Here is a 117,276-nt window from a genome sequence, read left to right as displayed (position 1 = left end):
GTTCTGTGCAAAACTGAGAAAATGTTAGACCTACACATATTGTCGCTGTCCAGTTAAATACAATTATCTCCCAAAATGATAACTTTACAGGAGAAGGAAAATAAAACATTCTTAACTTTCAACTGAAGTGAATGTAAAAAGATTTTCTTACAGTTGGAGCATTTCTATTGATTCATTCATCGTGAAATTTTCTCAAGATATTGAGGACAAACAATATTGTGTTCAAACGATGTAATAAAGTAAATGGACACAAATGGAGATGCATGTCTTTTAATGGTCAGCCACAGTATGACACAGACATGTTTAAAATCATATTTATTAATAATCAGTTTAATAAGTGGCTTCATGGACTCCAGATATGGTCAGTTATGAAGAAAGGATAAAGAGAGACACAGAAGGGTAAATTATGAGTAAAACTGTAGAAGTAAAGGAAGTAAAGAGAGAAACAAAAAACTGGCAAAAGAGGAAAGTGAGGAAAAGTGTATGCGGGAGAAAAAAGTGTAGTGAAAGTAACAGAAGAGGAAAAAGAAAGATACAAGAACATTTTTTTTGCTGAATGACAAATCACTTTCTCTTAATGTAAAAAAAAAATACTTCATAAACATTCATGAAGAGAAATGTTAGATATAGACAAAATATATGAGTTTTTGCAGTTTATGCTCTACAGTCAGCAAGAGTCATTCTCCAGGATTATTAATCAAGTATCATGTGTGGTTACTGTTGTGTTGACATTGTCCTTAATGGTCAGTAAATAAGGACAGTAAATAAATGCTGTTTGGTCTCTGACTTTTGCGCAGTGATCTATGTGTAAAATAATCTACACATGCTCTAAAATAAGGTGTCAGGTGGCGCTAGTGTGAGAACAGCGTGAAGAGGAGTGGTGAGGAAATGGGGGTGGGGGTCTGTTAAAAGCCTGTGGTCACTGGGTCAACCCGGAGCTGTGTGACTGTGACACTACCTGCTACTCCATCGTGCCCCGGCCAAATTAATAATAATAATAATAATACATTTTATTTTTGGCACCTTTCAAGACTCTCAAGGTCACCGCACATAAGAAAATCAAAGCAAAACAACAGATATAGACAAAGCTAATTAAAGCAGGCTAATTAAAGAGATACAAAAAATCAAAAATCAAAGGACTAGGCTAAAGACTGTATGCTGTCCTGAACAGGTGGGTCTTGAGGCGTGATTTAAAAATGTCCAGGGAGTAAATATTACGAATGTCCGGTGGGAGGGAATTCCAAAGACGGGGGGGGGGGGGGGGGGTGTGGCTAAAAGCTCTAGACCCCATGGTGGTTAGACAGGCTGCAGGGACAGTGAGACTGATGGATGAGGAGGATCTAAGAGTCTGGCAGGGTCTGTTTATGTGGAGGAGCTCTGTGAGGTATGGTGGGGCAAGGTGATGTATGGCCTTAAAAGTAAGCAATATGAGTTTAAAGTCAATGCGATATTTAACAGGGAGCCAGTGGAGCTGTTGAAGAACAGGGGTGATGTGATCAATGGATTGGAGTTCTAGAGATAATACGGGCTGCAGCATCCTGAACCAGTTGCAACTTATGAAGGGACTTGAAGGGGAGACCAGATTAAAGAGAATTGCAATAGTCCAGACGGGATGTGACCAGGGAGTGGACCACGATGGCAGTATTGTCAGCAGTGAGGGAAGGACGGAGGCGGTTGATATGACAAAGATGGAAGTATGCAGAGCAAGTGATGTTATTTATATGGGTTTGGAAAGACAGAGTGCTATCAAGGACGACACCCAGACTCCTTACCTGAGGGGAGGGGGAAAAAAAAGTATTGTCAATGGGGATGGAGAAACTGTTTACTTTTGCAAGAGTGGATTTTGAACCGATGAGGAGAACCTCTGTTTTATCACTGTTGAGTTTGAGAAAATTGGAGGAGAACCAAGACTTGACTTCCTCTAAGCAATTGCATAGGGAGGTGAGAGGGAGAGAGGAAGTGGGTTTGCTAGAAAGGTAGAGCTGGGTGTTGTCAGCATAGCAATGAAACTGGATGTTCTGTTTACGGAAGATATGACCAAGGGGGAGAAGATAGATTATGAAGAGAATGGGACCAAGGACAGAGCCTTGAGGAACACCGGAAGTGAGAGGAGATGGCTGGGATGTGAATGTCTTTAACTGAATAAACTGAGTGCAGAGGTGAACCAGTCCAGTGGTGTGTTGGAAAAACCGATGGCTGATAGTCTATGGAGGAGGATAGAATGGGAGATGGTGTCAAATGCTGCACTCAGGTCAAGAAGAATGAGTATAGATAAAACACCAGAGTCTGCTGCAGTCAGAAGGTCATTTGTTATGTTGAGGAGAGCTGTTTCTGTACTGTGATGAGGACGAAACCCAGATTGAAACTGCTCATAGAGGTGGTCATTAGAGAGATGGGAATGAATCTGAGAGGCAACTGTCTTCTCTAGGATTTTTGAAAGAAAATGTAGGTTAGAGATGGGACGAAGGTTATTGAAGTTGTTAGGATCTAGACCGGGTTTCTTAAGAATAGGTGTGACTGCAGCAGACTTTAAAGACGAAGGGACAGATCCAGAAGTGAGGGAGGAGTGAATAATGGCAATAGTGAAGATAAACATGCTTTAACCAGGGGTGTTGGGAGAGGGTCAAGTTGAGAATTGGAAGGTTTAGATTTATGGATGAGATCAGAGATATTGGAGATAGTTGGAAGTTGAAATGTAGTAAATGGGTGAATATAAGGGGGTGGAACTGGAGAAAATAATGTACAGAGAGTGTCAGGAAGCAATTGTTGGTGTATCAGATCTATTTTGGTATTGAAGAATGACATTAGTAAGTTGCAATGGTTGGCAGAGTAGAAATGAGAAGGTAAAGAGTCTGGTGGGTGGAGAATGGAGGTGACCAAAGAAAACAGGGCCTGTGTGTTTCCATTACCAGCTCTAATTAGTTGGGAGAAGTATTGAGATTTTGCTGTGCGAAGGTTGTCTTTATATAGAAGGAGATGGTTATGATAAAGATCCTTGTGGATTGTTAGTCCAGTTTTCCTGAAGAGGCGCTCCAGCTGGCATCCAGTAGCTTTGAGCTGACATAGGTAAGATGTGAACCAAGGAGCTGAATGGGTGAAAAAGACAGTGCGGGTTTTTAAAGGAGCGAGTGAGTCCAGTAGAGAGTGAAGTCCAGTGTTATAGAGATGAACCAAATCATCAGTAGTGGCTGAGTTACTCGGATTAGGAAGACTGTCAATACCTGATAAAAGTGAGGTTAGATTAACATTTTTGATATTACGATATGTAATGGTACGTGGTGGTCTATTTTTAGATAAAGCCATATTGATTTTGAATGAAATAACAGAATGATCAGAGACAGGGAGTTCGTTGGCAGTACAGTTGTGTGGAGTTACACCAGAACAGCAGACCAGGTCCAAGGTATGTCCTTTAGAGTGAGTTGGGAAGTTGACATGCTGTTGTAATCCAAAACTGTCCAGGCAAGATGTAAAATCCTTAGTAGTGGTGTGGTTTACATTGGCTATATGTATGTTGAAATCACCAAGCAGAATAATATTGGAAAAATGTGAACAGAGGAAAGTGAGAAATGCTGAAAAGTCATTTATGAAATCCTTATTAGGCTTGGGAGGATGATAGATAGTAGTTGGTTTTGGACCATGCAGCTGTATGGCTACTACTTCAAATGTGATGTAAACAGGTAAAATGAGTGTGGTGGCTTTCAACAGCTCATGGTAAAATATCGCAATACCTCCTCCTTGAGCAGTAACGCGGCTGAGAGATGTAAACAAACCCAGCCTGCGTTAGCTCATTCAGCTGGGAAAGGTCCCCTGGTTGTTGCCACGTCTCAGTAAGACAGAGAATGTCAAACTTACGGTCGAGGAGGATGTCCCGGAGGAGAAGGCTTTTACCCGTGAGGGACCGAGTATTGAGAAGCCCGACATTAACATCACAATGGTCTGTGGATTCAATGATGTTAGCCAACCTAGCTATCCTGACTAAGACAGCACGGTCCACTTTCCTGCCAGGGTTTATCCAAGGGCGACGAGATTTAAACCAGATGGTATTTATGGCCAAGGAGTCGTCAATGTGGAAGTTCCATCGGGATCCGCGGTGGATGTATCTGTGTCGAGGAGGCCGGGCGATGTCCGGGTAGATGTGAAGTACTGGCGGCACAAGGGGCAGGTGGAACCTCAGCTTGAGAAGTTCAGCAGCTGAATACTGGTGTAAGGTTGCAGATGGATGAATTACTGTGGACAATACAGCCCAAGCGAAGACAAACCTTACAGCCAAGTCATTAATCCACATGGTGAAAAAGTAGAGATAGGAGACAGCAGGCAAATAAATAAAAAAATAAATAACCGGAGAACAGCCGCAGCTACACACGCCTGCGTTCACTCTCTCGGCCAAAATTCATAGAAGCACAAAAGCTGCCATTTCCACTCTGCTCTCTCTGCCATGCTGTACATACAATGTGGTGGATAGTGCTTCAAAGCTAGAGATGCACTGAGCTGCTTCTACTTCTCTGGCAAAGAGGAAGACAAACCGCTTCAGTGGCTCCAGTCTTAAATGCATGTGCAAATGCATTGAACAAGTGAGGTTTTTGTAATTTGTCCCATTTAGAAGACTGTTACTTTACCTCACCCACTATCATTTACATTTTTTAAATTTCAGCAGATACTCTTTTGCAGAGAGACTTACAAAAGCAACTTGTCATTTGTTAGAGCATGTAGCCTCACCAGCAGAAATACAATTGGTGCCCAACTCATTAACGAAGGCAGCGCTCAATACTGGGACAGAAACTTTCCAGTGAGGAGACTGCTCTTTTGAGTTTTCTTATTTAACATGGGCATTACTTATCCCTCAGCTGCTTATAACCAGGTTTATGTTTTAGATGTCTTATTTATGCGATACTTCATTTGGGAAATGCCTTGGAAAAATGGATTTCTTTTTCTTCTAATCATGCAACATACTGGTACAAACTGTACTGTATTCATTTTGCTGTGTGCAAAATGTGAACAGTGACAGCAGTGTAGAAAGGTATAGTCACACTGCTCTATATTTCAGTGCTGTGGAGCTTTAGAGCACTCTAGGCAACAACTAGCCTTGGGCATAGTGACCTCAGACTCATGTGCAGCCACTCTAAAGCTTCCTGCTTCATTTCATGGTTTTCTATGAACATTAAACAAACAGTGTGTGCCCCTGAGCATGTGTGTGTTTTTGTCAGAAAGGAATGACTCTTATAAAAGCACAGTGTACTCATTATAAGGGAGGGGGCGTCTACAAACTTTTGTACATGAATATGACTACTACTACCACCACTGTCCCATGCATTGCCTCAGTAACCACAGCAGAATTCTGGGTGTTACCATCTTCAATGTGTGGATCTCTGATGACCTCACAACATCAAAGACTCCACAGTGTGATGTCATAATGGTGAATGTGCAGGTGAAGTACGGGGTGCTCTGCTGTTTGAATCATTCCATGTCCAGAGTGGAGAAGAGCAACAGCACAATGGCTTTCCTCTTTCGCTGCTGCAGAGGAGTGGACTGCTCAGATACGGAAAGTCCTGACAAGGACCATGAACAGAGCAAGAAAATCATTAAATTGAAGAAAAAGAACAGGAGGAGAGCGTGGTGGAAGAAGGAGAATAGAAGTGGTGGAAAAGAAAAAGACGGAGGAAAGGTTTCCAGTGTGTCTCCAAAGACCATGAATGAGGAACTGGGGACAGGGTCAGCGTCTCTCCACTCAGAGACACCAGAAAACATAGAACAATGTTGTCTCTGAGGATGTGTCTCCCCTGAAGGAGACAGAAAGGCCCGACCCAGCAGACCTGAGTGAGTGAATCAGTGCATTTCATGGCTGTTTGACTGTTGATTGCTGTGGATCTGCCATTAAAATCCTCAATTTTAAAAAGCCTCAAGTTTCAATATCAGATGTAAAGTCCTGTCAGAAAAGCAGGACCGGGTAGTGCAGTGAAGAGAGGAACACACTCCTGATTAATGTGCTTCTCTTCAGAGGAAACGTTGGTTCTTCTGTCCACAAACATTTGTCCATGTAGTGTATTTGTTCATGTCTTAAACAGAACATAAGACTCTGGAGGTGACCTTTCTTCTACCTGACCATGAGGATAAAGTTATCAGAGCACTCATGGACATTGACCTGGAGCTGGAGGACACCAACTACAAAGCTCCAGGTAAGAACTGGACATCTGGACATCTAATAATTCTTGAACATTTAAAATCACTGTAAACAGCTTTTGATTGTTGTGTATTTACAACAGTTACAAAAGACAACAGTTTATTGTCTGTGTAATATGAGGTGTACAATACATTTTAAGTCATTTTTGGTAATGTTTAATTGTAATGTTTAATTGCAAACTTTTGTGATTTTATGGTAATTGGTATGTATTCATAAAAATGACAATTGTCAGTTTATTTAAAAATTAAGCATTAATACACTATATTCACAATCGCTAACATGGATCTCTGTGTTGTTTCAAGGTTGTTGCTATTATTTATTTATTTATATATTTATTAATTTTTTTACGGCAAAGTTCAGGCTTACCAACCAATGATTTTGTAAATCATTTTTACATCATTCATGTTTCTGACTGTTTATTGGCCAGATTAACTCTAAGGAGCTGCTGTAATATGATTGATGACTTTATGCTATGCAACGTGACTGTTAGAGTTAGGGCGCTATCAAAATATCTGAAGCTAGAAATTATGAGGGTCAAATTATATAGGTCACAAAAAAAGGAAAAAGAAAAGGAAATTCATGGTCACATTCTGAGCATTCAAGGACAGTTAAGCGCGTGAGCCCCACTAGCCAAGATGCAGCACTAAGTCAAATGGCAGCTAACACAAAGAAGCCAAAAAAGCTGCGCCGTACTCGATTTTGCTAGTCACTAATGTAAGTGGAGAGTTGTTTCTCAATAGTTAAAAATAAACCGATCTATATGCACCGAGAAAGAGTGAGCCACTTGGCTTTGATGTCTATTGAGAGTGATATTTTGAGAAGTCTGGATTTTAAGGACGTTATTAGAGACTCCTCATTCCAGAAAAGTAGAAGAAAATACTTTTCTTTATGTTGCACGTTAGAACTGCAGTGTTCAGACCGCTACCGTGTGCTTTGTGAGACGATGACACAGACTTTAGACCTATGTGCTCGTCCTGATGTATTAATTTACTGGGTCTGTATTTAATGATTGATAACCTTACTGTATTATTTTGGAAGGAACTCAGTTTTCTTGTGTTGCACTGTGTTGGGTACAGATTTTATGAAGATGATATGTGGGGTGGGAGGAATGGGGGACGGGACTTTTTTTTTTTGGCGGGGTTTGGCATAACCAGACGTAGCCCCTGGGCCCACAGGCAGGTTAAATGGCCTCTGTGTTGTTACTAGATGCTTCCTATGGCAAACTGAAGGATGGTAAAAAATGTTTGACGTATGGGAACATAAACTGTAAGCGTATGAATTCTGACAGGGCTTGTTTATGTATTGTGAATGCATGTTTATTAGAGAGTCTGCTCCTATGGAAAAGAAAATAATTTTGAATGGTCTCTGCTGGGACAGTTGATCAAATCATTTAGAAAATTACAACCACACTATTTGGGTGGGGGCTCTGCAAAATGTCGTGGATGTAGCTTGACAGCTGTGGGCGGAGTTAGTGATTAAACATAGTGTCCGATTTAACTCCAACATTGTTTCACCTACAGGAACAATGAGGAGTGTAGGGTGCAGGGCCAGAAATAAACACCGTCTGGTCAGGACACTGATGCGGAGACTGATGGCTGCCGAGGAGCTGGGAGATGCCCGTCTCAGCTTCCCACGACTAGGTGAGGACAGGACAAGAAATTTGGTGACAAAAATAATTACCCTATAAAACTGACAGTGTTTACTGGTGTTAAAGCAGAGATGGAGGTCGTGGTTGCTGAATGCAAGACGGAAAGCTCTCGGCTTGCAGACCTGGCTCATCAGATCTTGCATGCAGACCTGGACCAGACGAATGACTCAGTGGACACACCTGTAGGTTAGTAAATGAAAACAATATTCCTGTAAAAAAAGGACTGGTGTGAAAGCATAGAGTGAGATCATGGACACTGTGAGTGTGTTGTTCTCTACAATAAGAACAAGAGAATCAGGAGAAAGACAGTAACGTAGTGTCTCACTTCATGACGAAGCAGGTGACGAGCTGCAGGACAGTTCCACTGACCCTGAGGATCCAGCATGCTTACAAACTCTGGCCGGTGACCCTGAACCAGATGGTCAGCCGACTCTTGGTGAGTAGAGGAACTGAACACATTAGAACAAACACCCTGATTGGACAGCTGTTGATATTTACTTATGTTAATACAGAGGAGGAGACCCTAAACGCAGCGCCCTCTGGAGCAGAGGCTGATGCTGCACAAGAGTTCCTGGACTCTGTCCTCCATGAGGTTGCGCTGCTGTTTCAGAGTAAGTAACGAACTGATATCTAGCTCAGGTTTAATCAGGAACTTCTCCTCCTCCAAATGATAACAATAGTGACGATTACAATAATAATCCTGTAAAACTGATGGTGTTTGTTTGTTTTATTTATGCTTCCACATTAATTAAATGGCCATTTCATAGAAAAGGACATAAAATATACCACCTTAAAAGTCTCCCATTATATTTTGCAGGCCACCTTTAAAAAAATCCACACTCAAAAAATTCAGCCTTTTTATTTAGGCTTCCACCTTAAGTGACCACCTCATAGAAACAGTCACATTAAAATAAATACCACATTAAAAAGCCTCCCATTTATATTTAGACTACCTCGTTCAATAAACTGCTGCTGGAATTTCAAGTTCCACGTTAAAAATCTAGCTACATTTATCCAGGGATTCCTTAAATCAGTGCCTTATGTGGTTATTCCTATGCATTAGGCTCTTTAGGCCTATTTAGAAACACACCTGAGTTAAAGTGGATTATGAGAGAGAGAGAGGGAGAGAGAGAAAATGTAATAATTATATCTCTTGGTGTCTTTTATGATGTATCAGCAGGACAGGGTGTGAAGGTGGAGAGTGCTCCCATTGAGACAGACGTCACTGAGGAGCACCTTCACCTCCTTGACACTGATCCTGAGACAGACATAGCTCAACGTCTTGGTGAGTAGAGGGACTGAACAAACAGACTAGAACAAACACCCTGCTGGACAGCTGTTGATATTTACTTATGTTAATACAGAGAAGGAGACCCTAAACGCAGCGGCCTTTGGAGCAAGGGGTGAATGCTGCTGTGGGGTTTGATCCTTTGGTATTTTGACCAAAGTAGGGTCATGTTTGGAGTGGGGGGTGAGGGGATATGACCTTTTAATTATGAGAGATGAATGAGAGCAGTAGGAGACACAAGCACCTAAGAAGATCCCATGTTCCTTTTTGCACCCACACTCAGTGCTCATCACTTCATCAACAGAAGCAGACCCAGAGATCCAGGTGGAATCCCTGGGCATTAGAGATGAGATTAGTGCAGCTGATTCCTCTCATTTTGTCTGACAGGTGAAAATGACACAGTGGCTGATGGTCCACCCCCTCATCCTCAGAAGAAGAAAAAAACTCGTCGAGGAACAAGAGGAAAGGGGAGGAAAATTAATTATAAGAAACAGCCCCAGGAGCAGAAGAGTGACCAAGAGAGAGGACATGGAGAAAGTCCTGCTCGGGTAAAGACAATATGCCCGTGTCATCTTTGTTTTCTTGTGAAAATGTCCTCAGATATGTTAATGTTTGGTTTCTATCTGTACATTGTGCAGTCTCAGGTCTGCGCAAGCCAGAGCTCAGGATACACGTCCATGGAGATTGAAATGAGGGAGAAGACCCTAGTGGATGCAGGACTGTGTGTGACACAGAGATGTAGTGGTCACTGATCCTTTATTAGTAAATAAATAACTTGCAGTAATAGTAGAATAGTAAATTGAATTGCAGTCAAAAGTAAGGAGTGATGTCTGACTCCGAAGAGTGACCAGTTAACCAGCGCCGGAACGGCAGGAGCCAGCTTTAAAGGAGCAGTAGCTAGTGTTTGTACCTTCACTGAGCTGTAACAGGGAAAACAGAGTCTCTGTCATTGCTACTCCGGGCTCTGCACTGCAGAAACTGCACTATGTAAGCTTTGAGGTAGGGTAGGAATACTGGACAAAGTCTGATTTAAATAATACGGTGAACATCTGCAGGCTTTAAACACCTGGACTTACTGACAGATATCAGCTTTAATACTGGAGCATATTTACAGCACAAGCCTCATCACTGAACTATAAGCTTAAAAAAATACAAAAACAAAATAATGGTTAATGAATCATAATCGTGGTAATATGTACAATTAATCGTGATTTTGATTTGCGCTAATATCGCCCGGCACTACTTACATTGCACTCCCGCAGACTAACCACTTTAGAAAAAAAAAACTTCTACGTTGTTTATCCACACACTGACCATATTATTACAAACATGTAATTTGTACTTTAACTCACTGGTCATTATACATGACTTACATAGTACTTCCTCCTACACGTCACTTTTCTGGAAACATCCGTTATATACATCCCCATATATTAGAACCCACCTGCTTCATAACTGTGCTCACCTCAGATCATCTGTCTATAGGTGTTTAACTACAGACCATATTCATCAGCCCCCTCTACCTCATTACTCTTCACTGAGCCAAAAAAGTGGTTCTTCCCCGGCATTGCCCTAAAGAAACCTGTATGGCTGCACTTGGCAGCTTCATTCGGAAGAGTGTTGTTCTGGGTGGTTAGGACGTGCGCAACTTCAGAGCAAAGTGTTCAGAGCTGTTTTTCAAAATTTGGCAGGGCTCTTAAAAATGGTGCCAAAAGTTTTGACACATCTTATTAGTCACTGGTGGAGTAGAGCTAGTCACTGTATATAAGTGTGTGCCAGCCCCTACCTCTGCACAACCCAAGTTATGGTCTCAAACACATTAAGAATGGAGCACTTCTACAGATTAATTCTCGATGAGGCCACAGCTGTTCACTGAAAACCGTTCCAGGTGACGACCTCATGAAGCTGACTGAGAGAACGACGAGACTGTGCAAAGCTGTCATCAAAGCAACAGGGGGCTACTGTGAAGAGTCTAAAGTATAAAACATATTCTGGTTTAACACTTTTGTGTTTACTACATAATTCCATATGTTCCTTCATAGTTTTAATGTCTTACACATTCATTTAAATTGTAGAAAATAATAAAAAACAGGAAAAACATTGAATGAAATGTGTCCAAACTTTTGACTGGTGCTGTACATTCACAATAGGTGGAAAAGGCCCAAAACAAAGGAAATCCTCCCTGAGTGGGTGTATGCAGACACTTGACTGGTACTACCCTGGGTATTTTGAGAATTACAATCAATAATTGTGTAATCTATGAGCCCTGGTGGAAGTGTAGTTTGTCTCTCTCTCTCCCCTCCCAGGTGCTGGCTTAATGAGAACTCAAGCTTTGCCTGGATTTTTTATGGTCCTGTTTATTTTATTCTTACTGTAAGTATTGTACAAATTAAAACAATTTGAATGTTAGTGTAGCCAGGTGAAAGAAAGAAAGAAAAAAAAAAGAAAGAAAAAAAATAAAAAATAAATAAATATACAAAACCATACTTAGATAAGACAAATATTAGGAATATATAAATATTTATTTTACTTTTAATTGCTACATCGGCAGGGTTTTAGATTTTGTATTATAACTAATTTGCATTTACTCATTTCGTTTGGCTCCGCGTGGGTGGTGCCTGGGGTTCAGCAGACAATCAGGAGCTGTTCAGGTGACGTTCTGCCTATCGGTTGGAGGTGTAGGGAAGTGCGTAGTTTTTTCCCGGTTTTTACTTTCTGGACCTCGGTCACGAGAATGAGGGCAGCTTCATGCTAAACAGAAGAAAGAAGAAAAAAAAACCCGAGAAAAGTCGGCGTTACACCACGGCACGGAAAAGAGTAGGTGAACTTTCCTATTAGGAGTCAGAAGCCGATGTAATTGAATAACGACAACGCGTTGTATCAGATAAGAGTGCTTGTTAACATTTATCGTTGTCACCCAATGCTAATGCTAATTTGGTGTATCATAGGCTAATTACTTACCTTCCAATTTCGGGGCCGCTTCAAGCCGAGGACGGCGGGCGCAGTTTTGAAATACGGAGCAACGGTGAGAAACATGTCTCTCTTTGATGCCCTGGGGCTAAATTTATCTTACGTCTAGTGTGCTATCAAAAGCTGGGGTATTTCTAAAGTCTGTGAATGCACAGAAGTGAGTAATTGTGCGAAGTTTGGAACATGTTTATTGTATTTATTATTTTATATCAGTGTATAAGAGGAACGGTTTTATTTTCTGTTGCCAATTTAAGGAAAGAAAGGGAATAATAATGATTTGATAATTCATATGATGAGTGTAAAACTATATTCTATTGTACTTGTAAGTGCAGAAATACATTAATTCCAATTGTGAATTTAAGGAATTAAGAGGGTAATTTTTGGTGCAGTCTACTTCACACTAGTAGGCCTATAGTGTATGAGGAGTAATTAAGCACACTTCTTTGATACCTCTGGAAGCAACTCAAAATGTTAAGTATCTCACTGTGAGTAACATTGAAACATTTCATATGAGTGGAAATCCATATTTTTGAATGTTGTACAATTGAAACTGAAGATTTGAGATCTGATAAGATTTGATATATATATATATATATATATATGAAGTTGGGTGTAGTATGTAGAAATTAGACATTTAAACTTTTATTGATTTATCTGAGAATAGAAATAATAGATATGACCTTGTTTATAGGTCAGGTTTTTTGAGAGGACGGGAACATTCAAGAATCAGGACGTGATTCCGAAATGCATTAGATGGCGAGCCAGGAACATTGAAGAAAAGACACGGACAAGGAGATACCTACGTACCCACTCATACACTCATACATCCTCAAGACACTCAGACGAACATTTAGTATCAGGTGCACCTGTAACAAAATTCTCAGGTCTGAGGGATCCCAAACAGACACTTTATTTTATTTTGTGTGTGCACACTTTTGTTTATTGTAGACATTTGGGTTTTTGGTTGTTGATTATTCTGTGAAACAGTATTTTTGGTTAATTGAAAAATACAAGAGAGGTTAATCAATATTCATTCCCTTGTCTGATTCTTTATTGCTGCTCAACACACTGGCTCCTAGAGAATTTGGTGTCTTCTGGTTCGAGTCATAGATTGTTACCGGTCCAACTCGTTATCATACTGTAACTTACTATTATATTATTGATAACTGGTTACATTAGCATTTTTCTTTTCAAAACATTTGGACAACACACACGTGTTTACCATTCAATAAATGCACATGTATTCATCCCTTTTTGATTTACTTCTTTTTTAACAGTTAAACATGACCCTCTTTGTTGCCATCTTCATCATCATTACCCTAACTCTGAAAAAACTCAACAGTTGCATCTTGCAGAGGACGCAGTCTCTGGCTGATAAGAAACTCATTATAAGCATCCTATTAAAAACCATGGCCATGTTTTTCACCCTAGTTTGCCCGTGGGTGGTCGGTTTGATTGTGATCAAAAAGGTGGAGTAAAACAGCGTTGTGATCCTCATCTCTCTGCAGGGCGTCTTCATTTTCTTCATCCACTGTGTCCTCAACCAAGAGGTCAGTCAAAATGAGGACATCCACACTCACTTACAATAATCCCTAACAAAACAGGTACCTACTCACATCTCACAAAGAAGGACTTGGACACTGGCCATTTAACACTTTGTTCTGTGAGCACCTTTTTTTTTCCAAGTAAACATGAGGTATTTTGTTGTGAGCAACACAAATTTAAAAGATAAAGACTAATGGGTTGTTCTATAAAGTATTATCTGTGAAACAACTTAAAGACCTAAAAATATTGCTGCTTTTGTAAAAAGATATGTACAGATATCAGATTAAAATTATATGAAATGTTCACTCTGTATCATTAGATTAGAATAAATGACATGACCAACACAGGCAGAGAATATGAACTGAAATTCTAGAGAAATTTAAACCTTTCCACTAAATAGCTGTAAAAACTGCTATATTCTTTATTTGAAACATTCTCATAAATGTTCCTCTTCTTTTCTGCTCACAGGTGAGGCAGTAGTGCTGGAGGTGGATACTGATTCTCAGTTTTTGCAAAAGGCCTGTTAACGACATCCAGATGACAGATGCTGGAGCTTCCCATACACACACTACCTAGTTTACATAGATTCATACTGGAGAAATTTTCTTAGAATCTTATTAATCTTAGCAAAGATATATTGTTTGTGTGGAAATGTAAATTTCAAAGGTATTTATACTGAAAATCAATAATAAATCAGGAAAACGTTAATGATTTGGGAAAAACGCAAGTGTGTTTTTTCTGACAAATATTGAGATTTAACTGAATTAGGACCAGGTCTGTCTTTAAAACCAAGACCAAGAAAATCTGTCATTAAATTTGAACACTAAATGCAGAATGCCAGACGGTGAGTTTGTCATGTTTGTTGCCATGTCCACGTCACAGTGTTTGACTCCCTCTGATCGGTCCAACTGTTACAAAAGCTATATATCTCCTTTTAAAACTTGTGAAGACTGCATCATCAAGAACAATGAACCTTTCAGCTCATGTTGACTGAAAACTGCACTCTATCTATTGTGATTTCAATAAAGAAAACTTTAATATGTATCAAGCTGTTTTAAGTGTATTTAGAAAACAATTGTAGTGAGTTGGACTAATTCAGTAGTTGCATTACCATGGGGCTTCAGTGATTTTTAGCATGTTTCTGTCATAGCACATTTTTACAGTCAACATTCATATTTTATCTGACAATTTTCTCAATAGATTATTTTAAAAATGTGTTTCAGTAATATCTAAGTTAGTTAATAGTACACAATACAGGCTTTCTTTAATTTCTGTGGGGTCAGCCATGGCCTTAAATTAAGAGATTAAGGCTTAGGACCAGAAGGTCACTAATTCAGTGTCCAGGACCGGGAGGAAACTTGGGGAGGAGAAGTGTAGCAACAGTGCTGTCTCCTCCCTCAATATCAATGGCTGAATTGCCTTAGAGCATGGCATATAACTCTGGACTTGAACCAACAACCTCCAGGTCCCTGGAGCTGTATGACTGCGACACTACCTGCTGCACCACCGTGCCGCCCCAAAATGAAACAACTCAAGTTAATAAAATGAGTTTCTGTGGTAATTCAAACAAATAAAATCTTACAGTGAAGTAAATCTTCAGGCACATAAAAACAGTAATTGTTTTCTCTTCTGAACATAAACAAACCAGAGAGGACAATGTTTCCCTGCAATCATAGAGGTACTCCATGTTAATTTCGGTTGGTGGTATGAGCCTAATACTGCATTTATGGATTTAGTGGAGTGGTCTATTCATGCCCAAGTTTCTCCATCTACAATGCCATGGAGCTGTGGGGAGTATCCATATGGTATATTGTAAAATACCTCCAGACGTTTACACCTTCACCTGATTTGGTCAAATTCACGTGTTTCGTGTGGGAAGTAAAATTTTGCATGGAGGTGGTTGAATACTTGCGTGTTGTATACTACTTTTAAAATTGAGTTATCACACTGCCCACATTTATTTGATACACACTGATACAATTAAAAAATGTGATACATATGCAAAAGTAAAATCTTCTCTCAGCACTGAAATTATTCTACAGAGGAACCTGTTTTTTCACAGCATTAAGTATGCCAAAATATAGGCCTGAGACTTTGCATGAACGTGCCTGTGTTATGGCCCTCACAAATATCGCACAATACACTGGAAAAAGTACAACTGTAAATATCTTCTCAAAGGTCTTTTGTACCCACTGACTGCAGCAAAGTCCCAGCATCAATATGCAAATGAGTAACATTTACAGATTAAAATCCAGCTAAAATCCAGCTCCACCCTTCACCTCACCCTTTCAGCCTTTTTATAGCAAATTGCTATTTAAACTGAATAATTTTCTACAAATGGAGCTCCAGACCTGTCTTTATAAACAAGATCAAGTTGATATGTACTTAACTTTGAACACTAAACACAGAGTGCCATACAGTCATTTGATCATGTTTATTATCATGTCCACATTAGTGTTTAGCTGCCTCTGATTGGTCTGTTACTAAACTGTTACAAAACTATTTACACCTTTTTAAAACTTGACAATGTTGATAATGCAGACTATAATGAAACTTTCTGCTTTTTTATACTGAAAATTATACTCTATTTAATTATGAATTCAAAAAACAAAGAATTAATATTAATTAAGTCATATTAAATTTTCAATTCCAAAACCATATGCCATAGCACGTTTGTATCATTCACATACATTTTTTATATGAAATGTTTATCAATAAATTATTATTATTATTTTTACTTTAAAATTATATCTAAGTTAGTTATTGGTAAACAAAACAGGCTTTCGGTACTTTCAGTGAGGGCAGCGATGGCCTTAAGTTTAGAAATAGGAGTTTGCAACCACAAACCACTGGTTTAATCTCCAGGAACATGAGTAGGGGAAGTGATGTAACAGTGCTGTCTCCTCCCTCAGTATCCACAGCTGAATTGCCCTTGAGCAAAACACATAACCCCCAAATGATCCCTGGGTACTATGACTGCCCATTGTGCCTGTGTGCTCACAGCCCCTAGTGTGTATGCATGTTCTACATACTTTGCTCACTAGTGTGTGTTCGTGTGTGTATGCATGTTTTCATTACCATGGAATGTTCTCAAAGGAACTAATAAAATATCATTTATTTTACATTATACCAAAAACTCTTATTTAATTACTCATATTTTAACAGAATTTTATTTAATAAGACTGAAATAACCAATTATACTTAACCCATTTAAACCAGCTAAAAATTGTATATAGTAGAGCATAATATAAAACAGCTGTAATGTTGAAACCTAGTGGCCAGGATCTGTCAGAGATTCTGTACTAAATATTACATGTGGCTGCCCCCATAGGGGACCTGTTCTGCGGATTATATATTGGTTCATTAAGGTACTACAAACCAAATAGATTTTTTTTTCAACTCGTTCAAGTAGAAAATAAATGTTACATTTTGTGGTAATATATTGAGCGCACAATTAAGATTGGAATCAAATTATGCAATTTACTGAACTTCACTAAAATCTTCAATACATACAGCTTTCAGGTCACTGTGGTATATTTAATCTGTGGTAAAATTCCTTCATATTCTTATTCTATTTTGAAGAAGAAAGAACCAGTTTACACAAAGAGCTTCTTAGCACTGACTATTTTGTTGCTAAAACTATGCTCTTATGGAGAAAGTCAAAACAGAATGGCCATTAAAATGTTTATACAAAGGTATAACAATTCCATCTAAAAAAATACTGAGTAGTAAATACTCAACTGTGCAATTTTTTGTATGTTATTCTTGCTTTTGTTCTCCATTCCCTTCAGCTTCTCCCCTGTTAACATACTCCTCCTCAATAGTCCCACCCCCAGCCAATTAAAATTCATTAAATTCTGATTCTCTGAAAACCCAATTAAAATCGGAATCTTTTTTCACCACTGAAAAATAAAAGACTTTAGAGGTGATGTCCATGACCTTTATATATATGTGTGCATGGTTGAAACTGGTCTGATGTGTTTGCAAAGTGTCTATACATGTTATTTATAATAAACAAATAAATATTTTAAAAATATATATACATTTTACAAAACAATTACAATATTTATTACATGTATACTGACACATTTGAAGCAGTTTCTTATGTTTGCTTATGTTTTATTCAAATGTTTTATGTGGAACTGTATAGATAAAGTGTCCTGGTGACTTTGCATGTGACTGTGTCCTGTTTTGTGCTGAAAGGAGGTGTTCATGCCTAATGTTCATGTCTAAACTGCTACACTCCCTCTTGAAGTAGACTAAAAGTGGACCAAACGGATCATTCCAGAACATTACAGTGCAACTTCATACAAGTTAACACCTTCAGGTGCTGCATTTCCATAACACCCGAGTACTCACAGCTGGAGGAATCAGGAAAAATGAACATAAACACCAAGTACCTTCTTACCAGTGAGTGATATATTCTGTTATTTCAGGTTAATGGAGTTACTGTGGAGGACTTTAGTACTTTTCTATAGAGAAATCATATTGAAGGTTGTGTTTATTAAATGTCTTTCCAGCAATGATGGAAACCCAGAAGGGCACTGTATTTGTCATGCATTTACAGTAATTGCAGCCCTGTTTTATTCCTGATGAATGTTTTCTGAGCAGTAGCTAAGCCGAAAAGAGACGTAATTATTTTTATAAACTCACTTGTCCTTCAGTTAAACCAGAATAGATGTTAACACTCTAAATTATTTTCAATGTTCAAGCACTTCACCAATGTTTAAGTACTTTCTTTGTAAAAGAAAATCAACATTTGAATTAATGGTGGAATCTGTGGGATTCATTTCAGTCATGATTGTTTGACTTCACTGTCTATCCCACCTTCCGTTCTTCTTCAGTTCTTATTTTGCATTTGAGATTCACGCAGTTAAGGGTGGGTCAAATATGATTTTGTGATTAAAACATTTTCTGCTGTTCATGCTGACCATGAAGACGATGCTTCAGGTGCTGACTATGAGGAAACTGTCTGTTTCACACAAAGCTGTTTAATGCAAAGTTAAAAGCACTTAAATGAATTAATGAGAACCGACAGTTGTTTAACTGCAGCGCTGTAACACAACACCCCCTTTTCTTTATTCCAATGATATCTGTGAGTGCAAAGTGTGTATATATGAATCTACTGTGCTTGTAACTTTACACTTATTGTAAAGTTGAATGCACATGTACTATATACACATTTAGATTGTTTAGTAAATGTTAACTAAGCATTACTTAAACGTTTGTAGTCGTTTACTAACTTTTGTGTGTCCCTGATTGTAAATTTAATCGCATGTTTCCCTTATTTTCATTTACAGCATATTTATTATACCTTAAATAAGCTTTATTGAAATATATGTAGCCCTAAATAATGTTTGAGTATGCTTCGTATAATAATGTTTGGTGTAAGTAGTTTAAATTATTGTTTAACCGAGACATTAGTTAAATAATTAGTTATGATTAATAACATCTTAACTGGTGTCTATTAAACTGGGCTCCATGGGAAACCCTAGTTGTTATGGGTAGCTGGTCACTGATTGGATCATAAACTATAGATGATATTTTACGTCTTATGCTGTGTATAGTTACAGTTTGTCTGTGATAACCTGTGCTTGAGAGACAAATTAAATAGCAAACAAAGTTATTTCCTTTTTTAATTAATCCTGATATTTGTTCATATACTCGGAAAAATTAATTTGATTTTTCATTTGACTTTTTTCATTTCAATTTGAATTTGTATGTATGTACTATTTAGCTGTAGTACAGTTTCACAAAGCAATTACTTGGTAAATATCAACGACCACAACTGCTCTTATGCCACTTGCAATTGATAGAAAACATGTTATGGTGATGAATGGATGCACTAAAATATCTCTCCACTAGGGGTCACTATGCTTCTACTACAGTCAATGATTTCTTCGGTACAACATGCAGAAACTTTGGCAGTGGAATCTACAGTAGCATCTACAGCAATGGAAACAGAAGAATTTACAGCCACAGAGTTCAGTGTCAATAATAATAATAATATTCCACATCTCAGTAAGTAAACCTAAAGCCTGGGGTTCATAAAAAACACTGTAAAGTGTTCTGTAAAGTAGGCGGTTTCTCTTATCTTCTGTTTGACTGTTTATTAAGTATAACCTTCATACTAAATTCACCACCTCCTAAGATGATCCTGATGTAATTTTGAATATTTCACAAGTGCTAGAGCCTACAGGGAGAGAGCAAACAAATATGAAATAAACATTTCATAGGTAATAGTCTGTATTATTGTCAGGTGAGAATTGTATCAGGGACTGATGAACTGTACATCGGATTGATCAAATTGTACCAGGGATGGAAGGGATTGTGATACCTTTGAGTAGCCCTGGTTCATAGGCTCCACAGACTTAATAATGATACAACTTTTTTATCTCTCTGTTCTTCTCAGGTTCTGTGACTTTTAAAGGAAACGCTAAAGGAGCTCCATGTGTCTTTCCCTTCTTTTACAATGGAACTAATTACACTAACTGTATCACAACTGAGGAACGCCCAAAAGATTGGTGCAGCACGACTGCTAACTACACACAAGACAGGCAATGGGGAGAGTGCCTCATGGATGGTAGTATTGACAGAATATCTGCAATAACTATTTTAAAATTTGTTTATTTTCATCAGTTTGTATTATCAACTGTATATGTACATACAGAAATACTCACCCACAATCCCTTTTCCTCAGATGTTTGCCAGTCTTATCATATTTTACATGGCAGCTGGCAGAAATCTTTCAACTCACTCTATTTCATTCTGTATGACATCGATGCAGAAGAAGGGTGGTACAGATTTATTAATGACTATGGAAACTCTAGGATATTCTACTGTATAAATGAAATTGACACCTCAGTTTCTACCTATTCTCTCTACACGTGTAAAACAATCGCTAACACTTCACAGAATCTGACCTGTGGGGAAGAAGTGGTGCTCTACTACTACATTCCAACGGACACCAACTGTGAGTCTAATCACAAAATCATCATATCAACAGAAATATCTTTATAGTTCCATCACCAACTAATTTGGAATTTACAGAGTAATGGTGGTGAATTGCCTCTATGTATATGAGGTGTCATCCATCCAGGGGTCACTGGAAAAGAATCGGATTGTCCAGCCTCTGCATCAGTGTATGCAAGACCTTATTTCCATCATTATTTCCATTACAGAAAGAATGTTGAAATTTCCCATTTGCTAAATAATTTGAGCTTCTGTGCTTTAGTCCCTCTCTACACTGCAGCAGAAATAAATATAGCATCAAAGATACATCATTCAAATAATAAAATAAAACTTTGCAAACTACTAACAAACTACTAATTTTGAGGACATGTTAACTAATAAACATTAATATCAAAATGTAACATTACTTAGACCTGTAACCATTTGACATGTTAAAACATTTTCCAGACAATTTTGTATCTCTTTATTGTGACATAATTTTCTGTAATAAACTACATTTAGGACCAGACAAGACAAGGTACCATTGTTCTATAGCAAATAACTCTACACTTTAGCCCTAATCAAACATTATTGTTTAATAAATTGCTGATTTCTTTACTGAAAAACCTTCCTCCCTCCAGGTAGATCCCCTTGCTCTTCCTCACACGATTCTCAATGTACTGGAGGAACTGGCATATGTGTCTGTGACTTTCAACTCCCCTTATCATTCTACAGATGTTCAGGTGCTGACTGGTTTTGATTAGTTTGAGATCTCTGACATGCCAGTGTGTAGAATGCAATCTATCTGCCCAGAGTAGACAAATCAGTTTAATGATTCAGATTATGTTTCAGCATAGTGCACGTCTGAGCTAAAAACATTATTATTTCCTGTTAAACGACTACACTTCACAAAAATTTGTTTTCTTATTTTAAGATTATGGTCTAAAACAAAATGCTGGTTTCTTATTTGAACTGTACAGATGCTAAAATGCAACATTGCACATCCATTTCATGTGGAACTACATTTTGTCTCTTTTAAAAGCTGGTTTTGCCAGATTCTTATACATGAACAGACAAAAACACACTAAAGTAATGTCACAATGAACAAACATGCATTAAACATGCAAATAATAGTCAAGGCAAGGAGCCTTAGAAATAATATCACAAACACATAAATAAATAAATGCATAAACAGTACAAGACTTACAGATTAAGCCATTTTGTGGACATTTTCCAAGACTGATACATGGAAATGCTCTACCAGCCCATGACAAAAAAAAATGGATTTTGACTGGCACTTCCTGTTCCAGTGCAGTTATATGCATTTGCCACTAGAGACAGAACCAAAAGCAAAGAACTACTATTGGATCCAATACATTTACTCTACGGAAGCCTGTGTAATATATTTAAAATGTAGTAATCGAAGTTATTGGATACAAAAAATCAAGATGAATGGAAAACAAAGCACTAAATGGAAAAAGCTGATGACAATCTAGAAGGCTCAATAAAGCATGACCAGAAGTGCAGAGATAAGGTTTCAGATGGGAGACATGGGCGGTAGGCTTGATTTTAAGAGAAGGTGGTAACTGCAATTTGTAGGTGACCAAATTAAGGCGCTGAATAATTTTGAAGGGTCCTACATTATCGGGTACCAGTATCTTGTTTGTGACCCTGAGCGGAAGTCCTTGACTGTCAAAAACACACCCTGACACACGTGAAAGTAAGGTCCCAGTCTCCATCTTCAGTCTGCCACGTGCCCAATATTGTTTTATTAAGGTGCATGAGCACCTCACCAGGCTGCCTTGCAACAGCTTACCATTTGTGTGGCTGAGGGAGCTACTTGTATTGACACACATATACATAGATAACCAAATTGGCACTCAAAGCCATCCAAAGTATTGTTTTCAGATAAAAGTAGATTTTGCATTTCATTTGGATATCAAGGTCCCATAGTCTGGAGGAAGGGTAGAGAAGCACCCGATCCAAGCTGTTTGAATCTAGTTTCCACAATCAGTGATGGTTTAGGGATCCATGTCATCTGCTGGTGTCGGTCCACCGTGTTATATCATGCCCAAAGTTAGCGAAGCTGTGTACCAGGACATTTTAGAGCACATCATCCTTCCCTCGGCTGACAAGCTTTATGCAGATATTGTTTTCCAGCAGGATTTAGCACCTGTCCACACTGCCAAAAGTAACAATACCTAGATTAATAACCACAGTATCACTGTGCTTGATTGGCCAGTAAACTTGCCTGATCTCAACCCCATAGGGAATCTATGGTATATTGTCAAGAGGAAGATGAGAGACACCAGACCCAAAAATACAGCCAAACTAAAGACTGCTATCAAAGCAACCTGGGCCTCCATAACACCTCAGCAGTGCCACAGGCTGATCATATCCATGCCATGCCACATTGATGCAGTAATTCAGTAATTGAGTGCATATACTGTACATACATTTCAATAGGCTGCCGTTTCTGTATTGTAAATCTTTATTTTTTAAATTGGCCTTATATAATACTCTAATTATATGAGATAAAAACTTGGGTTTTAATTGGCTGTAAGCCACAATCATCAACACTAAAATAAATTTTAAAACACTTGAAATAGTTCACTCTGTCTGTAATGAATCTATATGAGTTTTAGTATTGGAACTGAATTACTGAAAAAAAATCATAACTGCAATACAAAACACACACAAATGATGTCCAAGAAAAAGAAACAATACAAGACATTAAGAAAACTGAAATTTTCTTATGAATTAGGAATTTGTGGTCATTTAAATAGTTCACAAGGAGCACAAAACTGAAGCAATGTATTGAGACTTCTTCACTTACATCCATCTCTATTCCTGGATCATTGACACCCCACCCACACACACACACACACAAACACACACAATGTGACACATGTCATGTACAGAGTGATGAAATGCTGATTTCTCATTCAGGTTAGAACAAATTTACCCACTGGTTTCAAACTGTATGCTGAATCATTCCTTGGACATTTACTTATTTACTATCTATTTTAGAATTTGCTGTTGGAACTTTGATAAACCAGAACTTTTCAGATGATCTGGACTTCATTGGCCAAATGGTGTCCACAGTGCTGTTAGACCTCTTTAACAGCAACAACACACAGCTAAACAGCACCCTCCTATACACTGTGGTGAGTCACTGAGTTTATTGCATAGTTGTATCTTCATTTTTAAGACTCTTTATTTTAACAGCATTTGTAGTTTGTGGAAAACCGTTGGAATGATGGTAATACAATATTGCCATGCGCTAAGCTAAGCTGTAAAGTAACACTCATTGAGATGCAAGGTGTTTCCTTTAATTTTATATAATTATATTCCTTTAATTTAAACCTAAAGAAAAAAAAAAGATTCCATATGAATAACTTTACAATGTCCAGTAAATTATACATATCTGCAACTGACAGACTTGATTTTGCTTCAGTGAATTCAACCTATGTTATAGGAACATCGAGGAGCAACACCTGCACAGCCACAAGGCAGTAGTCGAAACAAACTTAGAGTGCTGTTCCTAATGGCTGTAATATGTAGTGTAGATAAAACACTGTTCCTCACTACAGAGTGACAAACTGCATCAGAAAGAATCAGCAGCACAAGACTGTGCTCCAAAAGTTTTAGGAAATTGGTTTGAACAGCTGCACAAGTCTAAGATCACAGTGTGCAGTTCCAACATCATTGTGTGCAGTCTGCTGTAGTGGTATTAGTCACACAGTCACAGACGTGTTTTTAGTGTGTCTGTGTATGTTGTTTTGGTATAAGTGGATCAGACACAGCAGTGCTAAGAATGATCTGCCACCAAAATCATACACAAAATCATCTGTCTTAATCATTTTTTTTAACCCTTTTAAACATATTAGCAAATATGGTTCTTTTTAGAACAAATAGTGATTATTCTATGGTATGACTCCAAGAACCTTAAGTAACACCTTTAATTTTAAGAAAATCATAAAATTTCAGAGTGCTCCAGTCTGATCAGTGGAACTCATAATGTTATGGTGGATTGGTGTACAAACAGGATTCCAAAAAAGTTGGGACACTAAACAAATTGTGAATAAAAACTGAATGCAATGATGTGTCGGTGCCAACATCTAATATTTTGTTCAGAGTAGAACACAAATCACAGATCAAAAGTTTAAACTGAGAGAATGTATCATTTTAAGGGAAAAATATGTTGATTCAAAATTTCATGGCGTCAACAAATCCCCAAAAAGTTGGGACAAGGCCATTTTTTACCCCTTCTTCTTACAACACTCAACAGATGTCTGGGGACAGAGGAGACCAGTTTCTCAAGTTTAGAAAGAGGAATGCTCTCCCATTCAACTCTAATACAGGCCTCTAACTGTTCAATTGTCTTGGGCCTTCTTTGTCGTACCTTCCTCTTTATGATGCGCCAAATGTTCTCTATAGGTGAAAGATCTGGACTGCAGGCTGGCCATTTCAGTACCCGGATCCTTCCCCTACGTAGCCATGATGTTGTGATTGCTGCAGAATGTGGTCTGGCATTATCTTGTTGAAAAATGCAGGGTCTTCCCTGAAAGAGATGACGTCTAGATGGGAGCGTATGTTGTTCTAGAACCTGAACATAGTTCTCTGCATTAATGGTGTCTTTCCAGACATGCAAGCCACCCATGCCACAAGCACTCATGCAACTCCATACCATCAGTGATGCAGGCTTCTAAACAAAGCATTGATAACATCTTGGGTTATCCTTGTCCTTTCTGGTCCGGATGACATGATGTCCCAGTGTTCCATAAAGAACTTCAAATCGTGACTCATCTGCCACACTCCTTTTTAAAAGACCCCTGGCTCAGTGCAAACGTCTGAGCTTGTGGAGCTTGCTTAGAAATGGCTTCCTCTTTGCACTGTAGAGTTTCAGCTGGCAACGGCGGATGGATTGTGTTCACTGACAATGCTCTTGACAATGGCATTCCTGTTTGAGGTGCAGTGACGTTTAAGGGCCCAGAGTTCACGAGCATCCAGTAGAGTTTTACGGCCTTGACCCTTACGCACAGCAATTGTTCCAGATTTTCTGAATCTTTTGATGATGTTATGCACGGTTGATGATGATAACTTAAAAGTCTTTGCTATTTTACGCTGGGTAACACCATTCTGGTATTGCTGCACTATCTTTCTGAGCAACAATGGTGGAATTGGTGATCCTCTTACCATCTTGGCTTCAGAGAGACACTGACACTCTGAGAAGCTCTTTTTATACCCAATCATGTTGTCAATTGACTTAATTAGTGTTAATTGGTCTTCCTGCTGTTTGTTATATGCTCAATTTCCTTTTTCCAGCCACTTATTGCTACTTGTCCCAGCTTTTTTGGGATTTGTTGACACTGTGAAATTTTGAATCAACATATTTTTCTTTTAAAATGTTACATTTACTCAGATTAAACTTTTGATCTGTCATCTATGTTCTATTACGAATAAAATATTGACATTTGTCATCTCTACATCACTGCATTCAGTTTTTATTCACATTTTGTTTAGTGTCCCAACTTTTTTGGAATCCGGTTTGTAATTATACTGTAGATAACTGTACCTTTCCAGCTTGGTGGAAAATATAACTATGTACAAACTGAGGTCCATCAAGTGATGTTGCTTTGAGTTTGGTGTAAAAAAATTTCCAGTGGACTACAGAGTCCTGGCTTCAAACACAATGAGCAACATTTTTCACAAACATTTTATGTAGTGTATAATTAAACTACAACATAGTACATTAATGTTCCTTAACTAAAAAAACAATGACAATACAATGTTTTCGTTTCTGAGAAGACAACATGTGCCATCATGTATACAGATTAAATTTTAAAGAAAGATATATTCAACATATATTGAACACGTAGATGTTTTTTATAACCCCTACTACTTTTTTGTTTGGGTAGGATGCCAATGGTGAACAATTATGCATGAGCCAAGATGCTGCAATGTTAAACAGCCATTGTACTTATCTCAGTATAAACAGTAATGATACTACATGTGACTGTGGTGAAACATATGTCACTGAAGGTAAGAGTCTAACAGGTGGACCCATGGTTAAGGTGAGGTTTATGATCAGATTAAGGGCTAGGCCTGATCTACACTTTGGGCTACACTAGGTCTAAACTTCGGGCTTGTGAGGTGTCTGTCCTACCTCTCTTGATTTTCTTGCCTAGTTGTTTCTGTCTTCGGTCCACCATATTTAGCTGTGTTCTCTCTCTCTCTCTCTCTCTCTCTCTCTCTCTCTCTCTCTCTCTCTCTCTCTCTCTCACACACACACACACACTCTCTCTATGAGTCTAGCTTGACTCATCATACTCCTTCTGATACTGAAAGACTTAATCTTCTCTTTACACATTTGTTGACATGAAATCCACCATTTATCTGTTTAAAAGGCGTACAAAGCCCATATTGAAATCACTGTAGAAACAAATGTAGTACACAATGAAATGCCTGAAATAAACATACATCACCTACCATGTATATCTATCTTAACTGATTTAATGTATGCATTAGCTTTTCTCAGATTTCCTCTCACAGGACATTATTTACTATTTGAGGTCTTAATAAACTCCATTTTGTAAATATAAATATGTTTAAAATGTGAAAATAAATCCTCAACTCCTCCCCTGGTGACAATTTATTTATTTTGCTCTGGTACAAGAAACACCTTTACAAAGGTTTTTCATGGTGGCTGTGCCTGTGGGAATGATGTTCCTAAGCTTGACCCTGCTGACCTGTGCTCTATTTCGACATCACTTGAATGCATACAACGTGGTTCTGGTCAACCTGTGCCTAACACTTCTGCTGACCAACCTTCTCCTTCTGCTCAATCAACAATTCAATAAACATGTAAGTTATAGTCAAACTGAATGTTGTAAATTGTATTGTCTGAGATATCCGGTGTTTTTTCATCTGATGTCCACTCCATTCGGTTTTTGGTGTAGGTAATATTTTAGCAAATTTTTTAAAGCCTCCAGCAAGTGTGAGCCAATATCCACAAATGGCGAAAAGATGGAACAGTGGTGTAGTGTATATTGTTTTTTTAATCATACACCGTGATACCTATGCGAATATATATTTGAAATATATATTTATATATTGTGTTTATAGCGTTGACCTTATTCAAACTCTTATAATTACTGATATTTGACTAATGATAGCAATTAAAGTTTATAATTGGCTTAAACAATTAAAACGTTACTAATTAGTTTGAGAATGAATAATAGTCAAGCTAAGTGAGTTCTTCAGGATTTTCAGGAATTTTAAAGAACAAACTGTACACACTGTAATTTCAAATAATGAAAGTTTTATTAATAAGAGGAAAGATATTTAATTAACATAGCATGACCTTGTAATCTCACGGCATCAACGCAGGGGAAACCGATTTGACTTTAAAGATAAGCTAGGCACTCTGGCTTGTGACTAAAGTGTTGCTAACTGAGGTTTAATTAATACAAAATTTATCAAGAGACTTGATTCAATTTTCAGCTCTGGGAATGCGTAGGTTTAGCTTAATTTTTCGTCGATTCTCACCACTCGTTGAGTACAGAGGCTCTCTGAGGTCCTGGGAGTGAAGGCGTCTCACTTAGTTTCGCGGTTCTCCCGCGGAAGTTTCCAGGCTGAGTCAGCGTGGAGGTCTTTCTTCGTCGGTTGAGTCGCCTCGGGCGTACTCGGAGCGTGATGACGCAGGCGGCAGGATCCTCTCTTTGGCTTACTGTCCTGAGCAGGAGGGTCCAACCATATGGACGTTTTGGACGAAAAGTTTCGCTAGTTACTGCAGATCCAGAACTGAAAATCGATTTAATAGACTTGCTTATTCTACGACTTTCTTCTATCTCGGTGGTGTTTCTTACTCTGGCCACGAATAAGTTCACCTGCTTTGATCAGTTGTGAGATTAAACTTAGATTGGGCGATAAAACATAAACACGATCAAAAGAAAAGAGATATTCAAATCACTCAACGTATTAGTAAGGCTTCATACTCTAGCTAATTCAAGATGTCTCTTATGAGCTTTGGTGAAGTCTTTTAAGGTTCTTCTTTGTTTCGTTCGTCGGCGTGAAGAGGAGAAAGCGTCTCGCTTGGAGAGGTTTGGAGCTTGAAGAGATGAAACAAAGAGACCGCGTGCAGGCGTTCAGAGCGGAAACGAAGTTAAGAGTCAGAGAGAATAAGAGCGAGTTGAGCTGAGTTGAGCTTCCGATCTTCTGAGCTGAACCGCTGAGCTGCACTGCACTGCACGGGCGAACTGCTCTCTGAACTGCGAACTCTGAACTGTTCTCTCCACTGTGAACTGTGTTCTCTCAACTGATCTGTGTGCCGAGCCGAACTTCTTTTCAAAGCCAGCGCGGTCACGCCCTATTGGGAGGTGTCTTTTCTTTGATTGGGTGGCGAGTCCGATGCTCACGTGATCGACTTCATAAGACAGGAAAGGGGGAAGGCTGAATCAGAGATTCACACAGAAGGAATAGAAATTTCGCGTATTGAAATTTCTTATACATGTTAGTAATATACAACAATGAGCGTCCTGGATTATTAATATCAAACATTTACATAAGATTTCATCTTGGGTTCGTTGTGTTTACGTCCCATTCACAATATCGTTTTTACAAGTATTAATTCTAGTATTAATTAGTTTTTCTAATCAGAGACAGAAACTTCCTTTCATGATAAAAACAGTAATACACATCATTTCATTAGAAGGTGGACGTTCATCTGAGGACACAGAGAGTGACATTTATACATATTGCATAGACATACTTATTAAAATTTTAGTCCATCATGTATTTAGACGGCCTTAGGCGAGACATGATTTCGCAAACGTCCACCTGGGGTCGCTGTTGGTCCATGCCGTTGGTTCGGTGCGGATGAGTCAACGGGGGTTCAAACCGAAGTCACCCCTTCTAACCATCTGCTGATTCCCGTGGGAGATAACGAGAGACATTGAGGTGTCACTTCGTCATAAAACGGGATTATAACCCCCCCCCCCTTTGTTTGAGGTTCCTGTTCCTTAGAAGCATCGTAAAATTTGTTATCTCTAAATTTCCGAAGAGAGGAAGGGGGCCGGGGGCCAGGTGTCCTGGTCCGTCTTTTGATGTTTAGATCTTATGTGCGTGCGTGTGTGGGGGGGCTGCAGGGTCTTTGCACCCCCGCGGTTTGTGGAATGTGGATTCTGTCGCAGACAGAAGGTCCTGGTCAGAATGGAAAAGTTTTAATTCAAAACTTTTCCTTTCTTCATTTTGATTTCTTCATATCGTTATCCGGTCCATACTCCACTACAGTGGTGAACCTTCCCAGGAGTGGCTGGAGTGACAGGAGTGAGCTTCAAGGTGATGTGAGTGTGAGATGGGCAGGGGTTTGTGAACCTGGGCCCAGATCTTCAAACACTTGAAGTCAATCAGTGGCTCAAGCCTGTTGAGCAGGTCCTTGCCAATAAGGAAGGGAATGTTTTCAATAGAAGTCACATATACAGGGTGAACCAGACTTATGGATCCTATTGTTATGAGCACTCTTGCCACATACCTTATGCTGATACCAGTGTATGAATAAGGCACAATTTGGAGGGAACAGTTTTGTAACTGTAATCTCCGTGGGGCATGGTCTGCTGCAGCCCACACTTCATCAAAGAGTGTGGATGACATCAGAGTGATGTCTTATGCAGTGTCCAAGAGAACTTCTTGTACAAGCTTCTTTTCCAGGACTGTGGTCAGGTTTAATCTACGAGCACCCCCCTTTTCTGTTAAATGGCCAAGGAACTGTGGTGCAGGTGGATCACCTTGAACAAGCGTGACATTAAGAGGTGTCTGATTTTCACCTCCCTTAGTAAACTGGTCAGATGTGCAAGTCTGAATTGCAGGGGTCCTTGGGACATGCTCAGTTTCACCTGAGGTGTCTGAGAAGAAGTCAGCTGTCTGATGCTCCTCTTTACACAGGTGTGAAAACACTGGTTCAGCGGTTACTGGAATTTCTGTGCTAATTCCAGATACTTCAGACTCATTTGCATCATCTGAGCTTTCACACTGGTGCCAGTTCTCATCCCTGTTCTCGTTAGTCGAGTTAGGAAAGGGGCTTTTGTCTAGGGGTTTGTCACGTGTGGGAGAGTTTTGGGACCATCCGTGGTCCAAAATATTTTCCTTGGATGCTGGACTCTCATGCCTACTGGCGGGGAATTTATTCTGAGGGTGCCCTGACATTAACTGATTAACGTAGGGGTTTGAGTGATGTTGAGTTTCACCTGACCAGTGAGGACTGGAATGAGGAGAACTCCTATTGGATTGTAAAGGGTTATTATTCCCCTGATTTTCTGTAAGCCTGTGAGATGGAGCGGGTTTTGGATACCATGATTCAGCCCTAGTGGCTTCGTCTAGCTCCATGGGGGAAGGCTGAGTGTAACAGCTAAAATTTTGTGGCACTTCTGGCCATTGATTTAAAGTTTGTTGGTCTTTTAAAAAGCCTTTGAGTGCTAAGTCACGCAGCTGTTTGCTAGACAAGGTGCGTGGACATGCTGCAAACCCTAGATAATAACTAGTGTTGGGATGGAGATTTAGGACAAACAGTGTTTTGAAATCCAACTCTTCTTCCATTCCCGGTTCATTTCGGGGCCCGAAATAAGCTTGTCTAAGGCGGTGATAGTACTGATGGGGTGACTCCTGCCTTTGTTGTTTAACTTGCAGTGCTGTCATCAGTCCTGCCTGTGACAGCTGATTGGAGAACTCCTTCTCCAAAGCGTCGCAGAGCACATCATATTGTCTCCTGACATAGTTAGGTTGCCGTTCAATGAAACTGCTGACTTCCCTGCTGGATGTCATTCTGATCAGGTAGATTCTGTCATCTACCGTGGCTCCGGGGAACCTTTGCAAAAAGAAATCTATATCTCTTAGGTACGAATAGATTTCATTTGAGCCATCTGGTTTTGGCTCGAAGCGCATTATGTGGTGCGCAATTCTGTCCAGGTCCCTGTAGGAGGGAGTCTGGTAATGTGCTGGGGGCACATAGCTAAACTGAGAGAACCTATGTTCAGCTGTGTTTGGGAGGACTCCGTTAGCCTCCAGTGGTGGAGCTGGTGTAGGGGCTGTTGGTGCTGGGAAAGGTGACTCAGGGATACTTTTGGACTTTGGATTCTGCAGCTCCCTATGAATGTGAGTGGTTCTCTGTTGGTTGCTAAGTAGCTGTGAGCGTGCCTTCTCAAGCTCTGCTTTAACAATGTTTAGCTTGCTTTCTGTCTCTGACTGCAGGTGCTGAGACAATTGGAGTTCATCTTTGACTGCAGCAAGTTCTGCTATTTTTGCATGCAGTGCCATTAAATGATCAGGCTCTTTGTGAGTATTTCTGATGTTCTCCATTTCTGGGCTCATCATTTGTGTTTTCACTGCTTCTAAGTCTATGTCCTGGACAGTGTGTTTAAGTTTTTCTATTGCTAGTGTAGCCATATAGCTGGCTACCTTCATTAAGGCCTCGCCTTTAGGTTTCTCCATTAAATGGAGGGCCATTAATTGTGACATCAGATTTGCCATGTAAGAGGGCTCAACGCTGTGGATCATGGCTGTATATTCTGACACTGTGGCTCCTGTTGAGCTTGCTAATTACAAATACACATCAGTCAGGGGACTTACCACTGATGCTTGGTGACTGGGTTGTGTGTCAGATTTAATACTAACTAATGTTTAATTATTGCAGTTTTATTTTATTTCACCTCAACCAATATAGATTTTATAATCAGTAATTGGTCACTTCCACTTATGGAAGTATGAGTAAAGGATAGAAGCAGTACAACAAATATAACTTACAATTTACATGTGAATTTACTGTACTATATGAAAGACAACTGCTTTTAATTAACTTGTCACAAGTCATACACAAGTCATACACAAGAGTGCACCAGAGAAACTTTAAATGCAGTAACGCAAGTCATGCGAAAGGGGGTACTATAAATTGACTTCAGTTGCAATAGCACAAGTCAGCCACAGGGCTCCTGGTGTTTCCAGGGCTGGGTCAGTGGCGACACCTTATTTACTTAACTCCTCCCCCTGAGGTAGGTTCACTGATTTGGCATAATTTAAACCATTCCAGTTCGGAAACTGAAGGGAAAACACACCATTGCCAGTCTTAAACAAAACAGGGACCTTTGTTTGTGCCGCTTTAGAGCGAGTTCACTATTCACGTTGTTTTACAAATTCAAGGCACGAGATTCTGCGTGCAATTATGAGCGCGGGATTCGCGGTCTCACTACTTATGGGTTGACACAAACAATTCCTGCATTTATGAACGTATTTTAACAAGCCGTATATCAGAGGTACAAAATTTGCCGAACAAAAGCTGGAATTCGCAGACTTTTGGGCGATTCAGAACGTACACATACACGGAGATTCGCGCGTAGTGATTAATTTAACCTCTCCCGGGTGTGTCATACGCTTTTCATGCAGGCGATTAAACAGTGACGCAGCACAGCTGACAAACCCACAGTATTACTTCACAATTAGGCGCACGGCGGCAGCCTAATAATTTCACGAATGAAAAGCGTGTTCACACTAATCATTAAATCAAAACAACAGTGAAATGACAATCATCGCTCACATTCAAGGCTTAATATAGGAACAGGTCCTAGTTATGAATTAGAGGGGATTAAGTTTGGGAGGAACCAGTTGTCAGGCCCGTATCTCTTAAACAGGCCGCACTTATCGCTGAAGCAACTTGTTGGTGTGTGATTTTTTCTTGTACAGGAATCAAAACTTCCGATCACGACTATTAATCAGAGCCTTACTGTTGGGCGCCAAATTTAAATAATATATATATATATATATATATATATATATATATATATATATATATGTAGTGGAAGTAGTATGCACACGTTGTTGTGGCATTTGCACTACATAGCGGAGTCAATGATAATTCATTATTATTTAATTCATTTTGCTAAGCTCCATGTTTGGGAGCCATTAACTAATATGTAGTGTCTTTACCTGTCTTAATTTTAACTTAGACAAATAGGTCATCTTCACATATTATACAGCAGAATTAGCTAGAATTAACTATTATTAATGAATTATGCTCATTGACCCGCCGTGGGTTCTTGATTCTGAAATTGAATCTGAACTAGAAGTTATAATTCCATACAAGAAAGGTGCACACAAACAAATAACCAAGGATTGGTTTTATCACACAACTGGTTTATGGTTTATTAATAATAATATCAAATAATGAATATTGATTAGACATTCATATAATAAAATGGATTACAGCGATATATGAGGGAACAGGGAGATTAATATATGAGGGAATTTCTCTATGATAATTATTGTCCTAAGTTCTAAGAAAGGTTATTGTTTATCCCAGCAAACTTTCAGTACCAACCCATGAGCCATGAGAGACATGAAACCATGTGACCTTACGTATCCGGAGATGAACGGGGAGCATGACGCTGACGGTGCCTTCCGGCACGACTTCCTGGAGAATTGCAGACGCGGGCCTTGTAGGTTGCAACCGCGGGCGTTCATTTTCTCCCGAGGCTTTCAGACGCAGCCGTCGGAGCTGGTGGTGTTCTGAAGGTCTCTGTGGGGTCTCTGATCTGCTGCCTTGTGAGAGAGAGAGAGAGGCACGTCCATGCAGGTCTCTCCTGTGCAGGTTTCCACATCTCAGAAGGTCATTCTGAGGGTGCGTGCAGCAGTCCTCTTCGTGGCGTTGTCGTCGTTTGGAGGGTCAGAGGTCTAAGGTTGCCTTCATGCTCTGGGTATGGCGTTGAAATTTTGCTAGCGTTAAACTATAGCTCTTCTTAATCTGTAGTTTCTATCTGGAGCACGCTTTAAAGGTCCAAGACTGTTTAAGAAAGCCATGAGTCTGACGCCTGCAGAGTCATTTCCAAAACTCAGGTCATTTCACTCTTTTAGTCTTGAAAAAGCTAAAAGAGACAACGCCCCAAGTGTCTGGAGCCTTCAAGTGAAGAGTCGAACATCGGAGAAAAAGGGGTAGAAGCCCAAAAAGTTTGAAAAACCTTACAAAGCTCCAAAGCTGGAAAAAGCTTGTGTCATTTGGCGCCACAGGTTTTTAACCAGAGTTTAGAAAACCCGCCCCGAATACCTGATTCGTCCTCAATGAGGGAGAATTGGAGCTTTTCTTGCTCCTGATTGGCTGTTTCCTGTACCTTGGGAGTGGCATCACATGGAATTTATGACACTTGACAAGACAAAGACTTGACCATCTCTGAGTGAATACTTTGCAATATAAAAGATTATATGTTAACACAAAGTAATATAATTAAGAAAAAGATAACCATGTTTCTTTATAATTATTAACCAACTAAACACATAGTATGTGACTACCTTGGTTCTACATAAATTCATATAAACAAAAAATGACTTTAAACACATGTAAATTAATTCCACCTATTTTGATTTTCAAAACGGGATTAATTTCAAACAGTTGTGCCCATATACAACTTGTTTTCCATGTAAGAACTTTGGGATGTTTGAGTCTTTTAGAGTTAACAGTCTTTAAAAAGGTGTCCTTTAAAGAGGGCATTGTGGGTTTCAATCAAGATTGAGTCTCTGTGTCTCTCTGCATTCTTTCCTTGACCCTGGGGGTCCTTAAGTCATAAAAAGGGTCTTTGGAGGGGGTTTTACGGGCCTGCTCTGGAGGTTTATCTCACCTTACGATCTTGGTTAGAGATGTCTCTGAAACGAGCTAAAGTTTGGGTATATCAAATCACATCTTCAGAAAGTCACAATTTCGTATTAGAAATTAATACACATTCATCATATCCACTACACTGGCCGACCAAAATTACCCCAAGAGTGCAGCGATGACTCATCCAAGTATTCACAAAAGACTCCACAACAACATCCAAAGAACTGCCGGCCTCACTTGCCTCAGTTAAGGTCAGCGTTCATGATTCCACCATAAGAAAGAGACTGGATAAAAATGGCCTGCAAGGCAGAGTGCCAAGACGAAAACCACTGCTGAACAAAAAGAACATTAAGGCTCGTCTCAATTTTGCCAGAAAACATCTTCATGGTCCCCAAGACTTTTGGGAAAATGCTCTGTGGACTGACAAGACAAAAGTTGAACTTTTTGAAGGTGTGTGTCCCATTACATCTGGTGTAAAAGTAACACTGCATTTCAGAAAAAGAAGATCATACCTACAGTAAAATATGGTGGTTGTAGTGTGATGGTCTGGGGCTGCTTTGCTGCTTCAGGACCTGGAAGATTGCTGTGATAAATGGAACCATGAATTCCGCTGTCTACCAAAACATCCTGAAGGAGAATGTCCGGCCATATGTTTGTGACCTCAAGCTGAAACAAACTTGGGTTCTGCAGCAGGACAATGATCCAAAACACACCAACAAGTCCACCTCTGAATGGCTGAAGAAAAAAAAGTAAAGACTTTGGAGTGGCCTATTCAAAGTCCTGACCTAAATCTTATTGAGACGCTGTGTGTGGCATGAATTTAAAAAGGTGGATCTTGCTTGAAAACTCTCCAATGTCGCTGAATTACAACAATTGTGCAAATATGAGTGTGCCAGAATTCCTCCACAGCGCTGTGAAAGACTCATTGCAAGTTACCGAAAGCGCTTGATTGCAGTTGTTGCTGCTAAGGGCGGCCCAACCAGTTCTTAGGTTTAGGGGGCAAACACTTTTTCACACAGGGCCATGTAGGTTTGGATTTTTTTCTCCCTTAATAATAAAAACCGTTTACTTGCATTGTCTTTGACTAATATTTAAATTGGTTTGATGATCTGAAACATTTAAGAGTGACTAAAATGCAAAAAAAAAATTATAATGAATGGGGCATATGCCTTACAAGCATGGTATTGATGCACAAAGTTACTGAACAATTCATTACAAAAATCCTCAGTAAAATGTTTAAAGCTGTGTTAGAGTGCAGACGGTCTGATTGTGAACCTCTCTCTCACTCTCTAGTTGGCTTGTGCAGTGGTGGCAGGATTTCTGCACTTCCTCTTCCTCTCTGCGTTTGTGTGGATGCTGATTGATGCGGTTCTGCTTTTCATCTCTGTGAAGAACCTCACAAAGATCAGACCCAATCAGAAGGAAGCACTTAACTGGAAAATTGCAATTCTGATTGGATATCTGGTTCCTCTGCTTGTGGTGGGTGTGTCTAATGCAGCGGTACATAATGGATACAACACCACTGCGTGAGTATATGGCAGTAAGTCTTGGTTAGGCAGAGGGTTATCTCATCTAATACAGACTAATACAGCTATGGTGTATTAAAAGTGTTGTAGCACATATAATATATGATTATATATATCCAGTGCTGTCATGCTTTAATTGTTAGGGGAATGTGCTTGGGATTGGAAGGGGGTGGAGGCAGTGAGGGAAAAGTGCTGTCCTCCCTAGATTCATGGCTGAGCATGTGTTCACTGATTTTCTTACACTAGTGTGTGATAGTTTGGTCAGGGCCATGAATGACTTAAATACATAAGGCACAATCAATAAATGCAAATAAATGCTGTTTCATTTTTCACATTTAATTTCAGATGATCGTGTAGCATATAGAGTGGCCACACTGTTCTTTAAAATGGTGGCAATGTTGCTGTAACCCAACCTTTAAACATTTTTCTTTACATGGGAGCAACTAATGACCATGTCTACAGCCGACAGGTCGTACTACGGTCCAGAACTGCTCAGAACATGAGCTGCTGGAGAGAAGTGAACTCTGGTTACTACAAGTACGAGGCCATCACCTTTTGGTGTCTCCTGATGTCAGAGGCTAAGGGGAAGGGACACCCCCAATATATTCCTCAATAGCAAAAGGGTGTGAATTGGTGATATCCTTTTGGCGCCAGCTGGCTCTGCCAATAATTACACTTCACTTCTTATGATAACCATTCCTCAAACTGCTCCAAATTTTTTCCCTTCCGTTTCAGTCATTTGAGGTTAGTATTTTTAGGGCCAGATCTGTGCTATCAGCATTTACTTGGAGCACAGCTGACCACCGCTGAAATTCTGGAGGTTGGCAGGTGGATGTTATGCTGATTGCGTTCCTCTGTGAGAAATATCCATGTCACTTGCTATTGATTGTTCAGTATGTACCAGCAATTGCTTACCACGTAGAGCCATGGCACATTTCAGCTTTCATGAGACTGAACCAGAGGATATTCTAGTGTAAAGAGGTGTACACATTGTTGTGTTGTATTAGACTAAAAGTATTAGGCAAATGTATGGTTTGTGTTTCACCTACTCAGGTGCTGGCTTAAAGAGAACCTAAGATTTGCTTGGAGTTTTTACGGCCCTGTTTATTTCATTCTTGCTGTAAGTACTCTAGGGAAAAACAACTAACAAAATGTTGATATGATGAACTGCCATAATCACTCTGTATTAGTGCCTCTGTGCTCGTAACAAATTTGACATTTGCCTGATTGAAGTATACAGACTACACATTTCTGTAATGTGTTTTTCATACAGTGAGTAAATATTTAATTCAGATTTTCCTTCTTTGCAGTTAAACATTATTATCTTTGTTGCCATCTTCATCATCATCGCCTTCACTCTGAAAAAACTCAACAATGACATCTTGCAGAGGAGACAGACTCTGGCTGATAAAAAACTCATTATAAGCATCCTGTTTAAAACCATGGCCAGATTTTTCACTCTCGGTTGCCCCTGGATGGTGGGTTTGATTGTGATAAAAAAGGTGGAGTACAACAGTGTTGTGATCCTCATCTCTCTGCAGGGCGTCTTCATCTTCTTCATCCACTGTGTCCTCAACCAAGAAGTCAGTCAACACAAGGACATCCACACTCACTCACAATATATAATATTTGAAACAACTTAAGACCTAACTTAGTACTGTATTTTGTACAACACTCTTTTCATGAAATATCCTCATATTTTCCCTCATCCTTTCTGTTCACAGGTGAGGCAGCAGTGCTGGACGTGGATATTGACTCTCATTTTCTGCAAAAGACCTGTTAACAACATCCAGATGTCAGACACTGGAGCTTCCCATACACAAACTACCTAGAATCACATTTAAGCTAACATCATATATATTTTTGTTGGTGGTGCAGCAACCCTTTAAAGGACATGGAAAAGGCGCAGAAGAGTGAATCGCACCGGTGTGCTTATCAAACAAAATGGACGAGCTACATCTCCTCAACAGGATTTCTGTTTCACTGAAACTTGGCTCAGCAAATGCATGCCAGACAGTAGAATACATCTGTCGGACATCAACTTACACAGTGTGGATCGCATTTGGAAAAAAAATAAGGCAGCGGAATTTGCTTTTATATTGATGAAGGTTGGTGCGCCGAAACACCCGGACTCTCTGTTTCTTATACTTGGAGAATTTAAGAGAGCAAAATTAAACAACAAACTCCAGAAATATAAACAGCACTCTCATATTCCTACCAGGGAAAATAACAAACACCACTCTTAAGGACTCATATGACTCTGTTCCCTGAGCTGCTTTGGGGCATTCTAATCACTGCCTGGTTCAGCTTACTCCTACCTACAGGCAGAAACTAAAATATGTAAAGCCTGTTGTCAAAACCATGAAGAAATGGACCAGAGAGGCAAATCAAGAATTGCAGGACTGTTTTCACTGCACTGATCGAAGTGTCTTTGAAGCTGCTACTGGAAATCTGCATGAATGGACTGACTCTGTGACATCTTACATCAGCTTTTGTGAAGATGTGTGTTTGCCAACCAAGACCTACCATACATACAGTAACAACGAGCCATGGTTCATCAGGCCAAAGAGGATACCTACAAAAGTAATGACAGAGACCTGTACAAGCAGGCCAGGAACTCACTGACAAAAGAGATCGGATGGGCAAAAGGATGATCACTGAGAAACGAAAAAACAGGCTTTCAGCCAATGACCCAGCATCAGTGTGGAAAGGCCTGCAAGACATCACAAATGACAGGACACCACCACCTCCCTTTACCCCTATCACCTCCAAATTACAGGATACCTCCACCTCAACTTTGAGCAAATATAGACCTGGCAGACCATCTGAATGCATACTGCTACAGGTTTAAAAAGACCCAATTCACACTTCTCACCCATTCCAGATGTTAACTGCCCCCTACACCAAGAGGTATATTGTCAATACCCATAGATGAGGTGAGCTGGCTTTTCAAAAGACAGGACATCAGAAAAGCATCAGGCCCCAGACAGTGTCTCCCCTTCCTGCCTTAAAGTCTGTGCTGATCTCTGGTCTTCACACAGATCTTCATAAAAACCCTAGAAGTGTGTTAAGTCCCCTCCTGCTACAAGCAATCCACCATCATTCCAGTCACCAAGAATCCCACCGTAACATGACAAAATGACTATAGACCTGTTGCACTGACATCTGTAGTAACAGAGAACTTTGAATGAATGGTGATGGCTCACCTGAAGAATGTCACAGGACACCTGCTGGACCCCCTGCACTTTGCTTACCGTGCAGACAAGTCAGTGGATAATGCAGTCAACATGGGACTGCACTATAGCCTACAACACCTTAACTGTTCAGGGACCTATGCTACGCAGGGACCTACGCTTTGTTGACTTCAGCTCGTCATTCAGCACCATAAAACTTGATATCTGTATCTCCTGACATTTGACAGTGGATAACCAGCTTCCTGACAGACAGAACACAGAAGGTGAAGCTGGGGAAAATCACTTCAGATACTCAGTAAATCAACACTGGAGTGCCAGAAGAATGTGTTCTATCCCTACTGCTCTTCTCCCTCTACACCAATGACTGCACATTGAATGACCCAACTGTTAAACTCCTTAAGTTTGCAGATGACACAACAGACATTGGACTCATATAAGAGACAGATGAGTCTGTATATGGGCGGGTGGTTGAACGGGTGGTGTGTTGGTCCAGATAGAACAATTTGGAGCGGATCATGCACAAGACAGTGGAGGTAACAATTGACTTCAGGAGACACCCCACAGCACTGCTTCCCCTCACTGTACATGACCGCCCCGTGATGACAGTGGAGAACGTTGAGTAATTGAGAACTACCATCTCTCAGGATCTATGGGAACTCAACATCAGCTCCATCCTGAAAAAGGCCCAACGGAGGATGTACTTTCTGCGCCAACTGAGGAATTATGGTCTGTGACAGGAGCTGTTGAGGCAGTTCTACTCTGCGATAATTGAACCCGTCCATCACAATCTGGTTTGAAGCAGCTACAAAACAAGACAGGAACAGACTGCAGAGAACAATAAGAACTGCTGAAAAAAATCATTGGTACTACTCTACCCAACCTCCAGGACTTGTAGGCAAGGCAAAGCAAATTTATTTATAGAGCACATTTCGTACAAGAGCAATTCAAATTGCTTTACAGAAAAAAAAACACAGTTAAATTAAAAGCAAGAATATAAATCATAAATATCCAATAAAACAATAAAAATAATGCAATAAAAGCAAATGCATAAAAAGAATATAAGAAAACATGATACAAATTATTAAAACAATTTAACCCTAAGAACCCTATCTATATAGTTATTTTCAGTGCCTCTTTCAGTTGCATTTAAACAGTAATTATGTGACATAGCCATATTCAATATGTTGTTTTATTTTCTAAAGACCCTTTGCCACTCAAATATGTAATCACTATAAACAATTTTTCTATAAATTGATTATGTTTTGACCAGAATTTTACCTAGCGCCTGCTTTTTTTCAATACTGCTCAATGTACAGCCTTGAAATCATACTCCCACATCAGATATCTTGACACAGATTGTTAGTGTGTGTTGTCTGTTAGTTGAAAACTTAAGCATTTTTGATGCTAATTTATTACATGTCATTACTGTGATAAAATAAATTTGTAGCATCAGACAGACATATTTTTCTTGATATTCTAAGCTCTGGGATGTATGACTGATAAAGCTCTGACAGTCACAGCAGGCCCAGACATTCAGGAATTTAGTTCAAGGCAAATATGGACAATATCCCAACAAATAAAAAATATTTTGGCAGTTTTCTCAGCTGCTGATAAAATTAACAATTATTATTATTATTATTATCTTTTACAAATATGATGAAATAATACTTGTTTATTTAGAATAAACACAATAAATAATTATTTAAGCTTTTTAGTTTATATTTGGTGATCTAATGCAATATTATTTGATGTGAAACCTACAAAAACATTGAAAAACTATAAATCAATAATAGGAATATGTTTTTACTGACGACTCATATTTTTCCGCCCGGAGACAGCGTGGGTTGACGTCATGTGAGTCAAAACGAAACTGAAAGTAAACACCATTCTTGACCTGAGAATGATTATATTAGATTATCCTCATTTATAATCCTTTATGCTAAACATAACACATATATTTTGAAGGAGCGCCTTGATTTTTATGTGATTTTTCACACTGGATAACTCCCAGAGGCTTCACAGCACCGAGATGAGAGCGCTATTTGTAGAAACGGTAGGATCTGTGCTTTCTAACGGTATATGGAGCTCACAGACGTATTCAGACATTCAAAAATTATAAAGCTGATTATATAAGTTGTGTTTTTTAACCCCGCAAAATGCGGGGTTCAGGTTTAAATGATACAATAAAAGAAAATAACTAAAATGCTGTTACAGAATAAAAAGTGCAGAGTATTTTAAACTGAGCTGCTCAAATGAGAATGTTTTTAGTCTAGATTTAAGTGTCTAAAGTCGGGGCTCTTCTAATATTCTCACTCAGCTGGTTCCATTTAAAAGTGGTGTAGAAGCTAAACGCTGCTTCTCCATGTTTAGTTTTCACCTGAGTCAGGACTAACTGACTAGTCCCTAAAGATCTGAGAGCTCTGCTCAGCTCATATCTCTGTAGCAGATCTGATAAATACGCTGGTCCTAAACCATTAAAACATTTATAGACCAATAATAACACCTTAAAGTCTATTCTGTAACAGACATTTGAGGATGGGGGTGATGTGATCTCTTGTTTTGCTGTTTAATGGTCTTTTTTGGAAGTCCAGTCAAGAGACCATTACAGTAATCAATCCTGTTTGAAATAAAAGCATGGATCAGTTTCTCCAGGTCTGGTTTAGTCAAATCTCTAATCTTACTGATGTTCTTAAGAAAGTAAATTGCTGATAAATGTAATGATAGATGTAAATTGCTAGTAACCACTTTGACTATTAAAACTGAGTTCTGAGTCCGTTAATACACCAAGGCTGCCAGCCAGTCCTTTAGATTTGAGGGCTCTCGAGTCCAGATACGCAGCCAATCTGTCTCTCTCATTGCTATTCCAAAATAGAATAATCTCAGTTTTATCTTTATTCAACTGCAGAAAGTTGTGTCCAATCCAATAAGTAATGTGTTCACGGCACTTGCATAATGAGTCAACTGGACCAGAGTTATTTGGGGACAGGGCCATGTAAATCTGAGTATCATCTGCATAGCTGTGATAGGACAGCCCATAGTCCTGTAGAATCTGGCCAAGAGGAAACATGTATAAATTAAAAGTGGAACAAGAATAGAGTCCTGGGGGACAGCACAGTTCACTGGCATGTTCTCTAAAATATTACTTTCTATTTCTACAAAGTAGCACCTGCCTTCCAGGTAAGAAACAAACCACTTTAGGACTGTTCCTGAGAGTTCAACCCAGTTTGCCAGTCTATCTATAAGAATCATATGGTCAATGGTATCAAAGGCAGCATTGAGGTCAAGAAGTGATAGAAGAAATTATTTTCCAGCCTTCGTATTTAAGCAAATGTCATTAATTACCTTAATTAGAGCAGTCTCGGTTCTGTGATTAGACCGGAACCTGGACTGGAATTTGTCTAGTCTGTTGTTTAGGGACAAGAAGCTAGTGATTTGCCTGAAAACTATTTTCTCAGTGTCTTTGCCAATGAACGGTAAATTAGAAATTGGTCTGTAGTTACTTATCTGAGATTATTCTAAATTTTTCTTTTTTAGAAGAGGCTTTACAACTGCAGTTTTCAGTGAGTTAAGAAAGACCCCCGATATGAGTGAGGTGTTTACTATGTGGAGTAAATCTGGTGCTATAGTGAGAAACACACTCTTTAAAAATTTGGTTGGTAGTGTGTCAAGACTGCAAGTGGATGGTTTGAGATGACTAAATGTGTCAATTAAAATTTCATTATTAACAGTATTGAACTGAACTAATGTGTCTTCATGAGGTGATGGAGAGGGTACAGATTCATACTTGCATATGGATGTACTAATCGTTTGTCTGATATTCTGGATTTTAGTGTTAAAAAAGTATGCACACACATTATATCACTCAGTTCATACTAATTCAAGGGCCATTGGTGTGGGTGAGTTTGTAAGTCTGTTGACCACGGCAAAGAGGATTTTGCTGTTGTTAATGTTATTGTCGATGATGCTATAGAGAAATAGGATTGTTGTGTTTTGCAAATTGTCATGTTGTATTCACATAACTCATTTCTTTGTGAATATGAAGACTTGTACATTTCAAGAACCAGGAAACGGCCAGAGAAAACCATCACAGACTCCTCACACCCTGGACACAGTTTATTCCAACTCCTTCCCTCTGGCAGGCGTTACAGAACCCTGTACACAAAAACTACCAGACACTCAAACAATTTCTTTTCTCATCCTATCACACTCATTTACAACTGATCAGCAACACTAAGCTGTACATACATACATCATTTCTTAAATGTTGCACATTATAGTTTTTGCAGTACATTGCACACTGCACCATTTAATTCTTTGTATATATTGTATCGTCTCTAATTATATGTAATTTTGTATATTGTATAGTCTTTAAATTATATGTAACTGCACATCTGTACTAGAGAGACACCATCAATCGGAACCAAGTTCTCTGTGTGTGTAAAACATACTTGGCCAAATAAATTTGATTCTAATTTGTAGAAATACATAAGTGTGAATTTTCTGACAAATATTGAAGTTATGTAAAATAGTTTTGGGAGTGGGACCTCTGCCCCATATCTACCCTACAAACTTACGTCATTTCTGCATGGCTGCACCTCTCTCATCAGACGATCCCTTAAATTGACTGCTTCACAATGTGAGTTTGCTCCACTGCTCTTGGTTCATTTCTGCTGATCCTCTGCCTCGTATTTGGAGCTGTGATCTAGCCATCATCAAGTCTGTTTCCCCCACTGCTCCAAGATTTGCTGCCAATTAACTCTTACGCAGCCTCTTGCTTCTCTTGCTTCTCCTCTTCCTGCTGTGACCAGCGTCCACAGTGATTATTCACCTCTGCCCCCATCATCAGCTTGTGGTAACTAAAATGCTTCAGGATCGCCTAATATTTGGGGATGCAATCAGAGATTGTCATGCCTGCTTCTCACTGCACTGACTGCTACAAGCTTTGCAGCATACCAGCTCCTACACACCTTCTCCTCAGCTTCTCCTTCACACAATGCATAGACCTTCATCTTTATGCCCTCCTTCACAGCACCCTCTGTCTGTTGTGTGGCTTGCACCCTCTCCTGTGTAAATCTTTGTTCCTCACCCTTGCGCTTTCTCCTACCACAGAACTTCGGCCTGACCTCTCTCCTTTGCAGCTTCGCCACTCCCAACCTCTCTTTCACAGTCCATACTCTGTCCTTCGGTACTGCTGTGGACCTTTGTCCCAAACCCTCCTCTTGGCAGACATGCTATTCCCAGCCTGTAACTTTCCAGCTAGTGCCACAAAGGACCTTTGTCCCAATCTCTCCCATAGTGACCATATTTCACTCTATGCCTCCAATGGTACAGCTGGCACTCTGCCATCCAGCTGCAGTAGGCCTTTGAGCTGATCTTGAGTCAACGTCTTACCCTGCCACCATGCTTAATTCAGATTCTGTCTCTTTAAAGGGGTTCTCTTTTCAGGTGTTAGGACTATGTCCAATATATGCCCTGCAAAAAAACATCATTTATGTGCCTGACATATTCGCTCCCAAACCCACCTCTTCACTTCCCCATTTCAGCCTTCTCCAACATGGTCTGTACTAGCAAACAGCTATTTAACCCTCTGGAGTCAGCGCTCCTGTTGGCAGGATAAAACAAAACCTGCACCAAAACCCTTGTACAACTCAGCTCATTTTTATCCTAGAAACATAATAAACATACCACCAAAAATCTTAAATGAAGGCTGAAAAGAAATGTATATTTAGCTTGTTACAGAAAGAGGCACATTCCTCTCTGTGGCTCCGCCCATAACCCTTGATGGCCCATTCAAATTCATATGATAATAGCATGCTAATCCAGCCATTTATTTGGAGGATTATGACCACAACACAATGTGTAAAAATACCTATTTTAGTCATATAAACAGAATCACATAGCTGTGTTTTCACAGACCATAGAGCTTCAACATGACACATTCACTTTTCAGCTGCCTGAGGAAGAATGGTTTAATTTTGAACATCTTGATCCCAAGGAGGACTGTGATGAGTACGTGACTCATTGTTCTGCAGTATGCTTGGTGGAGTCCAGTAATTCCGGGTAGGCTAAGGACCCAAACAATGAAAATAAAATTAGATAAGCAAAAGTAGGAGTACCCTGACTGTATAATTTCTCTACAAAGGGACATGGTTTTTCGCAGCATTAAAGATGCCAACACATAAGCCTCAGATTTTGCATGTACGTGCCTGTGTTATGGCCCATATGGCACACAATGCAACTGTAGACATCTTCTCAAAAGGTCTATTGTGTCCTCTGACTGCATAAAAGTCCTATACTCAATATACAAATGAGTAAGGTTTACCGTTGAATATCCTGATGCACGCATCCAAACACATTCAGCCTAAACACACACAGAACTATTTGCTTTCATCCTAAAAATAATCAGAAGGAATTCAATTTTTTTTTTACACATTTGGATATTAATGTGGGGGGGGGGACTTGAAGTGTTTCTTGTCACAGATGGCTATATGGGTCTTTTCAGTAATTGTTTCAAGCAGTGTTTCAGCTACATTTTTATATAGTTCAACTGTATCTAACGTCTTCCCAGACGAAGGAAGAGTATGCCGTCAAAATAGGTTCTTAGATTATATACAGAAATATTATGTTTACAAACTTTTATGAAAGATTACATATGTTTTTATAACTCTCAATTTTAATGACAGTCTTCTCAATTACAAAATATAATTTATTGGTCATGGATTCTGTTTTTTGGTTCTTAGAACTTTAGGATCTCTATTGATGCCATTAAGGAGCCTGTTGCTGCAGCAGCAAGGCAAGAAACTCCTTATCTATATCCTGAGGGATGAGTAGGGTGTAGGTATCCACAGGATTTACACAGAATATGAATTCCTCTTCTCATCTAGGAAGGTTCATACAGGATTTTAGAAACCTGCTGTGAGGGTCTGATTGTATGCAGCTACATACACAAATACTTACTTAATCTGTTGTCCATTGTGGCTTTGAACTTTTCCCGACTCCATCTACAGTACCACAACAAAAATTACAATTTAGAAAAATTAGAGATAGTGGATAAAAAGTAAAGGGTCATAGATTTTATGTTTATTGCATGTATACTGATATTTCTTTTGCTTTTGTTTTATTCAAATGCTTTATTTGGAAATTTGTCAAAGTGGAAAAGTGTCCTGGTGACTTTGCATGTGATTGTGTCCTGTGTTGTGGTGAATGGAAATGTTCATGCATAATGTTCATGTCTAAACTGGTCCATTCCCTCTTGATGTGGACTAAATGCAGAGATCATTCCAGAACATTACAGTGCAACTTTATACAAGTTAACACCTTCAGGTGCTGCATGTTCACAACGCCTGAGTACTCACAGCTGGAGGAATCAGGAAAAATGAACGGAAACACCAAGTACCTTCTTACCAGTGAGTAATATATTCAGTTATTTCAGGCTAATGGGGTTACTGTGGAGGACTTTAGGAGTTTTCTATAGAGAAATCATACTGTTAGGCTGTGTTTACTAAATGTCCTTCCAGAAATGATGGAGACCTAGAGGAGCACTTTATGGTGTCATGTGTAATTATATTTATAATTCCACTTGTCCTTTGGTAAAACTGGAATAGATGATAACTCTCTAGACCAATGTTTAAGTATTTTCTCTGGGGGAAAAAAAAAATCAGTATTTTAGTAAATGTTTAATATGTGGGATTAATTTAAGTTGTGTTTGTTCATCTTTTCTCGTTTTCTTTTGCATGTGAGTTTCACAGAGGTAAGAGTGGGCCAAAATCTACAACAGAGTTTTTGGGCCACAGCCTTGAAAAAAAAAAAAAATAATAAGAAGAAGATCCAGAGAATAAAGTCAGAATTCTTAGAATAAATGCAGGATCATTCCAAGAATAAAATCAAAATCATTCAAAGAAACATGGTATTTTCAGACATTAATCCCAGAATCATTCCAACATTATTCTCAGAATAATTCTGATTTATTTTTCCTATGAATTTTTCTGATTTTAATCTCAGAATTATTCTGACTCTTCTCAGAATCCCTTCCCCAAAAAGCTGTGGCCCTAAAAAGCTGATTTTGTGATCAAATCTGATTTTTTATTTGTTCTGCTGCTCACTCCCTATATAATGTGACCGATATCTGACATCAGTCTGAAGAGGTCACGCTCCTGAACTGACCTGCATGTACAAAAGTATGAAGCTTCAGTCGAAATGTTTCACAAAAAGGAATTTCTTTTTTTAAATGAAATGGGATCAGGTGTTTTACTGCAGTGGTTTATCACAACACCTCACTTTTCTTTTTTCCAGAGATCTGTTAAAAACTGAGTATAAATTAAAGGCTGTAAAGAATATTAAAAAGTGAACAGATGTTTTTCCCTTTCAGCGCAATTTTCCAAGGTCTTTCCCCAAACGCAAGGCCTAGAACGAAAACTAGGCGAGTGCTGTATTTTCTCATTAATTAGATAGACCGGAACCTGGATTAAGATGTTTCACAAGTTTTTGTATCACATTTTTTTTTATACAAAAAAATGCTTTGACCAGTATGTTTCCATGTCCTAAATACCTCAAATTAAAATGGAAATATTTTGGACCATAGTCCGGAGATCATTCTCAGTGGCCGGATTGACAAAAAAGTCACTTGAATTCTGATCTGGTCATTCAGACAAGAGTCAACATGTCACAAATTACATACTGGATCTCAATACCACATATGAAAGTGGCCCAAATCAGAGTTAAAAAAAAACCAAAACAGACTCAATGTGATTTGTGCTGTTCATTCAGCCACACAAACTACACACATTTGTCAAGTATTGCATTTGGACCACTTTTATGTGCTGTGTGAGCAGTGGTTGTAGTAATAAGGTGGTTAGGTGTGTGAGGAGGTATGTATTCAAGAGCATGTGCAGGCTTTAAATGTTGGTAAATTGGATGAAGCACAAGATGGGAAATTGCTGTCTGATGTAGGTAAAAATTATAGGTTGCAAAATACATTGCATTAACTTCACCTCTGTGCCTATATTATGACCTCTGAAGAGCTAATGATGCAGCGGGTGGTTTGGATACTCACAGGCTGGGCACAATAAGTAATCCTAGTTGTTAATGATAGCTGGTTCCAGATCGGATCATAAATGGTCACAGCAACCTCTTATTTCATTTTTAATTTTGTGATATTTTTGCATATATGTGAAAAATTAATATCAAAATGGTATTTGATTTCTCATTTTATTGAAATTTTTCATATTGGCTGGATTTTCCTCCCATACCAATTTATGTACTTGTTAGTTATATTACAGAATACTTCGCCTACATACTGATGGCTAGGTTTGTGGCCATTTACAAGGCTGTGAGTACTCAAAGTCAATTGCTTGGTAAACACCAACATGTGTTGGAAGATTTTGATCACGCTATAGAGTAACTCATACAGCACTTACAGCACTGTCCTACAATAACAATGGACTAAATTAATCAACAGTGTGTCAATTTGTGAATATCTGTGCTGGATTGTTTTCTTACAAGGACAAAAGATAAACTTGAACACAAGGAACAATATCAGTTTAAATTACACAGTCCATGTCCAACAAAATTGCACTTGTTGATAGTGGTATGGTATGGTGATGAATGGATGTACTAAAAATCTCTCTCCACTAGGGGTCACTGTGCTTGTACTGTCAATGATATCTACAGTACAACATGCAGAAACCTGGGCAGAGGAATCTACAGTAGCATCTACAGCCACAGACTACAGTATCAATAATTATACTCCACATCTCAGTAAGTAAAGCCTAAAGTCTGGGACTTTGAAAGTAATCAGTTTTTCTTAACTTCTGCAAGATTAAGTAGGGTGACCAGATCTGAGATGGTGAAAAAGAGGACGCGTCTCGGGGGGGTATCTCGCCCCTCGCTGTCGTTGTATGCTTAGCTGAGCCTATGTGTGCTTTTAGATCCTTTACACCTTTATTTGCTACACATGGGAAAACATGGGAATTTCTTTTTTAATTCATCCGAGAACTTACATTTATGTTTCGGCATAGCTGCTCGAGATGAGGGTAGGTACATGAGCTTTGCCTGACGTAAACAAGGACTACTGACGTGCAGACTGACCAATTAAATGTTTACAGAGAAGGTTATCGACCAATAACGGTAGCTCTACAGTCAGCCCGTCCAATCAGAAGATATTAGGCTACTTCACCACGCGCCCTTCTCACTCAAGCGAACCAAACGGAGTAGGGGAGGGCGGGACTAGTTTTTATACTTAACGCTTCTCGAAATTCTGTGTAAGCTCTAGAAAAACAAAATCCCGGACGTTTATGAAGTTCCGCACGGACATTTTTTAAGTCTAAAAAAGAGGATATATAATGCCCCACTCCTAAGATGATCCTGGAGTAATTTTGAACATTTCACAATAAAAGTGCAAAAGGGACTATAGCAGAGTGTACGAGTTTTAGGGCCACGGGGTTAAAAAGAGAGAGAAAAAATACAGAATTCTGAGAATATTCTCTGAATAATTCTGAGAAAGTATTCTGAGATTTTTTCTCGGGATTATTCCGAGATTTTTTATCAGAATTATTCTGAGAATATTCTCAGAATTCTGCCTTTATTCTTGGAATCTTGTGTGTTTTTAAACTCTGGGGCAGACATTTCTGGGGGCTTTGGGGGAGAGGGCAGAGGTGAGAGAAAATAAATATGAAATAAACATTTCTATAATAAATAGTCAATATTAATGTCAGGTGAGGATTGTAGCAGGGATCTATGAACTGATGGATGGGGAGATTGCAGATTGGGATACCTTTTGAATACCTCTGGTTCATATGCTCCACAGGCGTAATAATTTAATAAATTTTTTAACCTCTCTGTTCTTCTCAGGTTCTGTGACCATTAAAGGAAACGCTAAAGGAGCTCCATGTGTCTTTCCATTCTTTTACAATGGAACTAATTACACTAACTGTATAACAACTGATAATCATAGATCCCCTTGGTGCAGCACGACGTCTAACTTAACCCGAGACGGACAATGGGGGGAGTGCCTCAACTACAGCAGTATTGACTCTCTATACTAGAATCTCTAAAATATATTTTAAAATTTTGTATATATTAATCTGTTTGTATTTTCCTTTCAATACGTGCATATAGAAATACTCACACACAATCCTTTTTTTTTCTCTCAGATGCTTGCCAGTCATATAAAACTTTAAATGGCATCTGGCAGAAATCTTACAAATCCTCCTATTTTGTTCTGTATGATATTAATGCAAAAGAGGGGTGGTACAGATGTATCAATAAGCATGAAAAGCCTAGAATACTCTACCACTTAAATGAAAATGGCACCTCAGGTTCTGCCTATTTCTGCACCTATAAAACAATCCTTGACACTTCAAGGAATCTTACCTGTGAAGGAGGAGTGGTGCTCTACTACTATGTTCCAACTGACACCAATTGTGAGTATAATCACACAGTCATCATTTCAGCATAAGTAATTCTACAGTTCTGTGACTAAATAAATGGGTAAATTACAGAGTAATGGTTGAGTACTGCCTCTATGTATGTGGAGTGTCATCAAATATACTGTCCATTTAGGTCAACTGAAATAATGGGATTGTCCAGCCTTAGCATCAGTGGTATGTGTATAATTGGCAGAAAAAAAAGTGTGTTACTTAGTTTCAGGAACATAGTTTAAACTTTATTTTTTTTCACCTTGTACTTCAGGGCTTCCGTAGATGGTGGATTGACGATGCTGCCAAAGAAAATAAAATGGCTAAACTGCCTTGCCAGAGCTAGCCCTTGAAAAAAAAAAAATACAGATGGTGGCTCCTGCCCCTTACCTAGTGTATCTAAACAGAGATTTTACTATGTACTATTTGTGTGTGTAGTCACGACCAACATGCCTGTCCACACATTGCTGGAAAAAAAAAAAAACTTAGGCTGTTTCTCAATACAAAGTATGTCAAGTTCGAACTGTCGAACTTGGTAGTACAAACTACCGAGACCCATGAATACAAACTCCCAAGGGTGCTGTGATTGTTCGGTAATGTCAGGATCGCGCGGACTGATGGGAGGCGGACACACTTGCTAAAACAGTGATTTTTATTAAACAGAAGATAACAAAACAGATAGACAAACTAGGACAACATGACAGGAACCTTAGATAAAGAAAGATCTAGACAGAGAGAGACTTTGAAAGAATGACCTAGACAGAGAGACATGGACAGAAAGAGAGAACTGGAAAAACAGGGAACTGGACAGAGAGAGAGCTAAACAGACAGAGCTACAGAGGCTAAACTAGAACACAGAATGAAACTAGAACACAGAACTAAACAGAGTAATACAAATAGACAAACTAAACAACTCACAAAGAAACGTGGGGAAACGTCTTTGGGAAACGTCATCAGTCTCGGCCCAATCACTGTTCCATCTATAAGTCCACATCTAGCCAAGAACAGTTCAGATACCCAGATGTGTTCTTGCTTCACCCAGAATATCGTGAATGCACTGGTACATGACTTCTGTAGACTTGAAAGAGTCAGATATCCCAGAATGCATTTTGCACCAACCTCGGCTAAGTATATAATAACCACAGCGTTCTCGGGAGTTTGTACTCGCTAGTCGAACTCACCAAGTTTATGTTAACACGCAGATTGGTCCTTTTATATGTCAAGACCCGCCACCCAGTAAGCCACAAAAATACAGTTTGTTGGAGAAGCAGCATACAGCGAGTCTTGATTGGTCCAACAGCTCTTGTAATCACATGCAGTAGAGAGTAAAAAAGAAAAAAGGAAAAAATAAACTATAGAAAACACACTGGCACTAACACTTGCTTTAACACACAATGACTGCCGAAACTAAGACAAAGACAGGGATTCTAAACATCTAATCTCAACACCTCATAGTTCTGTCACACAACCAATAGCAACCAGTAACAAGAGAAACACGAGGATTAGAGGATGGGCCACAAGGACCAAATCAAAACAGAAACATGAAACAGGACAAACACACAAAAGCACACAGGCTGAATAAACACAGAGACTATGACAAAAGGCAGGGGCAGAATGTGACACACTCCAGAATTAGCAGCAAAATCAAGTAAATTAGCATTGTCCAAATCTTGTCGTTAGTACAGGTTTATGTCCTCTTTCATATCAAAGAAAAAATAACTGCTTTGTCATGTTTATCATAGCACAAGCAATAGGAGCACTGAATATGTGTTAAATATACCACAACCAGTTATTGTTTCTTATTTTAACTGTACATACACTAATATGAAACAGATTATCTCTTTCATGCAGAACATAATTTTGTCTCTGGTATTTCTAAAGCTTGCTCCCTATTTCGGGTTGCCAGATTGTGTCAGAGATCTTACACATGAACATAAGCACACTGAAACAACATCACAATACACAAATATAGGTTTATGCAGAAATGCATGCACCTATACAATACCCATAATGTAGGTTTACCTTCTTATGTATATAATACACAAAGATAGCTATTTTAAAGGTTTAACCACGTGTCCTTCAGAAGGAATAATCAGTCATTATCAGTCAGTGGATCTGAAAGAATGGTCAATTAGTGTAAAAAAAAGGGATGGTCAAAATATTATCGCTGATCTGTGTTTACCCAAATATATTACACACGTGCATTATATAAAACAATATGAATATATGTATGAGTGATTAATCGTGTTAACCGAGGCCAATAACTGATTTATCTTAAAGCAAGTTCCTGAGGGCAGGAGAGGGTTCCTCCTCATGCTATTATTCAAAACCAACAATAATGTTGAAGAGCGACAGCAAGAGTTTCCCTGGTATTGCCTTAATTTCTGAAAAATATTGAGTAAAAGAAGGGTTTAACAAAATGTTTCTACATGTTGTCATTCATAAGTTTTAGAAAGACAGAAGATTGCCCAAAATGGCAATGTTTTGTAGTTGTTTTGTTATTTATAAACAAAGGAAAGCTAATGATGGTACCATTGTTCTATAGCAAATAAGGTTATTTCCAACAACTCTACACTTTAGCATTAATTAAAATGAATGTTTAAAAAATGTGTTGTTGATTTTTTTTCTGAAATATCTTCCTCCATCCAGGTAGCTCCCCCTGCGCATGCTCACTTGGTTCTAGATGTACTGGAAGAACTGGCACCTGTGTCTGTGACATTAAAATCCCCGTGTCCTTCAACAGACGTTCAGGTTCTGATTGGTTTTAATCATTGTAAAATCTAAGACAGCAAGAACACTGCCCAGGAAAGTGTAGGGAAATGATTCAGGTTGCATTGTAGTTAAAGCAGACATGAATCAAAGTTTAATGATACTCCAGTATGATGCAGTCCTGAGCTAAAATATGCATCACTCCCTGTTCATTGACTAGAGTTCACCAAAATGAATTTCCTTGTTTAAAAACACAATGCTGGCTTCTAATGTGAACTGAACAAATGCTAATATAAAACATCTTCATTATTTGATGTGGAACTATATTATGTCTCTTTTAAAAAATTTATTTTTAATGCTTGTTCCCTATTTAGTTTTGTCAGATTTTGCCAGAGACCTTACACATGAACACGGAGAAAACACCTTGAAGAAATATCACAATGCACAAACATGCAAATAACAGCACTAACTGTGTCAGGGGCGGAGTAAATGCAGATCAGGTGTTCTCCATGAGTCTTGATTGGGCCCAGACATTAAAATATATTCATATACCTTATTTAAAATTGTTAATTATATAAAAAAATAAATAGTAAAGCGCAGCAGGTAGTGTCGCAGTCACACAGCTCCAGGGGCCTGGAGGTTGTGGGTTTGATTCCCGCTCCGGGTGACTGTCTGTGAGGAGTTGGTGTGTTCTCCCCGTGTCCGCGTGGGTTTCCTCCGGGTGCTCCGGTTTCCTCCCACAGTCCAAAAACATACGTAGGTAGGTGGACTGGTGACTCCAAAGTGTCCGTAGGTGTGAGTGTGTGAGTGAATGTGTGTGTGTCTGTGTTGCCCTGTGAAGGACTGGCGCCCCCTCCAGGGTGTATTCCCTGCCTTGCGCCCAATGATTCCAGGTAGGCTCTGGACCTACCACGACCCTGAACTGGATAAGCGGTTACAGATAATGAATGAATTTATATATTATATTCATATTCTTGGCAATTCTCCAGATCAAATTACAAATTTGTTTTCTTATCTTGTCCTCAGCAGTAGAGGTTGGATTAAAGTCCAAACACTATTGTACTGAGTCCCTGTAGATACAGAAGTCAAGCTGATGAGAGAAATACTTCACTACGAGCCAAACCTGCAGTCTGTGTTTGAATGCTCGGACATGTCATGTACAAATTCATTGAATGTTTATTTCTCATTCAGGGTAGGGCAAACTAACCGTCTGTTTCAGATTGTATACTGAATCAATTTACTTATTTACAAACTCTAATATTTCAGAATTTGCTGTTGGAATTTTGATAAACCAGAACTTGGATTTAGATAATCTGGACTTCATTGCTGATATTTTGTCCACATTGGTGTCACACCTCCTTAACAGCAAGAAAACACAGCTAAACAGCACCCTACAATACGCTGTGGTGGGTCATTGAGTTTATTTTATTGTTGCCTTCAGAGCAAAACCTTGTATCACCATTTTTAGGGCTCTTTTTAACAGTTGCTGCAGTTTTTGAAAAATGAATGGAATGAAGAAAATGGTCAGAAATAGCTTTGCCATGCGCTAAGATGTATATTTCCTCCTCCTGTATGTTAACACTCTTGGAGATGCAAGATTTTGTCATTGATGATATGAAGCATGATATCATGCAGTACATTTAAAATATGTTAATAGTTACTGGCTTCATTTGACTTGAGGACAATTTGATCAATTTAATTCCTTTAATTTAAAGCGCAAATAACAGAAGATTCCATAAGTATAATTTTACAATATCCAGGAAATTATACCTGCAATTGACAGATTAAGTGTATTTTATGATTTAGTGATTTAGTGAATTCAAGCTCTGCTGAACAGAGGCTTGTGAAGCATTAACTTAATTGTAATTAAAACATAGTTTTTATCAAATTCACATGATGTTTTATCACAATTTACTGCTCTCCAGTCGGTTTGTACTGGAAACCAGACACGTTTACAAATCTCCAGTGTTTGTAAATTAATAATATCCAAACTCCGTTCGGTATGCTAGGCTCTCTCTCTCTCTCTCTCTCTCTCTCTCTCTCTCTCTCTCTCTCTCTTTCTCTGCTCATGGGAGCGAAAATGCATCTATCATTTTTTAGACAACAGAGATAACCCCAAACCTTCAAAAGCATGAACTAAAATGAGGATATTGCTCTATTCCTGCTCTATAGGTGGGTGATATTGATTTATTTTTTGCTGTTTTGGTTCATGCAAGGTGCAAATGCTCCTGAATTCAAGAGATGACTAACTGCATTACTGAACTAAACAACCTAAGTTACAAATGAGTTTCTGTGGTAAAACTTACAGACAATTTACACGTCAGCTATGTACAAACAATCCTTGTTTTTCCTCTCAAACATATTGTTCAACATTAATAGACACAGAGGACACAGAGATTATGAATGTAAACAACCCAGAGAGAACTGCTTTCCCCAAAACCATAGACGTCCCCTTTAAGTGGTTTGAAGTGGAGAAGTGATCGCACAGCTCTCCTTGCTGCGTAAACTACATAGAGTTAAAATGAGGGAAAATAGAGGAGATGAACAGAGGAGTAAGCAAAGCATGTTGTTTGGGTGAAGAAAGTACAATTACGTGTCAGTGGGGTGTGATTGTGTGATTGTGTTCCTACACTAACAGATGTAAACAGTGGATTACTGCAGTGGATTAGAGATGGTTATTAAAAACTTTACAACTCGAAACATTGAGGAACAACAGCGCCACCTCAAGGCTGAAATCCACACAACTCAAAGTGGTGTTCCTAAGTGCTGTAATGTGTAGTGTAGATAAAAAAAAATGTTCCTCACTACAGAGTGACAAACAGCATCAGAAAGAATCAGCAGCACAGGACTTTCAGGAAATGGATATCTGAGTTAATGGGAATGATAATTTAAACTGATCAAACTTAACATTATTACCACTTCCATTTTTCTCGATACAATGTCTGTTCTCGCAGCTCCACTGTCCACAGGACTTTGTAGATCTACAACTACAGCCTGTAGTCTACATGTTGCTCTGCATACTTGATTCCCCCCTTTCACCCTGTTCTTCAATGTTCAGGAACCCCCCAGAACAGAACACTAATGTGGTAGTTGTGATGGTGTGATAGTGTGTGTTGCACTGGTACGAGTGGATCAGACACAGCAGTGCTGCTGGAGTCTTTAAACGACTCAGTGTCGCTGCAGGACTGCGAACAGTCCACCAACAAAAAAACATCCAGTGTGCTGTGTCATTGATGAAGGACCAAAAGATGACCAACACACACTGTGCATTGACAGATGAGCTGCTGTCTCTGACTTTACATCTACAAGGTGGACCAGTGACGTAGGAGTGTCTCACAGAGTGGAACATGAGTGGACACAGGTTTTTAAATCTCCAACAGCACTGCAGTGTCTGTCCACTCGTACCAGCACAACAAACACTAACACATCACCACCACGTCAGTGTTATTGCAGCACAGAGAATGATCCACCACCACCACATCACACCTGCTCTGTGGGGCTTCTGACCATTCAAGAACAGAGTGAAAGCGAGACAATAAAGGCATACATAAAAATATATGGACTGGACTAAAGTGCTCTTGTGTGGTCAGTGGGTCTCAGATAATGGACAGTGAGTAAGAACAAGGAGATGGTCATAATGTTATGATTGATGTATGTACTGTAGGTAACTGTACACTTTCACCTTGGTGGCAATAGTTTGGGTACACTCTGTCCTATGCCAGATATGACTGTGCCCCTGTATACAAAGTGAGGTCCATAAAGAAATGGCTTGTTGAGTTTGGTGTAAAAGAATTATAGTTGCCTACAGAGTCCTGACCTCCAACAACATTTTCACAAACATTTTGTCATGTAGTATTTGATTAAACTAGATCACAGTACAACAATGTTCCTTTACTAAAAGAACAGTCACAGTGTAATGTTTTCCTTTCTGAGATTCCCGTCTGAATACAGAAAAAAAATCTTTAAAGAAAGACCAAGATTCTTTGAACATGCTGATGGTTTTTATAACTTCTTTTATTTCTTCTTTTGGCTAGGACGGTGATGGTGTTCAATTATGTATGAACCAAAAAGCTGCAATATTAAACAGACATTGTACTTACCTCTATATAAGCAGTAATGACAAGTGCAAATGTGGTCCACCACATAAAGGTAAGAGTCTAACAGATGGACCCATGATTATGATTAGGTTAGGGGCTAGGTCAGATACACTTTGGGTATGTCAGGTGTCTGCCCTACCTCTCTTGTTTTCAAAGGGACGAGGCCAGTTTTTGTCAACAGTACCCACACAGCGGACAGGGACAAGCAAATGCCAAAGCATTTAGCAAAAATGATAATAACCATTGCAGTTTAATAAACTTTACTTCTATTTGTGACCAGACATTAAGAAATGGTTTCATGACAATTATGTAACATGGTCAACTAAGGCCAAGTCAGGTCATAAGGAATATTGGTGCACTTGTACGTTCTGCCAGACAAGACTTCTTAAGTCAACATGCGAATGATGGGAAATGAGTGATACTGTAAAATCCATTGAAACACTACAAATACTAAATTCTGATATAATTAGACAAATAGACATGGATGTGTCATTGTGTGGCTGTGTGAATAGCATAAATCACATTAAATCTGACTTTTTAAAATCAGATTGGGCTACTTTCACATGTGGCAATGAGATCCAATCAACATCAAACCTGTGGCAATGGAACTCTGTCTGAACCGTCAGATCAGAATTCATGTGACTTTTATGTTATTCCAGCCATTGAGAATGAACTCTGGACTACGGACCAAATAATTTTCATTTTAATTTGAGGTGTTTATGAAGTGTAAACTGGAAAAGCATTTTTGTTTTGTAGAAAATATATACGGGGAAATAAATAACTTGGGAAAAGTCTTAGTCGATGTTCCTTTCTCCCATTTATGTGAAAACAAACTTTGTGGTAAGGCACCAGTTTCCTCCCATGGTCCAAAAATCACACATTGGTAGGTGGATTGGAGACTCAAAGTATCCAAAAGTGTGTGAGCAAATATGTGAGTGTTTTCCTCCAGGGTGTGTTCCTACCTTGCACACAGTGATTCTGGGTAGGCTCTGGATCAACCACAACCCTGAAGTGGATAAGTGTTTACAGACAAAGACTGAATGAATTAAGTGTATTTGAAGAGTGTCGTTTTTAGTAGTTCTATATCAGTTTCATATTGTTTATGTTGGTATGAAGCTGCACTAATGTGGATTATGTAAATATTTAAATCATTATGTCAGCGCTAGTCTAGTTCACTTTGGAAACATTTTGTTCGCAATAGACCTTGGAATTTTGCTCTTAGAGCAAAATAACATCGGTTCACTTTTTAATATTTTTTACAGGCTTTAATTTTTGCTCAGTTTTTAACACAAAGCTCATGTGGAATAAAATAAAAGGGAGGTGTTGCATGCAGGTAAGTTTATGAGTGTGATCTGTTCAGAGTGCTGTCAGAAAAAGTCACAATAGACAGTGTGAACAACAAAACAAAAAAAAATTAGATTTGTTCATAAAACCAAATTTGGGCCACTTTGACCTGCTATGTGAACATAGCCTACTTTACTATTACAGTACTGTTCCATAAGGGGCACCCAAGAACAATAAAGCTCATGGAACTGGATGAAATCAACAACTCCTTTCCTGTGCCATGGCTGAGGCAAATATAGCTTATTGAAAGAGATATTCATTAAAATTGAATGCCAAATAAAATTCAGTTATTTCACAAAACAGTCTTAAAAACACTGGTAAAGACAGAAGGAAACATGTCAGGGGCCACTTTGGGATTTATCTGTGCACATGCCCTACAGACATGCCATTGATACACAAAGTTACAGAGCAGTTTCTTACAAAAATCATCAGTGAAATTTGTCAGAAACACGAAATGTGTCAGAAAAACGTTTTATATGAAAGTTTTAAAGCTGTGTTAGGATGCAGACGGTCTGATTGTGAATCTTTGTCTCTCTCACTCTCTAGTTGAAGTGTGCAGTGGTGGCAGGATTTCTGCACTACTTCTTCTTCTCTGCGTTTGTGTGGATGCTGATTGATGCGGTTCTGCTTTTCATCTCTGTGAAGAACCTCACAAAAATCAGAATCAATCTGGAGGAGGCATTTAACTGGAAAACTGCGATTCTAATTGGATATCTGATTCCTCTGATTGTGGTGGCTGTGTCTGATGCAGCAGTGCATGATGGATACAACACCACTGTGTGAGTATGGGGCAACAAGGCAGGGTTTCATCAGGCAGAGTGTGGGTTTATCTAATACAGCTATAGTGTAGTAAAACAACTGAAGCACATATTAATATTATTAATATATATTATTATTAGTGCTTTCTTTGATCCAATAAATTATATGATATATAAGGGCAGCCATGTTGTAATTGTTGGAGGAGCGGGCTAGAATGTAATGGTGTGGAGGGAATGTGGGAACATTGATGTCGTCCTGCCTTGGTCCACATCTGAGTTGCCTTTGAACAAGGGACCTAGACCCCAACTGTTCTCTCAGTGTGTTTTCACTGATCTTCTTACACTAATGTGTGATTTTGTTCACTGCCATGTATGGGTTAAATGCTGATGACACAATCATTTTTATTGATTTTAATAATAAACAGAATAAGACGTAATATATCCTATGCCAATCCAATCCATAGTAGCTTCACATATTGTCAACCCAACCAGCACCCACAATGTTCCCATAATCTTCTTTATTTATTTATTTCATTTAGCAGACGCTTTTATCCAAAGTGACTTACAATGATAGTACAAAAATATAAAAATTAAAACATTAAACATATAAAAATTAAAACATTAAACAACAATCTTTGACCATTTAAATCCTAACCCAAACCAATAGGTTTGCAGTGGCCATTTATGATCTGTTCAGCAACCAGCTATACCTAACACTGAAGCTTACACATTGGGTCCAGCCCTTGTGTACCCACCTTAGCCACTGCATTGCTAGCTCATCCCAAGGTTCATCAGGTAGGCCCCACCCGTGTTCAGTATTTCGCTGAATTAAGCCCATGACACCTCCGGAAGGCTCAATAGTGAAGTCTGGTGTCCCAGACCTACCCCCACTCTAAGCCAGTTTTACAGCCCTACCAGCCATCAACAACCGTAAATCCTCACTGGCCTCCCTGGTGATTAAGGCTGTACCTAGCCTGACTGGCACTGTTAGTGCATTCTCATTGCCACCAGTTCCATTTTTTCAAGGTATTTTATGCTGTAAAATGACAAAGAAAATCATATTACGTTTAATTTTCATATTTAATTTCAGGTGGTGGGGTATTGTCCACAGTGGCCACTCTGTTCTGAAAAATGTTACTGGTGCTGTAACTTGACTTGTACACATTGTTCTTGATGCAGGGACATGGGAATGATTAGTGACCATATCTACAGCTGACAGGTCATACTACCCCTGATAGCAAGGAGATGGCAGACCACTGTTGGCCCACCGAGGGCAAAGTTGGAGGTCCACTAGGGTTTTGGACAGCGTTTTCTGGGTGGACCACTGCTGATTAAACAGAATTTTAGACAAAATGCCAGATTTTAGCACTTTTCCACCGTCCAATTTACACAGTCCAATTCTTTATAAGTAAGATTAGTAAATCATTTTAATCTAGCACAGTAACAACATTTGAGCATAATCATTTTATATCAGGTTTATACTCAAGATTATATCTCTCATAGTTGTAGGTAATATTTGTATTAGTTTGTTTTCCAGAATAAAAGTCTCTGTGATTTTAAAATCTGTTTGAAGAGATTAAATGTTAGTTATATGCTGTACAGGACAGTAATCTAAGTGGTCTGAGGGTGGACCAGCAGTGGTCAGTGGTGTGCCAGCTTTTTTATGGCAGTGGACCGATATATGCTCGCTGTCTTGGACAGTCTAGAACTGAACGCCAATTTCTATGCTGCAGCTGTCATTATCACATTTTTCACTACTAAATTAGCTTCAGTTCATGTTTCACACCAATAAACTGTCTTTTTGCGTGTAGTCTACTAGCTTACCTATAAAAATCGCTGTTAAAACACTGTCAACACATTTAACTATTAAGTTTAACTTGAAATCAATGGAGACTGATGGCAGTGGCTGGCACTAAAGACCACATCTACAACCACTTCCAAAGCACTGGTGACACAAGGAACCTCTGGCACAGCATTCAGGTCATCACCAACTACAGAACAGTATCCCCCACCACCCTCTTGAGTACTAAATTCTATGTACATTCTGAAGCACAGCAGGACTTGGGGAGGAAGACCAATCCTTCCAAAAATGACCAGGGGCTGTTTCTGTCATTGGCTGATGTGAGGAAAATTCTGAGTCACTCCATAGAAGTATACTAGACCAGTCAATATTCCTGGCTGTGTTCAGGGAAAGAGCAGACCAACTGCTGGATATTTTCATGGATATCTTCAACATTTCTCTCAACTGTGCCATTTTACCAACATGAGGAGTCAGTGTACAGAGAGGTGGTGCAGAGATTGTCTGGTATAAAATAAATGTGATCCAAATGTGGACAAAATAATGAAGATCATTTTCAGGAGACCTCTGTTTATTCATTCATTGTCTGTAACCGCTTATTCAGTTCAGGGTTGCACTGTGTCCAGTTGATTTCTGGATGCTTTCATTGGTTCCATTGTGACTAGATACTACTCACTTTGAAATATGCTTAACAACAAATTTTCAGCCAGTAAATAGTTTCATGAGACCAAAACAGAGAAGATTCTAATGTACAGTGTGGTACTCAGCATTGTTGTGTAATATATCTAACTGTGTAAATCTGTGGTTTGTGTGTCTCTCATCAGATGCTGGCTTAAACATAAAACACGCTTTTCCTGGAGTTTTTATGGCCCTGTTTATTTCATTCTTGCTGTAAGTACTGTACGACAGGGAAAGGACTACTAACAAAATTAATGAGGTGATAGCATTACCTTCACTGTGTTAGTGTCTCAATGCTTGTTAGAAGGTTAACATTTTCCCCCTCATAGCATAAAGACTACATACTTCAAATTATTCAATAAATAAACTTTTTTTTAATTTAATATTTTATTGATTTTCATCCAGATTTTTCCCTCTTTGCAGTTAAACATTATCCTCTTTGTTGCCATCATCATCATTATTGCCTTCACTCTGACAAAACTCAACAGTGACATCTTACAGAGGGGACAGTCTCTGGCTGATAAAAAACTCATTATAAGCATCCTGTTTAAAACCATGACCAGGTTTTTCACCCTCGGTTGCCCATGGATGGTGAGTTTGATCATGTTCAAAATGGTGGAGTACAACAGCGTTGTGATCCTCATCTCCCTGCAGAGCACATTCATCTTCTTCACCCACTGTGTCCTCAACCAAGAGGTCAGTCAACACAAGGACACCCACACTCACTTATAATAATCTCTCCCAAAACAGGCTCCCAGTCATACTGTAAAAAGAAGGGTTTGGACACTGACCACTTATAATTTGCTTCTGGTAAAGTGAGCACTAAATATTGTCAGGTAAGAGTAAGAGCACCACAAACTGGTATATGGATGGTATCTGGCAGTCACCAGTTATTTAATACAACAACAACAATAACAAAAAACATAGATCATTCATACAAAATTAATGCATTATTGTATTATTATAGGGCGGCACGGTGGCGCAGTCACACAGCTCCAGGGACCTGGAGGTTGTGGGTTCGATTCCCGCTCCGGGTGACTGTCTGTGAGGAGTTGGTGTGTTCTCCCCGTGTCCGCGTGGGTTTCCTCCGGGTGCTCCGGTTTCCTCAAAAACACACGTTAGTAGGTGGATTGGTGACTCAAAAGTGTCCGTAGGTGCGAGTGTGTGAGTGAATGTGTGTGTGTGTCTGTGTTGCCCTGTGAAGGACTGGCGCTCCCTCCAGGGTTTATTCCTAACAAAAAAATGTAAAGAATATATTATTTATTTATGAAAAATGAATAGAATAGTTTTTACTTTTAATTCAGTTTTGTAATCTAAAATCATATTTAGAAGGCCCATGGAACCAACCAGGTGAGCCCTGCCTCGTCCCCTCTCCGAGATAAAAATCTTCAAATTTGGCCCCTTTTGCCGCAGTTCCGCCCTCGCGCACCAGGTGGCGGCAGGACGTCCGGGATCCAATCTATTTTAGATTAGATTGGAATAGATTGGATCCCACTTCCAATTTATTTCATTTGGCTTAAATAGATTGGAAGTGGGATCCAATGGGCTAAACATCCCACTTCCAATATATTCCCATTCAAATTCATACATGGGTTTTGGACACCCCTTACAAGGGTCCGAATGACCCCAAATTTAAATATGTTTATCATGGACACCCCACGAGACAGTGTGTGAACGGGCGTAAGCCTAGGGTGTTGTTTTCTATTAAAAATCCTTCAAAAGATCCCATTGTTCTGTGTAAAACATTTGAATGAAAACAAAGGTCAGGGTGACAGTTGGAGAACATTTTTCAGGAATAAATTTGCTGATATTTTTTTCGATATTACGCAAGCTCCCAGTGACCCCATCTTCAGATGATTCAGTAGTTGACGCCGTGAAGTCGGCAGACCCCCCCAAGCACAGTTTCTGGACATCCCACTATTCCCATTTGTGGCATTCAAATTCATATATGGGTTTTGGACCCTTAAAAGGGTCAGAATGACCCCGAATTTCAATATGTTTATTGTGGACACCCCACGAGACAGCGTGTGAAATTGCGTAAGCCTAAGTGGTTGTTTTCTATTAAAAATCCCTGAAGAGGTTCAGTTTCTGTCTGAACTCCCACTTCCAATCTATCAGCTTCAATTCAAATAGATTGGGAGTGGGATCGGTCAGTTCTGTGTCCAACGTCCCACTTCCAATATATGGACTTCAATTCAAATAGATTGGGAGTAGGAACGGTCAGTTTCGAGTCCGACGTCCCACTTCCAATCTATTGCCTTCAATTCAAATAGATTGGGAGTGAGATCCATCAGTTCAGAGTCCGACGTCCCACTTCCAATCTATTGCCTTCAATTCAAATAGATTGGGAGTGGGATCGGTCAGTTCCGAGTCCGACATCCCACTTCCAATCTATTGCCTTCAATTCAAATAGATTGGGAATGGGATTGGTCAGTCTCCTGTTTCCAATCTTTTTTACCTTTTTTACCTGTAGGAGCGACACAAAGCAAAAACTGCATGTTGCCCAGTTCCAATTTATTATGTCAATTCAAATAGATTGGAAGTGGGATTTTACCGCGGGAGGATGATGTTGCAACCAGTTTCAAGTGTCGTTGGAACAAAATAAGCACTGTGGAGAAGTGTTTGTTATCCCCATATATTCATGCATAGTTCAATGGTGCCTCTAGTGAGTCCCTCGAACTAGCTATTGCCCTTGGTTATCAATTTGGAAAAAAGTAAGTACCCAACGTCCACTGCCAATTTATTTAAGTGGGCCATGGGATCCCATATCACAATACGATCCCTCGCACAAACTAGGCATCCGTTGGCAATTTATTTGAATGAGCTTTTTTCCGAAAACCCACTGCCAGCTGTACTTACATTTTCTTACACCTTATTTAATAGGCACTTACACCATGCCTTATTTGTAAAATGTTTGTAAGATAACCAGTAATAATCACATATTTCTAGTATCTCGCCCTTTACTTACTCAGTACTTATTTTATCTTATACTGACCAATAGTGCTGCTGCTCTATCTCTACCTTCTCTGAACTGAAACTGCAGCAGCGTTCATGGTTTCAGTTCCAAAACGAGAGATATTACAGAAATATTTCATGTGGATTACAAATTACAACACAGCGAGAGTCACATTATACTCCAGTGTTCTGTTGAGTTGTGCTACACTGTGGAAATGTGCAACATAGTGTTTTTACGTTTTTAAATACAGCCACCTAAATTAAAGGTAGGACACTTGGATAGACTAAAAGAGTATAATAGAAAATGCCCCCTATAGAATTAAAAGCAAGACATATGCACAGCCTTAATCCCCTATGAGGGCAAAATAAGGTAATTAAAAGTTTAATTTCAGCCTATGTCTGGCATTTACACTAGTAGATCTTTCCTTTGTTCAGATTTCAAAAGGTGATCTTACGTACGTAAAAAGGTTGGTGACCACTAGTGTAGAGCATGGGTGAATAACACAACTATGTGGGCATGCTGTGCTCAGAGGGAAGGAGAGGTGTAGTCACTCATCCATAAAGACTGTGGTCTGCAGGTGGTGAAGTCCATAATCCAGCTGCATAGTTGATTTATTAGATTTATTTCAAGAGTGTTTAGTTTGGAGACAAGTCTGGACAGGATTATGGAAGTCAGAAATTGAAATCAAGAATCAGCATCATGACATATAGTGAGGTGAAATAGTGTTTGCCCACTTCATTTTTTTTTTCATGTTTCAGATTATAAAATTTAAATATTAGTTAAAGACAACACAAGTAAACACAAACTGCAGTTTTGAAATGAAGGTTTCCAAACCTACACGACCCTGTGTGAAAAAGTAAAACATAACTTAACTGTGGTTTATCACCCATGAGTTCAATTTTTCGAGCCATACCCAGGCCTGATTACTGCCACACCAGTTCTCAATCAAAATACAACATAAATAGGACTGCCTCACAAAGTCAAGTAGACCAATAGATCCTCAAAAGCCAGACATCATTCCAAAAAAAGAAATTCAGGAACAAATGAGAAAGAAAGTAATTGAGATCAATCAGTCTGGAAAAGTTTATAAAGTAATTTTGAAGTTTTAGGACTCCAGTGTCAGAGAGTCATTATCCACAAACAATGAAAACATGGAACAGTGGTGAACCTTCCCAAGAGTGGCCGGCCATCAAAATTACCCCAAGAGTGCAGCAATGACTCTTCTAAGAGGTCACAAAAGACCCCACGACATCATTCAAAAAACTGCAGGCCTCACTTGCCTCAGTTAAGGTCAGTGTTCATGACTTCACCATAAGAAAGAGACTCGGCAAAAATGCATGGCAGAGTGTCAAGATGAAAAACACTGCTGAGTCAAAGAACATTAAGGCTCGTGTCAATTTTGCCAGAAAACATCTTGATGAGCCCCAAGACTCTTGGGAAAATGCTCTGTGGACTGACAAGACAAAAGTTGAACTTTTTGAAGGTGTGTGTGCCATTACATCTGGTGTAAAAGTAACACTGCATTTCAGAAAAAGAACATCATACCTACAGTAAAATATGGTGGTTGTAGTGTGATGGTCTGGGGCTGTTTTGCTGCTTCAGGACCTGGAAGACTTGCTGTGATAAATGGAATCATGAATTCCACTGTCTACCAAAAAATGCTGAAGGCCATCTGTTCATGTCCTCAAGCTGAAACAAACTTGGGTTCTGCAGCAGGACAATGATCTAAAACACACTAGAAAGTCCACCTCTGAATGGGTGAAGAAAAACAAAGTGAAGACTATGGAGTGGCCTAGTCAAAGTCCTGACCTAAATCCTATAGAGATGGTGTGGTATGACAACAATTCTGCAAAGATGAGTGAGCCAGAATTCCTCCACAGCTCTGTGAAAGACTCATTGCAAGTTACCACACAAGTTTGATTGCAATTGTTGCTACTAATCCAGTTCTTAGGTTTATGGGGCAAACACTTTTTCACACAGGGACATGTAGGTTTGGATTTTTTTTACTCCCTTAATAATAAAAACCTTCATTTAAAAACTGCATTATGTGTTTACTTGTGTTTACTCTGTGGAAAGGGCAGTGGAGGTTGGTCATCCCATGCTTTCAGAAGACTGCAGACTTTCATGTTCATCCATGGTTTTTAGTTTGGAAGTGTGCAAATTGGTTTTGTGTGAGTCACATCATCTACACACTTCTGGATGAATTCAGTAATAGATGCTGCATCCATCCATTATCTGTAACCGCTTATCCAATTATATTGGTCGCGGGGGGTCCAGAGCCTACCTGGAATCATCGGGCGCAAGGCGGGAATACACCCTGGAGGGGACGCCAGTCCTTCACAGGGCAACACAGACACACACACATTCACTCACACCTACGGACACTTCCGAGTCGCCAATCCACCTGCAACGTGTGTTTTTGGACTGTGGGAGGAAACCGGAGCACCCACGCGGACACGGGGAGAACACACTAACTCCTCACAGACAGTCACCCGGAGCGGGAATCGAACCCACAACCTCCAGGCCCCTGGAGCTGTGTGACTGCGACACTACCTGCTGCGCCACCGTGCCGCCCTAGATGCTGCATATTAATTTATATCAATCAAAGACTCATTTGTGGCTGCAATTTTAAAATTGTTCCAGTCAGTACACTAAAAAACAGTCCTGTAACTGTGACTCTTCAGTCTGTTCTCACTGTTGCTTTAACCTGTTTCAGCAGCTTCCGAATGGAGGCAGGGGGAAAGTGCTGAAAGCCTCCTTGTCTGAGCTGTGAAACATGAATACATTCTTTGCTTGAACTAGCCTCAAATTTTACCTGCACTTTTCTGCTCACAGGTGATGCAGCAGTTCTGGAGGTGGATACAAACTCTCGTTTTCTGCAAAAGGGCTGTTAACAACATCCAGACAACAGACACTGGAGTTTCCCATACACAAACTACCTAGAATCACCTTTAGGTTAACGTGTAACTTTACACTGAACAAGTTTTCTTTGAATCACATTAATTTTATTATGTTCTTAGCAAGGCTATATTGTCTGTGTGGGAATGTGAAGGTCAAATGTAGACACAATGTTTATACAGAAAATCAATAATCAATCGGGAAAACATGAATGATCTGGGGACATATGTGTGTAATTTCTGACAACTATTGAGGTATAAACTGAATAATTGTCTACAAATTCCAGACCTGTTTTAATAACCAAGACCAAGAAGATCTGTCCTTAACTTTGAACACTAAATGCATATTGCCAGACGCTCATTAGGTCATGGTTGTTGTCATGTAAAAAGCAGTGTTTGGTTAGCTATGACTGGTTTAATTCAGTTATAGAAGCTACATATGAACATATTGTGAAGATACTGTTCTTGATGATGCAAGCTATAATGAAAATTGAAGCTCCTGCAGATTAAAAACTGCACTCTTTATATATGTGTGATTTCAATAAAGAAGCATTAATCTTTCAGCTGTATTAAGTGTATTTGCAAAACTCATGCATGTAATGAGTTGGCAAATTCAGTAACTACTGCTGCTATTAGATGCAGTATCATGTTGCTTCTAGTGAACTGTCATTTTCAATTACTCTGTAAGTCGACACCTTTTCACCAAATCAGTTCATCACATTTCCACAGACATATTAATAGAGAATATTTAAAAATGTGCTATCAGTTATATTGGAGTGAGTTATTAGTAGTAAATATAGGCCTTCTGTGCTTCTCTACAACTGGACCAGAAACTCACTGGTTCAATCTCCAGGACCAGCAGGAGCGTGGGAATGGGGGAAGTGAAGGAAAAGTGCTGTCTCCTCCCTCAATATACATGGCTGAGTTACCCTTGAGCAAGGCACCTAAATCCCAACTGGTGTCTAGGCACTACATTTGGCAGCATGCCGCTCCTGTTTTGTGTGTAAGCTTGTGTGGGGGGGACAAATTATCACTACTTCTTTTAAACTCCCCAAATAAACTCTTTCCATCCTTAATTACTCAATTTAATTTTAACCTCTACAAGTGATTAGCAATTACACTTTAATCTTTTAAATAGCTATAAAAAAAATACAGGATGTTAAACAAACCCAGTGCTACTAAGTACTGGCCTGGATGTGTCAGATATTCTGTACTAGACCCCCATGTGGGGGGCCTGTTCTGTGGAGTATACACTGGTTCACTATAGATTTTTCAGCTCATTTGAGTTGAACTAATTAGAGAAATAATGTAATAAAATAATTAAGTAATTAATTTAGTAAACATTGTAAGCAAATGTGAAGTAAATGTTAAGCAAGTAATTGTAAGCAAGTGTTAAAACATTATTGTCTGCTCCTTTAAATAAAATGAGGCACTTTACAGAATTTCACTAAAAATCTTCAATACATACTGCTTTCTGGTCACTGTCTATCCAACCACAACCTTACTCCCTTCATATTATTTGTCTTATTGGAAGCAGAACGAACCAGTCCATAGCAAGAGGTACAGTTTACCAGCACTCACTGGTAAACACTTACAGCACAAGTAGACAAGTTACCACTCCCTTTTTGTTGCTCAAAATATGCTCTTAACTACAGTGAAACTATTCAGAAAGTTCACACATTCTTATAAACACTGCCACCTCTACGTTCACACAGCATGTAAGTGGCCCAAATCTGATGTGCTTCTTCATGTGACTCAGATGTGTCATGTGTGTGATTGTGTGCCATTGAATCTGACTTTTCAAAAATCAGATTGGTCACTAGGGGCGCATTCAATTATGGCAGCTAATTGATTCACTCAGTAGGGTAATGGTTCAATTCTGATGTCTTTTGCACTATTTCACATATTTCTTCATTTAAGTTTGATTCTTTTGAACTCTTGTCCACTCCAACACCACAATATATCTGAGGCATTGTGAGAAATGGTGTCCACTTGACTAAAATCAGAACCCTCTCGTACAGCGCGTGGTAAGCCTGTGGCTGTTGATCCCTCCGTATCTCCACAAATTGAAGACACTAATCTGAAAGGCAGCCTGAGTTTAACTGTTGGTTGGACAAGAAATTAGACAGATCCTCTACTAACGCTTGTGAGTTGTCTAAGTCAGCAAACACAATTAAAATGAGTTAACTGATGCTTGGAGGAAATTCAATCCACAAAGTAAACAATTTACTTTTTATTCAAATGTCATATCATCATACTTTCACTAGGACAGATTATTTTTTAGTTGATAATAGGCTTTTGTCACAGGTTCAGAATTGTATGCATAATGCTATAGTAGTATCAGAATCATGCCCCTAATTCAATGGTTCTATTAGTCTATCCAGGTTATAAATCAACACTACCATGGCATTTTAATAATCGCTTATTATCAGATTACGTGTTTGTCAAATTCATATCTACAGAATTTATTTACTAAGGTAAATAAAACCCCTGAGGTATCACCTTCTGTTTTATGGGAAACATTAAAAAGCATACATCAGGGGCGAGATTATTTCATATACAAAATGTGAAAATTATCTAAGCAAAAGGAAAACTTCCAAACTTACCCAATAAATTTTATATTTAGATAACATACTTGCCAATTCATTTGATCCTCATATATACAAAAAGCATTAGTGTGCTCAGGCAGAACTTAATATTTTGTGTTCAAATTATATTGAGGATTTATTGCTTAAAACTAGGGCCACTCAATATGAACATGGCGATCGCTCAGGGAAGTTGCTAGCACACAAGTTAAGGCAAAATTCCGTAGCCAGACAAATAAATCAGATTCAAATTTCCAGCCTAATAAATGATGAATATAAAAATTTCTGTCTCTTTATATACATCTGAAAATCCCTATAATAATTTAGCATTGGATAAATTTTTTGGACAGAGATTGTTTTACTGAGTTGGAAGAATCTATAACTTCTGAGGAAATAATTAAGCTAATGCAGAGCATGCAGTGCAGTAAAAGCCCTGGTCCTGATGGATTCGTCAATTAGCTCCCATTCTAACAGACATGTTCCAAGATTCATTTGATCAGTTTAGACTACTGCAAACTCTTACACAAGCCTTAATACCTCTTATTTTGAAAAAAGACAAAGATGCCTTACAATGTGGATCATATCCTCCCATCTCCCTACTTAATGTAGACTATAAAGTTCTTGCAAAACGTCTTGCATCTCATATGGAGGTGCTGTTACCTACTATTATTTCTCCATGATGACCGGCCTCATTTTTCCAATGAGGGAGCTGCCGCCTCACACCATCAGACAATTTTATTTTGAGTGTTCACCAGCACAACACTCCACCAAAAAAATTTTCATGCAAACATGCACATTTATATTAATTGAGACAGAGTGGCAAAAATAGTTTTTCATACATAGACATTCCAGGATACTCTGGCTCAGGATTAATTTAGTCTGTCGTATATGCCTTTGCACAGCAGGTGTCACTTGTGAGAATGATTCAATGAGACTTTGGGTAACGAACCTTTGGGCGACCCTTTGGTTCATGAAGCCTGGTTTTGCCATCACTACAAACCAAAGATAACAGATGAAGCAAGACAAACTATACTAGGACAACAGGATAAAGTCCTTGAAACCAAAGACACAAACATTAGTAATCATGCTAGAGATAAACTTGATATAAAAATCAGACTGATGGAAAGGGGAGGAAATTAAGCAAAAATACAACAAACACTAGAACAGACCAGAAGATTACACAGAATCCAATAAGCATGTGTATATGAAATGTCCACCAAAGCCAAAACTGAAACAGGAGGCTATTATACTCAGGAACATAGACCACAAACAAGGAACTCCTAGGAAAGATAATGAGAGGGCAGGGACAAAGGCGGGGCTAGGCTGGAGACTAGGAAAAAACAAAAACAGAGCCAAGTGCTACATTAGCACATGATAAACAAGGAAACAAAACAAAGCAGAAATACATGAATCAAGGAGCGAAGCATGACAGCAGCATTAATATGTAAAAATATAGGTGTCAGACTTTGCATGTACGTGTCTGTCTTATGGACCTCACAGTTAACACACAATACACTGGAAAAAGTACAAATGCAAATCCATTGTCACAGATGGGGCCCATCCTCAATATACAAATGAGAACAATTAACAATTGAAATTCCAGCTGCATGCATCCAAACACATTCGGCCTCTACTCACACAACTATCTGCTCTCTGCAGACAAGGAATACGAAGGAATTGAAAGGATGAACACAAATATCATATTTTAATTCACTGTAATTTTACAGTAAAAGATGATGTGGACTTGAACAGTTTCTCTTCACAGATGATTATCTCTGTTTTTCCAATAATGATTTAAAATTCAGATAGTTCGTATGTTACATTTTTTGCTGGAATATCACAGGCTGTAGTTCTAGTTAATTTATGCTGTTAGTATCCTTTTGTCAAAAAGCAGTAAAACTGACATCTGTAATTTTTTACTACTCTGAAACATTTATTTAATCACCAAAAGGACAATGAACAGATTGTGTTGTCAATTACAAATTTAATCATTTTTGTTAAATATATACTAATTAAGAAATTGATGCCTAACATACAGTCCAAAAAAGTAAAAGGCATGTCTACTGTTGTGTCTGTTCTCCTATTCCTTCAATCACATTGTTTATTTATTTGGGAACTGAAGATACTAATTGCCCATTCTTGCTGTAAACAAGTCATGAGCTGCTCAGCAGTCGTCTTCATAATGCTCCATATATTTCAGTAGGAGACAGGGCATAACTGCAGGAAGGTCAGTCAAGCACGCATACTCTGTAGCCTCTGTCTCAGATGTGCGGTAAATCAGATCTACCACCACCTCCCAGCACAAGTTTAGAATAAAGTAATGAGCTATAACCTATTTCTGCTTGCAAAGAATGAGCCTTCGGTTTATTCATTCATTGTCTGTATCCACTTACTCAGTTTGGGGTCACAGTGGGTTTGGTACCTACCTAATATCACTGGCCACAAGGCAGGAACACACCCTGGATGCTTTCATTCCTTGGCTCTAAGCATTTTATATGAGATTTTTTTTGGAAGAGTACATTTTATGACATATGTATGTAGTACATAATGTATGACATATTTTTTAAAAGAAATGTGCTAAAACTAACAGGAAGGACAAGGAAAGAAAACTGAGATGCACGTGCAAAGGTGGCTTTTTTAAATGAAAATGAAACACATACAAACACTTTGAATCAGGTTAGAAAAACAATACTTTGAGATACTGGATGAAAGGTAAACACATATTTTACATTCATTCCATGAATAATGACAAATTTCCTGCCTTTTACGTTCACTTTTAATCTGTATGCCTTATGGCTCTTGAAAGCCATAAATCTTAGTCTCAATTTTTTTCTGTATCTTATTTTATTAAAATTTTGTATGTGGAACTGTATTGATAAAGAGCCCTGGTGACTTTGCGTGTGCATGTGTCCTTTGGTGTTGTGCTGAATGGAGATCTAATCAATGCCATTGTTCATGCTTAAACAGGTCCACTGCCTCTCATTTTGGTCAAAATGCAAATTAAGTGCATTCCAGTATATTAAAGTGCAGCTTTATACAAGCAAACACACACACACTCTCCATTCATTTAACACCTGTATACTCTCAGTTGGAGGACTCAGGGAAAATGAACGTAAACACCAAGTACCTTCTTGCACGTGAGTAATATATTCTGTTATTTTAGGCTAATGGAGTTATTGAGGAGGACCTTTCTATAGAGAAATCATAATGTAAAGTAGTGTTTATTACTGTGTCCACAGTAATAATAATGAGAACTAGAGGAGCACTGTAGTTGTCATGTGTTTGTAGCAATAGTAGCCCTATTTCATTCCTGATGCTTGTTTGTTTTCGGATGGTATCAGTACCTAAGAAAAATGAGAAGTAATGATTAATACAAACTTATAAATTGAAATAATAATTCTCCATATTGTTCATCTCTTCATTGTCTAAGTGCTGTTTTCTCTGTAAACATCTAAATTTTAAATAGATTTTAGTCAGTGGGATTAATTTATTTTTCACCGATTCACCTTTACTGTTGCTCCACCCTTCCATCATACTTGTTTTTATTTCATATGCATTTTTTTATATAACTGCTGGGTATTGAAAATCAGGTGCTGAATTTATCCAAATGGTCTAAATCTTTTCTACAGTACCAGCTTCTACTGATTTGTTTGTATTGTGCCACACACATTAGTGAGGCCAGGGGTTGATGTTGGATGACACTGGATCATGAGGTTTATCCCAGAGAATATTTTTTGGTCAATTATTTGGTCAACAGCAATATCTTTTGGTGGGTTTTGAAATCCCACCTTTTGAGAGTGAGCAAGTGAGAATAATAGTATATGTGTGTGTGAGAGAAAGAGACACACATTGAAAGAGTGAAGAAGGGAAAGTCCAGACTGGACTCTCTTGAGGTTTTTAGACCTATGAAAATTATCTGTGGGTCGGGCTTTACAGTCAAATGTATTTTCACTGGCCATCAGTTTAGTTTAATTTCCTATGGCACTATGGCAGAGTGTTTTAAAACATCACCACAGACAACACCAAAATGTACCCCTCTTTAATAGGGGAAGAAAAATTACCATGTGGCACACTGCTCTGCTTGCAGCAGACCTCTCAATGGTCATGGTGGGTTAAATGACTCTCATGGGGAGGTGAGGGTGGCATGGTGGCGCAGCAGGTAGTCACACAGCTCCAGGGATCTGGAGGTTGTGGGTTCGATTCCTGCTCTGGGTGACTGTTTGGTGACTCAAAAGTGTCCGTAGGTGTCTGTGTTGACCTGTGAAGGACTGGCGCCCCCTCCAGGGTGTATTCCCGCCTTGCGCCCAATGATTCCAAGACCCTGAACTGGATAAACGGTTACAGATAATGAATGAATGTGGAGGTGAGTTTAACAGGGTTCACTCTTCATTAGTCTTGCATTGGTAGACTCTCATGGACAATGCCAAAATGATACACAGACCTACGTATAAGTGGATGTACATAGAGCCAACCAGTATGCAACTGGCAGCGAGGGCAGCTTCAGTCCATCTATTTGTGTGCAGAGCATCTGTAGCTGAGACAACCCCTTCATTAACATTATTAACATTAATTAGAGCAACACACTAGATGTTAAGAAGCTACTCTATTCATGCCATTGAAATTATATTAGGTACAGATTTAAGTATCCGTTCAAATTAAGCTATGTCCAATAAAACTGCACCCAAAAGTGCTGCTACTTGATGCAATTGACAAAAAATATGATAAGGTGATCACTGGATGCACTAAAAATCTCTCTCTCCATTAGGGGTCATTGTGGTTTTAATAGTCCTGGTGCTTTCTACAGTACTACATGCAGAACCATGGGCAATAAAATCTACAGTGCCACCTGCAACTATGGACACAATAAAATCTACAGTACAAACATCAGATACTGTCAATACTACAGTGCCAAATACAACATCAGATACTGTCAAATTTACAGTACCATCAACCGCATCAGATACTGTCAAATCTACAGTACCATCTACAACAAAGGATACAGTAAAATCTACTGTGCTAGCAACAAACAATATTTATACTCCACATCTCCGTAAGTAAACCCTAAAGCCTGGGACTAATAAAAACATACCCTGCTTTGTAAGGCTGTTCCCATCAACTTCTCAACCTCTTTATTAAATGCAACAGATACTAAAATAATCCCTATTTCACAATAAAAGTGCAAGAGGGCTTATGACTGTGCATGTAAGTATAAACAATACTTCTGATTTCTTGTTGGGGCTGGGGGACTGCAAACTATATATATTTAAACAACTTTTTATTTTTGTAAATAGTCAATATTAGCATCAAGTGAGAAATGTAGCATCATAGAGTTCGGGCTGCTGGTGGACCCAAATGAGGAGGGAAGAGAAAGCTCTCCGAGAGCAGGAGTATGTTTTCTGTTTGTGGTGAGTGAAGGATAGGGCAATTTGATATTGTTTCAATGGAAAAAAAGAATCCAAATATGTAGCTGAATACATCACCTGGAGAAAAGAAATAATTTAAACAGAAAATACGCTTAATTAAAGTAAGTCCACAGGTCAAATTCACTCAAGGACAGAGATGCTGTTCCATTAAAAATAAATACATTTTATTAATAAAGAGTTACACAACACAAAAATTAATGAAAGCAGCACTGACTACGCACACACTTACACACACGGCTGAGGAACTACAAAGAACAACAACACCCAGGAAAGTCCTGACACTGCACATCACAACAGACCAAAAAAAAAAAAAAAAAACAACTTCAACAACAGCCACAGGTCAGGAACTGCTCCCACAGGCCATTAGCTCCTGTCCAAACCCAAAAATGAAAAAGAAAACTATTACTACACCATGAATGTGTAGTATGTTATGAATGAGTTATGAATGTGAGAACCATTCCAAAATCTTTTAAAAACACCCGATCAAAGTAATTTGTTATTTCATGGTGCTCAGTTTAACAGATACAATTACTGTTATCACATGAAACAAAGAACAATTAAATCCAATCACTTAGGCCAAGTACACCCACTGTGCATGTAAAATACATCATTAATAATAATCTTAAAAAATACCCCAAAATATATAAAGAAGAAGAAGAAAAAAAAACAAAAAAACAACAAAAAAAAAAAACAGTACCATCAGGATTAGGACACAAGACAAATAAACTATTTTGAGAGCCTTCATCACCCCACCTGCTAAAAGGAACAATATAACCTGAAACTACTATTACTAAATATTAAATAAAAAATATAAAAATTATGTTTTATGCATTTTATTTTTATACATTGTTATATGTTATATATATATATATATATATATATATATATATATATATATATATATATATATATATATATATATATATATATATATATATATAATTCTTCCATATCTTTCCGTTTTACTGGTTTGTTCATCCATGGGAGTGATGTGTGACCTCTTGTATGTTAGTAGATAGTTGTTTAAGTGAATGAGCGAGTGGAGCTCTCTGAGGGAGCATGTGGCCTTCTTCATTGCTGATCCCGAAGCTCTTGTCACCACTTTGAGTGTCAGAGGTCTGAGGTATTTTTGATGCTCTGCTGAGCTTCTGGGCTGGAAGCAGATTCACCCTTGGGTGAATCTAAATTTCTCATTCATTCCACCCCTCCTCTTTCCTTATCTCTCTATAGTTTTTTTATATATTCTGGGAAACTGAAAAGTAGAAAATTGTGAGGAAATATCCTCAGAATTTTCTAAAGTGTTTTTAATTAAAATCATGAATGTCATCTTTAAATGAATGCACAAGGCCACATGTTCATATAAGCAGAAAAGAATAGAAGCACATCTCCATATGCTGTCTCATAGGGCCCACAGGATTATTAACATTACAACTTTTAACCTCTCTGTCCTTCTCAGGTAATGTAACGGTTAATGGAAATGCTAGAGGAGCTCCATGTGTCTTTCCCTTCTTTTACAATGGAAATATTTACACTAGCTGTACCACAACTGAAGACAGCCAAACCCCTTGGTGCAGCACAACAGCTAACTTCACCCGAGATGGAAAATGGGGGGAGTGTCTCAACTATGGTAGTATTGACATATTAATTTAATTTATTTCAGTATGTTTGTATTACCATTTGTTTGTGTATATATGGATATACTCACCCACACTCCTCCTCTTCTCAGATATTTGCCAGTCTTATTACACTTTATATGGCAGCTGGCTGAAATCTGTTTCCAACACCTCCTATTTCACTACATATGAAAGTAACACAGAAGGGTGGTATAGATTCTACAGTGTGAGTCCTTGGATCCTCTACTGTTTAAATGAGAATACCATCCCAGGTTCCATCTTATCTATCTGCTCATGTAACACCATTGTTCGGACTTCTCGAAGTCTGACTTGTGGGGGAGAAGTGGAGCTCTACTACTGTGTTTCAACTGAAGCCTATTGTGAGTCTAATACCTGCCTTCATAAAGTTACCATATCAGCATAATTCTACAGCTCTGTCACAAGCTAACTAAAAAATTTGCTGTAACTTTCCTTATATGTTATATAACATAATTTGTAAATTTTTAAACACTGAGCAAAGGTTTCATGCTGAATAGGCCAAGAGAAACATTCTGCAGCATGGTGTAAAGAAGAATGAGAGGACACAAGTGTGAATGTTGTTTATTATCCACAGGAAAAATTCAGGGCTTTAAAACATAAACAGAACCAATACCTCAGAGTACGCCTGGTCAATTAAAACAAAAATATTATTACTATAAATGTTTCACCGTATTGATTAGTATCAATAATTATTGTGGTTATAACATTTTGTAAAATTGTCAGAATTTTGTAAATATATAAAATGACTATAATATTAAGTATAATACGTTTTTATAAATGTTATCATTATTTAATATACTATTGACAGTATATATGCACAGCATGTTTATTACTCAAATCCAAAAGGAAAGATTTCATTAGACATGTGTAATGTCTCATTACACATGTCTTTATATCATAATTATCGTAATTATATCATGTGTACTTACTAGATATAAAGAATTTTAAAAAAATCAATAAAAACATAGCAATAATAGGAAAGGGCAGCACAATGGTGCAGTAGGTAGTGTCTCAGTCACACAGCCTCAGGGACCTGGAGGTTGTGGGTCTGAGTCCTGTTCTGGGTGACTGTCTGTGAGGAGTTTCTCCCTGTGTCCGCATGGGTTTCCTCTGGATGCTCCTTTTTCCTCCCACAGTCCAAAAATAAACATTGGTAGGTGGATTGGCGACTCAGAGGTGTCCATAGGTGTGAGTTGCCCTGTGAAGGACTGACGCCCCCTCCAGGATGTGCATTGTGCCCAATAATTCCGGGTAGGCTCCAGACCCACCACCACTCTGAACTGGATAAGGGTCAATGAATGAATGAATAATAGGAAAAAAAGGCACCAGGCTGGGTACCAGAAGGTTGCCGGTTCGATCAGGACCAGCAGGAAACATTTTGTTGTACGTTGTAGTTCCAACTATACCACTTAATAACAGTGTTTGTAAACATTCAGTGAAACTACTGTTTTGAGAAACACCTGTGTTGTCTAACGATGGATCAGAGCATGCATGTTACCAACATAGTTGCCTCGATAGTTCCAACAATGGTTTTGCTACCCACATGCATCGCAAATGCATCATTCAAGCTATATAAGTTTTGGAAAACGTACCCTAGAACTGGATATGGTATATTGTTCATCATGGTTCTGTACTAGCTAAAGTTATTCCTAACAACCTTACACTTAAGCTTTAATCAATTATTTTTTTTTAATTGTGGTTCATATGTTTTCTGAAAATGTTTTTCCTCCCTCCAGGTAGCTTTTATTATTCCTCGTTCAATTCACAATGTACTGGAGGAGCTGGCTCCTGTTATTGTAACACTCCTCTCCCCATGTCTTTCTACACATGTTCAGGTACTGACAATTTTTAACTAGTGTTAATGAATCTCAGAGAGCAATCCCACATGAATCAAAGTTTAATGATACTCCAGTAGTTCTGAGCTAAATCCTTCATCACGTTCACGTTCATTTTCTTTTTAAATATAGTGGTTAAAAAAAACACAATGCTAACTTCTCATTTGCCAGGCTTTTATTTGTACTGTATTTTTGATAGAATGCCAGGTGCACTATTTAAGATGGAACGGAAACACTTTATAATGCAGCCCATGTTTTAAAGTGTACTTACCTGGCACTTGGTGTATCATCATATTTTAGGGTGTATTTCTTGCATTCTAAATTGTACTTACCTGGTACTTATAGTACATCATCGCATAATTTAACTTCCCTGTATGAATCAGTACATATACAATACTTAGCAGTTCCTACTGGTACTTATACTGTATATATGGACAGCAAAAGAAAATGAGGAACGAGTAATGACTTTCCAGTGTTTACCAGGCCATTTCCCAAAATTTATGGTGTTCAGCAAAAAAAAATAAATACTGTTGTCCTTTGTTCATGGCAGTTGTAATTAGTACGTAGGCTCTGGACCTACGCAAGCAAAGATTTAAACACATTTTTTTATCCATTATACACAGAAACCACAAAGTCAGTGCTTATCTAACATTCTTACTCTGCAAATACACAGAAACAACAGAGAGCGGGCTGGATAATATAGTGGATCCCTTTTTCCTACTTTTTGCCCTTTTTGTAGACAAAATATATAAGACCATTTCATTCATTCTACTTTAAAATAACGAAATAACAGAAACAGAAATGCAACTCATGTAGCGGAGTGATCGTATTCGAGCTGGTTATGCTTAATAGTGATTATAACTTATAATAACTAGTATTATTATTACTGACTTAAATGACACAAATATTAACAATTTATTAGAGAGGGAAATACTGTCAACGCTAGGTGAGTTCTTCAGGATTTTCAGACTCTTAATGAACAAACTCCACACCCTATTATTTCAAATAATGGAAATAGTTTATTAAAAGGAAAGATAATAGTTTGATAAACATAGCACAATCATCAAAATCTCACGGAATCAACGCAGGTGAAACCGGTTCGAATTTAGAGATGGCCTAGGCTATATGACTTGTAAATGAGGTGTTGCTATATGATTTAATTAGGGTCTCATTTTACCAAGAGATTTAATTCGTTCTCAGCTCTGGAAATGAGGAATTTAGCTTACTTTTCTATGATTCAACCACTCGATGGGTACAGTGGCGCTTTTGAGGTGATTGGAGAGAGGTCCAGCCTGGCTCCCGCGGTTCTTTCATGGGAGCGTTGAGGCTGGGTCAGCGTAGGCTTTGTCACTTGCGAGGCAGGCCGCTTCGGGCGCACTCAGAGCGTGGTGACGTCGGTGGACGGATTTCCTCTGGCTCACTGTCCTGAGTGGGATGTTCTCTCCAAAAGGGGACGTCAGAATAAAAGTTTGCTGTTTTCCTCCGATCTTCAGAACTAATCTTTGATATAATTAGCTTATACTTATTTGACGAATTTCCTCTGTTTTTGCTGTGTCTTTTATTCTGGCCACAAATAAGTTTCACCTGCTTTGATCAGTCGTAAAATTAAACTGGGATTGGGCTTCAAACACGAACACAAATAAAACAAAGAGAAGATTACTGACAATTGCTCGACGTTACTCTGTAACGGAAAGAGCATACGAGAGCCGTACAAGAAGAGGTCCAGAAGAGAAGAGCAGAAGTGAAGAGCGGAAGTTGAAGCAGAAGTAAGAGAGAGCTGAGCGAGTCCTTTTTCAGATGTGGCGCGGTCACGCCCATTTGGGAGGTCTCTTTTCTCTGATTGGATCCTGGGTCTGAGGTTCACGTGACCTTTCACGGTTTCGCCTCTCCGAAATTCACATTTTCTGGATGGATACATAACCTTAATTGAATCAAAATACTTCATACATACTTGAATATAGCATAATGAGTGTACTGGATTACTTTTATCAAATATATATATATATATATATCGAGTACATTACCAACTATTCTAGATGTTAGAAATTAATTCGTCTTTCTAAATGGAGACAAGAATTTTTTTTCATGATTGAAACTAATACACATCACTCTGTTAGTTAGTAGACATTCACCTGAGAATAACAGAGGGTAACATTAATACACATTGCATAAAACATGTTTATAATTTATGATACGTATGCGTCCGATTATGAGGTTTAGAGGGCGGCAGGGCGAAAAGTGATTTCGCAAATGTCCACTTGGGGGCACTATTGGTCCATGCTGTTTGTCTGGTTTGAACTAGGGTTGCGAGAGGTCACCACAAGACCAGTTCTGGGCCATCTGTTAATTTTGTAGAAGATAATCAGCCGCCATCTCGGCGCTGATGGCAATAAAACTGGGGTTCTTTAATCCTGGTCTCCAATGCTCTGGTTGATCTTCTAGGCTTAAAAAGGGTCATAAACTTGGGTTTTCTACTTGTACTGTCCAGAAGAAGAAGGGGGAGTAGTCAGCTGGCGTCCTGGGGTCACTGAAGTGTGTTCTGCTTAGTCTTTGTTGTAGACATAGGTGTGTGCGTGAGTTTGTGTGTGTGTGTGTGTGGGTGTGCAGAGTCTTTCAATACACACACATTCTGTGGAATGTGGGTTCTGTCCCAAAACGTATCATCAGAGTGGAGAGTCTTAATTTTTCATTTCTTGATCTGGTCCATACTCCACTACACTCAACATACCTGCACAAGGTGCGCAAAAGACAGTTAAACCAAACATATTGTAGTATTATTCATTCATTATCTGTAACCGCTTATCCAGTTCAGGGACCAGAGCCTACCTGGAATCATTGGGCGCAAGGCAGGAATACACCCTGGAGGGGGCACCAGTCCTTCACAGGGCAACACAGACACAAACACACATTTACTCACACCTACGGACACTTTTGAGTTGCCAATCCACCTACCAACGTGTGTTTTTGGACTGTGGGAGGAAACCGGAGCACCCGGAGGAAACCCACGCAGACACGGTGAGAACACACCAATTCCTCACAGACAGTCACCCGGAGCGGGAATCTAACCCACAACCTCCAGGCCCCTGGTGTTGTGTGACTGCGACACTACCTGCTGCGCCACCGTGCAGCCTTATTGTAGTATTAATTTAAGCTAATTATATTCAAAAAAGAACATAAAACTCTGCTCTATGAAAAATGCTCTCATTTCATAATTTACATCCCACCTTAAATGAAACTTTAACTCGCCTCTTGCTCAATTGCAAGTAAGAGATCACATACACTAAATTGCCAGACGTATTCTCCCATCTACCTTCATACAAGGCCTGGCTCATAGTCTTAGCTAATTCATCCCAAAAGTGTTCTATCGGGTCGAGTCAAGTTTCTCCACACCAAGATCGCTCCATGTTTTTATGGATCTTTCTTTGTGCACTGGTGCACAGTCAGGCTGGAACAGGAAAGAGGCCGTCCCCAAACTGTTCCCACAAAGTTGGAAGCATGAAATAGTCTAAAGTCTCTTGGTGTGCTGATGCATTAAGAGTTCCTTTCACTGGAACTAAAAGGGCTGAGCCCAACTCCTTAAAAACAACCCCACACTATAATACCTTCCACCAAATTTTACACTCAGCACAATGTAGTCAGATAAGCACCATTTGCCTGGTAACCACCAAACCCAGGGTTGTCCATCAGATCGACAGACAGACAAGTGTCGTTTGTCAGTCAGAGGACATGTCTCCACTGCTTCACTGTCCAGGGGCTGCATACTTCACACTGCATCTGGCGCTTTGCATTGCGTTTGTGATATAAGGCTTGGATGCCACTGCTTGGCCATTTAAACGCTTTCCTTGAAGCGCGATGGGTGTGTTCTCCCTCTGTCCACGTGGGTTTCCTCTGGGTGCTCTGGTTTCCTTCCACAGTCAAAAAACACACGTTGGTAGGTGGACAGGCGACTCAAAAGTGTCCATAGGTGTGAGTGTGTGAGTGAATGTGTGAGTGTGTGTCACACTGTGAAGGACTGACACCCCTTCCAGGGTGTGTTCCTGCCCTGTGCTCAATGATTCCTGGAAGACCGTGGATCCACTGTGACCCTGAACTGGATAAGTGGCTACAAACAATGAGTGAATATAGGACAAACTCACCCATTTTTCTGAACATTTACTTATTTAAAAATGGTAATATTTCAGAATATGCTACAGGAATGTTCATAAGCCAGAACTTGTCAAATTTTCTGCTCTCCGATGTTGTCAGCACATTGGTGTCCACAGTGGTGTCTGACCTAAACAACAACAACACATGGCTAAACACCACCCTTCAATACACTGTGGTAAGTCACTGAGTTTATTGCATCATTGCTTTTGGAGTAAAACTTTGTATCTTCATTTTTAAGACTCAGCAGTTGCACCTTTAGAGTGCCATCTTTAGAAAACAAAAGGAACAACAAAAACAGTCAGAAATTGCTCAGAATTAAATGCTGCCATGTTAAGAAGATTTTTTCCTTCAATGACAATAGGGAACAGGACAGGAAATCAGGACACATCTGAATGTGTTAAGATTTATTTTATTATGGTTGCACTTGAGAACAATGTGCTGAATTTAGTACATTTATTTAAAAACCCATAAAGCAGATAATTCCTTATAAATAACATTCCAGAGTTCAATCAATATATTTGCCACTGACAGACTTGGGCATGTTGATTGGTTAAGTTTAAAGTTTCAGTTTAAATCAAGCTGCATCTAACAGTGTCTTATTAAAATATAATTTACATGTTCGTGCCCACACAATATTTTGAGTAGTGTACTAAATACTAGCACACTCTGAAACACAGAGAGAAACTAATCGAGAATACTGTACAGGTGAAGACAACATAAAAAAAACACTCAGCTAAAGGAAAACATGGTTGTTCATTGAATCATTACAGCCCTAAAACACTGTTTAACACAGCACTGCCCCTACTTCACCTATTGCTACAAACGCTGTGACCTACACCCAGTGCCAGTGCAGTTGTGTTCCTTAACTAAAAATACAGTGACAGTGTAATGATTTCATTTCTGAGAATGTAACGTACCCCACCATGCATACAGAATAAAATCTTAAAGAAAGACAAAGATACACTGGTCTACACAAACATTTTAATAACCTCTTCTATTTCTTTCTTTGGCTAGGATGTTCAACCTTATAATATTCTGTTATGCGTGAGTGAAGACACTGCGAACTGTATTCACATCCCTTTTGACAATAACAACACTATATGCAACTGTTATCCAACATATGTTCCTCAAGGTAAGAGTCCAACAGGTGGAACATAACCATGAGGAGATGGTATTAACAGGTGCTTTATTCCTTTTTTTTTTTTTTCTTTTGGAACATTGCTGTGAGAATTTGACTGCATTCCATCACGGAAGCATTAATGAGCTTAGATACAAGTAGTTGATTAGTTCTGAATCGCAATAACATTCATCTCATTAGATGTTACTGAATGGAGCTCCATCACTCCAGACAATGCAATTCCATTTCTCCAGAGCACAATGCTGGGGGGTTTATACCCCTCTAGCCATGGCACTGGGTATGGGAATGTTAGCCAAGTAATGGCTGCTCTAGTGTGTTCTATTCTATTGGCTAAGCGTCTCTACAGATTTAACCATAACATGCACCAACATATACCTGAGTGAACAAGGAGTGCACCTTACAGAAGTGGAAATCAGTTTTACCAGAATATTGGACTGAGCTCCACAGTGCTAGGTGGTGCATTTGACTACATTAAAATACCTGCATTCATGAATTTAAAAAGGTGTCTTCCAGTTTTTAGACAGAGTGTATACACTGTAATAGAGGTGGCCATTTAATTTTTCTATGGTATATCAAATATTACATTTCGTATTATCTGAAAACTGTTTTTAATAAGTGCATTGCCATCCAATGGACATGGACATGACTGATAAATTGAGGTATTCATAAATTCTCTATTGTAAACATTAATATGTATGAAACAAGACCCTCAGTTAATCCCCTGGTTATAATTGATCAATTTTGCTCTGGTACAAGAAACACCTTTACAAAAATTTATCAAAGTGGCCGTGCCTGTGGGGATGGTGTTCCTGAGCTTGACTCTGCTGACCTGTGCTCTATTTCGACGCCAACTGAATGCAAACAATGTGGTTCTGGTCAACCTGTGCCTAAGCCTTCTGCTGACCAACCTTCTTCTTATGCTCAATCAACAATCCAGTGAACATGTAAGTATGAGTCAAGTTGAATGATGTATGTAGTATCACCATATACATTAATGTCTATGGAAACAATTGTATTTTTACTTATGTCAGTTCAAAAAGTCAGTTCGATATTTTGTGATTTTGGGTTGTAATGTATCAGCAAACTTAGGCCAAGGAAAAATGTAAATCTCCAGCAGCACTGCTGTGTCTGATCCACTCATACCAGCGCAATGCACACAAACACACACCACCATGTCAGTGTCACTGCAACTGTGAGAATGATCCACAACCTGAGGATCTCCTGGTTATTCAGTAGGGCTCCTGGCTTGATCCCATAGAATCAGTGTAGGCTTAGTTTGATTCTGAATTTCTCAAATTGAAAAGCTGAAAAACGATATCATATTACAGTTTCTTAATAATCATGCAGCAGAGAAACACAAAAAATATGAAAATGCCACAACAAGAAATGCTGATGGCATTTTATTTGGCATTTTGGAATGATGGACTCCACCATTCTGAAGTCGTTAGTGTATATTCACACACTTGTTACTTGTGCCTGGCAACATGAGAATGTGGGAAAGATAAAACAAAAGACACTGCAGTTCCACAGAACAGTAAATAACTGTTTCTCCTCAACAATTCATAAAGTTCTAAAAACATACAATCAGTATAACCATGTATTTTACCTGGAGAAAAAGAAAACAATACATCAACATATTGATATATTTCCAGCACAGATGCTAATGATGCACAAAATCCTGTTTTGTCTAAAAGGTTTAAAGCTGTGTTAGGATGCAGACGGTCTGATTGTGAACCTCTCTGTCTCTCTCTAGTTGGCGTGTGCAGTGGTGGCAGGATTTCTGCACTTCCTCTTCCTCTCTGCGTTTGTGTGGATGCTGATTGATGCGGTTCTGCTTTTCATCTCTGTGAAGAACCTCACAAAAATCAGAACCAATCAGAAGGATGCACTTAACTGGAAAACTGCAATTCTGATTGGATATCTGTGTCCTCTGATTGTGGTGGGCGTGTCCGATGCAGCAGTGCATAATGGATACAATAACACTGTGTGGGTATTGGACAGTAATAAATTATATATATATATATATATATATATATATATATATATATATATATATATATATAATTTATAAATATATAATATATAATAATATATATAATTTATATATATATATCTCAATTTCTTTTATTCTTTAGAATCTCTTCAGTTTCTAAGTAAATATATCAGGGAGCGCTTTAGCATTGGACACAAAAGCTTTAATGCAGAAAATGAACACAGCTTGTGGGTCAATCATAGAGAAAATAAGTGAGACAGGTGTATGTGTGTGTAAGAGAGAGAGAGTTAGGATATATAATGCATATTTCAGCATAAATAAAGTATAATCAACCTACTGAACAGTATTTGTATTATAACACTATTTATATTGACAAAAATGTTAATATATCACTAGTATAGTGTTATCTATGGGAGGAATTTGTGGCCAAATTAAGTAAGTTGATTAACTTGGTAAAAAATAAGTAACCTGTTAAATTCCCACTTGAAGTTAACACAAGCAAAAGCAAGCACAAAATTTTAAACTCTACATTAGTTTGTGTAGGTGAATTGGCATCTGTCTAATAACTGTCCTGGTGTGTGAGTGAATGAGTGTGAGCCCAGATATGGATTGGCACTCTGTCCTGGGTGAAACCCTAGTGCCCGATGCAGTCCTCCAGGTGGACGGTCGTTCCTGGTCGAGAGTACGCTGTGCGCGTTTGGCTGCCGCTTCTCACCAGTGTGTGTGTGGATTGAGTGTTCTGAGCAGTGTGGGTTGTAAAGCGTCCTTGGGTGTCTAGAAAAGGCGCTATATAAGTGTAAAGATTCATTAGTTGCATTTGGTTCTATCTGTGAGCCAGTCAGTGACTGGAATACAGAAGAAAATCAGGTTCTGCTTCTTTGACTGCACTGTTCAGTGACATGAAAATGGTCTGAAATCGCATACTTCCATTCTGAACAGTACGCTAAAGCAGTATGCAGTTCGCGAAAAGCCCCCAGATGACATACTTCATCTGGAGAAATGTTGAAATATGCAGCCCAGCACACTGTCTAATCCCATGATTCCACTGGAGCTGCAGAGCTGAGGAAGAAAACTTGTGGCAACGTTATGAGTAATAAATGAACTGCTGCTCCTCCAGTGGTTTGTGATACTTATAGTTTTCCTGAGGTAAAAAAAAAATGAATAAATTCCCCATGGTCCGTCTTCTCCGAGCTGCTTCACAATGGTGTCTCATTCAGGAATTAGAATCCAAGGGGAAATGAGCCCCGGTACGTTTTGCAAAAAGAAACATATTCAAAACAATATAGTTGGCGAACTGGGCTTTTAGTGACTATTGAGACTCTTGTCTTTGGTGGTGTGACATCATAGGTCAAAGGGCATTGGAAAGATGGTGTATGTAGTGCGTCCAAAGTTGTGTGCATACTGCAAACTTGCGTACAGACAGAGCGCTCTGCTTAAACCGTCAAGCACTGTGCTTTAATGGACTGGATCCAATTCAGTACGCAGTTTCGGATGCAGCCAAAGATCTCTGAATTTGAATTGTATACAATCAAGGAGAAAATTTGCAATGACTTGTAGCCATTAAATTAAAATGCTATAATTATTTGTTAAAGTTTGCATTCTTGCAACTTAGTTTATAGACATACAATATATGAAAATATGTTGCCGAATCATTGCCTTTCAGGTTGCAGATTTGATCATTTATTTATATATATATATATATATATATATATATATATATATATATATATATATATATATATATATATATATAAAGAGAAGAGTTGGAAGAAATAGTGTCCACTTCCTGCTTCAACTGCTCACTCCAATCCTGATTCCTGAATTATTTGGAGGACCATCCAACAATTTATAATCCTTTTCATATATGAACCTAATCTAATCTAGTTAATATAACAATAGCTTCACTGAATTAAAACATTTAAACTGTTTTCAAATATTAACTCCAGAAAAAGTATATAAAAAATGATCCAGAGGCTTCCCAGAGTGGTCCATTCACAGAGGTAGCCCACAGCATTAGATTTCCTGTGTCAGACATATTCTTGCAGCTGGAAATATTCTGCTTGATTTAGGCATGGGTTGGCACCTGTGCAGAGTGTACACAGCTGGGACATCAGTGGCTCCGTTCACACATGTGCTCACTCGGATTTTACCTGAAGTCCCTACTAGTGGGATAGTGGGATTTAATGTAAAGTCTGGGTCAGAGCACAATCCCTGTTGGCCCACTCAATGTTGATGCGGTGGTGTTTACTGCAGTTGTAGACACATCAGAATAACATGGTTATATGCTTCTCTAACCACCTGGTTTCAATGACTGGATCTTGTGGATGCATTGTATTCCATTCACATCTGTACTTTTTGCTGGCCAATTACGTTTTGTTCACTGTGGATGCATATTAATACCAGATGTGAAGAGGACCTGTAAGCTTTTTCTTGCTATGCATGCATGATTCCCTTCACTGCCTTGCAATGCAGGGAAATTTATATGGATCTGCCATGTTTAAAAATGTTATTGCCATGTTCTGGATGTACAATAACGCAGCACGACTGATTACAGATGTCATGTATGTCAAGCACATGTTACAACAGACATCTCACATGAGGCTAAAACAGGAAATTCTAGTGTACAAAGGTGTACTCAGTGTTGTGTTATGTATTAGACAGTATGAATGTGTGTCTCTCCTCAGGTGCTGGCTTAAGGAGAACACAAGCTTTTCCTGGAGTTTTTACGGCCCTGTTTATTTCATTCTTGCTGTAAGTACTGTATAACTGTTGAGTTTCCTTTTAAAGCCTACACAGTACACAATTCTCAGATTTTTTTTATGATTCAATACATTTTTTAAAAGCTTTTTTTTTTCATTCAATGTATTTACTCATATTTCATTCAGATTTTCCCCTCTACAGTTAAACATTATTCTCTTTGTCGCTATCTTCATCATCATCGCCTTCACTCTGAAAAATCTCAACAGTGACATCTTACAGAGGAGGCAGACTCTGGCTGATAAAAAACTCATTATAAGCATCCTATTAAAAACCATGGCCAGGTTTTTCACCCTCGGTTGCCCCTGGATGGTGGGTTTGATCGTGATAAAAACAGTGGATTACAACAGCGTTGTGATTCTCATCTCCCTTCAGGGTGTCTTCGTTTTCTTCATCCACTGTGTCCTCAACCAAGAGGTCAGTCAACATGAGGACACCTTCCCTCACTCATAATAAACCCTCACAAAACAAGTATCTACTCACATCTCACAAAGAAGGGCTTGGGTGATTCACCATTCATCATTGATCATGACCATTAATTTTGTTCTGTTGAAGTGAGCAAGGGCGGCACGTTGGCTGAGCAGGTAGTGTCGCAGTCACACAGCTCCAGGGGCCTGGAGGTTGTGGGTTCGATTCCTGCTCCAGGTGACTGTCTGTGAGGAGTTGGTGTGTTCTCCCCGTGTCCGCGTGGGTTTCTTCCGGGTGCTCCGGTTTCCTCCCACAGTCCAAAAACACACGTTGGTAGGTGGATTGGCAACTCAAAAGTGTCCGTTAGTGTGTGGAAGAATGTGTGTGTGTGTGTCTGTGTTGCCCTGTGAAGGACTGGTGCCCCCTCCAGGGTGTATTCCCGCCTTGTGCCCAATGATTCCAGGTAGGCTCTGGACCCACCGTGACCCTGAATTGGATAAGTGGTTACAGATAATGAATGAATGAAGTGAGCAATAGATTTTTACACTGTAGGGTGAACACAACAAACTATTTAAAGTTAGCCATATTTACTAATAATATCTGATGCGCCATTGGTGATATGTGGTCCTCACAATTTTTTTTTTCATTAGAAATGAAAAACCTTGAATATTGTTGAAAAGTGCTGGGTTGTAGTATAAACTATTACATATAACACAACTGTTGTTTATAAAGCTACATAAATTAGGTACATAAATTACATAATTACAGAGCTAAATATTTATATTTATATGCCATTTTCATTATGTATAAACAGAAATAGACATGAAAAACACAGGCAAAAAATATGGACTGAAGTTCTAGAGAGATTTAAGAACTTGTTTTAATGAGCTGTGGACCACTGATACATATTTTTTTAACTTGAAATACATTAATAAATTTTCTCTCCTCTTTTTTGCTCACAGGTGATGCAGCAGTGCTGGAGGTGGATACTGACTCTTATTTTCTGCAAAACGCCTGTTAACAACATCCTGACGATGACAGCTTCCCATACACAAACTACCTAAATTGATTATTTTAAATAATATCAGTTAACATCATGAGACTTACACTGGATTTTTCTTTGGATTAAATTTTTTATGTTCTTACCTAGGTTTTACTGTCTGTGTGAGAATGAGAATATCAGCATTCATTCATTCATGGTCTGTAATTGCTCATCCAGTACAGGGTCATGGTGTCTGTGTCCAGAGCCTACCCGACAGCACTGGGTTGCCCAAGGCAGGAATCAAACCCACAACTCCAGGAACCTAAAGATGTGTGAGAGCACCACTGTTGCGCTACTGTACTGCCCTGTTATGTGTCAAAAAATACAATAATTATTCAAAAAATCAATAATCAATCAAGAAAACATGATTTGTGAGAAATACCTGAAGGTAAAAACAAATACTGCTATTAAAGCTGAATCATTTTCTACAAACGAAGATGCAGGCTTGTATTTATAAACAAGACCAAGAAGGTCTGGGCTTAAATTTGAACACTAAATAGAGTGGCAGACAGTCATTAGGTCATGGTTAATATCATGTTCACATCAAAGTGTTTGGCTGCCTCTGATTTGTCTCCTTTATAAATGCCCCTTTTAAAAGGAACACTATGTAATATTTTTACCTAAAATTACAGCTTCAAAATCATTTTGATGCGTCACTGACCTGTAATAGGAAGAATAAAGCCTTTGCTGTTGCTACTGTGGGCTCACAACTGCAGAAACAGCACTATAACATTTGGAGGAGGGTAGGAAACTATGGAAACCCCAGTGCTGTCTGAATGAATTACACAGCCCCAGGAGCAAAAAACACAAAAATAATCCAGTGTTCCTTTAAATCTTGCAAAGACATTCTTTTTGATGATGAAGTCTAAAATGAAAATTGAAGCTCTTGAAGTTGAAAACTGCACTCTTTCAAACCGTGATTTCAATTTAAAAAAGCATTCATTTTTCAGCAACATTTTAACAACATTAACTGAATCATGTTCCAGATAATCCATGGAAAGGATATGTGTACAAAATAGAGGGCTTTTAATTTGAAAAGTTTGAAATAGAATGTGGAGATATGTTGACCATGCCACCAGGATTAGCCTTCCAAAGTGTCCCACAATGTCGGAGCTGTGAGAGTTCATTCCCATTCATTTCGGGGTCAATCAATCAAATTTTATTTCTATAGCATTTTTCACAATAGAAAGTTCTCACAAAATGACTTTACACAGATCCAGATCCAAGCCTCTTATGAGCAAGCCAATGGCAAACGGTGGTAAGGAAAAACTCACTCAATGCACAAGGAAGAAACCTTGGGTGGAACCAAGACTCATGCAAGGGAACACATGCTCTTCTGATCAACACTAGAGAGCACAACAGACAACATGCTGAGGATAAGACAAGACCAAGATCTTGTACAGGATACAGAGTCTGAATCAGGGCAACACCAGGAGGAACAGGATATCTCGAGGCATGAGGGAGACAGGAGAAATAAAATTAGACAAGGAAGAAAAATAACTGGGTTAGTAGCTCTAACACCAGTAGAGAAGGAGTAACCTGAAAGTGAGTTATTAACCAAAAGCTTGTGTGAAAAAGGTAGGTTTTTAATCTAGTTTTAAAGATTGAGTGTATATCTGAGCCCCGAACAATAACCAGAGGCTATTCCAGAGTTGAGGAGCTTTGTGAGAAAAGGCTCCTGCAGTGATTTTCTTAATACGAGAAACTAAGAGTAGACGGACATACTGTGAATGAAGTGTATGTGATGGGCGATAAGGTATGAGAAGTTCAGTAAGATACTGCGGGCGTATTTTATAGTGAGTGTGTGAAATTTTACAGGTAGCCAGTGTAGCGACGAGAGAATTGGGGTTATATGGTAAAATTTTCTAGCTCTAGTGAGGACTCTGGCTGCATGAAAGTTCAAACTATCATGGTGTTATTTCACGATAACACATTTCCTCTTGTGTTCTACTGCTTAAACAGCTCAGACATAACTTTATTATTGGTTCAAGGACACCACAAAATGAATGAGAAGGAATGTAGAGCTACTTTCGAATGGTTATCATAGCTCTGCTGCTGATTACCTGTGGAACACTTTAGAATGCAAATTTTGGGCAGCATTAACATTCAAAAACATAGATGTCAGACTTTGCATGAATGTGCCTGTGTTATATACACTGGAAAAAGTACAAATGCAAACATCTGCTCAAAGGTCTCTTATGTCCATTGACTGCAACCAGTTCCCAGCCTCAGTATAAAATGAGTAAGATTTACAGATGAAAATTCCAGCTATGCCTAAACACATTCAGCCTCAACCCTCACACAAAAAGATGAAAAGATGAACACAAATATCTAATAGCTTTTTACAATTAAATATTATTCTGTAATTACAAGCAAGTGATTTTAATGTGAGGGGTCTTGGAAGAGTTTCTCTGCCCAGATGGGGGTCTTTGCAATAATGATATAAATCTCAGAGGGTTCTTATTTGTAAAATATTTGTCATTTCAGATGTTGTAGTTTATTTCTGCCTTTAGTAGCATCTTTGTAAAAACATCACTTTCCAGAAAAGTCAGGACACTTACTAAAAAATGAAATCTGGAATTTGTTAAAACATTTGAACATTTATTTAACCAACAAAAGGACAATGAATGAAACTCCTCACAGACAGTCACCCGTAGCGGGGCTTAAACCCACTACCAACCTCCAGATGATTGGAACCCTATCTGCTGTGCCACCTTGCTGCCCCAATATAATTTTATTTGTTATATATAAACTAATTTACAAAATGATGGCTACAACAGGGACAGAAGCATGTCCATGACTGTGTCACATCACCTTTTCTTTAATTACACTGTTTATCCATTTGGGAACTGAAGGTACTAATTGCCCATTTCTTCTATACACTAGATTTGCTCAACTGTCTGTGTCTGACATCTATATTTTTAAATATTAATGTTGCCCAAAAGCATGTTCATCTGTATAGAAATTACAGTGCTGTCTTGGATGCGTGGTAACCCAGAAATTTGTTTTTACTTTATTTAGTGGAGATTTATGTGTGAATGCAAGCATCCATAACATTTGTACTGGCATTACCCCGATTTATCCTGCTAGACCCTTTGTACAACTCTGAGTAATGTCAGAGCACATGTGTGAGCAAAGCAGAAAATTAATTCATTCATTCATTATCTGTAACCACTTATCCAGTTCAGGGTCGCAGTGGGTCCAGAGCCTACCTGGAATCATTGGGTAGAAATACCTAGGCAGGAATACACTCTGGAGGGGGCGCCAGTCCTTCACAGGGCAACACACACACTCACACCTACGGACACTTCTTTGAGTCGCCAATCCACCTACCAATGTGTGTTTTTGGACTGTGGGAGGAAACCAGAGAACCCGGAAGAAACCCATGGGGGATCACACCAACTCCTCACAGACAGTCACACGGAGCGGGAATCGAACCCACAACCTCCAGGTCCCTGGAGCTGTGTGACTGCGACACTACCTGCTGCGCCACTGTGACAGCAGGAAATGTTCTGGAGAATTGCACTGTATCTCCTTCCCACACTGCACAGGCACTGTCCCATTCTTAAAGCACAGAGAATATTTCCAGCTGTGAGAATGCGTCTGATGCTGAAAATCTCATGCTGTTTTGCTGCATGTGTGAAAGGGCAAATCAGACTCCAGATTTTTCCACAGTTCATATTTGAAAACGGCATATGTCCACGAAGCTACGCTGTTGTAACTTTTGCAGAGTGAGGCCTGCTGAAAAAGACATGGGCTTCCTTACAATGACAGTTTCTCTTAGAGTACAGCCAGAGGGCTCGATGGTCACATATGATCCACAGTGGTTTCCACTCTTTATGCACGAAGATATCCCTTGACTCCCTTAAACTTCACATGGTATTATGAACTGCAGATGGGTAAGGAATTCTGATTTCTTTGGAGTGTTGCATTAAAAAATGTTTTATTTGAAGTAGTTAATAATTCAAATGAGCAATTACCTATTTCTGCTCACAAAGAATGAGATCTTTGTGACTCGATCATTCATTGTCTGTAACCGCTTATCCAGTTTGGGTTGTGGTGGGTCCATAGCCCACCAGGACTTACTGAGCGCAAGGCAAGAACACTCTCTGGACAGAGCACCAGTCCGTCACAAGTCCCATTGGTGAATGCTCGTATATTTTTAATATTCCGCTACTCCTTTTATAACCCTTTAGGACACTGATTTTCTATACATTTTTATTTTACCCTCCCCTGTCCCATTTTTTTTGATATTGTGTTGCAGACATCAAAGTTTTTATATGTGTTTATAATTAGAGTTAGCGGCGGCACGGTGGCGCAGCAGGTAGTGTCGCAGTCACACAGCTCCAGGGGCCTGGAGGTTGTGGGTTCGATTCCAGCTCCGGGTGACTGTCTGTGAGGAGTTGGTGTGTTCTCCCCGTGTCCGCGTGGGTTTCCTCCGGGTGCTCCGGTTTCCTCCCACAGTCCAAAAACACACGTTGCAGGTGGATTGGCGACTCGAAAGTGTCCGTAGGTGTGAATGTGTGAGTGAATGTGTATGTGTGTGTCTGTGTTGCCTTGTGAAGGACTGGCGTCCCCTCCAGGGTGTATTCCTGCCTTGCGCCCGATGATTCCAGGTAGGCTCTGGACCCCCCGCGACCCTAAAATTGGATAAGCGGTTACAGATAATGGATGGATGGATGGATTAGAGTTAGCATGCGATTTTAAATGAGATTATTCTGGGTGGGTCTTTTTTACTAATGTATGATGTTTAAAATAAATTTGCTAAATTGTAACTGTTGAATCTCACTGTAACAGTTTAGTGGCAAAGGGATAAGGAAAACAAAATGGCTTTATTAAATTAAAATATAAACAAAAAACACTCAGATACAGAAATTTGGGTTTATAAACAAAACAAAAAACACATCTGGAAAATAACACAGGAATGTGTACATAATGAGACATGGTGACTTTGCATGTGCCTGTGTGAAGCTCAATAGAGATATAAACAATGTCACTATTCATGCCTAAACCGGTCAGCTGACTTTTAAAGTGGTCAAAATGCAAATGATAGACATTCTTTTATAATTACAGTGCAGCTACAGACAAATACATTTAAAGGCTCTGTCCTTATGTCTCCTCTCTACACTCAGCTGGAGGAATCAGTGAAAATGAACATAAACACCAAGTACCTTCTTACCAGTGAGTGATATATTCTGTTATTTCAGGCTAATGGAGTTATCATGGAGGACTTTAGGACTTTCTATAGAGGAATCACATTGTAAGGTAGTGTTTGACTCTCCATCAAGGAATGATGGAGAACTAGAGGAGTACTGTATTTTTCATGTTTTTACAGTAATTGCAGCCCTATTTCATGCTTGTTTTCTGATTCTATCAGTAAGAGTGGCTAAGCTGAAATGAGACACAATTATTTATATGAGCTCACTTTCATGTACAGGTGCAGTAAAAGTGGGATGGATGATAACTCGCCAGATTATTTTAAATGTTTAAGTATTTCACCCCATTCATTAAGTTATTTTCACTCTACATATGAAATTTTAATCCATGGGATTCATTTCAGTTGTGTTCGTTCACCTTCACTGTCGCATACACCTTCTTTTCATTTGAGAAATGCTGGGCACTGAAAAACAAGTTCAATATATATTTAGGTCATCAAAAGCCCTATTTGAATGGGATGAGTTTTACCTGTGGCTGTGGGGTAAAGTAATTATTGCTGGAGTATCTCAGTAGCTAAAATCCCATCAAAATAGACCATTTTAGAAAATATTTCTGAGCTTTTTACCTACTGTACAACAAGCAGTAAAAATAAGCCTAGGCTATAGTAATCAGGTCCCAACTGACATGTTCTGTCATACCCTGGGGAAAAGGAGTTTTTCACAAGTTTTTTGAGAAAGGAGGAGCTGCAGGAGGCATTTAGTGATGTAATGTATGGTTCAAGTTAAACAATGGACCACACTCAAATCCACAAAATGATCACTCAGTGAAAAGAAATTTCTGGAAGTTTTGTGCACAACAGCCTATACTTGTTAAGAACGTATGTCCTACTCCATGGTTGGTATGTCCTAAATGGTTTATAATATTAGTTGTATTATTCATACATACATACATTTTCTTTTCCGCTTCTCCATTTCAGGGTCGCGGTGCACCTCTGTATTATTCATGTGAAGGTTTAGTAAAGGTTTTACCATCTTCTCGCTCTATGACTAGAAGATAAGGTCATTGAAGGATGGATATTTTTGGTTGGAGGTCTGTTCTCAGAACAGTAGTGAGGCTCAAAATCCTCCAGTATATTATCCATGCTGTGTGATGTCACAGCTGCCTGTAGTCTCTCAGTTCAGCCCACTGAGCAGCAAATAGATAGTGGCAAGATGGAGGAAGAAAACGAGGTCATATGCTCAGACATAATTATGAGATAATAAACCATCTCATAATTGTAGCATGGGAACTATGTCTTAACTTATTATTATATTATTATTAATGTTATAATGAATAATGATAATAATACTCTATTTAATTTGAGGCTTGATTACAATGCCCTGCAGGAACATAGGATCTTTTCAGGATTTTCCGACCTTTTATGAGTAAATTCCACGCAAAACAACACATTCAAATCTAATTTATTTGGATAAACAAGGACCACTTATCACCACTGCCCAATTATTAAATCTTAATAGGCTGGGTTAATGCACATTACACTCTTATTAGGACCTAAAATAATAATAATAATAATAATAATAATAATAATACTATAAAAGTGATATAAGGTATGATTGATTAACTGTGACCGTAACTAACGTAGATTAACTAATAACTAAAAATGTAGATTTTATCAAAGGGACAAATAGGCCTGAAGTACTGAAAGTTGTTTGAGGCCTTACTGAATGTAAAGTGGATGTTTATGGAGTGAAATTTTAAACATGTATCATATGTAGTAAAGCTTCAGGGTTATGGGTTTACTACCAAAAAACAAAACAGCTTTCACTTAAAACACTTTCACATACACTGAAGAAGTTGATGCTGCAGTTAGTGTTCATCAGTATTGTTTTCTTGTCTGGTTTTATATTAAGGTGAAGTAAAAACATGCACTGAAAATGTATGTGCACAGTTGATTGTCAGGCCACATTTATTTAATTAATTAAAACATCATTAAAATCACATATAGTCAGAGAAAAACTGTTATAATTTGAAAAGCATATAATTCCCATAAAACACCATTGGTACACAAGAATTTAAATAAAGGACTTTTTACACCTTGAGGGGTGATTTGGTAAACTGAACTTCAGCATTAAAAGTTGAGACAAACATAATTAATTGCTAAATAATAGCATTGCAGATGTTTATAATCCTTCCCTACGTCAGTGTTTTTTATCTCCATACAGATGACTAAATAGTTTGCATTAGTGAAGTGTGATAAATATTCATGGTCATGCTTAATGTAGTTACTATACCAATTAGATAAAGGGTTACATAATTTTTTGTGTTGTCAAATCCATAAAAGGCCACATTTATTAACACACAATATATACACAATTAACACTATGTATTTATAATATATATTTTATATATTTTTTCCACTACACATTTACATCATACATTTGGAAACTAATTTAAATAATCTAAATATACTAATATTTTAATTGTATCATTTTACAAGAGCATTCTAGTGAACTGGAAGGAAAAAAATCACTGATGTAATGAAAAAATATAATTTATCAATTAATGATAACATTTCATCAACTTTTTAATTGCTAAAATTCAGTTTACCTGCTGTTGTGTACTGAAAAAAGCTCACTCTGCCATGTTTAAAAACGCTTGAAAGCTGGTGGGGTGGGTGTGGCTAGGTCCCAGAGTTGGATTCAATGCACCAAATCAGTTACCAGTGGAGATTCCAGGTGAACACCTTCTCCTAAAACCCTCCCACATGTGAAATTTCTTTCAAAAGTCAGACACAAAAAGCAGAAGCAAAGAGAGATTCCAGAAATGACTGCAAAGAATAAATTATAGGAAATATATAGAGTAAATATATTTTTTCTGTTTTGCATTCATAACATATACTTTCGGCTTTTAATTCTAGGAGTTTTGTTTGCAGATTTATTTTTGCCTTTGTAGAACATTTGACAGAAAATTCACTCCATAGGTGTTCTGGGTTTAGGGTGTCTTAAAGCTAACTCCCTGAAATAAGTTTGGTGAATCACTTTCGTTATCTGATTTTAATCACTCTGTGGGGTCACTCACACAACACTCATTTGTCCAGAAAGAGCAACTGCCTCAACCTCATCAGGGATTTAATCATCAGGTGTCTGTACTTATTTGTTTTCACACAAGGGACAATGTCAGTTCAAGCTGTCTAGGTCCAACACAACTGCACTGAAAAGTGGTACTACTTGTTGCAATTAATAGAAAACATTGTATGGTGATGAAAGGATGCACTAACAATATCTCTCTCAACTAGGGGTCACTGTGTTTATACTATTCCCAGTGTTACATGCAGAAACTTGGGCTGTAAAATCTGCAGTACCATCTACAACAATGAATACATTACAATCTACTGTGCCATTTACAAAAGTGGATTTTTCAGTATCTCCTCCACATCCCCGTAAGTAATAAGATTTATCTGAGTTGTGTTTTGGAGAAGGTTGGTATGGTGGTTACTTTAAACAGTGACATGCAACTTGTGGATAATATACACCACACACTAAGATGATCCTGATGTCAGTTCAAGTATTTCAAAATAAAAGTTTTTTAAATATTTAACATTAGCATGAGGTGATAAACGTAGCATGAGGTGAGAAACCTATCAGCATGGAGTTTTGGCTGCAGATGGGTCCCCAGAGGAGGAGAGAAAGCCCCTTTGAGCAATAGCGTGTGTTCTGTTTATATGAGAAGCAAAGAAAAGAAGCTCTTATTGTCATGTGCTATATTTATTTTGTAACCAGTTATAAATACACAATAAAAGTCCTAGACATGTGGGCTGATTTGACCTGATTAGTACATACACTGCTTTAGCTTAACTTTTGACATGTTTTTTTAGTTGATGGGTGGTGGGGGTGGTAATATACTTTTGAATACCTCTGGTTCATAGGGTCCATGGCCTTATTAACATTGCAACATTTTCACCTCTCTGTTCTGCTCAGGCTACGTGACGGTTAATGGGAACGCTACAGGAGCTCCATGTGTCTTTCCCTTCTTTTACAATAGAACTAATTACACTGACTGTATCAGAACTAATAATTGCTCCACCCCTTGGTGCAGCACAACCGCTAACTTCACCCGAGACAGAAAATGGGGAGAGTGCCTCAACTATGATGGTATTGACAGAATCCCTGAAATAAGGATTCAATTTCATTTAATTATTTTTTAATCTGTTTGGATTATCATTTGTATATTAATACATGAAAATACTCCTCCATATTCCTTTTTCTCAGATGTTGGCCTGTCTCCCATGACTCTATCTGTCAACTGGCTGAAATTTTTTAACTCTTCCTATTTCACTGTGTGTGGACTAAATGTCAAGGAAGGGTGGTATATATTACGTAATATGAGTTATTCTGCGATCTTCTACTGCCTAAATGAAAAAAACATCACCTTAAAATCCACCTTATCTTTCTGCCCATGTAACACAATCGTTTGGACTCCACGGATTCTGACCTGTGGTGGAGGAATGATTCTCTCCTACTGTGTTCCATATTACAGCTATTGTAAGTCTAATACCTTAATAAAGCCATCATACCATCACATACCTCAACATAGATATAACCCTACTGTTCTGTCACAAGTTAACGAGGGAATTTGTTAAACATTTTTTTTTATCTCTGGTTTATGGCATATGTTGTAACTACATAAAAATTAAATTAATGAAAAATTCATATTGAACAGACAAAGACAAACACTATGCAACATGGTGTAGATGAGGACACTGGACGAGAGACCTGGGTTCAAGCCTAGGTTTAGGCAACCAGTCTGTGCTACACCAGTAAGAGTTGGGCAAGGCTCCTAACAGTGCATTGGCCTACCTGTAATACAGTAGCGGATGCTGGTCTTTTAAGGAGGGGAAGCTCAATTTCGGCCTACGTCATAAAATGTGTCAGTTTATTTATACGTAAATTCTACCCTCTGTTCCTTTTCAAGAAAATGATCTGTGACCCTGTCGTACCAACAAGGCATCTTTTCCAGGGACTTGACTAGTGTCAAGTCTCTCAATGGCCAGCAGAGCTAGGCTGCTTAAACGACCTTGGCCCATGTGAAGTGTGTCCGCCTGTGCTCAGCACCACCCGCTGGACAGAAACTGCGATAGAAGTCAGAAAGAGTGATAGAAGTCAGTCTCTAAACACAAGCAGCTACAGAAACCAGAAACAGAAGCTCGATTTGTCGCTAGTCGTTTTTAACAAAGAAAATGCCGCTAAGAGGTTGAAGAAATTCTCCGGTTCAACTCAGAACAGAATGAAAATTTTGTCACAATGAGCTCTAATCTCACACCACACTTGCAAATTCTCATGCAGTTTAACTATTTAAGTGACCCCTTGTCTGCGGTATCACATCCAGTTAAAAATTTTAGTGTTGATACTGTGCAAGGAAAATCAGACTGAGAATAATTTAGCCACCATTTGCCAAAACAAGGTAAAACAGACAAGTGCCTTTCAGTGTCTTTACACAGGTAACTTCAATACATAATGAAATGTTTTTCCCCAACAATATTCTTATAAATGTAAATAAACATAATGTAAGTAATGTACACAGAAAAGTTATATTTTTGTGCCTAAGTATGACTGGACAACAGATGTATGGACTCAAGTCATATGTCTTGGACTTAAGCCTGACTTGAGTCATGAACTTGATGACTTAAGACTTGACTTGCAAATCTTTGACTTTACTGTCAGTGACTTGGAATCCAACTTGAGCTTCAAGGCTTGAAAAAACTTGAAAAGAGATTCCACAAATACATTTTTTAACCTAATAATTCATTTCCAGGTGTTAAACAATACTGTACCATAGAACTGAGTCTTTTGTCTCTCTCGCATGGAGCATGACTTGACTACAACTTGAAGTTTAGGACTTGGGATGTACAAGATTGTCATGCCCTTGTCCTGTTGTGTCTGTTTTTCCTGCCATGTGCTCTCTTAGCACATGGCTCTGTTTGTTATTGTCCTTGTCCCGCCTTTGTTCCTCCTCCTCGTCAGTGTCCTCGTCAGTGTCCTCGTCAGTGTTATTTGTTATCCTGCCCCTTTGTTATCTGTTCGAGGTGTCCGGTGTCTTTGTCAGGTATTTAAGTTCTCATGTGTCACTTCCTGATTTGTTGGTCATTGTTTCTCGTGTCATGTTTCCAAGTCTAGTCCGTCTTTGTATTGTTTCGTATCCAGTTGTTTTGTTTCACTTTGTTTCCCAGTCTACTCTGTCTTTGCTATTGTCTCTTTTCCTGTCATTGTTTGGTCTCATCTGTTCCCTGTTTGCCCTCAAGCCCTCAACTTTGTGTTTGTTTTGTTATCATTTGTTTAATAAAGTTTGCTGTGTTTTTAGCAAGTGCGTCCTCCTCCGTCAGTCCACCCCACGAGCCTGACACAGAATGACCAACCTTCAAAAGGACGCAGCTAGCACAGACTGTTATTTCCGGAGGCTAAAGAAGTATAAGCGCCGATAATTCATGCTATAATCAACTTCAGATGAGTCAACTCATGAACCGAGTGACTGGTCCAACAGAAGAAATAGGAGCAAAAAGAGCCGGGGAAAACAGTGTGCTGGAGTCTCCCCCTCACTGGAGGATTACCCCCTCAGGTCTGGGGAAATTTTTGGTGGGGGGTTAAGGGTAGGGGCTGTTAACCTCCATCCTCAGGACAAGGGAGGTGAGGCTAACAGGGGCGCACCTCTGGGGGATCCATGGCTGAAGAAATCCCTCAAGAGTGTGCCCATCAGACCCCGTAAACCCTCAACAGCTCCAGCATGTGCCCTGCGAGCAGCACAAGCCCCTGCCTCCGTGGACGTCGTTGCAGGATCCCCTTCCTCTGGGGGCGTCATTGCAGGACTGCTTAACGCTGCTGCTCCAGTGTCCACAGGACCTGCAGCCGTTTCTCTTCCCGTGATGGCGGCAAACTCTGCCACTCCTACTCCAGAGAAGCCAGCGTCCCCCGCTGCTCCTGCTCCAGAGAAGGCTGCGTCCCCCACCGCTCCTGCTCCAGAGAAGGCGCCGTCCCCCGCCGCTCCTGCTCCAGAGAAGGCGCCGTCCTCTGCCGCTCCTGCTCCAGAGAAGGCGGCGTCCCCTGCCTTCTGCTCCTGTGACTGTGGCTTCGGCTGCTTCTGCACCTGTGACTGTGGCCCCAACCACTTCAGTTTGTGTCCCTAGGTCAGCCCCGAGGACTTCATGGCCGATCCCGAGAACTTTACCCAGGCTGGCTCCTCAGACTTTTGCCAGTCCTGGGCATTGCCCAGTTGTTTTGCTACCTCTGTCTGTCCCTGTCCTGGTTCCTGTCTCTGTCCTCATCCCTGTACCTTTGTCTGCTTTTGTCTCTGTCCCAGTCCCTGTCACTGTGTTCGTGTTTGTCCCCGTAAATGATCAGGTCCCAGTTCCCTTGTCAAGTCCTGTCCAGTCTCCGTTTCTACCCAGTGTCTTGTCTCCTGTCTCTTCTTCTGTCCTGTCCCAAGTCCAGTTCCCTGTCCAGTCCCCAGTTTCTAATCATGTCCAGTCCCCGTACCCATCAAGTGTCCAGTCTTCTGTTTCTAATCCTGTTCTGTCCCTGGTCTTGTCTCCGTTTTTCTACACATGTCCTGTCTCAGTCCCCATCCAGTGTTCAGTCTAATGTCCAGCACTCTATCTTGTCCTCCGTTCAGTCACGTGTACCTGTTCCTGCCCAGTCCTGAGTCCAGTCTCTTGTTTTGAGTCCTGTCCAGTGTCAATTTCAGCCTAGTCTCTTGTCCGCTGTTCAATCCTAATTTCAGACTCTTGTTCAGTCCCCTGTCTGATCTCCTGTCGCTCCCCTTTGTCAGTCTCCTGTCCTGTCCCGAGTCCAGTCTCCTGTATCCAGTCCTGTCGTGTCCCCAGTTCCTGTGTCTGTTCCTGTCTTGTCCTGAGTCCTGTCACCCGTTGTCGTTGTCTTGTCTTGTTTTCCGTGCTCTTTCCTGTGCCATCTCCTGGGGGTCTAGGTGTACATGCCCCGGGAGTTGCGCATTCAGGAGGGGGCATCTGTCACGCCCTTGACCTGTCGTGTCTGTTTTTCCTGCCATGTGCTCTCTTAACCTATGGCTCTGTTTGTTATTGTCCATGTCTCCGCCCTTGTCCCGCATTTGTTCCTCCTCCTCATCAGTGTCCTCGTCAGTGTTATTTGTTATCCTGCCCCTTCGTTATCTGTTCCAGGTGTCTGGTGTCTGTGTCAGGTATTTAAGTCCTCATGTGTCACTTCCTGGTTTCTTTGTCATTGTTTCCCATGTCATGTTTCCAAGTCTAGCCCATCTTTGTATTGTTTCGTATCTAGTTGTTTTGTTTCACTTCGTTTCCTGGTCTAGTCTATTTTTGCTATTGTCTCGTTTCCTGTCGTTGGTCTCATCTGTTCCCCGCTTCGTGTTTGTCCTCAAGCCCTCAACTTTGTGTCTGTTTTGTTATCGTTTGTTATCGTTTTACATTTATTGGCTTACTGTTTGTCATTTCATAAAAATAAAATTTTATAAAATAGATTTAAAATATAATAATAAAATCTGATTTGAAATTTAAACAATTATTTAAGCTCAAAAGAAGTAATGTTTTATCAATAAAAGAACAGGGCATCACTGGAAATCAGATATCTATGTAGAAATACTGATGTAAGTGTGCCCTATGTAATGTAGTTCACAGCCTCATTTATATGGGTGTTCTGTAATCAATGAAACGTAGTTGAAATGTACATTTAAAGGAAGGGTTTTGGGCTAAGAGCAAGAATTGGGACAGGGAAAAGGCTGCATACATAAACATCCTGAATATTTTTGCCACTTTAGAAATCCAGGCTGGACCCATGATTTGGATCCCAAATAGAGGACATGTCCAGGGAAAAGAGGACATGTGTTTACCACACCACAAGCCAGAGTGCTTGTTTGGACAGTGTATGTTCTGATAAAAACTGCCCAACTGGTGAGCTAACTAGATTAGCTGTTTGCACGCAATTTGTAGCACAGTCCAATATGAAGTGATCTGATAGGCTGTTTAAGAGCCAGGGTGGGAGCACGTTTGAAGTATTCATGAAGCCTAATGCTGGTATTTGTTTAGGCTCTTTACATTCTTTAAATCATTTATATGAAGGCTGATTTAAACTAGGGTGGCACAGTGGCGCAGCAGGTAGTGTCACAGTCACACAGCTCCAGGGGCCTGGAGGTTGTGGGTTTGATTCCCGCTCTGGGTGACTGTCTGAATTTGGCTGTAATTCCTGGCAAAGGACAGTGAAGTAAGGCAGGCAATAATGAGAGTAACATACATTTTCTCCAGAAGGATACATATTTTACATGTTTGGCATACATGTTTTAATTTATAAATAAAGGTAAGCCCATGCAATGTATATTTTCATTTGTGTTGAACTGAATACATGAAATTTAAACATTTAACTGGCTCTTCTTGGTCCATCTCATATATTCTACAATTTAAATCAGGCTTAGATCTAACCGCAACAAAACACTCTAAAAACCAGGGAATAAAATTTGAGTCAAAAAGGCTATGCATGTGTTAAGCATGTGATATTAAATAGAAAAATACCACTTCCTAATCAAACCAAGTTACTGAGAATTTAACAATTTAATGACTTTAGGGTTCATACATGTGTAAACCTGGGATGCTTCCCTAGAAACTGGCTATAAAACTTAACGCTGTGTAACACTTTATGGCACATACCTCATGGGTGTTTAACTCGTTACAAGAAGAATATGGCTCAGTTTTCCCAGAATGGGCATTATGGCAGAGTCTAGAGAGAGAGAGAGAGAGAGAGAGAGAGAGAGAGAGAGAGAGAGAGAGAGAGAAAGAGACATAATAAGAAAGTGTACAAGACATAATATTGGACTGATTTTACTCAGTGGTGGGAGCTGAGAGAGACATGACACAAGACAGACCCTGTCTTCTGTGTTTGAGTAGTGAGTAATAACATGTACTTCCTTGATGTGGTGTTGTGTTCATTAGTGATAAGTTTTGTTGGCCAAAGTGTTATAATCTGTTTTTGATTTTACTGAGGTTGAGTTACTGAGCACTGAGCCAGGGTTCGCACTGGTAGCTTTAGCCAGATTAGTGAACATTTTAGTGTTGGACATTGATATTATGCTTGTAACAATCCAGTGTATATAATGAGCAATATATAACTTTTATCATGTAGACCTCATTTTATTAAATTAAACACATTAATTTAACACAAAATTAATTTATTTGGCCATAGGTTGGAATGTGTTATTTGCTGTTTGCATACAAAACTAACTGCCATTTTATATGAATAACATAATATTGCATGAAATGTATGAAATTTATTAATATATATTCATTTCATTATAAATGAAAAACATAAGTTCCTATAGCAGAGTTCCACTTAGCAAATCACCACAGAACTGAATCTCAAGAGCGGCAAAATATGAAAATAAGCTAGCTCTAATGTGCATATTTTTTCACTATTTGCATCCTTAAACAAGTTCTATTTTCCTTTTTTCCCACAGAGCAATTCAGAAGATGCCATTTTAGTTTCTGCACATGTGATGATAGATTGCCTTCACTGATTTGCTAAGTAGCTTTTTCAAAGCTCTGTATGAATTCATTTGCAAATCAACCATAAAGGAAACTGCGCAAAATTAAGACACATTGTGAGAATTTAGGTCCAGACCCTAAATATGATCCATTTCTGGATGTGTTCTGTTGCTATGCGTTATTTCCAAGAACCCAGTACTTAAAAATCAAAAAGTACTAAATCAAAAGGAATTTTTTTAAAAAGGGCTTTTTTTGTGTTTTTATTAACTTCATACCTCCAGGTAACAGTTCCTGCCTTTCCTCACTCACTCCTCACTGTGCTGGAGGAGCTGGCTCCTGTTACTGTAAAACTAAGATCGCCAAGTCCTTCTACACATGTTCAGGTGATGACTGTTTTAGACTTATGCGATTGCTGTTAGAGATTTGTATAAAGCATTCTAACTGCCCACAGCTGTAAGAAAATGATTCAAAATGATTCTGAGCTGCAAAACCCCTGAATCATCATCACAATGCACAAACATACATTTCACATGTAAATAACCTTTGAAATAGCCTCCACACATTCCTAAACATGACATGGGGCAGAGCAAAAGCAGATAAGGTGCTCTCCATGGGTTTTGATTGGCCCAGGCCCCCCAAAGGTCCATGGCAGTATATCAAATGATATTCAATAAAGAATTTAAACAATTACAGTTATTATATTTATGTTTAAGGTATTTAACAGACAATTTTATACATAATGAATTACATCTTGTTCAGAGGACACATCCTCGCCAGTAGAAATAGGATTAGAGTTAAAATACTACAGTACTTAGCTGAGTCATAAAGAGAGAAAGAAGTGAAATACATAATCACAGCTTATTTCTGGGAATGAGAAACAATTCAACATCTCAGGGAAGTTCAAGATGTTATGATGATTAGTGCAGAATTATTGCTAATTTAAATACTACACGAAGAGATGAATCTTCAGTCTGAGTTTGAATGTTCGGACATTTCACGCAAAAAGTGATTGAATTATATTTTCTCACTCACCATAAGACAAACTGGCCCATTGGTGTATAATATCTCTTGGGCAAAATCCGGCTGAATCATCCATTTGATTTTACTTATTAATAAATTGTATTGTTTCAGAATTCGCTGTTGGAACTTGGATAAATCAGAATGTGACTGGTGTTGTGTACTCGGAGATGTTGAATTCGATGTCTGCAGTGGTGTCCAATATGATGTCCACACTGGTTTCAAATATAAACAACAACTCACAGCTAAACAACATTCTCCAATACACTGTGGTGAGTGAGTTTATTGCATTGTTGTTTTTGGAGCAAAACGTAATGCAATGTTACAATGTTATTTACTTCACTTACAATATGTAATGACATAAAATAGTACATTTAAAAGATTTACTTTATTTTACTTATTGTATTCATGAGTGGAGAAAAACACATTGTGAAAAAAATTAAAAATAACACTTTGCGTGGGGTAATAAACACATAACGTAAAGAAACGTACTATAGCACTATTACTACAAGCTTAAAAAATCATTGATGCGAATGAAAAGAGAGCTGTGAAGTGAGAACTTTGGGCATGTGAGGAAAAACTGACTGCAGATAATCTAGCTTACTTTTGCCAGAACACAGTTAAATGATCAGTGTTTCTACATTAGTCAGTTTATAACCACACTTGACATTCAACACATCATGAATCCCCCCCAACAATTTGTCCATATATGGTTATGTGCTATGAGTTTATCACATGGTGCACATATTCCAGGCAACTTCCTGTTTCTCTTAGTATAAAAAAATCTTTATAATCATACATAGGATATGTAAAATATCGTATGTCAATTCATTAGAGCTTCACATAGGGCCCACTACACACTTTTTATACCTGCAGCCACAAAATTGATCCTACACCTCAACAATAAGGGGGGTACGCTGTGGATATTTATGATCCAATCAGCAACCAGCTCTCCTTAACAACTACGGTTACTCATTGAGCCCAACCCATGAGTACCCAAACCACCCTCTGCATCACTGTTGTTAAAATTAGATGCTACAAAGTGGTAGACACAACCCTGTCCCAGTTTCTTGAGATGCATTGCTGCCATCAAGTTCTTAATGACTTAAGAATTTTCATTCATTCATTCATTCATTCATTCATTCATTCATTCATTCGTTGTCTGTAACGCTTATAGAGTTCAGGGTCACTGGGCACAAGGAGGGATCACACCCTGTAGGGGGCACCAGTCCCTCACAGCGCAACACACAAACACATTCACTGATGCCTCTTGGTTCCTGTGAATGATGAATTAATTCACTTTAGATAACTCTACACTTCCATTTTGTCGCAAAACTTCGCCAATGTGACTGACCCCCTGTGTACAAAATGAGTTCTGACCTCCAACACAGTGAACAAATTTGTTCACAACCTATTGTCTTGTAGTGTACAATTGAACTAGAATACAGTACAGTTGTGTTCCTTAACTAAATGTACAGTGACAGTGTAACGTTTCATCAATGTAACATATCCCATCATACATACAGAATAAAACTTTAAAGAAAGACCAAGATATATTGGACTAGCCAATTATTTTCATAAACATTTCTGTTTCTTTTTTTTTGGCTAGGACGTTCAACCATATGATATTAAATTATGTAGGATCAGAGACACTGCTATGATGGCCAGCAACTGTACTCTCATCCCTTCTGGCAGTGTAAGCAGTATGTGCAGCTGTTCTTTACCAAGTGTCTCTCAAGGTAAGAGACTAACAGGTGGACCCATGAACAGTTTAGAGATCCGGTCAGATATGCCTTGAGCTAAACCAACATCTACAAATGTGCAGGACAATCACTTTGTCACAAAACTTGTGGGCACCTGTTCAACATTTCAACTAATACGAAGAGTGCTTTGTCCTCTTATTGCTTTTGGAACATTGCTGTGAGAATTTGACTGCATTCAGTCATGAGAGCATTAATGAGGTCAGATACTGGTGTTGGCTGATTGATTCAGAATCACAACAACACTCATCATAACAGAAGAACAACACTCATCACTCCAGAGAATGCAATTGCATTGCTCCAGAGCAACATGCTGGGGGCTTTATGCCACTCTAGTCTTAGCTGTGGCACTAGGTATGGGGAAGTCAGGCACAGGCTTGGCTGCTCTAGTGTGTCCCATTCTATTAGCCAATCTTCTCTAAGGAAGATTAACCTTTGTGTGCACTGTTTAAGACCTGCATCACCAAGGAGTGCCCTTTAAATCAATTGGAAATTAGTCGTTAACAAAAGTAATTAATGAAACTCCATCACTCACTTCCACTTCTCCAAAGCACAGTGCTGGGTGGTGAAATTGCCTACATTCCAGTAACTGAATTCATGAAGAGGTGTCTACCAGTGTTTAGACAGAGTGAATGCTGTAATAATGGTGACACACACACACAGACTGATCAACCATAACACATGACTACCTCCATGTTTTTACACTCACTGTACATTCTCTCTATGATTACAGACTCTAGTCCATCTGTTGCTCTATATACTCTGTTTGGACTCCAGTCTGTAATTGTAGGACCACAAAGTGCTCCTGTGTGGTCAGTACACAGTAAATTCACCAGTGTAAAATTAACACTATTAGTGTTAAATTAAAACAGTTAGTGTAATAATTTAACACTCTCAATGTTAAGTTAACACTAATAGTGTTGATTTAACACTGGTGACTTTAGAGTGTAGAAACTCAGAAAAGGACAGAGGGCATAGAAACAAGGAGTTGGTCATAATGTTATGTTTGATTGGTACATGTATGTCTATATACAAAAAGGTAATATTTAAATGAACATCGATATTGTCACAACTGCGTAGGGAGTATGAGGAGACGGACGTAAACGCAAGGAACTTTATTAACAGAATCAAAATAAACACGGGTACATACATGGAAACTAGACAAGACTAAACTATGAATTAACCAAAGACAGACAGGAGACAGCCATGAACTGGTGTAAACATGTGAGACACACAAAAACAGAGTAACACACATCTAGGCACACAACACCAGACAAAGGAGCACTCAAACTATAGGGGTATATCAGGACAAGACAAAAGAGGAATACCTGGAGACAATAACCAGACAGAGGCAGGACTAAGGTGGGGCTAGGGCGGAACAAGCGCGGAGACAGGAACAACAACAAACAGGGCCATGTGCTACATGAGCACATGGTGGGGAAAACAGACAGGAATGGAATGAACATGATATATACTGAATGAACGTCAAGTGTCTCTAACACTTATCCAGTTCAGGGTCATGGTGGGTCCGGAGCCTACCCAAGATCACTGGGTACAAGGCGAGAACACCAGTCCATTGCAGGGTAAAACACACTCTCACGTTTGTTCACACACTCACACCTACAGACACTTTTGAGTCACCAATACACCTACCAATGTGTGCTTTTGGACCATGGGAGGAAACCAGAGCACCCGGAGAAAACACATGTGGAGAACACACCAAACTCCTCACAGACAGTCACCCAGAGCAGGACTAGAACCCACAACCTCCAGGTCCCTGGAACTGTGTGACAACAACACTACCTGTTGTGCCACTGTGTCAGCCTCGGTTTATTCAATATATGTTGATGTTAATTCCATATACATCAATGCATCAAAGATAATTAAATAGTTCCTTTTGGCCTGTCTTATAGATATATATACTTTTTTTTCTAAATGTGTGACTTTCAATCCAGTTGTGTATGCTTCCAGTATCACTTTTAAAACTGTATACCGCTGTGGCAATGCCAGTGGGGATGGTGTTCGTGAGCTTGACTCTGCTGACCTGTGCTCTATTTCGACATCAACTGAATGTAAACAATGTGGTTCTGGTCAACCTCTGCATAACCCTTCTGCTGACCAACCTTCTCCTTCTGCTCAGTCAACAATTCAGTGAACATGTAAGTAGTAGTCAAGTTGACTGACGTAACTAGTCTCACTATCAAATACCATGAAATCTGCAGAGACATCAGTGATATTTCATCTGATCCCTTTTTAGTGGTTGTAATGTGTTAATTTCAGGCTGTCAGCCTAAAAGAATCAGAATCAATCAGTATTTAACTATGGTTATTACACATAAAGTGACTGTGTACTGGTAAATATGCACAGATGCTTTAACACACTGAAGAAATAGGAACAAAGACTATATAGATAGAAAAAACTCCAGCAGCACTGTACACACAGCCACCACATCCGTGTAATTGCAGTGTTCAGAATGATTCACCAACTTAATTTACCTGCTCTGTACTAATCCATTGGGGCTCCTGATCACTGATGATTAGTGGTGCCCTGTGATGGACTGGTGGCTTATACAAAGTGTCCTCCTGCCATGCACTTAGTGATTCCAGGTAAGATACGGACCCAGTGCAACTCTGATTAGAAAGAAGCAGTTACAGAAAATGAGTAAATGAGTAATACACCGCATAGATCTGGATTAAACCCACCATGTTTTTCTTGTGCTGAGGCTGAGACAAATGTGTCTGACTGAAACAGACCTTCAACAACAAAGTCAAATGAAGTTACTATTAATTCAGTTATTAAACACACCAACCGTAAAGACCCTGGTACATACAGAAAAATAAGACAGGGTCCAATTTAATGTCTATCTGCAATTGCCTTGAAAATATGCTATTGATGCAAAAAGATACAAGTTTTTACAAAAATCATCAGTGAAATGTGTCAGAAACCTGTTTTATCTGAAAGGTTTAAAGCTGTGTTGGGATGCAGACGGTCTGATTGTGAACCTCTCTGCCTCTCTCTAGTTGGCGTGTGCAGTGGTGGCAGGATTCCTGCACTTCCTCTTCCTCTCTGCATTTGTGTGGATGCTGATTGATGCGGTTCTGCTTTTCATCTCTGTGAAGAACCTCACAAAAATCAGAACCAATCAGAAGGATGCACTTAACTGGAAAACCGCAATTCTGATCGGATATCTGATTCCTCTGATTGTGGTGGGCGTGTCTGATGCAGCTGTGCATAATGGATACAATAGCACTGCGTGAGTATAGGGCAGTAAGGCAGGGTTACGCAGGTAGTTTTTTTCCCAAGATGGTGGCATACTGTCCACAGTGGCCACTCCGTCCTGAAAAATTATGCTACTGTTGCTGTAACTTTTACACATTGTTCTTGATGCAAGGACATGGGAACAACTGTCCATGTCTACAGCTGACAGGTCATACTACAATCCAGAACATGAGCTGCTGGATAGACTAATGAACTATGGTTACTACAGGGGCCAGGCCATCAGTCTTTGGTGTCCCACGATGTCAGAAGCTAGGGGAAAGGGACACTGCAAATGGTGCATAAGGAAACAGAAGTGTGGCAAGCATACTGGGTCTGTGCTAAGTTTAAACAAATCCTAGCAGACCTGCGCTGCCATCTCTGTTTCTGTCCAGAAATCTAGAGAAATCATGAAGGTCGCTGTGGCTAAGCTCATTCACTTTGCATTGCTTGCTCTTCCTTAGCACCCTGAGAATGTAATGCTCCTCCAGACTATTAACAGGAACATTTGTTCAGATAGTCTCAATGTCTGCATGAACAGTGTTGCAATCCACCCAGCTGTGTCCAGACTCCAATAAATATTGTCAACTATGAAAATACAATGGAATTTTACTGCATAAAAATATTTACACCCATCCCCCATGTTAGCGATTTCTGCAGCTTTGTCCTGGATGGAATATATTGCAACAACAGATTGCCACATACAACTGCAAGTGACTACATCCAGCTCCCATGAGACAAAAACAGAGAAGTACTCAAGTGTACAGAAATGCACTCAATGTTGTTGTGTATTGTATCAGAGCTGATGAAGATGTGGTTTGTGTCTCTCTTCTCAGGTGCTGGCTTAAAGAGAACACAAGGTTTTCCTGGAGTTTTTATGGCCCGGTTTATTTCGTTCTTGCTGTAAGTATGTTATGACGAGGAAAGGAGGTCTAACAAAATGTTATTTTGATGAAATGACAGCATTGTGACCCAGCTCTTCAAAAATTCAAAAATTATTATTCACACCTTTATCTTTGCAGTTAAACATTGTCCTGTTTGTTGCTATCTTCATCATCATTGCCTTCACTCTGAAAAAACTCAACAGTAACATTTTGCAGAAGAGACAGACTCTGGCTGATAAGAAACTCATTATAAGCATCCTGTTTAAAACCATGGCCATGTTTTTCACCCTCGGTTGCCCCTGGATGGTGGGTTTGGTCGTGTTCAAAAAGGTGGAGTACAACAGCGTTGTGATCTTCATCTCTCTGCAGGGCGTCTTCATCTTCTTCATCCACTGTGTCCTCAACCAAGAGGTCAGTCAAAATGAGGACATCCACACTCACTTACAATAATCCCTAACAAAACAGGTACCTACTCACATCTCACAAAGAAGGACTTGGACACTGGCCATTTATCATTATGTTCAGAATATGTGAGCCCTAGATATGTGATGAGCACCACAAATTTTAAAATGAGTAGTATTTACTAACATTATCTGATGTTCACTTGATGGTATGTGGTGGTCTTTAAAAAATACACCCTGGAACAGTCATACAAGATTAATGAATTGTTCTATAAACTATTACATGTGAAACAACTTAAAGACCTAAAGCTATTACTGCTTTGTTTACAATGTTAGATATAGGTACATAAATCACATAGTCACAGTTATACAATTATATGAGATTTTTATATTGCATCATTAGACCAGAAGAACTGACATGACCAACACAGGCAGAGAATATGGACTGAAATTCTAGAGAAAATAAAGTGTGCACTTGTTTTAACGAGCTGTGAAACAGGGCTCAGTTTTTTTTAACCTGAACCATCCTCATAAATCTTCCTCCTGTTTTCCACTCGCAGGTGAGGCAGCAGTGCTGGAAGTGGTTACTGATTCTCATTTTCTGCAAAAGGCCAGAAACTAGTGCTGGAATGTCCCATACACAAACTAACTAAATAATTTTAAGGTAACAATCAGTTAACATAATGAGATTTAGACATGTGATTTAGCTGCTTCCTGCTTCCTTGCCGTTCAGACGCTTTGCTGCTTAGCTCTGCTATCTTCTATTTCTTTCCTTTTATTTTTTCAAAACCGACTTGTTTTTCCTGTGATAGAGTATCTGAGCTTTTAAATATACACAAATCAGCAGCACTACGAAGCCAAAACTGGATATTTTCTGCTTTTGATACCTTTTAAAGTAGTGTGATTGCTCTAGGAACCAGGACTGTTCCAACAACCAGGATATTTCATCAGGCTACAGTAGAAGAAACTTGTGAAATGCCTCTTCATTTTGTTCAACACATGTGCTGTCAGAATTGCTACGGACTTCTACAGAGAATGTCAGCTTTGGAAAGGGATTTTCGGAACCTGTTATCAGAGTTTAAGGACTGGCATGTCGGACCTGCGCGAGGAGTAACAGTGAGTGGGAGTACGGGCAGCAGACAGTGGGCTGAGGACCTAACGGAGCAGCGGACAGTGGAGGGACACAGATCTAGACCAGAGGATCGAGTAAATGGCAACACTGCTGTGAGTACAACTAGAGACGGGCAATGGGTGCAGATTGAAGCTAGACCCAAGCGCCGTGCTTTATATAGCTCTGTAGTCTCGTCCTCTACTCCTGGTACCACAGCTGGTCCAGGGATTTCAGCTGCTAAACCTAACACTGCTGCTGAGAGAGCACAGCACAGACCCAAACCAGAAAACCGGTCTTATTCACTGCAGCTGAAAAACAGGTTTGAACCACTGCATGCCCTTCGTGAGAATCACAAACGCAGTGAACACAGCACAGAAAGTGCCAGAAGTGTCAGTCAGTCTCAAAACTCTAACAAACCTACTGCAGACACCCTGATCTTTGGAGATGACACTGTTAATGGGGTAACAAACCCAAAACTCATAGTGAGATGCGAGCCAAACATCACCGTGCCTGAACTTACTGCAAAGTTTCCAGCTGTACTGGCTGAGTACACCAATGTGAAGAGGATTATTGTACACGTTGGAAAGAATGACACTATCAAGCAGGAGTCTGAAGTTTTAAAAAGAGACTTTAATGACCTCATTAACACACTCAGTAGGTTCAACATACAATTTTTCATCAGTGGACCTCTACCTGCAGGAGGCACCAATATGTTCTCAAGGTTACTGGGATTAAACACCTGGCTACAGAACAGCTGCAGGTCAAATGGACTGAACTTCATTGACAATTTTAACTTGTTTTTTGGGAAGAGAGAACTTTTTAGGAGAGACGGACTGCACACAAACAAGAGGGGTGTTAAACTTCTGACAGACAATCTCATTTTCTCAGTGTGCAATCTATCAACTTCTCTTGGGGGTGGCGCATCTGCATCAACATCCAGGAACTCTCCTGTACAAGCTGATGACACCATGTCACAGCCGGAACATCCTCTCTCCACTGAGGACGACCTGAGGGAGCAGCAGACACTGGACATGAGTGGCAATGACCAACTCTATCAGCTGCCAGAGACACCAAAACCCCAAGAGGAATCCTCCTTGTCCTCTATCTCCCCCCCCACATCACCCCACCTGAACCTCCCAGCAGCCATGGAGAAGCTGGTTTCGGCTGGGACAAGGCTGTCACTTTCCCTGTCAGCCAGCCCTCAGGTGCAAAGAAGAACCACCCCAGCTTCTACTCCACCATCATCTACTGCCACTTCTCCACTGCAGTCCCCCAGACTGTCCCCTAAGAATAATCACACTCCATCACCACCTAGAGCACCTCAACGGAAAAGACAAGCTCCTCAACCCCCGGAAAGGCAGCTTCGCTCACGGCCCCATCGCCAGCAGGAGCTTCACACAGCTTCGTCAGCTGATAAGGGCAAAGAAAAGTGATGTTTTTCGGGTCCTGGCTGCTGCAGTGATGATGTCAGCAGTACATGTTTTCAAAACAAGCTTGGACCTTTGATGCCTGTAATCTCTCCCATTCCAGTACTTATCAGAGAGAGAAAGAACAGAGAGTTCAGGTCAGATTCTGTGAATGTAGCCAATCTACAGCAAATAAAATGTGAAACA

General features: G+C 39.2%; 4 protein-coding genes and 1 long non-coding RNA gene across 5 annotated transcripts; all 5 read left to right on the top strand.

Moving 5' to 3' along the window:
• Positions 1–8,154: 8,154 nt before the first annotated feature.
• On the top strand, positions 8,155–9,866 carry LOC136677716 (uncharacterized). The gene is made up of 4 exons (XM_066655317.1): positions 8,155–8,437; positions 9,007–9,111; positions 9,502–9,662; positions 9,753–9,866. Exons 1-4 carry the CDS (start codon positions 8,155–8,157, stop codon positions 9,864–9,866), a joined length of 663 nt encoding a protein of 220 aa, XP_066511414.1.
• Positions 9,867–11,736: 1,870 nt separating this feature from the next.
• On the top strand, positions 11,737–14,626 carry LOC136687325 (uncharacterized). The gene is made up of 4 exons (XR_010800437.1): positions 11,737–11,931; positions 12,063–12,139; positions 12,776–13,634; positions 14,098–14,626. It is a non-coding gene; the product is annotated as an uncharacterized lncRNA (long non-coding RNA).
• A 19,329-nt stretch (positions 14,627–33,955) lies between these two features.
• LOC136677705 (adhesion G protein-coupled receptor E3-like) lies at positions 33,956–41,240 on the top strand. Its single transcript, XM_066655309.1, has 5 exons — positions 33,956–34,064; positions 36,522–36,741; positions 37,795–37,861; positions 38,052–38,324; positions 38,466–41,240. The coding sequence occupies exons 1-5, from the start codon at positions 33,956–33,958 to the stop codon at positions 38,571–38,573; spliced, it is 777 nt and encodes a 258-aa protein (XP_066511406.1). The 3' UTR covers positions 38,574–41,240.
• On the top strand, positions 39,291–68,653 carry LOC136677697 (adhesion G protein-coupled receptor E4-like). The gene is made up of 5 exons (XM_066655298.1): positions 39,291–39,383; positions 60,046–60,278; positions 62,880–62,946; positions 63,157–63,429; positions 68,525–68,653. The coding sequence occupies exons 1-5, from the start codon at positions 39,291–39,293 to the stop codon at positions 68,630–68,632; spliced, it is 774 nt and encodes a 257-aa protein (XP_066511395.1). The 3' UTR covers positions 68,633–68,653.
• Positions 68,654–86,165: 17,512 nt separating this feature from the next.
• LOC136677691 (adhesion G protein-coupled receptor E1-like) lies at positions 86,166–91,837 on the top strand. The gene is made up of 5 exons (XM_066655288.1): positions 86,166–86,309; positions 87,119–87,351; positions 90,043–90,109; positions 90,260–90,532; positions 91,486–91,837. Exons 1-5 carry the CDS (start codon positions 86,166–86,168, stop codon positions 91,585–91,587), a joined length of 819 nt encoding a protein of 272 aa, XP_066511385.1. The 3' UTR covers positions 91,588–91,837.
• Positions 91,838–117,276: the final 25,439 nt, after the last annotated feature.

Source organism: Hoplias malabaricus, chromosome 2 (genome assembly GCF_029633855.1).
Source record: "Hoplias malabaricus isolate fHopMal1 chromosome 2, fHopMal1.hap1, whole genome shotgun sequence".
Lineage (NCBI taxonomy): Eukaryota > Metazoa > Chordata > Actinopteri > Characiformes > Erythrinidae > Hoplias > Hoplias malabaricus.
The sequence above is the reverse complement of the archived record's forward strand: the minus strand, read 5'-3'. Positions and strand labels throughout refer to the sequence as shown.

Bases quoted from the DNA above. Each gene is read 5' to 3' on its own strand.
- LOC136677716 (XM_066655317.1), top strand. From the start codon at position 8,155: ATGACGAAGCAGGTGACGAGCTGCAGGACAGTTCCACTGACCCTGAGG. The intron at 8,438-9,006 runs GTAAGTAACGAA...ATGTATCAGCAG, and splicing joins GGTTGCGCTGCTGTTTCAGA to GACAGGGTGTGAAGGTGGAG. The intron at 9,663-9,752 runs GTAAAGACAATA...TACATTGTGCAG, and splicing joins ATGGAGAAAGTCCTGCTCGG to TCTCAGGTCTGCGCAAGCCA.
- LOC136677705 (XM_066655309.1), top strand. From the start codon at position 33,956: ATGAGAGACATGAAACCATGTGACCTTACGTATCCGGAGATGAACGGG. The intron at 34,065-36,521 runs GTAGGTTGCAAC...TGGCTTGTGCAG, and splicing joins GAATTGCAGACGCGGGCCTT to TGGTGGCAGGATTTCTGCAC. The intron at 37,862-38,051 runs GTAAGTACTCTA...CCTTCTTTGCAG, and splicing joins CTGTTTATTTCATTCTTGCT to TTAAACATTATTATCTTTGT.
- LOC136677697 (XM_066655298.1), top strand. From the start codon at position 39,291: ATGGTTCATCAGGCCAAAGAGGATACCTACAAAAGTAATGACAGAGAC. The intron at 39,384-60,045 runs GCAAAAGGATGA...CTCACTCTCTAG, and splicing joins TGACAAAAGAGATCGGATGG to TTGAAGTGTGCAGTGGTGGC. The intron at 63,430-68,524 runs GTCAGTCAACAC...TTCTGCTCACAG, and splicing joins ACTGTGTCCTCAACCAAGAG to GTGATGCAGCAGTTCTGGAG.
- LOC136677691 (XM_066655288.1), top strand. From the start codon at position 86,166: ATGGTGTTCCTGAGCTTGACTCTGCTGACCTGTGCTCTATTTCGACGC. The intron at 87,352-90,042 runs GTGGGTATTGGA...GTCTCTCCTCAG, and splicing joins AATGGATACAATAACACTGT to GTGCTGGCTTAAGGAGAACA. The intron at 90,533-91,485 runs GTCAGTCAACAT...TTTTGCTCACAG, and splicing joins ACTGTGTCCTCAACCAAGAG to GTGATGCAGCAGTGCTGGAG.